This window comes from Schistocerca serialis, chromosome 3 (genome assembly GCF_023864345.2).
Source record: "Schistocerca serialis cubense isolate TAMUIC-IGC-003099 chromosome 3, iqSchSeri2.2, whole genome shotgun sequence".
Classification (NCBI taxonomy): Eukaryota; Metazoa; Arthropoda; class Insecta; order Orthoptera; family Acrididae; genus Schistocerca; species Schistocerca serialis.
Window position 1 is genome coordinate 612,620,614 of NC_064640.1, and position 121,896 is coordinate 612,742,509.

At 42.0% G+C, this 121,896-nt stretch overlaps 1 protein-coding gene and 1 pseudogene across 1 annotated transcript; both read left to right on the top strand.

Annotated features, from left to right (window-relative positions):
* The first annotated feature begins 16,988 nt into the window (after window positions 1-16,988).
* LOC126470496 (inositol-pentakisphosphate 2-kinase-like) lies at window positions 16,989-120,328 on the top strand. The gene is made up of 9 exons (XM_050098368.1): window positions 16,989-17,073; window positions 66,672-66,771; window positions 93,305-93,491; window positions 97,801-98,000; window positions 103,482-103,540; window positions 109,155-109,227; window positions 116,049-116,146; window positions 116,347-116,766; window positions 119,893-120,328. The coding sequence occupies exons 2-9, from the start codon at window positions 66,691-66,693 to the stop codon at window positions 120,050-120,052; spliced, it is 1,278 nt and encodes a 425-aa protein (XP_049954325.1). The 5' UTR covers window positions 16,989-17,073; window positions 66,672-66,690; the 3' UTR covers window positions 120,053-120,328.
* Window positions 91,216-91,333, top strand: LOC126471943 (5S ribosomal RNA; annotated as a pseudogene).
* Window positions 120,329-121,896: the final 1,568 nt, after the last annotated feature.

Genomic DNA, 121,896 nt, shown 5'->3' on the forward strand with positions numbered 1-121,896 from the left:
CAGTTCATCAAGAGTAGTGACTGGCGTATCGTGACGAGCCAGTTGCTCGGCCACCCTTGACCAGACGTTTTCAGTTTTTGAGAGATCTGGAGAATGTGCTGGTCAGGGCAGCAGTCGAATATTTCCTGTATCCAGAAAGGCCCGTACAGGACCTGCAACATGCGGTCGTGCATTATCCTGCTGAAATGTAGGGTTTCGCAGGGATAGAGCCACGGGTCGTAACACAGCTGAAATGTAACGTCCACTGCTCAGAGTGCCGTCAATGCGAACAAGAGGTGACCGAGACGTGTAAACAATGGCACCCCATACCATCACGCCGGGTGATAAGCCAGTATGGCGATGACGAATACACGCTTCCATTGTGCGTTCTCCGTGATGTCGCCAAACACGGATGCGACCATCATGATGCTATAAACATAACCTGGATTCATCCGAAAAATTTACGTTTTCGCCATTCGTGCACCCAGGTTCGTCGTTGAGTACACCATCGCAGGCGCTCCTGCTTGTGATGCAGCGTCAAGGGTAACCGCAGCCATGGTCTTCGAGCTGATAGTCCATGCTGCTGCAAACATCGTCGAAGTGTTCGTGCATATGGTTGTTGTCTTGCAAATCGCTAGGCGCTCCTGTCTGTGTCAAGGGTAACCGCAGCCATGGTCTCCGAGCTGATAGTCCATGCTGCTGCATACGTCGTCGAACTGTTCGTGCAGATGGTTGTTGTCTTGCAAACGTCCCCATCTGTTGACTCAGGCCTCGATACGTGGCTGCACGATCCGTTATAGCCATGCGGATAAGATGCCTGTCATCTCGACTGCTAGTGATACGAGGCCGTTGGGATCCAGCACGGCGTTCCGTATTACCCTCCTGAACCCACCGATTCCATATTCTGCTAACACTCATTGGATCTCGACCAACGCGTGCAGCAATGTTGCGATACGATAAACCGCAATCGCGATAGGCTACAATCCGACCGTTATCAAAGTCGGAAACATGATGGTACGCATTTCTCCTCCTTACACGAGGCATCATAACAACGTTTCACCAGGAAACGCCGATCAACTGCTGTTTGTGTATGAGAAATCGGTTGGGAACTTTCCTCATGTCAACACGTTGTAGGTATCGCCACCGGCGCCAACCTTGTGTGAATGCTCTGAAAAGCTAATCATTTGCAAATCACAGCATCTTCTTCCTGTCGGTTAAATTTCGCGTCTGTGGCACATCATCTTCGTGGTGTAGCAATTTTAACGGCCAGTAGTGTACATCGTGCATGGACAAGTAAATGATCAACATGTCAGGACAATCGCACGAAGTAGGTAGGAATGACACCATCTGCATTCTCGATAAAACGTTTTTTATTGAGAAATCGCGTTTGAATGTTGATTTTATGTGAAATGATTTTGTGGTGTCTTTTATAACAAGGAGAAACATCTAACATAACGTGTCGGATTCAATAGCGGCAGGATTGTTACGTATTGATTCTGTGGTTTATCGTTCGGCGATATTACTGCAGGCGCTGGTCGGGGTCTCACGACTGCCGTGCGATAATCTATGAGATCATAAGTGCCGTACACCGTGCAGGATCTCACTGACCCCATACGATTACTCGCGAGATAACAGACACACACACTGAGGTGACAAAAGTCATGGGCTAGCGATATTCACATGCGCGGCGAGTAAGAGGGTGCGCCGGGGCTCGAGCAGTCCCATGCATAATCTTGTAGGTTCGCCGCACCCACTAAATTTTTAGCTTGATAAAAACAAAATAAAATAAATATTTCTAACCTGCCTTTAGCAAAAAGTAGTGAACTATTAAAACACTGAGTTGGAAGCTACAGTTTCTGACCTTTAAAAAATATCTGTTTGTTTTAGATATCTTTGCTTAAAGGCAACCAAACAACACACTCCCTCATTCCTTGCCTTTCTGTGGCCAAGTCAAAGGCATTCTCCAGAATAACAGTCGCACTATACTATAAATTGAACCCCGTCTTTTCGCCTTGCTTTCCTTTCCTTAGCAGTGACACGCCACAATTGTTTTAAAATATCTGTTAGCCAATATTAAGCAATAATAAAGAAAAATCTGAGGTACAAGGAAGCCGATTGTTATAGACTACCCCTTGTTCGCATGCAGCATCGACACAATTTTTAAGAAGCAATGTCATCGGCTACATCTTTGGCAAAGAAATGGGACGTTTTAACGACTGTTTGTACATCATTGTAGCCAAGTAAAACAGCAAATTTGATGGTTCCCAAAATTTATATATTCTGCTTCTGACCTAGAGATTCACAGTGCAGTACTAATACTTAAAAATGTATATGAGGAGGATTTATCCAGTAAATTCCCACACCAACAAAGCTCTGAAAAAAGAAGTAGCCTCATTATCTCGGTAGTTGGTTAACAAAACTATTAGTAACAGAGAATTCAATTGTAGCTGTAGCGTTCCAGATTAACGCACAAAATGTTACCTGTTTGTAACTGTTCCTGTTCCTGTTTCTTCCACTGAACGCTTGTTTTTCAAGCCCATACATACAAAGAACTATCTATCGAATGCTATGACCATCAAGCATCATTGGAACGAACTATCATTTTGAAACCCTAAAATAAAATCGCTATCATTTCTCCATAGAAAGGTGGCACCTGAACTACAATAAAAACACAGTACATAAAATAACTTACTTTTCAATATGACTTACGGACGTTACTCCATCTACATGTAACTATAATATAATGTCTCATAGTACCATTAGTTTGAGAATGGAACCAACTATCATTTTACGAGAGTCAAAAAAATAGTACGTGACTTACGCTAACAACATACACTGACGGGAAAAAATCGTAAGACCAAGAAGGAGTTGTGCGAAATAAGCAAAAGCTGGTAAGCGTGTTTCTACATCTCTCACATAACGTTTATTGATATTTCACGCCAGTCGCATAAGATTGGCGTCGTTAGCGCCACTATGAGAATGCAAATCAGGTTTGCCTTAAATACGCACTGTATTTAGTTACTTTTGGGGTTGGTTGTGGTGAGTTGATGTTAGCCAACAATGCCTTTAAGGCGACAAAGACGCCGTTATCAACACATCAGTAAGTTCGAACGAGGTCTTGTAATAGGGCTACGAGAAGCTGGATGTTCCTTCTGCGATACTGCACAAAGGGTTGGCAGGAATGTAGCCACTGTACGTGACTGCTGTCAGCGGTGGTCACAAGAATGTACGCTCGCAAGGAGACCGGCCTCTGGACGGCCACGTGGCACAGCCGAGACGGAAGACCACGGTGTTCAGTGATGGCTCTGGCACATCGTACTGCATCTGCAGCAGCAATTTGAGCAGCAGTTGGCACCACAGTAACACAAAGAACTGTTACAAATCGGTAACTTCACAAACAGCTCCGAACCAGACGCCCTGTAGCGTGCATTCCAGTAACTCCAAACCATTGCCGTTTGTAAATTCTGTGGTGTCAGTGAGACCTCATTTTAGGGCAGGTAGGAGGTCTGTTGTGCTTCCTGATGGAAGCTGGTCCTGCCTCGGTGCCAGTGATGGCCGTGTGTTGGTTAGAAGGAGGCCAGTTGAGGGCCTGCAATCAACCTGTCTGCGCCACACTGCACCTACAACTGGAGTTAGGGTCTTGGTGTGAGAATCGTATGACAGCGAGAGCACTCTCGTGGTTATCCCTCGCACCCTGGCTGCAAATTTGTCTCCAGTCTGGTGATTCGACCTGCTGTGCTGCCATTCATAAACAACATTCCAGGGGGTGTTTTCCAACAGGATAACGCTCGCCCACGTACCCCTGTTGGAACCCAACATGTTACCTTGGCCTTCTCGATCACCACATCTGTCTCCAGTCGAGCACATATGGGCATCATCAGACAACAACTCCAGCGTCATTCACAACCGGTATTAACCGTCCCTGTATTGACCGACCAAGTGCAACACGCCTGGAACTCCCCACAAACAGACATCCAGCAGCTGTCCAACACAATGCAGCCACGTTTGCATGCTTGCATGCAACAATCTGACGATTACAGTTGTTATTAATGTACCTGCATTTCATATTTGCAATGGCTTATCGCCAGCTCACATTGCCCTGAGATCTTGCAATGTTAATCACTTACATATGTTACCTAGACAAATGTATTCCAGAAATTTCATTTCTCTACATTAATTATTTTTTAGTGTTGCGACTTTTTCTTCAGTGTAGTACAAAAAAGAACTTATATTCCAAGATGATTTATGGACGTCACTCCATCTAAAAGTAAGTATAATATAAGACAAAATCTCGTAGTATTAAGTAGACGTAGAATAAAATGATATATAAACGTAATGTCAACAGGAAAACTTGATAATGGCACGTATGCCGAAACAAGCTTGTCGTGAACTTCGGTAATCAACGATAAATGAAGAATTTGCAGCTAATTTTGTCGAAAGTATAAAGGAGACGTCATATTATGACCGTTTTCATGCTACGAGCTCAGAAGAGAAGACGTCTTAAAGTTACTGATGTACATTACCTTTCGCGTTCATTAGTGAGGCCTGGATTCAGCCCCAGTGTTTTCCAGCTTTGTGATACGGTAAGTCCATCGTGATGATGTATGCAGGACCGGGACTTGTCTGAAGACATATCTACATATCGAAGAATGTAGGACATTTCATGGTGTTAGTTCGTAGCCGTTGTCACCTAATTATATTGACCATCTGTAGTTTGGGTCTCCTGTGTCTCGATTCTGCACTAAATGTCATCAGTCTCCACTCTAAGTGTCTAACGACCAGAACAGTGAAATCTGTAGGTAGGGCGAATCGTTTGTGACAGACTAAGCTCATACTGACTTCATACACAGCTGCCGTAGAAAACAAAAAAAGGTAATTTCGATGATAAGCCAATTTCTACGAGATGCGACCGGATTCCGGAATCGCTGTGCATACTTTTTTGTGTATTGTTGGGTCAGAAATTTCTCTTAATGTACAAGATGAATAATACACACGATGAATGTGAAGAGAAGGACAAAAAGACAGACGTTAACCATAAACTCAGCATACTGCGTGCTCTAGTCGATTTCCAAATCCCTCCCCAACCAAGGAAATGGAATGACACACACTCAATCGATACAAATTTATCTCAGTCGTACCCAAGAGTTTAGACTAGCAGTCCTGGCACAATGGCTGTATTGTTATGTCACTCTTCTGCTTCCGTGAAATCGCGAAACGAACGTTCTCTGTCGTCGCGTAGTTTGGCGATGTGCGACGCACACAGTCTATACTACTGTATAAAAACAAGACACTGTATAACGTTGTTACCAAAAATCTCGGAAAGCTCTTGACTGCTACTTGATTGAGAAGTAGCGGCTCTGGTCTCGTAAACTGAGATACGGCCGGGAGAGCATATCCGCATCCAGTGATGCCTGTGGTCTGAGGATGACACGGCGGCCTGTCGGACCGTTGGGCCTTCCAAGACTTGTTAGGACGGAGTTTAGTTTTAGTTTCATGATGGTATATAAATATATATACAACATATAGGGGAAACATTTTTAGCAAAAATCTTAAGAAGTCCTTGACTGATTATTTTCAAATTTTTACACGTTGCTACGTTGCTCTAATAAAAGTTCGGACGGACATAGGCTATAAACAGGGATGCATATTTTGCAAAAATTTCGAAAAATCCTTGACCGAATTTTTTGGTGTTCTAATAAACCTTCGGACGGGAGTAAGGTATACATACACACACAAACACACACACACACACACACACACACACACACACACACACACAGATGGTTGTTAGCAAAAATCTCGAAAAGTTCATGACCGATTTACATCAGATTCTTATACGATACTCCTTTGGTGATTTATTCCACCGTGTACTCTAGGGATTAATCGATGAGAGGATACGGAGCAAAAAAGGTCTAATGAACTTATGTCCGCAAATGCATGATTTCCATGCTAGAGACCATTTATTCAATCATACTTTGTTACAGAGATTGTTGTCTAATACGCACTGTACCATGCAGCCTCAGTTACAGTACGCATGGTTCCTCCTAGAGGGTGGTACTGTTCTTCATATGTCATGCCCTAACGCCCCCTCCTGCCATAGTAATTGGTAATGTTGTGTCCGATACTCTTCTCTTGCTGACACACCTTGTAGCGGATGTGATACAGCGTTGTACACAATGGTTTCCTATTCGAATCGAGAGCGTGTCGACTGGTGTTTACTTACGGAAAGGCAAACGGCAACGGACGGCTGACAGCAAAGTTGTATCAGGAGCCTATCCCCGCCGCAAGAACCAGAGCATTCAATGTTTGTAACAGAGTTTCGCCGTTTTTATGAGACAGGGTCGTTTCAGGAAACAGGAAATCATGAAGAACGTCACGCAGTGTTAGGACTCCAGACTTCGGGGAAAATGTGATTAACACTGCGAAGGCGACCGCCGTGTCAGTACCAGGAAGTCGGCCCGCCGGTACAGGGCGTGCCAGACACTGTGTGAACGTTCTCCATGAAAGTTAATATCCTCATCACTTACAGCGTATTCAGGGCTTAATAGCGACAGACTTTCCACATCGGGAGCAGTTTTGTCACTGGTTTCTTCACCAGGCAACCACGATTCCGGGATTTATGTCACCGATCCTACTCACAGATGAGACCACCTCACAGAGGAGGCCACCTTTACGCGGAGTGGTATCTTCAGCTTTCGTAACATTCATCTGTGGAATACTATGCAGAACCCCCATGGTATGGTGACAGCGAATCGTCAGCGTCGGTGCAGCCCGAATATGAGGGCCGCGATAGTTGGCGACCGCATTTTGGGACCAGTCTTCCTTCCACGTCGCCTAACAGCCCGGAACTGGCGGCGTTTATTGCGCGTGACTTTGCCCGCCCCCCTCCCCCTCCCCCCTCCGTTGTAGGAAGTGCCATTGATGATTCGAAGGGTTTTGTGGCTTTTACATGATGGTGCTACACCCCACTTCGCCGTTAACGTCCGGACGTATGTCAGTCGTGTCTTTCCTGGTCGATGGATCGGACTAGGGGGCCCAGTTGTATGGGCTGCTCGTTTACCGGATCTCAATTAGTGTGATTTCTGGTTATGTGGCCATCTCAAAAGTATCGTGCATGCAAAGCCTATTCCGGATGTGGAGACACTGGAGCAGGATATTCATGATGCCTTTGACACTGTTCTGATGCAGCCTGGCCGATGTGAACGTGTGAGACAGAACATGCTACGGCGCGTGCCCACATACGTTGAGGCACATGGAAACCATTTTCTACACATACTGTAGCTTTGGCTGCGTGGTAGAGAGTGTATTAGACTGCAGTCTCCGTTACAATGTATGATTGAATAACTGGTCTCTAGCGTGGAAACCGTGCATTTCCGGACACAAGTTCATTAGACTTTTCTTGTTCCGTATCCTCTCTTCGATCAATCCCTAGAGTTTGTATACGGTGGAAGAAATCACTCTGTATATACATACACCGAAACCCCCAAGAACCTGGTATAAGCATGCATTTTCAAATACAGGGACATGGAAACAGGCAGAATACGGCGCTGCGGTCGACAACGCCTATATAAGACAACAAGTGTCTGGCGCAGTTGTTAGATCGGTTACTGCTGCTACAACGGCATACCATCAAGTTTTGGGTGAGTTTGAACGTGGTGTTATAGTCGGCCCACGAACTATGGGACACAGCATCTCCGAGGTAGCGATGAAGTGGGGACTTTCCAGTACGACCATTTTACGAGTGTACCATAAATATCAGGAATCCGGGAAAACATCAAATCTCCATCTATGCGACCGAAAAAAGATCCTGCACGAAAGGGACCAACGACGACTGAAGAGATTCGTTCAATGTGACAGAAGTGCAACCCTTCTGCAAATTGCTGCAGATTTCAGTGCTGGACCAACAACAAGTGTCAGCGTGCGATCCACTCAACAGAACATCACCGATATGGGCTTTCCGGAGCCGAAGGCCCACTCGTGTACCCTTGATGACTGCATGACACAAAGCTTTACTCTTCGCCTTGGCCCGTCAGCACCAACATTGGACTATTGATGACTGGAAACATGCTGCCTGGTCGGATGAGTCTCGTTTCAAATTGTATCGAGCAGATGGACAACTCATGAATCCATGGATCCTGCATGTCAGCAGGGGACTGTTTAAGCTGGTGGAGGCTCTGTAATGGTGTGGGGCATGTGCAGCTGGAGTGATATGGGACCTCTAGATACGACTCTGACAGGTGACACTCACATAAGCATCATGTCAGATCACCTGCATCCATTCATGTCCATTGTGCTTTCCGATGGACTTGGGCAATTTCAGCAGGATAATGCGACACCCCACACATCCAGAATTGCTACGTAGTGGCTGCAAGAATACACTTCTGATTTTAAACACTTCCCCTGGCCACCAAGCTCTCCAGACATGAACATTATTGAGCATATGTGGGATGCCTTGCAACGTGCTATTTAGAAGAGATCTCCAACCCCTCGCACGCTTACGGATTCATGGACAGCCCTGTAGGATCTATGTTATCAAAAGTATCCGTAACCCCCAAAAACATACTTTTTTCATATTAGGTGCATTGTGCTGTCACCTATTGCCAGGTACTCCATATCAGCGACCTCAGTAGTCATTAGACATCGTGAGAGAGCAGAATGGGACGCTCCGCGGAACTCACGGATGTCGAACGTGCTCAGGTGATTGGATGTCACTTGTGTCATACGTCAATACACGAGATTTCCACACTCCTAAACATCCATAGATCCACTGTTTCCGATGTGATAGCGAAGTGGAAACGTGAAGGGACACGTACAGCACAAAAGCGTACAGGTCGACCCCGTCTGTAGACTGACAGAGACCGCCGACCGCTAAAGAGGGCCGTAATGTGTAATAGGCAGGCATATATCCAGACAATCACACAGGAATTCCAAACTGCATCAGGATCCACGGCAAGTACTATGACAGTTAGGCGGGAGGTGAGAAAACTTCGATTTCATGGTCGAGCGGCTGCTCACAAGCCACACATCACGCCGGTAAGTGCCAAACGACGCCTCGTTTGGTGTAAGAAGCGTAAACATTGGACGATTGAATTGTGGAAAAACGTTGTGTAGAGTGACGAATGACGGTACTCAGTATGGCGATCCGATGGCAGGGTATGGGTAAGGCGAAAGCCCGGTAAACGTCATCTTCCAGCGTGTGTAGTGCCAACAGTAAAATTCGGAGGCAGGGCGATTTGGTGTGGTCGTGTTTTTCATGGAGGGGCCTTCACCCCTTATTGTTTTGCGTGGCACTGTCACAGCACAGACCTACATTGATGTTTTAAGCACCTTCTTGATTCCCACTGTTGAAGAACAATTCGGGAATTGCATCTTTCAACACGATCGAGCACATGTTCATAATGCACGGCCTGTAGCGGAGTAGTTACTCGGCAATAACATCCCTGTAATACACTGGTCTGCACAGAGTCCTGACTTGAATCTTACAGGACACCTTTGGGATGTTTTTGAACGCCGACTTCGTACCAGGCCTCACCGACCGACATCGATACCTCTCCTCAGTGCACCACTCTGTGAAGAATGGGCTACCATTCCGCCAAGAAACCTTCCAGCACCTGACTGAACTCTGCGTGCGAGAGTGAAAGCTGTCATCAAGGCTAAGGGTGGGCCAACACCACAATGAATTCCAGCATTACCGATGGAGGGCGCCCAAACTTGTAAGTCATTTTCAACCAGGTGGCCGGATGATTTTGATCACCAAATTTTTTGAAACTATAATGAACAGGTTTTCTGCTAAAATGGACTGCTAGAAAGAAAATGCTGTGCTATACTCTGTTGTGGAAATATGTAGCTTAGTTTTCCATCTCGCGTTCAGTTTTAATTACGATAGCAGGGCATTTAACCCATCATACAAATTTTTTCTACCGTATACATTATTTTTCCTTATATACAATTTTAAACAAAAATTGTATACACACCTAAAATTGTATACACAACTATATGCTGTTTTGAATTTTCCTGCCGTGCGAGATAAGCCTAGCGATCTAAGGCGCTTCAGTCATGGACTGTGCGGCTGGTCCCGGCGGAGGTTCGAGTCCTCCCTTGGGCATTGGTGTGTGTGTTTGTCCTTGGGATAATTTAGGTTAAGTAGTGTGTCAGCTTAGGGACTGATGACCTTTGCAGTTAAGTCCCATAAGATTTCACACACATTTTTTTAAAATTTTTCCTGTCAGTGGTTTTGACAGAAAAGAGGGAAGTTATGGACATGGCTTATCGGTTTATGGTTCTGATAATACTACGGAATCACAGTCTGAATATTCCGTGGCCCACCGTTCTTTCTGACAGTAGTAGAGCACTCTCTAGTGCAGTTCCAGGCTGGCGTGGATGCAGATGGTCGACGCACTGAGCAACGTTTGTAATCTGGAACGTAAACATGGTACGCAATTCAAATGGTTCAAATGGCTCTAAGCTCTATGGGACTTAACATCTGAGGTCATCAGTCCCCTAGACTTAGAACTACTTAAACCTAACTAACCTAAGGACGTCACACGCATCCATGGCCGAGGCAGGATTCGAATCTGTGACCGTAGCAGCAGCGCTGTTCCGGACTGAAGCGCCTAGAACCGCTCGGTCACAGCAGCCGGCTGGTATGCAATTAACATATGTTACATGCGCATGTGGAAAGTAAAATTTGTTTCTCTCAATTGTTTATTAGTTATTTCTCTTCCTGATGTCCTTTCAATTACTATCACAAAGTTTCATGATCCTACGATCACTCGTTTCTCATGGGAGCCCTCTCAAGTAGCCGAAGTTTAGTAATAATCATCCACTAAATAAACGGGAAATGTTGTTAGCAAAAATCTCGAAAAGTTCTTCACCGATGTACTGGAAATTTTTACACGATATTCTAATAAACATCAGGACACAAGTTTCTAATTTTTTAAATACACGCACATAAAAAAAAGTTCGCATCACCTTGGCTCCGAGAATTCCGGAACCTGTACAGAAAATTGGAATAGAGATCAACATGAACATCATTTCGGCCCTTTTTATTACTCATGAAAACCACACATTGCATGTTGTACCATCATACAGCGAGCCCTTCAGAGCTGGTGGTCCAGATTGCTGTACACACCGGTACCTTTCATACCCAGTAGCACGTCCTCTTACATTGATGCATGCATATATTCGTCGTGGCATGCTATCCACAAGTTCATCAAGGCACTGTTGGTCCAGATTGTCCCACACCTCAACGGTGATTCGGTGTAGATCCCTCAGAGTGGTTGGTGGGCCACGTCGTCCATAAACAGCCCTTTGCAATCTATCCCAGGCATGTTCGATAGGATTCATGTCTGGAGAACATGCTGGCCACTCTAGTCGAGCGATGTCGTTGTCCTGAAGAAAGTTATTCACAAGATGTGCACGATAGGGACGCGAATTGTCGTCCATGAAGACGAATGCCTCGTCAGGATGCTGCCGATATAGTTGAACTATCGGTCGGAGGATGGCATTCACGTATCGTACAGCCGTTACGGTGTCTTCCATGACCACCAGCGGCGTACGTCGGCCCCACACAATTCCACCCCAAAACAGCAGGGAACCTCCACCTTGCTGCACTCGCTGGATAGTGTGTCTAAGGCATGCAACCATGACCGGGTTGCCTCCAAACACGTCTCCGACGATTGTCTTGTTGAAAGCAAATGGGACACTCATCGGTAAAGAGAACGTGATGCCAATCCTGAGCGGTCCATTCGGCATGTTGTTGGGCCCATCTGTATCGCGCTGCATGGTGTGGTGGTGGCAAAATGGACCACGCTATGGACGTCGGGAGTGAAGTCGCGCATCATGCAGCCTCTGCGCACAGTTTGAGCCGTAACACGACGTCCTGTGGCTGCACGAAAAGCATTATTCAACATGGTGGCGTTGCTGTCAGGGTTCCTCCGAACCATAATCCGTAGGTAGCGGTCATCCGCTGCAGTAGTAGCCCTTGGCCGGCCTGAGCGAGGCATATCATCCACAATTCCTGTCTCTCTGTATCTCCCCAATGTCCGAACAACATCGCTTTGGTTCACTCCGAGATGTCTGGACACTTCCCTTGTTGAGAGCCCATCTTTGCACAAAGTAACAATGCGGATGCGATCGAACCGCGGTACTGACCGTCTAGGAATGGTTGAAGTACAGACAACACGAACCGTGTACCTCTTACCTGGTGGAATGACTGGAACTGATCGGCTGTCGGACCACCTCCGTCTCAGAGGCATGGGTCGTGCATGGTTGTTTACATCTTTGGGCGGGTTTAGTGATATCTCTGAACAGTCAAAGGGACTGTGTCTGTGATACAACAACCACAGTCAACGTCTGTCTTCAGGAGTTCTGGTAACCGGGGTGATGGAAAACTTTTCTTGATATACGAGTATGTAATATACATTTGTGTGTTTACTATATAATAGGGAAATTGTTAGCAAAAATCACGAAAAGTTCTTCACCAATTTACATCAATTTTTTACAAGATTCTGTAATAAACATACAGATGAACGTAGTCTATGTAGGAGAGGGTGCTGAAAATTAATGCCCCCCAATTTTTTGTGTGAAAAGTCTTGAGTAAAACGAACGTTATCAACATTCTACATCTTTATTCTTCACACTTACATACTTGAAGGCCTCTGCCTCTACAGGCATCAGAATTGTAGCGTGTAACATGGTGGTGTGTAACTACGTCAGTGCTTGAGAAACGAAGTGCTGTAATCGAGTTTCGAATTCGAAGAGTACGTCCACATATCGAGCACCCTTACCTTCAGCATGACAATGCCAGATCACTCACGTTGGTGCGGCAGCTGCAACAAACCGACGCCTTGGGTTCACTGTCATCAGTCATCCTCCATACTCTCCCAACTTGGCTCCCATCCGATTTTCATCTGTTTCCAAAACTTAAAGACCACATCTGAGGACTTCACTTTGATAGTGAAGAAGAGGTGTAAACAGAGGTTTTGCGGCTCTGTCAAGAAACCTAAAAATTGTACAGTGACGGTATCAACTAATTGGTCTCTTTCTGGGAGGAATGTGCTCGTCGCCAGGGTGACTTCGTTTCGAAATAAATATAACAATGGAGAATCCAGATGGAATAATGACAATTTTATGAAAAGGATAGATTGCTACTCACCATGTAGTAGAGATGTTGTATCGCAGACAGGCACAACAAAAAGACTGCTAAAAAAGTAAGATTTCAGCCAAAATGGCGTTTTCTGAATTAGACAACATATACACACTCACATTCACGCGAACAGAATTCAAACATAAGTTTCCTTTAATTTACGTCTATGGTCACAAACTTTTTGTTAACAAAAAGACGTAAATTAAAGGAAACTTATTACATATACGAGTCATTGTTTTTTCGCGACGATGTCGCAGCTTGTGAAGGAACTCAGACACACGTGACAACTGTCTCTGGCTGCCGGGACCAGACCTCGGCAGCGTGCACTGGACTGTTCGCTGGGTGCTCAAACGGTTCGGTGACGTGACTGAACTGAACGTCGTACTCACGAGGTACTGCTACGGACAGCAACGAATAAAATAGCACCTGCACGGAATTACGGTCACATCCCAGTCTGGTGGACAGCATTTATCGACGTCTACGGTTGTTCACAGCAAGGCGTGCAGGGAAGACAATGGTTAGTAGAGGGGGATGCACTGAACAGTTCAAAACTGGGCCGCCCTCCGACATGACGCGCTCTGTAGTGCTTCATCTCTGAAAGACCCAAAAGCCCGTTTTACAGTAGCATCTACTCGTGGTGGGAGCGCGTCACGTGCCCATGTGTAAATCACCACCTCACGAGTGGGTCATTGACGCCAGTGACCAATTGACAGTGCTGAGAGTAGCGATCTAAAATCCTGAGTATGTTAACTGGACACACGAAGAAACGGGGGACGGCTGAGTCAGTTTACCAGCTCTCGCCGCTTCCACTCGTGTTATAGTAATAGATTATCTGTCTTCTTAATAAGTGTTTTACAGTTTACTTTGTTTTCGTGACCCATTGGGAAGGCTGATTGAGGATCTGACACTTGCTCTCTGTAATGTCTCTCGCCAGACAGGTCAAATACCTGAACACAAATAAATAATTAAATTAGGGGCCGGCCTCGGTGGTCTAGCGGTTCTAGGCGCTCAGTCCGGAGCCGCGCGACTGCTACGGTCGCAGGTTCGAATCCTGCCTCGGGCATGGATGTGTGTGATGTCCTTAGGTTAGTTAGGTTTAAGTAGTTCTAAGTTCTACTGGACTGATGACCATTGATGTTAAGTCCCATAGTGCTCAGAGCCATTTGAACCATTAAATTAGGTTTTACAACTCTGGCGCAAAGAAAAGTCATACGCTGTGCACAGATGAGAACGTAAACAGATATAAGTCTAACGAAAATAGTTTCTACAGGTAAAGTTCATCTCTATTGATGGAAGAAAATTGTTTAAGATGGTATTTGGTGCTTAGAAAGAAACAAGACACTAGAGGTAGAATAAATATTGTTTCATGTTTTTATATGTATTTATCTTCTCGAGCAAATTGATGAGGTGATTTTGTAATGTTTGACCTACACTTTTCCTACTCTTTCAGTTTCTAGAAGAGAGGAGGATTTACCGTGCACCTTCGTCAGCAGCATTCACATTCACATTCTTGGCTTTGACTATTAGTAACCTCGGCTATCATTGATAATTCTTTACTCCAACTTCTGTAAGGCTGTTGGTACCTTATAGCGTCACTTTTACAGCAGATAGCACTCAGAATATCCACAATTTTAGTCCTGGCATATAAACAAAAACGACCACTTGTGAGAAGGGAATGCCACGTGCAGCCGAGTGAGACAAGGAAGTTGCTCGTATAGAAGAGGTTTAAAGTAGACAAGACGTTTGATCTTAACATTCCTTTCTTAAAAAATCATCCTCTTCTGTTGCTAACAGCCATATATCCAAACTCCCTACCTCTCTCAATTTTTGCATTATCGTGATTGTGAGAGGCGGCCGTCTTCTTTCATGTTTTTCGCAGCCTAAAACCCCAGACTAGCACTCGATGCTCTATGGATCCTTTCATCACGTCAATGTGGATTCCTTCTCCATTCTTTTCCACCTCAGCTGATGTTCTGTCCCTAACCGACTATGTCGACTTTACATCAAATTATATCCTTCCTTCCACTTCTTACGGTATTTCGTCTGGTACCGACTTGCAGTAATCGTTTAGATTTGCTTACTGTCCGATTGTGCAAACTACGGCCATCCGGAATGGTCAACGTTGCAACCACCAAATAGGACAGAATGATCCAAAATTTTGGGTGTGCACTTTTATGAAAACTTGAACTGGAAGAAGTATATTACTGAGATTCTTAAACAATTAAGCTCAGCTACTCTTGCGCTTTGTAGAATTGCTAGTCTTGGAAACAAACGAATCAACCTCCTGACATAATTTGCATATTTACACTCAATAATGCCTTGTCGAATAATTTTCTGGAGTAAGTCACCAGTTAGAAAGACAGTACTGATTGCAGAAAAACGAGCAGTAAGTATAATATATGGTGTTCACTCGTAGTCGTCATGCAGGTACGTCTTCAAGGAGTTTGGCATTTTAAGCACACCGTCAGAATACATATTTTCAGTTATGAAGTTCATGCTAAATAATCCATCACAATATGAGAAGAGGTGTGATGTCCATACCTACAACACTACAGGAAAGAATGACGTTCATTAACCGTTATTAAAGCTGTCAGTAGTGCAGAAAGGGGACCAATATGCAGCAACAAAAATTTTGACCCATTTGCCCAATAACATAAAATCGCTAACAGGTAGCAAAGGAAGTTTTACATCTAACTTAAAATCATTTCTCCTGCACAATTCCTATTATTCCACGGACGAACTCCTGTTTCAAAACTGGTAGCGCGGAAAAAACCTTGCTTTTAAGTGCATTTGCACGAGTATGTCTAAAAAATAATGTGTTCATTAATGATAAGAGGAACCATGTATACATATTCTGTACTCAGAATCGTTCAAATGATCTACGATACATGCAACCAATTAACCAACTAACTATTGATCAGAAATGTTCGCTCTGTAACAATGGCGATCATTTGAAGATACGTCAGGTGATTATGTGGATATGCAGACGATTTAACCCCAGGAGGGACTCCCTGCTCACACCGAGACTCTTCCTCATCCCTCGTCGCACACAAGTAGACCTAATCCGTTGCGAGGCCCACGAGAAAGACAGGCCGAGGCGCGTACGTCACGAAGGTAGTCCTGAACTCGCTCGCTCGCTCAGCTCAGCAGACAAAATGCGTTTCTAAAACTGTTAACTCGGAGCTGGGCGTTTAAGTACTAACGAGAAATGCATCTTCCACTGGAACCTGCTATTATGAAGTCTTACTGATTAACAGTACTACAGCAAAATTTAATTTAAGATCAGAACTCGATATAAATGGTATAACGGCTTGTTTATAGCATTTAGTCTCTTCTGCTTAACAGTACTCATTACATGCTGGAAGTGGTGCCTTATGCAACTGATAATCATTTTACCATGATTTTATTTTATTGTACGCCAGTACAGCCGTGACAAATTATAATTAGGCCCACGGACTTCCCACCATTGTAGGACTAATAACAGTAACATTCCATAATAGCGAATTTTTTTCGTTTGTACGGACACGCTTAGTTGCTAGTTGAAAGTGTAGAAACGTAGTTTGTCTGCTGATTTGAGCGAGTGAGCGAGCGCAGGACTACCTTCGTGACGTACGCGCCGCGGCCTGTCTTTCTCGTATGCCTCGAATCCGTTGCTCGTGACGTCACGGTGGGCAGCAGTAGCGCGCCAGTGAGACGAGACGGGGAAAGGTAGCTGTGTAGTGACGTAAATCCGGCAGCAGCAGTGGCTGCGCGAGATCGCGAGGCAGACGGACTTCACGGAAGGAGGCACCCCTCCAACCCCTCCCCCACCCCCTCCCTCTCCCTCTGCCCCACCACAGATCTTTCCGGCGGCACCGGCGCCGGCTGAGGCGTGTTTGGCGTTCAGTCGTGAGCCGCCAGCCACGAGCAAACCAGCTGATTGCCTGCCGCCTGCACAACCACAACAGGTACTTTGCTCTGGCTTCGCCTCTTCCTTATCATACTCTACGCCACTAAATTCATTCTCTCCCTCTCTCTCTCTCTCTCTCTCTCTCTCTCTCTCTCTCTGTGTGTGTGTGTGTGTGTGTCCACCACGTTCGTTACTACTGAGTTATATGACTGCTAGTAATCTGTAACTGGTACGTCTTACATCGATACGTATGTCTAGTTAAATGAAAAATGACGTCTATTGTCCTACAATAGGCGCATAGCCACTGTACATGTTGGGGTACAGCTTTAACTTTAGTGCTTCAGCTGACTGTTGGGACGTCTTTACTGCCAAATCAACGATGTAGAATTCATTCACAGATACAAGTATACTTCTCATTCACATCACAATGAAGGTACTCCCACAGTCAGCTGAAGATAGTGAACTTCCATTTCACTAATTTACCGTACGGCGTCTAAGTACATTTCAGTGTTGAATTACATTACAATATTTTTAAGCACTGAATACTCATTCATAAACAAAAATCTAGGCCTTGTATACTCTTATATTTGATGGACTTTGTGGTCGTAATCAGGAATTCCTGATATCCCCCTCTCTATGCTCTAGTGCTGCCTTCTTCTCTGATGTGTTGGATTTGTCAGTTAACTATGAGTTCATTTCGTTATCGACATTTATCAAAATTGGCCTCTGTAGCTACCATAAAATCAGACTCATCTAAAGCTTATTCAGTTTCTTTTTACAGTATGCTTAACGAGAATAGTTGCCGTCTCTGGGGAGTTCTCTTATTTCACGGAAGTTAACTGGTGCAGTATGTAATAACTGACTGAAAAGTGCTACTGCTTAATTTATAGTAGTATAATGATAAATCTTACTTTTTATACAAATACTATGTGGCAGTTTCTTTCAGAATAATGTATAATACTACTAGAAGACTTACATATTTGCGCCCTATTAAATATGTTGCAAACGGCAATGCGGGAATGTCACCACAGGGGTAAATAAAATAAATTGTGAGGCCGTCTTGACCGGGAAACATAAAAATTCATACAAATGTAAGTCTAGATCGGCCACAAATTTTTGTCTTTGCTCTGTTGTTTGAAAATGTTCATTCGGAGGGCAATAATACAAGAAACGTTTTTTGTCACCTCTTTATGTTGTCGATAGCGAGGGTTCGTGCGTTCGTTTCCTTACATCACACCAGCAGCCGATATTATGGTGGTCAGGACTACATATGGCATACAAAGGGCCTGCAAACAACACAGTACATCATATAGAAGCAGGACTTAGATATCAAAACCCACTCCCATTGTCCACAATTCGAATTAATCCATGAACTTTCGTATACCAGACGCCAGAGTTGTGCGAATATGCCTAATGGATCCAGTTATATCTTTAATATTAAGTGGATTAATTTTTTCGTACGTTTGGTAACATAATTCACAAGAAATCGCAGCGTCTTACATGTCCATCACCTCACAGTAACAAGCTCTTATGCGATACGTACAAACAGAGAGTTGTCTTCATTAGGTATACTTGTCTGAGAGATTTGTTGATTGTGTCGCATCCAAGCTGAAGATATTTATTACAAACGAATATACCACACCGTTTGGTTTTTACAGTTGTATGTCAAGAATATGAGTGCTACAACAGCGTCACGGGAAGAAGCATTCCCTAAGCAGCAACGACCCCCTCGACTGGCTGTAATGAACAATACACCAGTCACCTCTTTCGGGTGCCAGTAATAATGTGATAACAATGAACTCATTGTAATCGGTGTGAATTAGTACAGCAAAGCGTCACAAGTATCGACTGATGTCGAGTGGTCAGAAAATCGATCTCACGTGCAGTGGCACGCGACACGGGCAGGCTGCTCAGCTCTGCGAGGTCTGCTGTAATTGCCGAGAAACTAAGTTCGGCTGAGCGATTTACTTCCTCCAGTACATTGCATCACGTCATTCCTGTATTACAATCATTTGGATTTGAGAATTATGAAGGAAAGATATCCCTAATGTTATTGTTTACTGAGATGAGGAATAAACTGAGATGAATGATGAGGAAAACAAGGTAAATTTAGTTATATTTTAGTGTCAGAACCGGCCAAACATCTTGTCTCTATGCTTTGTTTCTTTTTCAGGTTACACTTGATAAGTTTTAGGATAACAATTAGACAGAAGTAAACAGAAATTACGTCATTTTAAACCACCAAACAGAAAATGCACAATATACGCTTACTGTTGAGTGCAACATAAAAATGTAAAGGCTGAATATGCGTGTCAGTAGTTCGTGATCTTGTGGTTAGCCTTACGAACTGTCGATCACAGGGTCCTGGGTCCGATTCGCTGAAGGGTCGGGGTGTGTATGTTGTCCTCATCTAATTTCATCGTCATCGACGCGCAAGTCGCCGAATTATCGTCTCATAAAAAGAATTAGACCAGGCGGCCGAAATTTCCCAGAAGGGGACTCCCGACCGAAAATGCCGTATCCACATTTCGTTTGTGTACGTGTGGCATTCCACTGTAAGTGTGGCTGGCTTGAGACTGATGAACTTACTTTTTCCTCCGGATGAGGTACTCCGTCTTCTCCACAACTTAATCGGTAGAAATTACTTGACGCAACCCCTTGTAAGAGAGAAGTAAAAAAAGACAGGACATTTAACCCTTTCGTGGTTATGGGGTACATATGTCCCACTAAAGAAGTACGCAGGTCTGAGCGTCCGTATCTCATAGCTGTCTAGTGCTAGTATGTAGCGAGATGCTTTCGGAACTCGGGAAAAAATCCTACGGACCATGGGGAAGATGTATAGAAGGCTGTTAGCGATCAAATGGGACGTCGTGTGTTTATAGTGTGCCTGTCTCACGAAAATCAGATCAAATCACCATCTTCTCCATTCCAAGAATACTGAAGTAATTAATTGTAGTTTCTTATATATCATAGACATCGTTTTGAAAAGTTACTACGCACCTCAGCAATTCTACTGATTTGTACATAATTTGTGTGTAGAGAGACGTATATGTTCCAGAAAACTTTATAGAAAACATTGGTGTGTGGCACGGCCAAGCCATATTCAAATGCTGTGTTGAAAATTTGTCGAGGAGGTCGTTGCTGTTTAGGGAATGCTTCTGCATGTTTTTCATTTTCTGGAGAATAATTGTGTTTTGTTACTGTTCTTTATACGTTTTTCCAAACTGCCATCCTGATAAAATCGTTCTAACATTAAAAATTTAACTCTGAAAATCCTAGGTTCACATGTAAACGAGGATCTAGTTAGGTTTGCGGGAGACATGTTTCCCGCTTATCGATTATCAAAATCGGGCAACTTAAAAAAAATTTTTTTGGTTGTCAAAGAGTATTATTTATCAACAAGGAAGACAGTTTTTGACCTTGTATATGTCATACAAATGTAAAATAAAATTTAACGGTGAAAGGATTAAATACATACAACAGTGTGTACGCCTCCAGATCGTTGTTCACACTATACATCAAACCTCAGGATCACATACGATGTACAGTAGATGCTGATATGCGTTGGTCTATGTTTGGCGAGACTGTGTAGAGGAGAGTTCCCTAAACTGTGTTCCGCAGGAAACAATTAAGAATTCCTCGAAAACTTATTAATAACTTGGCCTTTTTCCCTTCTTTTGACGATACTTTTTTTCATTTTATTGTGGTTTCTGTGTTATTAGTTATGATTTAAAATTTAAGTAATCACTGAATAAAACAAGTTTTTCTCATTGTTAAAAATTTTACTAACCTTCATAATAAATAAGGTGTTTCATCGAACTACCAGGATTTTCAAAGTGTTCCGTCTGAGGAAAAGTTTGGGAACCCCTGGTAGAGTGACACCGTGCCAGATGCCTAGCAAACAAGTCACGAGTGTGGAAGCTGTGAAAGAATGTGGAAGACGCCAGTGCTAATTTGAAACTGACACAGTTTTGTAAGCTTGAAACTACTGGGAAAGTAAAGGCGAATGCCCTCTGGCTGGCCAAAATAACTGAAAATGGGCGCAGTGAAATGGTGCAGCAGTGCCTTAAAACGACGAACCAACATCCCACATCTTATGACTTGGACAGTAGGAAAGACAACAACGAAGGTAATACTATTATACAAGACGTTTTTAATGAGCTGGAATATTAGTAATACTAAGCATTTACATAAGCGCAGCAGAATTAGAGTGACAGAATGAAACTTTTTTATAGTATTACTTCTGATTTTTAAAAAATAGTGGAGGACTGGAACCTCGATATAGATCATCGCTTGTTTGGGAAACGCTCTGTCACCCAAGCTTTTTTATTTTAATTTGGGCCTCCGACATCACCTTCGAGTTCGCCTAGGTAACCGTGCAGCCAGCGCGGCGGATTGCTAAACGAAGGGGCCCGGTTTCGATTCCCGGCAGCGTCGAGATTTTCTCCGCTCGGGAGCTGGGTGTTGTGGTGTCCTTACTTTCGTACCGTCATAATTGACAGCTGAATAAGCACAGCCGAAAAGCCAATAAATTTTAAAAAAATTCCGTCTGAACCACCTTACTCTTGCCGAAATCGCGTTCCACGACGATAGCACTTTACTGAAGTAATTAGCTTTTCAAAGCGATCTACTAAAATATTTTTACTTCTTGGTTGTTTCGAAGGCGAGTTAAGAAACTCTGGCTGATACTTTGTCTATGCCGATGAATAGCCAATCTTCTGAATGTGAAACCTGATAAAGAGTGACTTACTGCCAGGAATACAAAAATAAAATAAAGCATTGTACACAATGAATTATGTAAATTACTAAAACAATAAAAAGTAGACAAAATGAAAAGTAAGAAGAAGAAACAATAAGATTCCTAACGATCTAAAATCTAGAGAGATCTGGCAACAGATCTTCATGTATATATATCATTTATCGTATTGGTCTAGTCATTATGCGAACTTTTTCTCCATCTAATTCCAGATCTTGTATTGCTCGATAAAGGTAAAATGGTAGGTGCAGGATGCCACCGCATGATATGCCTCACAATATGGGGGTGTCGCTAAGCAAGGTCCAAAATGTTTATTCCTAGTAGGAACTTTATCTGTCACCATTCACACCATCTGGAGAAGACTGTTACAGGCACGAATTTTATTGGGGATGCAGGAGAACAGCGTAGGTTATCTTCAATCGGAAAGATTCCCAACAATTAGTAATAAAATGATATTTATTAAAATTGGAGAAATACTCAACTAAAATGATGCTTCTTCTTGTGAAATGTCCATTACAATTAGATGTTTGAAATTATTACAAGTCCTCTAAAACATCCTGCCACTGCGGCTCTGAGTGACGCCTTCGTAGAGTCCACAGCTGGCCTTCGATGCCGACGGAACCAAAGTCTCGCACACGACGGAGCAACACTGCAGCTTGTAGACTGGGCGGTAATTGGACGCTGCACGCGACTCGGCGCACTGAACAGAACTGTCCGCCGTGGCTCAATGCTCCGGTATTTAACGAGGCATCGACCAATCGCTATCCACACATGTAATGCCCCTGGCGGACCTCGATATAGTTCGTACTGCCGACCCATACAGCTGCTGCGCTACGAGTGGAGCCGCTAAGCTAAGCGCGGCTTATCGACTGTGGTGCGGCACTGTCTGGAGTCGTGAGTACCGTCTCCACAGATTTGTTACCCACAGATGCTCAGATGTAGAGGCAACACTGTGTGGTCTGTACAAAGAACACTATATTTTAGTGGGAAATATGGCAGTAAAGATTTTTCTTTTTTTTATGCGAGCGCTATAAAATATTTAATGTAACTCATCGTTTTCAACACTTCAAATAAATGAACGAAGCAGTACAAACTAATATTAAAAATAGTGATACAGGAAACACGCATAATAGAGCCTATCGGAAAAGCCAGCACTATGTGGAAAAGAGATTGTTTGGTTCTGTAGTTTAGAGTAATTCTTGCCAGATTCTATGTTTTTTAGTGTATAATCATCGTAGCACTTTTTGTCATAAAGTGTTACATGCAGCTGTAAAACATTGTATTTTTTCATTTGACGTGCTTTATTATTTTCTTCATACAAGGAATTCATGTAATACCCTGCCTAAAACGTATGAAACGTTCATGATGGTCATATATAAGTAGAAAAGTATTTGAAGTCTGAGATAATATGACAAATATTCCCTAACTGAGGTTTTCTAAAAATAGTTTTCTCTCTTGTAAGAACGTAATTTTCTAAGATTATGTCGTAAGAGGTGCAGTAACGACTGAGGAATGCTGTAAGTTTTTATTCTGTTTATTATTTGGATGCCCTCAGGCTTGGAGGGAAAAAGATGGTCTGCTAATACATTCTGGCACTTCCAACCTTCGAGCCAGTGTATACGAGACAACACCCTACCCACACATGCCGCAAACCACCATACAATAATCTCAAGAGCTATTTTAGGAATTTTGATGCGGTTTTCAATAACAGATAGACATTTATGAGAAAGAATTCTGTATATAATGTATTACAGCCACGCCACACAAGTGGTCCGCCGTAGATACTTAGTGCCGCCCGTGCGAAGCCGGGGAGGATTGCTGTTGTTAATCTAAGCTCCGTCTTCTGGCCCTGTTGGATGATTCAGCCGGCCGCTGTGACCGAGCAGTTCTAGGCGCTTCAGTCCGGAACCGCGCTGCTGCTACGGTCGCAGGTTCGAATCCTGCCTCGGGCATGGATGTGTGTGATGTCCTTACGTTAGTTAGGTTTAAGTAGTTCTAAGTCTAGGGGACTGATGACTTCAGATGTTAAGTCCCATAGTGCTTAGAGCCATTTGAACCATTTTAGAGTGAAGTGGGAGGTTGACCTTGAGCTTGGGACTGATCGGGCAACGATGCAGCCTGGGACGGTGATCAGCTCACTATTGCAGTATATATTCTATTCAGCATTTAATATTCCACTGCTCATTCAGCATTTAATATTTCATTGTTATTTATTTCCGAATTTTGCCACATTTGTTTCGTTTATTATCTGTGTTGTTATTGTTAAAGATTGAAAATAATTGCGGGATATCATCCCTAACACTTCTGTAGTTAAACAATTGTATGTTTGTAATATCTTTAACCTATCTTAAATTCTGTGTATTCCCCTCCAAAACAACTACAGATGACTCAGTTCTCGTTCAATGATGATCGACATGTAACTGTTTATATGGTGAACAGAAGGGTACTCCAAACTGAACAAGCTCTCTGGCAGAAGAGGATTATACTACACCATCCAAACGACTTCACCCGTAGTGTTGTGCACACTTTTCCTATTAAGAGGGCGCCCATAGCCTTCCACCGGATAACGTATCTCAAGAAATGTGCACCCGAGATCGTTACAGAATCAACAGAACTTCTGGTTTAAGCCTTCCTTGAAATCAGAGCACCACAGACCGTCCTGGGGACGATGCTACAAATCGCGATTTGTGTTTTCGCGTGTTAACGACGTTAGCTGCCTTCGACACTTCACAACTTCAGAAAACTACTGAGACGAAACGAAAACGGCTATTGGAGCCAGACAACGGGTGCCATCATGACCCACGACTTGTAGTCGGCCATAGCCAGTGGATTCAATAGATGCGCCGGCCGGTGTGGCCGTGCGGTTCTAGGCGCTTCAGTCTGGAACCGCGTGACCGCTACGGTCGCAGGTTCGAATCCTGCCTCGGGCATGGATGTGTCTAATGTCCTTACGTTAGTTAGGTCTAAGTAGTTCTAAGTTCTAGGGCACTGATGACCACAGATGTTAAGTCCCATAGTGCTCAGAGCCATTTGAACCATCAATAGTTGCCGGCAGAGCCTCCTCCAAATCTCCGACGAAACGGAAACCGTGTACCGTTCCTTTCCTTAACCTATTAATTCTTGACATCTTGGGTTATTGGGTGTTCTGCCGGATATCAGCGTCGTACTTGTACGATATTTCGGTCACGTAGCTCGTAACCTTCATCAGGTGCGACCTGAGACTGCTCCTCGAGTGGACCTGGTCCAGTATTTATGCCTATGGCCTTCCCCCTCCACCAACGGCTGTAGGCGCTTCCTCTGTGGTCCGCGCCCATTCCCTGCGACCTGCTGGAGCGTTGCTGCTCTGTTTTCCGTCCGCTGCGGTTCTAGGTGTTCCCTCTGCGGTCCGCGCCCACCAAACCCGCTCCTGGGGGTTTCATCTACGGTCTGGGGTACCAAGCGTTCCCCCTGCGGTCCGCGCCCGCTCACCACGACCTGTTGGAGCGTTGCCACTCCGTTTTTCGTCCGATGCGGCTCTGGATGTTCCCTCTGCGGTCCACGCCCACCAGTCCCACTTCTGGGTGTTCCATCTTCGCTCTGGTGCGCCTGGCAGTCCGTCAGGGGCTCGTTTTCCATCTCCATGTCTCTGGTTCTTCTGTCTGTGTAGTGTTCCAGCTGGCCCCGTTGCTCCTTTAACAATTCCAGAGCCGGATCCCAGGCTCTGCTTAGCTGGTACCCTATGTCACGGTTCATAAGATCGTCAGCCATTTTAATTTCTATCGATTCTCTTATAACACTGTCCCAAAATCTGGGTGTTTGTGCTAGAATCTTGGTATTATCATACTTCGTGGCATGATCTAGTTCTAGACAGTGTTTGGCAATGGCTGACTTAGTCACCTGTCTTAATCTAGTGTGCCTCTGATGTTCTTTTGCACCTGATCTCCACAGTTCTTGTCGTCTGGCCAATGTAGGACATGCCACATTGACAAGGTGTGTATCCTGTCACGGAGCTGGCCATGTAGCCAAGCCCTGCCAGTTCTTCTTTGAGGTGCGAGGGCTCCATTTTTAGCGGGAGGCGGCGGAAAACCACCTTCAGCTGCTTCACGGGCTCCGCATTATGTGTAAAGCAGTGTAACTTGTCGGTCTCAATGATCTTCATGGCTGCTCGGTAGTCATCCATGGTGGCGGTTGAAACCCGGTATAGGTCTCGCCCGACACATTTGACCTTGGCAGCAGACGCAACTGTCTCAAGTTTATCAAGGAAGGATTTGTAACTGTCCGTCCATGAGGCAGTTATCGGTGGTGGGGCGGGTGCCCACCTCTTGGGTGGCTCAGTGGCCTCTATGGCCCCTGGCTCATCGACGTCGATGAATGAGTTCGTCGTCGGGAGCGGCTGCACTGTTTGGAGCCGTTTGGCCCGAGCAGTGTGCCGCCGCTTCGGGACAGTGAACCCGTCGTCTGGTGTCTGGTCTGCCTCAGTGGGGGCAGGGTCGTCTGCTTCTGGCTCCTCCTGCAAACAGACTGAGAGAATGTGGAGGAGTTGTCCTCCTCTATTGTTGCCGGCCTCTTCCTGGAGGGCTGCGGTGTTGCCATGGCTTCCGCCTCGAGCAGGTCGCCAAGGTTGGCCTCCATGATTGTGTCGTCACATGGCAGGACGGTGACGTCTTCTCTCGTCACGCCTGGCGGTAGAGTTTCCGGTATATCTGTGGCCTCTTCACTGGAAGAGACCGGAGAGGCAGCCAGCAGTGCACCAGTTTCTTCTGGAACTGGGACTGGTGGCGCAACACTCATCAGGGCCGCCACTGACAGAACAGTGTCGTCTGTATTCAACACGCCTGTCAGGGCTCCCGACGGTACTCGTTCCTCTTCATTGAGCACGCAACCGAGTGACTTGAGGTACTGGTGGAACAAGTGGAGAGCTCGTTCGTCGGCTGCTCGTTCCCGGTAATCAGTATCCCGTGACATTCGGTGCAGGATGACGTACAATTGCGCCGCTGTAAGCGGGCCTGTTTCCCTAGAATATGCCGTCTCGTGGTCCATTGTCGTTTGCTGCGTCGTCGTACGTGGGGGGCCGGATGGGGCCGCAGACGGGGCGGACTCGGTCGCCCAAGCCCGTCCCGCCTGGCGGCGATCCGCCACACCCTTCGCTTGAGTAGCATGGTCCTGCTTGCACTGCATCGCTCACTCGAGTGAAAACGGAGCGGCAACGCTCCAACAGGTCGTGGTGAGCGGGCGCGGACCGCAGGGGGAACGCTTGGTACCCCAGACCGTAGATGAAACCCCCAGGAGCGGGTTTGGTGGCCTCTCCTACCGACCTATCTCACTACTGGACGTTATAGGAAAAACTTATGAACGTATACTGACCGACAGACTGCGAAAATATGTGGACAACAAACAACTACTCCCCCTACTCCAAGCCGGCTTCCGCCCCAACCACTCCACCACAGATCCACTTCTGAAATTGACATACCACATCACCCAGGTCTTCAACAGATCGCACTGTACGCTAGCCATATTCCTCGACATCGAGCGCGCCTTCGACCGTCTATGGCACAATGGGCTCCTGTTCAAACTGCTCAAACTCGGCATCCCACCGAAATTCGTACGCCTAATAAAAACTCAAATCACCGGACGACACAGCAGAGTACATGTGCAAGACGCCACCTCTGAACCATTCACCCCAGAGGCAGGAGTCCCGCAAGGTGCAATATCATCCCCACTACTGTACGCGCTATACACACACGACGTACCGACCCCAACAGACCAACACGAAAAAATCGCCCTATATGCAGATGACACTGCATATTGGTGCACAGGACTCAGAACAGACGTAATACAAAGAAAAGCAGCAAAATACCTGACCAAACTAGAGACATGGATGACTAAATGGAGAATCCGACCCAACCCGACTAAAACACAACTAGTCCTATTCCAACACCGAAACCTGACAAAAAAAACGACAGTAAAAACAAGAAGACATAACACTCCGACTATGGAACGAACCCCTACAACTGACTGACAAGGCGAGATACCTCGGTGTCTACCTAGACAAACACCTCAACTACCAAGCCCACCGGCAATACCTGCTCAACAAAACGAGGAAACGACAACAGTTAATCCGACAAGTACAAGGACGACTGTATGGCTGCTCCACCAGGACAGCCATACACACATACAAGACATACATACGACCAATATATGAATACGCCGCTGCACCACTAGGCGGAATACCAAAGACAGTAGCAAACAGACTGTACTCGACAGAACGCCGACTACTACGCAGCATAGCAAAACTACCATGCCGCACCCCTAGCGACGAAGTATACGAGGCGACAGAAATAACCCCTCTGCAAACAAGACTGACAAAACTCAGAGCAAGGTACGGCTCACACATCCTACACAAACGACCCGACATGGAAGAAATTCTGACGACCAAGCCACGCACAGCAAGACGCCCAAAAAAGAAATACATTTACCCGGCGCGTACAGTAGCACAAAATACAACAACTGAGTTCCCCGACTTAGCACCCACAATGACACAACTGACAGAAGGCGAAACCACCCCACACCACCTAGACAAAAGGCAATAGCACAACAACAAATGACCTAGTGCACCACGACAGCCCCTCACACTCAACACACAACACACCCCATAGAATAAAACACAATAACATTAAGGAAATCATATACAAAATAAGAACTATTGTTAACAAAAAAAAAAAAACCAGCTCCAAGTACCACCAAAGGGAAAGGAGAATATGTAAAACTAGATTAAGGCCAAAAACATTGTAGCAACCAGCTCCAAGTACTACAAAACAGGAAAGGAGAACCTGTAAACATTAGTATTAAGAATAGTCTAAGCTAGAATATATCATCCAAAACAACATACTCCATCACAAAGAAGTATTACAGAGGGAAAAATAAGTGTAAGCGCTGTTAAAAACAAATCTCCCACTAGAATAATGTGTCACTTCCAGTTATAAACTAAATTCAATTAAGTAAACAACTAGTTTTATTAAGTTAGTTATATTGTTAAACATGTTCAGTTAATACATAACAAAATCAATCAATATTCTCTCAAATTATATACACCAAAAAATAACGTAAAATTAAGGATACCCAATTAGGATAATAGCATGTAATCAGATATATAAGAAAAATGGAAATAAATAAAATAAAAATGTACCCTATGGCTGATATAGGGCAAACAGACAAGCCCTAAAACAGCCCGCCTTCTCCCCTTAGGAGAAGAAATGAAAAGTGCTAAAAAAAAAAAAAAAAACACTCGAGGAGCAGTCTCAGGTCGCACCTGATGAAGGTCACGAGCTACGTGACCGAAATATCGTGCAAGTACGACGCTGATATCCGGCAGAACACCCGACAACCCAAGATGTCATTAGATCGCTGGGAAAGCCTGAAGAGTTACTATTAATTCTTTGTCATAAATTTAATAATAATTTAATATTCTAACTTGAAGATAACGGTGACACGCCGGCATTTACCGGTGAAATATATAAGGGATCTCCCCAGGCGTAGGAAACATTCCTTAATAAAAAAAAATTGAAAAAATCAGTAAAATGCTTTGTGAAATGATTTGTCTAACATTAAGAAATTAAATAGATTAGAGAATCGTTTGATTCGTCTCATTTATTGTAATAATATCGAGCATCACTCAAAGGCGTGTCAAATGTTTCTCTAATTTATTTTGTTTCTTGCTTTTGGACAAAAAAATGGTTCAAATGGCTCTGAGCACTATGGGACTTAACATCTATGGTCATCAGTCCCCTATAACTTAGAACTACTTAAACCTAACTAACCTAAGGACAGCACACAACACCCTGTCATCACGAGGCAGAGAAAATCCCTGACCCCGCCGGGAATCGAACCCGGGAACCCGGGCGCGGGAAGCGAGAACGCTACCTCACGACCAGGAGCTGCGGAGACTTTTGGACAAATCATTTCACAAAACGTATGTCCGATTTCTTCTCTTGCTTTTCTTTTCAAGTTCTGTTCTGAAAGCATGGTCTTATTAACATTCATTTGCTTTCCTAGCGTCTTCTGTATCAGCAATGTACTGAATTTAGTACTTGAGTTGAAGGAGACCGTTTTGTTAGTTGACTATCACATCAATTTAACTTTTTACGCGCAAGGTAGCTAGGTCTTGAAAAGATAAAACTTTTTGACACATCATTTTGGCTTCCTAGTGAATGCTGTTTTCGAAATGTGCTAAATTTAGTACGTGATTCGAAGGAAGCTATTTTAAAACAAAGATATCACACCACTGCAGCTTTTTTACGCAAAATTCGTGCACTTTGAAGAGATGAACTTTTTCACACCTCATGTACATAACTAGCAGTAGCTTATCGTAAAATATTCCATTTTGCCGTCAAATCGCTAAGGTTTCCTTAATTACCGTGATACTTTAAAACAATTTTTTTGCGCAAAACTAGACATCACGTTGGTCAATGTGATACACATTTGTCCATTGACCATTCTTCGTCACATAAAAACCTATTGTTATAGGGGACCTTGTTTCCGCTCCACTCAAACATCTGACCAAAAACACACCAAAAAATAAATAAATAAATGGTGCTAGACTGGGAGTCAAGGAAACCAACGACGTATATGAAAATTTGGTGTTATTTATAAGTTAGAAACTATTGGACATAAGTTTCACAAATCCGTCGAAGCAAAAAGGAAGTTGTGCAATATTCGTTAATTACTAGTTTCTTTGCTCGATGATGCATTTAACCTAGTTGCACTTCAAATTCACAGTGCATGTGCTTACCTCGTTTCAGGGGCATACGTACTATTTAAATCAGACCGTGACGCTAAGCTGGCTGGTATGTAACATCATGGCCCGATTCCAAAATACACAAGGAGGGCCAAAAGTGTTCTCTTAGCGCCGTATCTTGCGCAACAAAGACCTGTTATTCACAAGCGATGGTCTTTTAAAGTCACGTAGCGCGTTCTCGCATCCGTTCAATAACGCCCACCAGCCCCTTTGTGATAAAAAAATTCTGGTGTGTGGAGCACTTCTTAATCCGAAAGAGTCAGGTGACTGTTTCTTGTAAACGAGAAGCTGTAGTGTTCTAAACGAATCGGGGGCAATGAAACACTGAAAAACAAATTGGCAAGGTGGGCGACTTTAGAGGAATGTGGCATGGCGTTACCTTATTCTAAGGTAGGAAACGAATGACTTCATGTAGAACAACATCGACACACCGGATGACTGGACGTCCTTCCAGAGAATCGTGACTGGAATCTACACATAGCAGCTAACTTCAGATTACTTTTGTGATTTATTATGGCAGTTTATTAGCAAAATAATATTTTTGTTTCAATGGTCATGACTCTAGATACAAAGAGCATTAAGAGTGTAGAAGTACAGGACAAATCACCAACACAAACATTAAATTATCACCAGTACACAGATACTGAAATCGTAAGGATAAACAACAAAAAATATCTTCTCACCTTACCACATTCACAAAGTCATAACAGAAAAGAAACAACTCATAAATAATGAGATCCCTGGCAACCCACAAACTCTTTAAATTAATAGACCACAGTCCAGTTAGTCATTATTAAATACATACGTCTATGACAATATCTCTACATATGCCACACACTCATTGACAAACTAAAAAAAAATTCGAAGCACTGCTCTCACGTCCCCTTCCACTCACATCGCCGCTGAGCATCTAACGCATCTTCACCATTTTACACTCATTGACACACACACACATACACACACGCGCTCTTACAGACATAAACACTCGCTTTTCACCCTGTTCTCTCTCTCTCTCTCTCTCTCTCTCTCTCTCTTTCACTCTCACTCACTCTCTCTCTCTCACACACACACACACACACACACACACACACACACACACACACACACACACATGTTGACAACCCTCACAACATACATACAAAACGAACACTGTGCTGAATGCTTGATACTGCAGTAATTTTTTGCTTGTGATGTTTTTACTAAAGTGAGAAGAAGTGGAAAAAACAATGGAGTGTAGGAAAAAGCGGTTTCCAGAAAGACGAAAAAATGGCGACAGAAAGGGCACCTGGCAACCCTCTGCGACTAACACTGTCAAATCCAATAATTAAAGATACGGCGCAATGGCCTGGACGCTGACTGCGAGGGCATCAGACAAGAATTTCAAAGATTTTAGTTCTCGGTTGGTCCTATAAATTTGTTCTGTTATTTAATTCCCCATTCGTCCCTCACAATGCCTAGTGTTTCTAATAATATAAAGCTTCAGTATGGTCTGATATCACGTTAAATAGTATAGCCCGTTATGACTGCCTAGATGACTCAGTTTTTAGAACGGAGGAAGACCAATGCACACCACCTTCAGTAGGAAGAGGTAAGGCAAACAACAGTGTTGTTAAAACCATCTCTGGAGCTGTTGAGCGGTTAATTTGTAACATCAGTTTAGGGACGCGTTGACGAGGAATAAACACCCGTAAAGTTTAGTTCGGAAAAAACTATAGAAATACCGTGACGATGATAGCTGATTGAAAAACAGAGCAATTACAGTTACTCAGTTTTCTCACCACAGTCACAGAATATATGTAAAAATTTCGTAGGCTGAGTCCGCTGTTCTCTCTATATTCGTTTCGTATAACACGATCTAAAGGCGGAAAGCAATGGCATTGCTGTAACGCCTGCGCCGAGGTTCAAATGGTTGAAATGGCTCTGAGCACTATGGGACTTAACATCTTAGGTCATCAGTTCCCTAGAACTTAGAACTACTTAAACCTAACTAACCTAAGGACATCACACACATCCATGCCCGAGGCAGGATTCGAACCTGCGACCGTAGTAGTCCCGCGGTTCCGGACTGCAGCGCCTAGAACCGCACGGCCACCGAGGCCGGCTGCGCCGAGGTATGCCAAAGATTAAACATTAAGGCGTCTAAAAGAATCACTGCCGAGGACCGGCCACATTGATTCGTTATATCATGGAGTAACTATGGAAGCTACCCGCCTCAGCAGCCGAAGCCGCTAAGGCACGCATGTTTATTGACGTTCTACTCGAAGGTAGCCAGTTAGAATTTTCGTTGACAGCATTTGGACAGCCGTGAAATTTTTTACTTTCCGCCTACGTCCAGGACCAAATTCTAAGCCTCTCCGCAGCGTCTCATTGAGTGAGCGAACATGACACAGTTGCTGGTGATCCGTCCGTCGGATGGAAACGTTAAGCTTGGCGGTCACCATTTGCTGTTCGACAGGAGCAGGGTGAGTCGGCATCAGGTTTCACATTCTTCATTACTTCTCTCGTTCGCAGCTACAACGCAAATAAAAAAACTTAATATGTCCTGAACAATCACTTACACTCTATTGATCCACTTAAGACACAACTCTCACGCTTTACGGATACAAGGAGCCATTGTGCGCAATAGCAGAAAGTCTTTTCAGTTAGGTGGGTGAGGAAACGAAATGAAACTTTACGGGTTTAGAGGGTATATCATGTTATTTCAGTGACAACAATATCAAGTCCAATTTAGAAAAATGGCTCTGAGCACTATGGGACTTAACATCTGAGGTCATCAGTCCCCTAGAACTTAGAACTACTTAAACCTAACTAACCTAAGGACATCACACACATCCATGCCCGAGGCAGGATTCGAACCTGCGATCGTAGCGGTCGCGCGGTTCCAGACTGAAGCGCCTAGAGCCGCTCGGCCACTCAAATTTAGAAAAGAACTTGGCAGTATGAGCCGGGTTATCAGTACGAAGTTGCACTCATTCTGGCCTGGACGCATGCAGTGATCCGATTGGGAGAGGTGTCATATAGCCGCTGTATCTTCTCCTAAAGTATGCTGGTCCACAACTGTTGCAACTAGTCCTTGATTTCATGGATAGTGCTACTAGAACAGAGTTGGCTTCCAAGCGGATACCACGCATGTTCTATGAGGAACGGATCTAAAGCCACGGGATTTTCCCAACATCACACAGACAGTTCGTAAAGACACGTTCCAGGTGTGGGCGGGAATTATATGTTAACAAATGACACAATAATGGCCGACCGGAGTGGCCGAGCGGTTCTAGGCGCTACAGTCTGGAACCGCGCGACTGCTACGGTCGCAGGTTCGAATCCTGCCTCGGGCATGGATGTGTGTGATGTCCTTAGGTTAGTTAGGTTTAAGTAGTTCTAAGTTCTAGGGGACTGATGGCCACAGCAGTTAAGTCCCATAGTGCTCAGAGCCATTTGAACCATTTGACACAATAATGATGCGGCGTGAGACGTAACACATGAGGTCGCAGTATGTCCATGGCGTTCCGTGGTGCCGCCAGAGTCCTCTCAGTCACTACCAGCCGTGACCTACGTCATATCTCAGGGCTCCTCACACCATGGAACCAGAAGTAACACCGCTGCGCCTCTCCATAAACACTGGAAGAATGGGACCTCTCAGCAGGTCAACACCATACTTGCCGACGATGGGATAGTACCAGAACTGCTGTTCATCTCTGAACATAGTGCTACAGCTGGATGCCCACTTACACAAATTCAACACGGATTTAGAAAACATCATTCTTGTGAAACACAACTAGCTCTTTACTCGCACGATGTGTTGAGTGCTATTGACAAGGGATTTCAAATGGATTCCGTATTTCTGGATTTCCGGAAGGCCTTTGACACTGTACCGCAGAAGCGGTTTGTAGTGAAATTGTGTGCTTTTGGAATATCGTCTCAGTTATGTGACTGGATTCGAGATTTCCTGGCAGAGAGGCCACAGTTCGCAGTAATTGACGGAAAGTCATCGGGTAAAACAGAAGTGACTTCTGGCATGTTCCAAGGTAGTGTTAAAGGCCCCTTGCTGTTCCTTTTCCATATAAACGATTTTGGAGACAATATGAGCAACCTTCTTAGGTTGTTTGCAGATGATGCTGTGGTTTATCGACTAGTAAAATCATCAGAAGACCAATAGAAATTGCAAAACGATTAAGAAAATATATCTGTATTGCGCGAAAATTGGCAATTTACCCCAAATAAGGAAAAATGTGAAGTCATCCACATGAGCGCTAAAAGGAATCCGTTAAACTTCGGTTACACGATAAATCAGTCAAATATAAAGGCCGTAAGTTCAACTAAATACCTAGGAATTACAATTATGAACAACTTAAATTGTAAGGAACACACAGAAAATGTTGTGGGGAGGGCCAACCAAAGTCTGCGTTTTATTGGCAAGGCACTCGGAAAATATAACAGATCTACTAAGGAGACTGCCTACACTACGCTTGTCCGTCCTCTTTTAGAATACTGCTGCACGGTGTGAAATCCTTACCGGATTGGACTGACAGAGTACATCGAAAAAGTTCAAAGAAGGACAGCACGTTTTGTATTATCACGAAATAGGGGAGATAGTGTCACTGAAATGATACAGGGTTTGGGATGGACATCATTAAAACAAAGGCGTTTTTCGTTGCGAAGAAATCGTCTCACGAAATTCCAATCACTAACTTTCTCCTCAGAATGCGAAAATATTTTTTTGACGCCGACCTACACAGGAAGAAACGATCACCATGATAAAATAAGGGAAATCAGAGCCCGCACGGAAAGAATTAAATGTTCGTTCTTTCCGCTCACTATACGAGATTGGAATAATAGAGAATTGTGGAGGTTGTTCGACGAACCCTCTGCCAGGCATTTAAATGTGATTTGCAGAGTATCCATGTAGATGTAGATTCGCTCCTTAACCGATCCTGACACGTACAAAGGATGATGCGGAATGACTTCACAACCCAACGCCTGTATAGCGGTTTTGTCAGCGTAGCAGAATGCGGGCGGGAGTTATCTTGGAGTAGTATCACTTCACGCAGTCTTCCTGGTCGTTGTTCTCTGGTTGGTTTGCAAGACGTCTCTGTTGTTAACAATAAATGTCACCAGTCACGTTTACACTTCGGGGCAGCTATCCGTGGTGCTTCACACCGCCGCTGATCCACCAGATGGATAACATTATCTTTTGTGAATGCGCGAACTTCTTTATTTAGGAAGTTGCTGCTTTGCTTGGGCTCAATCGTTCATTTCCCCACCTTATGTTAGCATAAAGACACCATTTCTCATCACCAGTAACGATACAGGATAGGGGTAGTCGGTGTTGTTCACGGCCACCTGCTGATTTTGACTTAGAGCAAGCGATACCCATACATTCGATTTTTGAACCTTCCCCACTGCATGCATATGTCGCACGATGGTGACATTTTGCATCATTTGCCGCGTACACTGATGTGGGTCATTGTGGTTTAATGTGGTTAACCGATCTTCATTAAACCCCGAAGGTCTTCCTGAACGTAGAGGATCACTAATGTCAAAACGATCCCGTCCAGTGGCGTTATCGTCATACACGGTGCAAATGTGTCTGTCTGTCTCGGTTTCTGTTACCCATCTACTGAAAACTAACAGAACAATATGTCGGAAACGTTCCGATTTCTCCACTTGGCACTCGATTTTCTAACGTCCACAGCTCCAATCACTATCTCCAAACGTTAAAATAGCAACATGTAAACTCAAATAAAGTGATGGGGAAAAAATTGCAACACCAAAAAATAATTAACGTATAGTAATAAAAATCGAGAATACATTTGTCTAGGTAAAGTGATCAACATTGCACGATCACAGGTTAGTGTAAGCGCAAGATAAACCATTGCAAATGTGAAATGCTGGTACATTAACAACCGGTGTACCCATCAGAATGTTGAATGCAAGCATGCAAACGTGCACGGATTGTCTTGTACATGTGACCGATGTCACTTTGTGGGATGGAGTTCCATGCTTGTAGTACTTGATCGGTAAATACACGGTAATAGTTGGCACCGAGACAGGATCACTTTTCATCATAAAACACAACAGACCTCCACCCTGCCCTCTAATGAGCTCTCGCCTGACACCACTGAAGTCGGAAATGGTGGTAGTATGGGGTCACTGGAATGCATGTTACAGGGCGTCTGGATAGGAGCTATCCTTGAAGTAACAGATTTGTAACACTTCGTTGTATCACTGTGGTGCCAACTGTTTTTGAAATTGCTGCTGAAGGTGCAGTATATTGCATCAGGGCTATACACGGAACACAATGGTCTTCCCTCTCGGTAATGCCACGTGGCCGTCCGGAGCCCGGTCTTCTTTCGACCGTACATTCTCCTGACCACCGCTGCTAGCTATCATGCACAGTGGCTACATTGCTGCCACTTCCTTCTGCAGTATCGCAGAAGGAATATACAGCTTTCGTAGCCCTATTACGCGACCTCGTTCGAGTTCAGTGAGATGTTAGCAATGGCGTCTTTGTTACCTTAAAGGCATTTTTGACTAACATTAACTCACCGCGTCCAATCTCAGAGGTAACTAACGCTCACGACCGCTACAGCGTGTATTTAAAGCAAACCTGATTTGCATCCTCGTAGTTGGGCTACCAACGCCTCTCTTATGCGACTGGAACGAAACTGAATTGTGAAAGAGTTCGTGCCGGGAAGGGGGTATATTATTGTTACATCCCACTTCTGACACGAAATGTAAAAGATTACGTAGTTTGGGGATGGGGAGAGAAACTTCTGACTCCAATGTTAACGTATAAAATAGCAGGGGAGGGGGAAGAAGGTTGTTAAATATGCCACGTGGTGGCAGTGTGCAGGTGGTCGAGCGGTCAGGATTTGATGGTGGGCATCCAGGGCTGCCGTTAAATGAAAAAAAAAAAAAAACAGGGAATTAAGTACAATAAAGATGATGTATTTCGATATACGGAGTACAAAAGGCGAGCCTAGGGTCGGAAGTTAGCAGGTCTAGGCCAGTCTAGGAGGTCGAGCAATTAATTGAAATGGATAACGGAAGGGGAAGCGGTTCATGTTAACTTACGTTGGTGGCAGAGGTCTCAGGGCGTCTCCTGTCAGCAGATTTAACTGGACAGAACTGCCTCAGTTTTGAAAGGCAAGCGACTTCTGACACGTAGACACGGCATGAGTTACTCTGGGAGAAAACTTGTAAAGATTCCACTGGGCCTTTGATATAATTTTTTTAAACTAATTCCCTAAAATATTCCTTGACTGACTGCCATCCTGTACAGAATGGACATAATCTTTCAGAGGTAGAAACACGCCTACCAATTTTCGCTTTTGTCGCACAGTTCCTTCTTGGTGTTGCGATTGTTTCCTGTCAGTGTAGCAACAGTGAACCACAAATAAAAAGTGACAGTTGATAAATAAACCCATAGCAGCCGGAATACCAACATGCAAAACAAAAACGCTACGGAGTTATGCATCAACCTAATATATCAAGGATCGTATGAACCTTAAGCGAATGGTAATTTCTTGTATTTTGCCAATGGATCTGGAAGCAAGGTTTACAGTTGCAGAAGCACGTTTTGGATTTCGTTGGAACTGCCAAAGTTAGTTCCATAAAAAATACTATCCATAAAAAAATACTATCGATAATTTACTTTGTTTTACAGTTGTCCTGAGTGAATAAAAATTCAGCTTTTTTATTTATATGTTTAAATAAAGTTACATCCGGATGGCAGAATGATGAATCAAACCTTGTAGCTACCGAATAGGAGTGCAGTGCATTAACCACAGCTCGACTTTGCTCACTCCAGTGTATAAGTTATTCATTCTTTAAATACTTTCCAAGTTCTCCTGGCGCGCTGCAGAAAAAAAAAGAGACATAACAAATTCTCCACTCAAGAGTATAGTCCAGTCAACAAAGGAAAATTAGGTGCAAAAATTCGTGTGGTCGCGAATTAGTACAGTGCTAGCAGGGAGTACCATGAACTACATACTAAAACTTCTGACCAGTGTTGTATGAGAGCGGAAGTCGCGGTCGTTGAAAGGTCACTTTTTTATATTTTTCTTGAACAACTCGAAAACTACGCCTTCTAGCGAAAATGTTTCCCGGTACAAAATTAAACCACGCTACATTTCCTACAAAAAAGGAGGTCCGCGTCTTTTTTCTCTAGGGCTAATAATTTCCGCACTGCAGCGGATCGAAAAATTGGAGTTATTAAAAACAGAGTTTTAATGGTGTATAATTAATGTTTATTGTCAACTGTAGTGGTTTAAGAACAAATATAAAATATATGTGCCACATTTAAGTGCAGTAAGACCGTGTTAAGGGATAAACTGTATTGTGGGGGTGTAACGGGGTGGAGGGGGAGGGAGTGGAGGATAGAAGCGTGAAGGAAGGGAGGTCATCGGATAATGTCATAGCTATCACTGGCGACGTAGTGTGCAGTCATGCTCTGAGAGTTTATTCTCCAGAAATTGTTTTAACATGGTACGCACAGGAAATGCTGGGCAGATACGGTCTGTCTGTGAACTGTAAAGCGAGCAGCGCTAGTTGTGGGGGAAGTCGCCTTTCCCGGAAGAACGCTGCAACTGCCGTACACGATGACTACGAACCAATTGCCCCTTTAACAGCGTAGAACAGTGTGCAGAGACTTACGTAGAATCAGTCCATATGCGTTTCTTGTGTTAGGAATTCGTTGAAAGTAAACGGTTCTGGGTATGTTTGCGCACTGCGTCTCCAGTGAGTCATTCGGCGCGTTCCGGCGACCTGCATTCCTTCACGCTTCGTCTCCACCCCTCCCCCGACCTCTGTCTTTCACTCCCACATAACATTCATCTCTTAATGTGACTCTCCCCCCCGCAAGTGTGATGCACACTTTTAATATTTGTTCGTAAACTACTACATTTAAAACAAACATAATTTCATACCATTAAAACACTATTTTCAATATTCTGCGGTTTTTCCATCACCGGTAACTCGGAAACTATTCGTCCAACAGAAAAAAAAGAATAGGACCTTTTTTGTAAGAAAGGTAACGTAGCTTAATTTTGTACTGCGAATCATTTTCGGTAGTAGCTGCTGATTTCGAATTATTCAAGAAAGACATAAAAAAGTGACCTCTAAACGCCCGCCCACCCTCACGCTCACAGCCCATCGGTCAGGATTTTTAGCATGTTTTTCATGGCACCCCGCCTACTGTTGTACAAAAGTTTGCACGTTCACGAATATTTTCCCTTATTCGACCCTCTTTTCGTCTTCGTTGATTGGGCTTGTAGAAACATGCCATCTTAATAGAATATTCAGTCATAAAGTCTTGAAAGGAAGAAGATAAAATTTCCTCAGGAAAATTTTATGACTTTCCTGAAACACTGACACTGGCAGCAAAATATATCTCGTTTTCTGTGGATACAACATACAACAAACACTGAAGATCACACTGCACCATGCGTAACAACAAGATCACGTCTACTGCTGGAATATCAGCATCTTGAAAGCTCCTAGATTCGCAATAGGCTTAGAACACGAGTGTGAAATTACACGCAGATCGGAAGGGACCCTCAATTGAGCGGCATAAAAGCCACATAGGATATTTAATCGTAGTGTAGCTATGCCAACGGCATTAGGAAATAAAATTTTGAAGCCTTGTACGTTATTTCCGTACCTGCAGTTTTTAAAGCTATGTTTCCCAAATCTTTTATTCAAATTCGGGGCGGAGCACTACTCCACTTTAACAAGCGTAGAGAAATAAGGTGTTCACTGAAACACACATCCCAGCATTCGCGCAGAATAGTTCACCAATGTCACGAGATATTTAAATTGGGATGGCCTGGTTTGAATCTCAACCCAGGTTCTTCCTATAACAAGCCCAACGTTTTTTCTCCAGTTTCGCTTCCAGATCTCCGTTCTAGAGAAAAAGTGGCTTTATATTCGCGGGTTTCGTTCGCACTGAACAATGTACAATTAAAAAGCGAAAGGTGACTGCTCAAAAGCATTTCGTTTCATTTAGAGGCAGCAGTTAGAATTATTTTGTGATAAGTAGATCCCAAATGTCCATGCAAATGCGTGTTGCATGCGAGTTTGCATGTTTTGACCACTTGGTGAGTAAATGTATGCTTTCAAGACTTCATCGATATAACTGCATGAACTTAGACATTTATGACACAGATTATATCATTTTGCTAGCCCCGGTGCATATATTGCAATAACTCGCATGATAGCGCCCATTACTGATTTTTCCATATGAATTAAGCCATAAGTGCAGAACATGAGAAATTTCTCGAATTTGTCACAATTTTTAAACTTCTTAGTGAGCTCAAACGCCGTAGTTCGGTTCCGTAGATGTCAATGGAAGTCAATATACTTCCTGCCAATAAATTTAAATAAAAAAGGATGCTATTGTTGTTCCTATGCTGAAGGTGGAGAGAGCAGTTAAAACATTTTGTCCTAACCTAAACCACGTCAAATGTTTAGCTCATGCGCTACATCGCGTAGCTGAAACAGTATGTCTAAAATATGACAATGTGATTATGCTGTTATCCTCCACAAACGAAGTAAATAGACGTACAAAATGCAAGGGCTCAATAATTCTGACAACATTAATTAAGTCGCATGCTGACTTTTTTCCTGATGTAGGTATTTATGATAGCATCTGTCCGTGTCGTCGCAGTTAGAGATACACTGCCAGTTTTAGCTTTGCCACCACAACCTGTTGTAACTAGGTGGCGTACCTGGATAAATGCTACCACCTTCTACTGTGATTATTTTATTGCTGTTAAGTCGATAAGAGGCGTGAATTACGCAGTTTATTGAAGTTACCATCCGTTTGCCTCATTGTAAAGAAAAATTCTAAGTTATTGCCCCTTATCTTTTTTTTCGTTTTTAGGTCGTACACACTTTCAGAGCCACTAATATAGCTTGCATTAAAGATTCTAAAGCGGCATTCAAGAAAACGGATTTGAAGCAAGATCTAATTGACAACAAATCAAAGTTTGTACAATTACCTGAAGCAATAACGAAGCTGGAAGCCACAGATAACACAGATAATCTGACAATTATTAAAGAGGTTGAAAAATGACAATTATTAAAGAGGTTGAAAAATGACAATTATTAAAGACGTTGAAAAATGACCATTATTAAAGAGGTTGAAAAATGGAGAAGTGGGTCTTGCAGAAAAAGTTAATGTGAATAAACTTATCGGATCAAATCCTGGTTTTGAGTTTATGAAGTTGGTAAAAAAATATTTTGTGGCGCAAATGTAAAAGGCTTTCAACTTGACCCGACTTTGTTCGAAATTTCTTCACTGAAGTATGAACCTGTTACTTCTTGTGACGAAGAAAGGTCATTGTCTACGTTCAAAAATGATGTGTCTAAATAAACCTACGATTGTAGGTTTGAGGAATTGGCTGTTGTGGATTGTTGTATAACGGACGATCAAAAACTTTCCGTTGGAAGGCCATGTTATCACCTACAAGTCGGTCGGTGCTTATATACCTGTATCGAAGTCGGGCTGGGTTGCATATACGTTGCAGTGGCATATTTTTGTTCTTTTGTCACATCATTGCGCGTCTTCTGATATGATACTGCACGAATGTATGCACATTTTGCGGTCTGATAAACTACTCAGGACCTAGGATTTCATGTGGTAATTTACTGCTTTTGTTGTTTCGCTGTAATCATTGATCCATTGTGGTGAGGGGTCTTACAGTCGATTTTTACAAATCTGTCGTATAGACATCAGCTAATATGGCCGGTAATTCACGTTTGCAAATCTTGGACATGCAATCAAGGTCATAGCAGGCTGCAACGTTCCTCATCTCGCGCAATGCAGTGTTTTTTTTCTAAAAATAATCTCGCTGTCCACATAGAAGAAAAACGACGACTTGCGGTGTTTATGACGAGAGGCTGCTGGAATCAGCGCGCTCTTTGCAAGACGTAGTTGTCCAGGAAGCGGTGGAGAAACGACCGGAAATATCCACCCACTTCCGACCTTCGCCCCGCTGAGCTTCCTCAACGATAGGTCACGTAGTGCAGAACAGATATCTCACACTTTCGGAACTGCGTAGTAGCTGTTCATCGTCACATTGTTACGTGAGTCAGCGGCGACAGTTTTCCCCGTTGGGTGACAGTAAGCTTTCATGATTCATACGGGAAAGGCTTATACCGACAACGAAGAAATCTGGTTAACTGCTGGGACGAAGATGGAAACATACAACCAACAGCTGCGTTCTGTTACTAAAAGATCATCCCGACAATACAGTTCACTAAGTTACAGGGATGAGCGTGCTCACGTATCAACTATTTGTAACTAATTTATTTTAGTAAACAGTAATTTCTGACGGATCAGATAGTATCTGTTCTTACCTATTGTGACAATAGAATCTATGGAAATCTCATATCCCCTGTAACGACATATGATAATTCGAACTGCTGAATTCGTTTACGTCAGGCGATCTCCTGAACCCGGACCGATTCATGGAGCTCTTTTACAATCGAGTGATCCACGAAAGCAAAACACAAGCAGGCTGGACAGTGCCACTTAGGCTGGCTAGCACGAACACAGCATGTGTCTCTGATTGGCTGTCCCAGTGTGTGTGATAGTGTTTCAGATTACATGATATTTTATTTGTAGGTGGAAATTCAGTGAAACTTGTCAGTTCGCTTAGAGGTATGAGCATGCTGTAGATCGGGTGTGCGCTCACAAATTTCGAATTAGATTTGCAGAACAGTATATGTGGATTAAATTTTAAATGAAGCTGATTTACGGAATTTATCTATTATAGTTAACACAATCTTGAAACACAATCAAGAGAAATGCTATTTTTTTAACAAAAACTAAAAATTGCTAGTATTACTAGGAAATGAAGAAAGATATAAACCTGGACAGTAACATTTATCTGAGAATCGAAGACGCACGTTTCAAAGAATCCATAAATAATTTGTTTCGGTATGAAGTAAATATTTTCTTCTGTGGTATGACATATTGCAATATTTAAAGTGTAACTTTTCATAGTATCTATTGACGCTCAAGGACCTGAATGTGTTGTAGTGGATGATTTGTAGGTTGCTAACACAACAGTAACAAAATGCCTTACTTTTCGAGCCAAACAATCGTCAATATGTACTCTAGTTTATTGCCATACAGGTCCTTTTAACATTACTAAGTTCTTATATGTGGACGATTTGTTAACTTTGTGACAGTAAAATGACCTTGCTATGATTTTTCACCATTACAATACATCTAAATAACGTAGAAATACATATAAAATTTACATAGCTTACTGTAGATCGGAAATGATGCTTACTACACATTCACACACACACACACACACACACACACAGATTGTGCCACTGCACGTTTCGAAAAAGATGATCGTGTGAAACCCAGTTCGCGCTATTCGACCACGAGACTCAGACGGCCATAGACTCGGGTTCCCAGATAGATGCCGTGTTTCTTGACTTCCGCAAGCCGTTTGATACAGTTATCCACAGTCGTTTAATGAACAAAGTAAGAGCATATGGACTGTAAGACCAATTGCGTGATTGGATTGATGAATTCCTAGATAACAGAACGCAGCATGTCATTCTCAATGGAGAGAAGTCTTCCGAAGTAAGAGTGATTTCAGGTGTGCCGCAGGGGAGTGTAGTAGGACCGTTACTATTCACAATATACAAAATGACCTTGTGGATAACATCGGAAGTTCACTGAGGCTTTTTGCAGATGATGCTGTAGTATATCGAGAGGTTGCAACAATGGAAAATTGTACAGAAATGCAGGAGGATCTGCAACGAATTGACGCATGCTGCAGGCAATTGAATCTCAATGAAGACAAGTGTAAAGTTCTGTGAATACATAGAAAGAAAGATCCTTTATCATTTATCTACAATATAGCAGGTCAGCAACTGGAAGCAGTTAATTCCGTAAATTATCTGGGAACAGGCATTAGCAGTGATTTAAAATGGTACAAAAATGGTTCAAATGGCTCTGAGCACTATGGGACTTAACTTCTGAGGTCATCAGTCCCCTATAACTTAGAACTACTTAAACCTAACTAACCTAAGGACATCACACACATCCATGCCCGAGGCAGGACTCGAACCTGCGACCGTAGGGGTCGCGCGGTTCCAGATCATAGCGCCTAGAACCGCTCGGCCACCTTGGCCGGCATTTAAAATGGAATGACCATATAAAATTAATCGTCGGTAAAGCAGATGCCAGACTGAGATTCATTGGAAGAATCCTAAGGAAATGCAGTCCGAAAACGAAAACAAAGGAAGTAAGTTACAGTACACTTGTTCGCATACTGCTTGAATACTGCTCACGGGTGTGGGATCCGTACCAGATATAGTTGATAGAAGAGATAGAGAAGATCCAACGGAGAGCAGCGCGCTTCGTTACAGGATCATTTAGTAATCGCAAAAGCGTTACGGAGATGATAGATAAACTCCAGTAGAAGACTCTGCAAGAGAGACGCTCAGTAGCTCGGTACGGGCTTTTGTTGAAGTTTCGAGAACATACCTTCACCGAGGAGTCAAGCAGTGTATTGATCCCTCCTACGTATATCTCGCGAAAAGACCATGAGGATAAAATCAGAGAGATTAGAGCCCACACAGAGGCATAGCGACAATCTTTCTTTCCACGAACAATACGAGACTGGAATAGAAGGGAGGTACTCAAGGTACCGTCCGCCACATACCGTCAGGTGGCTTGCGGAGTATGGGTGTATATGTAGACAGACAGAGAGAGAGAGAGAGACAGACAGAGGGCGGGGGGCTTCATGGTAACTTTTATTGCATGCTATTAGCATTCTCGTGTCAACAAACAGTTATTGGAAAATGAAGACCGAGGAACATCTTCATGTCCTCATATTTGTTTCTCAACATGGTCACCCTGGTGACAAACACATTTATCCCAACGAGAGAACAGTTTGTTAATACTGTCGCTGTAGATTTCAATGGGAGCTCCCGTTTTTTATTGCAGATGACGATTCTACGGCAAAATCTATATACTTGTTGTCTGTAGCATTTTCTTCGTTTCGCCACAGATGACGCTGTAATCGGAAGAATAGAAATGATCACACAATCGTAATTTACGACATGCTATTCAGAGGCCCTTGAATATCCAGTGGCATGTGGGACCCCACCTCCATACTGCGAGGGTAGGACAGGCCAGTATTTCATAACTTCTAATTGGAAACCCCATGCATAACGTTGTATCCATCCGACATGTCGAACATGGGACTACTCGACGCGCCACCGTAGTCGTGTAGCGAACTATAACATATCATAACAGGCAGTACACTGCGGCCAGAGCTCACCAGACAGCAGCCCTAAACATTGCAACACTTGCTCAGTGTTTATGCCTCACACCCTACCTATCATTTGGAGAACAGACGTCCAAGTGGACCATCAATATTGCAACCGAAGAGGAAAAAAATGAAATGATCCTGATTTACGGAAAATGTAGAAGAAATGTTGAGGCTCCTGTAGACTTGTATGTCGAGCGTTTTCTAGAGAAAGCTAACTCTCTCTCGTTATTTTACAAGTTTGTGAACGCCTTTATGTCTGATGTCAGCGAACAGACCGGCAAAAGGAAGCAAAGCAAACATAGTACAGAAGAAGCTAATGAAATAGCTGTGTTAGCGGCATTGCACCACAGCCCACGGATAAGCGCCCGGCAATTATATCGCGATTCCGGTGTGTCCATAGGTAGTATTGTCACAATCCTGCATTGTCATAAGTATCATACATACCACGTGTCACTGCATGAAGAATGTCATGGCGCCGATTTCCATAACCGCGTAGTGTTTTGTGAATGGGCACATCAACAAGTGCAAACGACCCCCGCGTTCTTTGCCGAGGTACTATTTTCCGAAGAGTCTACATTCACAAGCCATGGTAGCGTTAACCTGCATATGGTTCAAGTGGCTCTAACCACTATGGGACTTAACATCTGAGGTCATCAGTCCCCTAGACTTAGAACTACTTAAACCTAACTAACCTAAGGACATCACATACATCCATGCCCGAGGCAGGATTCAAACCTGCAACCGTAACAGCAGCGCGGTTCCGGACTGAAGCGCCTAGAACCGCTCGGTCACAGCGGCCGGCTAACCGGCATAACATGCATTACTGGAGTGTAGACAATCCCCGTTGCTTACGTTAATTTGACCGTCTACGTCCTTGGCCAGTTAACTTATGGTGTGATATCATGGGGAGCAAATTCATTGGTCCGTATGTTATCGACGGCACGTTGAATGGACGCAAATATCGAACGTTCGTAAAATAGGAACTACCGGTACTACTGCAGTACGTTGCCTTGGACATTCGACAACGTATGAGGTTTCAACATGACGATTGCCCAGTGCATTACGCAATTGAAGCACGGGAGGTATTAGACAGTGTTTACACTGGTCGGTGGACTGGCAGAGGTAGCCCTATTGATTGCCCCGCTAGGTTGCCGGATTTCTTTCTGTGGGGATATTTAAAAGATAAGCTGTAACAGCAAATGCCAAGAGGCCGTGAAGACATCATCGACCGCATCAAAAGCGCCTGTGCTGACATTCCTGCAGATATGCTTCTGTCCTGTGTTCGGTCATTTGAAAAGCGGATCACGAAGTGTATTGAATTTGGCGGTACTATGTTTGAACACTTACTCTGATTGGAAAAGTAGAGTAGCATCTGCCTCGAGCCACGGCCGCAGTGGCGCGTCCAAGTCCCTTGTTCGATATGTTGGAGGAATACAACGTTACGAATAGGATTTCCAATGAGAAGGTATGACACACTGGCCTGTCCTAAGATCGCAGCATGGTGGTGGATATTCAAGGGCCATTGAGTAGCATGGCGTAAATGACGAATGTGTGCCCATTTCTATTAAGCGCCATTTGTGGCGAAACGAAGAAAATGCTTCAGACAGCAAGTATATAGATTTTGCCGAAGAATCGTAATCTGCAATAAAAACCGGGAGTTCCCATTGAAGATTTCAAAGTTCCCCCGCCAATCACGCACGGGGTGGGGTGGCGCGCCATCGCTGGATGTTCCCGTCCGAGACAGACAAGTTGGAATTGTAACTTTTTTTGATCCGATGTGCAGTTTTCGAGATATTTCGAGGTCTGAACAGCCCGTATATGCTCAAAGTATGCACTCCGTCTTCAGGCCATGAGAGGCCTACCGGGACCAACCAACCGCCGTGTCATCCTCAGCTGAGGATGCGGATAGGAGGGGCGTGGGGTCAGCACACCGCTCTCCCGGTCGTTATGATGGTATTCTTGACAGAAGCCGCTACTATTCGGTCGATTAGCTCCAATTGGCATCACGAGGCTGAGTGCACCCCGAAAAATGGCAACAGCGCATGGCGGCCTGGATGGTCACCCATCCAAGTGCCGACCACTCCCGACAGCGCTTAACTCCGGTGATCTCACGGGAACCGGTGTATCCACTGCGGCAAGGCCGTTGCCCATATGCCCAATGTATGAGATGAAGAAATAAGGTTTTGTCGACTACGCGCTGGAAATCTAATGGATCATCATATTATATTCGTAATACTTCACTACTGTTACCATTTATCCACGGCAGACTGTTTCGTTTACTCCCAGCTTTAATACGTAGTCGTGTATTAACGATATTTGCTTTAACCTGCTGAGAAGTTATATACTAAGATGTTGTTTTTATATCAAATACGTGCTTAAATGTAGAAGGTGGGTTACTGCATATCTCGTTCCAAAACTACCTAATTCCTTATCGCGCACGCAGTCTGGTAAAAATACGGGTGCTGCCAGAGCATAAGCCGCTGTTTCTTCATCTACGATCCTTACTTAGCACAATAGGCATAGAATCTGATCGTACTGCTAAGCTCGATTAAGGGGATGTATCTTAATAAATAGTGAAACAATTATCAGAGCGCTTATCAGTAGTAAGGGCCGGCGCTCACAAGCAATGGAATGTAGAAGTTCACTATCGACTCAACACGCGACTCTATAGTTTGCAACAAACTGATGCAGTGGAAGCAAAGCACACGCATCAAATAATTAATAGCGTTAGTACAGTGGCAAACAGTGCATAGAAAAATAGTTTAATTGTTTAGAGTCAGTAAACAGGCACTGCTTTTAACCTCACGCAAAGTTACCCACGACTTTAAGGCACAAATCTGGCTGAAGGCAAGTATTTATCCTTCGGAAAAGAATTAAGGAATGAGGTTATGAACTGACCGAGAGAGTATTTGAGTGAGAAGTAGTGGCAGTGAAACAACTGGCAGATTGCCTGACCTGCAGGCCTTCGTTTAACTGGCCCACACGAGCGGATTTTAGCTACGAGCCACGGACATTTCCGGCGGATTCTTGAAAACCTGCAGTCCCTGCCTGTGCGTTAGCGGAGGCAAAACTTTGAAGCCGTTACACGTAGTTCTGTGAACTGCCGATCCGGCCTTTCAGAAGATATACACACGGGCGGATTTCTGCCACTGTCCTCGTTCAGCAAAGTCTGTGAGTTTTCAGCGAGTCGGGGCTGACGTGATACTCCGGCAGAACGGCGAGCTCACGTCGCCTACCCTGCAGTCTTTCTCACACAGTTTTATAGAAACTATTCTGTTAAAAAAACTGGTTTCGCCTCAGTTATAGCTTTATACAGCGATGAGCCTAAACATTATGATCACCTGTTCAATAGTGTGTCGGTCCACTTTTCAAACACAGTACAGCAGTGCCTCTGGCACGGATTCTACAAGTTCTTGAAAGGTTTCCAGAAGTATGTGGCACCAGATGTCGTCTCACAGGTCACTAAATTCCTCCAGACTATGGGACGGTGGTTTATGGTCACGCAGCTGGCGCCCAATATGTATTCCAGTGTGCACAGATTAGGGGCATTTGCTGGCCAAGACATCAGTGTGAGTTAACTATAATACCCCTCAAACCACTGCAGCACGATTCTGGCCTCGTGTCGCGGAGAGTTGTCCTGCTGGAAGATGTCATCACCGTCAGAGAAGATTTCAATCACAAAGGGTTGCAGGTGGCCCGCAATAATGTTCATGTAGTTCTTTGCTGCCACGGTGTCTTTGAGTACTATCACAGGTCCCATAGAAGCTCAACTCAATGTACCCATAGCATTATTACGCTCTCTCCGGTCTGCATCTGTGGCGCGGTGCACGCTTTAAGTAGTCATTCGCCTGGATGACGGCGTGTAAGGACCCAAGCACCGACCTGGTGTAACAAGAAATGCGATTCATTCGACAGGCGACACGTTTTTATTGATCCACGGTGAAGACACAGTGACGCTGCGCCCATTGCAACCGTAACTGACGATGTCGCTGGGTCAAAGCAGGAATACGTAGGGCCCGTGTGATGTGGAGCTCCATGTTCAACAACGAGCTTTGAACGGTGTCTTCCGAAACACGTGTGCCTGCACCGACATTGTACTCTGTCGTCATATCTGCCACAGATCGCTGTCTATCCTGGATTACACAGTGGGGAATCCTCCGACCTCTACATCTTGTGATGATACGTGGTCGTCCAGTACCATACGGCCTACTCGCTATTTCACCATTCTTCAACCACTTTCCATACGTGCTCATGACATTAGACAACAGGCGATCAGCTTCGCCTTTTCAGAGATTCTCATTTCCAGCCACAGCGCCATAACAATGTGCCATTTGTCAAATCCGCTTATATCAGTGGATCTCCGAATTTGCGGCCCGTATCTTAGCCATAATGACTGCCCATTCGTCTCTCTTCCTCTTACATTCTTTCCTTACTGCGTAACATGTCCGAAACACCACCAGAAGGCATCAAACCTCGCGGTGTGCAGTGGTCATAATGTTTTGGCTCATGAGTGTACGTTAGCTACATGATGCGGTGCCAATCATGACGCTAATTGTCATAGTTATTGTGATATTTCGCATTTAAGTAACACACTGCCTTAACTTCGAAAAGTTTGCCCAGCGAGGAGGCGCAGTGGTTATCACACTAGACTCGCATTTGGGAGGACGACGGTTCAAATCCGCGTGCGGCCATTCTCATTCAGGTTTTCCGCGATTTCCCTCAATCACTTCAGGCATATGCCGGGATGATTCCTTTGAAAGGGCAAGGCCGACTTCCTTCCCAATTCTTCCTTAATCCCATGGAACTGATGACCTCCCTGGTTGGTCCCCTCCCCACAAATCAACTAACTAACTAATGATCAAAAAGTTTGCAGTGAATAATTTGGGTCGCTACGAATTTGTGTTTGGCGCACATTGGAACATATATTGCTGAGTATGAAATTTCGGTAACATACTGAAAGTTTCTTTTGACTTAGCAGTTGCTCGCTATTTATCACCAGTCTCGAGAAAATTAATGTTACAAGTACACTGATTCGCCATCCCGCGCTCCAGCGATAAAGCTAAAATGAAATATCCCTAGCACCCCACATATCTCACAAATGGTTTGAGATATCGAAACGAGTTTTTGACAAATAATAGCGCGCAAAGATGAGAGAATTTTGCGATGAGGGTAAGAAGCAGAACCTTCTTTTCTACGACGATGTAAGAGTAACTGCACACTTTTGCAATGGAATTACATAATTTTTTAAGAATCATCGATAGCTGGGGAAAAGTGAATTGATGTGACTTTGCAACAAGATAAGTGAAGAAATTACAAATTTATATTTATACCGACAATGTGCTTTTTCATAAGCTTTTGATATGATTTGTCCATAGGTTCTCGTTTAAAAAATCACTGTTTCAGTATTCTATCGCAATTGCTACCGTATTAGGATGTTAGCGGTGTGACATAATGTAAACCCCACTTTGTTTCGTCAAAAGAAAAAAATTTTAACATAGTAACCAGAGACATGTACTAGGTGATATTCGAAATACCCCGCTGATGAATGAGTGGTTTTCCCTTCACAACGAGTTTCCGTTGTTACAAGTATAGTAGAGGGGGTGGACCGGTGACCACATCGAAAAACTTATATAAGTACAGCGTGAAATACGTTAGTTGTGAAAATTGACTCATGAACATTACACAAACAAGAATTTTCAAAACATTGGGCGTACAATGAGATGGTCGAAACATTTCTAGACAGTATACCAACTGTGGACCAAATCGTTATAAAAACTAGCAACAGTGCCAAACGAAACAATTTCTCAAAACATTGTAGCAGACAGCGTTTCCTGATGTGAGCGAAAACTGGACAAAACATATCGTAATTAATATGAACATCTTATGTTAAGAACTGTTTTCAGATATGGAAAGCAAGCCACAGCGTAAATGTGTTTCATTATAGACCTCTGATGATGCATTGTTTTAATAAAATGAAACGTATTTGGTGACAAAAGTACGCATTTTCTTGCAGATGCGAAGACGGATTTAAAATACCTTCAATAATTTCAGAAATAATCTCAGAAAGGTGTAGGTCTCTTGGCTGAATCGTAAAGAAGGAAATGTAAGGGATGAATTGTATAAACCAAACATAGTGATTGCCAATAAAATGTTGCTTGTACTAAGTCCATTATTGTAGACTATTACCCGTAACTGTGTTATGTCCATTATTTTACAGGTACCACAAATACTGCACTTTGCAAAGGCCTAAACAGCCTGTGACTGCCACAATTTCCTTCCTAGCATCGTCCATACTTTCTCTCGAGCATATAAAGTACTTCAAAGTGCAAAACGTACTAAAATGCCTTTAAAACGCCGCACTGTACAACGTACGTGCGGCGAGAGACAGTATCAACCCCTGAAATAGGTCGCCTGTGGCCTCTGGCCTGTCGAGCATGCACAGCAGTCCTGAGTCCAAGGATAAATCACGAAGACCCGCCGATTTTCCTCCGCACACGAACGAACCCGCCCTGCAGGCAGATCGGGGAGCTAGATCCGACGGGCAGGGACTGCTCTTTAGTGGGAAACGATGGGCCTCATATCAGCGGGTCAGATCCGTTAGAGATATCCGCGAAACTGGCCCCCAGTTCTGGCTCGACGTGGAAATCCACTATTCACAATCTGTTTTCCGGCGGTGGATCTTCCCGTACACATAAATAACAAAAAATCTAAATGCGACTCGAAAACTGATTCCCATTGAGGTGAGCTCTCAGAACATAACCCTAGCCATGGCGACGTCTACCTGAACGTCCTTTGTGAAGGTCTCTGACTGGAATAGACGCGAACTGTTGTTCATAGCATTCAAGTGAAATGACACGAGTGAGAATGCGTGCTGTTGCTGCTTTCTTTAAATAACCTCAGGTCCAACACGAAAACAAGAAATAAAAGAAATTGGTCCTATTTTAAGTAGCCAACTGAAAAAAACATTACTTAAAAAAACTGAGTTCCATCCAACACGGGTTCAGAGGAAGTAACATTAGGTCGTCAAGTTGTCATCAGCTGCTGCGCTCAATTGCAAAACATTTCCCTTCTGAAGTATTCACATGGACAAGGGAGACCATCTCACAAAGCCGTGTCTTTGTTAGGCCCCTAATCAGACAAAATTAACATCGAAGACGTTTTCATCTGACATCTGGTTGGTCGAATGCAGACTCACTTCTATGTAAAGTCGCCGTTGAAGGAAGTATAAACTTCATCCAGGTATCACTCTCGAAGACTTTAAAGAAATAATACTAGCGCCACCAAACAGTAAGTCGATTGAACTGGACGGACTTACTGTCGAATTTTGTCAGTTAGTTATCAATCACGCACTATTGTGCTTACCCCGAAATAGAAAAAAATCAAGTCTACACGAGATGTGAAACCGATAATTTTATTAACGTCAAACTTTAAGGTCCTACAGTAATAATTAAATATTGGCTAAGACTCAATTTATCCCAAATTTTGGTATCCTATGAAGCCAGCGCCATTGTCGGTCGCTTGTTGAAAAATTTCTTCACTTAATATAAAGATGTAGTATACCTAATTTCAATGTATAACATTAAAAAGCAATGTCATTTCTTCATTTTGATAACGCCTATGGCAATACTGATCACCAATTCTTGTTAGAGGTAATGAGCCAAATGGGTTTCTGTCTGCCATTCCTACATGCGATAAGAAATTACATTACGGGAATACTGAGTTAAGTACAGCTAACAGTACCACTCCCCATTAAGTGATCCATAAGCCAGTGTTGCCCGCTTTCCAGAAACCTGTATGCTGTGGCTACAGAGTCACTATTTAGAAAGCTTCAAGTAAAATTAACAGTCGTTCGGTATTTAATCCTAAGACTATGTGCCAATGTTATACTAATGTCAACTTGATCATAAACGACAATGAAGAGATTGAAGTCACGAGGCACTGTAGTTCAACATAGTTTTCCCAAATCAGCAATCCTTCCTTTACATCCAGATACTCAATTATAAACTGTTCTTGTATTCCTGAGGTATAAATTAGATAACAACTAGACTCATAAATGAGATTACTATGTTTACAGGATCACATAAGCTATCTTAGCAACGGGAATTTAGTTTTGGAGGCACAGCTTATTCAAAGAATCCTTTACAAATAGTGCCATTGCATACTGTGTTGTCGGCCGAGCTGTGCATGCAAAAAGCAAACGTAAAATCATTGCCGGTAACTAAGGCTCCCTCTTTAAAAGTTTGTATTAAACACTCAAGCCCCAGTGTAATAACCCATCACTCACTATTGCATGACTCAACCAGAACCTTGAACGAATCAGAGTTTATTCTTTCAGAAATCAGTTATATAAAAGATGCAGGCTTGAATTGCCAAACAGTGTGTATTTACCGAGCTCTCACAAGGAATTCAGTTCCAAACCAGATGGAATTAACCTACGCGAACAAGTATTCGGTCAACCATGTGAAGCACCATACATAACGCAGTATTTTTAACGTGTAAGAGTTCAGTTTGGTAATAGGTTGCTATGCGAACGATCCCCGCGATTGTATACAATAAAACTATGGCCTAAACCCCTATTGCGACGTGTGCAACAATCGATTCTCTAGGTAGTATATTTGTTTGCAAAGATGAGGCTGAATTTCGGAACTGAACTCGCAAGAAACTGGTAATAATGAATGAAACTCAAGTGCGAACTGTAGCTATTCGGCGGGGCCTCTCTCGCAACGCAACTAGGCGGATGCGTCTTGTTCAATTGCTCCCGGATGTTAATATTGAAGTACAGTAGTGCACCTTCGAGTTGAAATTACACACCGGCGGACAACAAGAAATACGACCTCGAACAACAGTCACAGCACATTTCGAATTAATATCATGTAATGTGTTCCATTCAAACAGTGGTAACAGACAAGTTCGTATCAGGCCATAAGTTAACAGAGAATCGTTGCTGTTAATGTGAGTCGAGTGCGGCGTCCGGATTTTCACTACTTCTGATTTCGCTTTTGTAACTGCTGAAAAACCCATCAGCATCGAAAGAGACCTTATCCGTGGAGAATAAGAGGTGCAGAAATTTCGGTGCTGCAATACGGCACTGGACAAACCATTGACAGAACTGGATTCTGTTCAAACTATTTCACCACATTGTTTGTGTGGTGTCACCGCCAGACACCACACTTGCTAGGTGGTAGCTTAAATCGGCCGCGGTCCATTTAGTACATGTCGGACCCGCGTGTCGCCACTGTGATCGCAGACCTAGCGCCACCACAAGGTAGGTCTCGAGATACGATAGAGCACTCGCCCCAGTTGTACGGACGACATTGCTAGCGGACAAAGCCTTCCTCTCATTGGCCGAGAGACAGTTAGAATAGCCTTCTGCTAAGTCCATGGCTACGACCTAGCAAGGCGCCAATTGTAACAGTGCATGTATCTTACGAGTCGCATTTGTATAGTCAAGAGAGATGTATCACAAGGAGTCATTAAAGTTAAGTATAAAGCAGCTACGTACTTTTCTTGCTACCATTCAATAGTTATCCTGTTCCAGAATTCACGCCCGTCTGCGTTAGATAGCGTGCCTATCGGCCCTCTCAAAATAACACTGTGTCGGCACTTCTGTCGACACATCAGTTTGTGCACGTTATTTACGATAGGGTTGTAATCAGCGCCGCTCCAGTCCTCTCCACAATGCAGTCTCCGAAGTGACAAAGTAGAAGAATGCTTGCTGAAGAGTCTTCTCTCACACGACTAAACACCATCTCTGAGAGTAAGGCTGTAATAATAAGCCTCAGGCCGCGGTGATATGAAGCGATTCACAGTCGCGTGTCCTCTGACACAGACACTAACGCAATATAAATGCCTTTATCTCATGTGCAGGTAATAGGGTAAAAGATGGAGGTGTCATTTGTGCTAGGTGACTGTGAAAGATGCGCTGTACAGCCTCAACCGTTGAAAATTACGAGAAGCGTTCACCTCTTTTGTAGAATGGAGAAGTCATTGTGTTTTCCATATTATAGATCAGTCACACTTAGTTATTTCGTTCTCTATAATGTGTGTTGCACGTTCGTCTGGCTCATCAGCCAGCTTGGATGATACTGTTAGGTGATCACCCCACATATATTCATACAAACGCTAGACTGATACTCCTTCCATGTTTCAGAGACACACATATCTTTTTCAGACAACAAAGAGGAAAAAAGAGTTTATACTGTTAGCAGACAGATGACTATCAAGACACTGGATGACGTGACTCCCTTCATGTGATGACCCTACGTTGTGGTCTAAAACCGGAAAGAAGAAATGTTTATTCACTCATACCTCCACATTTCTCTTTGGGTTCTATGTGACTTTATCAGAACTGTTAGTTTCTATTGGAAGTTGGGTGTGAAATCTATGCTCTCTTTTATCTCCTTAAACACATATGCAAAGGCACTAATTATTTGGCCATTGAGTAGCACAATTACAGATACAGTCAGCCCAACCATCCATAGTCCCTTAAGATTATCATATATGATGCGATAGACATCTCAAATATGACTGTCAAATAGCACAGTTTTTCACTAAACCTTTCTCGTAGAGAAAAACCTTCTGTGCCCCAACAGCACACTTTTTTTTATACTCGTTCTTGTTTTTCACGTAATTCATGAGTTTCTTCTACCTTTCCCAGTGTACTCTGTTGGACGTGCTGCAACCCCTCAAGATCTAGTCCCATTTCCTCTCCATATTCTTTATACCCCTCAATACAAACTTGATTCTGCAGTAAAGTACTGGCGTTCCTTCCTTTTCCCCCATAGTCAATTCTTTTCTTCCTAAAAATGGGACTACCGTTTTCTTTCCAACTACATTTAATGTTACTGAGTCTATATCAAAAATTTTCTCTTTTCGTTTATTGTAAAAGTCCACTCCCATCAACATGTCCACATTCAGACGTTGTATAACCAGGAAATTGTGATACAGCTGTACTCCTAGTTTTATAACTGTTTTCACTTTTTGTGTTTCCATTACTTATACGAGGTGCATTCAAGTTCTAAGGCCTCCGATTTTTTTTCTAATTAACTACTCACCCGAAATCGATGAAACTGGCGTTACTTCTCGACGTAATCGCCCTGAAGACGTACACATATTTCACAACGCTGACGCCATGATTTCATGGCAGCGCCGAAGGCTTCTTTAGGAGTCTGTTTTGACTACTGGAAAATCGCTGAGGCAAAGTTGTTATCACGGAGAAACTGTTGCGTAACCTTAGCTCGATGTGCGGGTGCGTTGTCTTGGTGAAACAGCACACGCGCAGCCCTTCCCGGACGTTTTTGTTGCAGTGCAGGAAGGAATTTGTTCTTCAAAACATTTTCGTAGCATGCACCTGTTACCGTAGTGCCCTTTGGAACGCAATGGGTAAGGATTACGCCCTCGCTGTCCCAGAACATGGGCACCATCATTTTTTCAGCACTGGCGGTTACCCGAAATTTTTTTGTTGGCGGTGAATCTGTGTGCTTCCATTGAGCTGACTGGCGCTTTGTTTCTGGATTGAAAAATGGCATCCACGTCTCATCTATTGTCACAACCAACGAAAAGAAAGTCCCATTCATGCTGTCGTTGCGCGTCAACATTGCTTGGCAACATGCCACACGGGCAGTCATGTGGTCGTCCGTCAGCATTCGTGGCACCCACCTGGATGACACTTTTCGCATTTTTAGGTCGTCATGCGGGATTGTGTGCACAGAACCCACAAAAATGCCAACTCTGGAGGCAATCTGTTCAACAGTCATTCAGCGATCCCCCAAAACAATTCTCTCCACTTTCTCGATCATGTCGTCAGACCGGCTTGTGCGAGCCTGAGGTTGTTTCGGTTTGTTGTCACACGATGTTCTGCCTTCATTAAACTGTCGCACCCACGAACACACTTTCGACACATCCATAACTCCATCACCACATGTCTCCTTCAACTGTTGATGAATTTCAATTGGTTTCACACCACGCAAATTCAGAAAACGAATGATTGCACACTGTTCAAGTAAGGAAAACGTCGCCATTTTAAGTATTTAAAACAGTTCTCATTCTCGCTGCTGGCGGTAAAATTCCATCTGCTGTACAGTGCTGCCATCTCTGGGACGTATTGACAATGAACGCGACCTCATTTTAAAACAATGCGCATGTTTCTATCTCTTTCCAGTCCGGAGAAAAAAAATCGGAGGCCTTAGAACTTGAATGCACCTCGTAGATCCCAGAATTCGGCATGGTGACCATAGATTCCTTTTCAGGGAGAATATTTACTCGTTTTTGTGACACCGCACTCAATAGCCCCCACGTCCTATAAATACTTCATTTACTCCGTTTGCACTAACATACTTGTTGCTGGTTGTCTTCCTTTTTCACTTTTAGATTTAAATTCAACTTCTTCTAATAAGTCATTCACAGATTCATGTCATTCAAAACTCTCTCCATCACTGGAGAGTGCACGAACATTAGAGGGATTGCTTCCACTTTTTTAAGTCCCAAAATGAGTTAATCTGTCTACTTAGGACGACTCAAGACTTTTCACTAAATTCCACTTCTCCATTCCCATTTCAACAGCTCCATTATCTTCCTCTACATTGACTCCTAAGTCACCATTTATCTGGATAATGGACACTTAATAAGTGCCCCAGCTTCTTCTTTTACTAATTCTTTTTCATAACAAATAAACTATCTCCAACCTGTTTGGAAAATTCTTCTGGGCTTCCTTCCTCCAATTGCTGCAAATCATTATTACTCTTTCTTTCTACATCTAGTATGCAAGCCACTGTGAAGAGCAGGGCAGAGAGTAATTCCCACTGAACCCGGTATTAGGGCTTCTTCCCATTCCATTCGTGTATGGAGAGCGGCAAGAATGATTATTTAAACTCCTTTCTGCACGGTGCAGTTGGTTTAATCTTTGCCTCGCGATCCCTACGGAAGAGATACGCAGAGGGCTACTTTGTAAGTAGGGTTTCATGGGATAGTTTTTGCGTCTGTCTCCAAGTGTCTGCCAGTTCACCATCTCTTTGACACTCTCCCATGGGTCTAACAAACCTGTGGCCATTCTTGCTGCTCATCTTCATATACGTTCAACACCCCATGTTAGCGCTGCTTGATACGGGTCCCACACACACATATGCGATATTCTAGGAATTGTAACACTAGTATTTTATAAGATGTCTCCTTCGTAGACTGATTTAATTTCCCTGGTATGCTACCTATGAACCGAAGTTTGCCGCTTGCCTTGACTACGACTGAGTCTATGTGATCATTCCATTCCATATCCATACAAACTGTTCCCCAGGAATGTGTATGAATTCACCAATTACAATTGTGATACTACGTTTCTTCGTTGTGTGAAGGGCAGAATTTTGCATTTCTGAACATTTAAAGCAACATGCCAATCGTTGCACGACTTTGAAATCTTATCAAGGTCTGCAGCTTTATTTTTTTTTTAACTAGTACTTTGTTATCATCTGCGAAATGTATGAGTTTACTATTAACATTGTCTCCAGGCTATTAATATACAACAGGAACAACAAAGGCCCCAACACATATCCATGCGGCCTACCAAAAGTTACTTCGATATCTGTTAATGACTTTCCATCCAAGACAATACACTGCGTCCTCTCTACCAAGAAATCCTCAGTCCTGTCACAAATATTGCTTTATACTCCATACGATCGTACTTTAGATAATACGCTTATATGAGGTACTGAGTCAAATCCTTTCCGGAAGTGAAGAAATACTGCATCTACCGAACTGCCTTGATCCACGACTTTCAGGGTGCATGTGAGAAACGTGCAAGTGAGTTTCACACGATTGATGTTGGATTCCATGTTGGTCGGCGAGGAGGAAGTGATTCTATTCGAGATACATCATCACGTTTGCGCTCAGAATGTGTTCTAAGATGCTACAATAAATGGATGTGAAAGATATTGGACAGTAGTTTTGTAGACCACTTCTGCTGCCCTTCTTGTAGACGGGTGTTACTCCAGATTCTTGACAAAATTCCTTTTTAATTTTATTGTGCACTGTGTTTTGCTCGTTTAGCAAATCATCTTACCCGCTTTTCCTCCGCGTTCACGTTGTTTTTGTTTTTTCAAATCCTGTTTGTCACAAAACTTTGACACCACAAACAGATAAATTCGAATTCCAAGAACTTCTTCCTCGTCAACCGTATCACCCTTTTTCAATTCATGAATTATATAGCCACTTTATTTTTCTCACAAATGGTTTGACTAACGGATTTAAACTTTGGCTATCCGCTCGGAATACGATATCATGTTCGAAGAAACCGGCACTGCGGTGACTACAGCCATTATAAAATACATGAAAGGTGCGCGCAGCTGCGAATATGGACAACCATCAGCTGTGCACTGAGGTGACAAAAGTCATGGGATTCCTCCTAATATCGTGTCGGACCTCCTTTGCCCGACGTAGTGCAGCAACTCGACTTGGCACGGATTCAACAGGTCGTAGAAAGTACCCTGCAGAAATATTGAGACATTCTGCTTCTATAGCCGTCCATAGTTGCGAAAGAGCTACCGGTGCAGGATTTTGAGCACGAAATGGCCTCTCGATTAAGTGCCATAAATTTTCGACGGGATTTATGTCGGGCGATCTGTGTGGACAAATCATTTGCTCGAATTTTCCAGAGTGTTCTTCAAACCAATCGTGAACAATTTTGGCCTGGTGACATGGCACATTGTCACCCATAAAAATTCCATTGTTGTTTGGGAACATGAAAGCCATGTATTGTTGCAGATGGTCTCGTAAGTAGCCAACCATTATCATTTCCAGTCAATGATCGGTTAGGTTGGACCATGTAAATACAGCCCACGCCATTATAGAGCCACTACCAACTTGTACAGTGCCTTGTTGACGACTTGGGTCCATGGCTTTGGGGGTCTGCGCCACACTCCAACCCCACCATCAGATCTTACCAACTGAGATCGGGACTCGTCTGACCAGGCCACGGTCTTCCTGTCGTTTAGGGTCCAACCGATATGGTCACGAGCCCAGGAGAGGCGCTGTAGGCGATGTCATGCTGTTAGCAAAGGCACTCGCATCCGAGGTTCACGAGAAAGACAAGCTGTGGCCCGTACGTGACAGAACGTGACTCGGCAGATCTACGAATTTCAAACGAGTAAAATAACTCTTGCCTGCGCGTTTAAGTGCATATAAGCTCTCGACAGCACAAGACGAAGTTGAGACCTTGTATTGTCTTGTATTGTATGAAACTGGAGACCTAGATACGACGGAGAGGCTTCGTCCCCGCCATAGCCTGCAGTGGGACACAACCCCACAACAGGCTACAGCAGTCCATTCATCCCACTGCCACCCCACACCGAACCCAGGGCTATTGTGCGGTTCGGCCCCCAGTGGACCCCTCCGGGTACGTCTCACACCAGACGAGAGTAACTCCAATGTTTGCGTTGTAATTATGTCGTACGCGTACGTGGACAAAGTGTTTGCGCAGCAATCGCCGATATAGTGTAATTGAGGCGAATGGAAAACCGCCTTAAAAAACCATCCACAGACTGGCCGGCACACCGGACCTCGACACTAATCTGCCGGGAGAATTCGTGCCGGGGACTGGCACGCCTTCCCGCTCGGAAAGCAGTGCGTTAGACCGCGCGGCTAACCTAAGTTAAGACCGTTAGTGGGTTCCTTTTCAATTATATATTGATTTCCCGAGAGCCCTGCAAGGAGCCGAGCGTTCGCGAAGATTGGCGGACAAGCTGACTGGTGTGACGTCACAAGTTCGTTGCACGGCCCGTATTTCTCTTGGGGCCCCCCCTCGTGTCGGTCACCTGCTGCCATAGCCCATTAACGGCAAATTACGACCCACTGCTCTAACGGATACGTTCGTCGTACGTCCTACACTGTATTGTGCGATTATTTCACGCAGTGTTGCTTGGCTGCTAGCACTGACAACTCTGCACAAACGCAGCTGCTCTCAGTCGTTAAGTGAGGGCTGTCTGCCACTGCGTTGTCCGTGGTGAGAGGTAATGCCTAAAACTTGGTATTCTCGACACACCCTTGACACTGTGGATCACGGATATCGAATTCTCTAGCAATTTCCGAAATGGAATTTCCCATGTGTCTAGCTCCAAATACCATTCCGCCGTGCGCTCATCATCAAGTTGGAACCTTTTTCACATGAATCACCTGAGCACTGCCCTTTTATACCTTGTGTACGCGACACTACCACCATCTGTATATGTGCATATCGTTATGCCATGACTTTCGTCACCTCTCCGTGTAATAGAATGACGACAATAAAACTTGGTGCCGAACCAGGAGTTCTCGTTTATCCCAAGTGCGGTCGCCTTACCATTAGGCTATCCGAACACGTCTGTCGGCCACGCCCAAACTTCAAACCATGTGGTTGACTGACAACATGTTATATTCTTCCTTACCATGAAAAGTTTGTTCTTGAATATAATTACTAAATTGATGCAAATATTGTTTCTATGGTTGCTTTAAATCAGAAGCCTGGAATTCAATTATTTCCTTAATTTCAGATCTGAAATTATTTAATTCATTAGCTAATTTACCAAAGAGTTGATAAATTACATTATTACGTTCACAAGAAACATCCTTAATCTCATGGTTAAGTTTTTGTTTAATGTGGATTCGCGTCATCAACATTTCTGTTCACTTCATCCAAAATTTTGTTCATCAGTAACACTAATGTTGCAAACGTTTCCTGAATACTTTCCTGTTTACTCTCCTCATATACCTCTTCCAGTTTTACTTGCTTTAAAGGAAACGCTGCAAATTTAATACTCTCCTCATATACCTCTTCCAATTTTACTTGCTTTAAAGGAAACGCTGCAAATTTAATATAATCTTTCCTGGTTTCCTTTTCATTTATTGACAGTTTGCAGTGGACACTAAATACAAATTACTAAAACCGTTCGATTCACTCACATTATCATATAAACTGCCACCTATGTTTTCATTTACAGACAGAATTTATCCTACTCCTACTCTGAAAATTACTTTTCGTCGTTTGCTATGCGGGTACAAAATTGCTTCCTCATTCCCTAGTGTCAGCCAATCTCCCCCCCCACACACACACACACCGCCAATTCTCAATTCTCGCACCCCACAGACACATTAAAACTTACCGAACCACTTCTTTCACTACTGACGAATTATTATTCCCTTCCTTGCTGACAGTTCTTCTTATTCCAGCAAGCCCAAGACAAAATAATATACACTTATCTCCCGTTATCTGCCTCTGGCGCGACCCGATGGCTCAGCGGAACCATACGGCGTGCTCAGCAACTCAAAATACGGTCCCTGCTCACACAAAAAGGCCCCCTGCAAACTAGGAACGCACCAGTCATCTCCCGCTGTGCAGTCTCTTAGTGAATAAGTATTTCCTTACAGCTGTCTTCTCTTGCCTTTCTTGATGAATCATTTTCATATGTTATCCTGAACGTCTTCTCTATGTTTTCAGTCTTTCTTACTACGATTATTCTGTCCCAAGCAGTTTCTGTGTTCATTTCCGGGTTCAGAATATGTAGTTTTCCGCCAATCTACTATGTGTGGCGGCAGGGATTGTTGTTGCTTTCGTAAAATGTTCCCGCAAGATTCACTTACTGCAGTAAGCTCCGCACATTCCGCTGCCCGATGTAGGGCGACACACGAAGTAACTCAGCCAAGAAAAGCTACGAAAAAATGACGGCACTACATGTGTCCCTAGGTTGCATCATGTTTACTATTAATTTGCTCAAAGTTCATTCTACTATACCTCGGGATTAGGATCTCTAATAATTTATAATTTATGTAAGAACATGTTTGAACGAAACTGATTTACATTTTCAAATAATAATGTCACAAAAACTTCTACCAAGTCGGTATTATAACTGCAGCTACAAGTTTCTGACGCACTGCTCATGGAATACAATTTAAAATTCATCTGTTGCTGCACTCTTCAAATCATTCATACGATACTTATTCCAACAGCCACTACCTACAGGATGGTTAGAAACAGTCTGAAAAGCTTGTAATGGCGTTGCAGGGTGATTGTAATGAGAAATTGTTACGAAAATGTTAAGAATTTTCTGAGATAATTAGCCAATCAGGCCGCTGCGCGCACAAATTTAAGAGGCCCGGCTGATACAATTAGTGTCAGTTCTTCTCACAGCGTAGATAACAGCGCACAACATTGCTCAGCCTTTCACTCGGTTTCGATCTTGCTATCGTCCCATGTCCAATTTTTGTCTCGCTCTCTTGTTCGGTTATAGGAAACCAAACGAAGTACGCGTTTGGCGCCACTGTCTCTGGTGGGCCGCTTGATTTTCGCCCGCAACAGCCTGATTGCGTAACTTCCATGCTAATTAAGTAGGAAACGGCGCAACGTATCGATTTCTTTTCTTTACCTGTATTTCTTAACATAACCTACCCTGCAACACCCTTATAAGCTTTTCAGACTGTTTCTGAACACCCTGTGTATAGGACCCGTGATCATTTGACAAGGAATCACGACAGAGTCCGTTTAGTAACAATTTATATTGCACACGGTATTCAGTAGTTTGTTATGCTCGCAAAAATACAATACAGTTCATTATTTGATCATTATATGATGTATATGAGTGAAGTCTACGGAATGTGTCACGTTTAGTTACGGCGTGTAGTAAGAATGGCATGTCAAATTTCGAATCACCAAAATAAGTTCTCAGAAATGTCATCAGAATCGTATATCGTTGCACATCTCTACTTTATACACTCTGAGAAAACGTTGTTTTTCACCAAAAAGCGTTTTTCACAATATATTACAATAACTGTCAGGACCACTGCAGAGACATTCTTGCTCTCTGGCGAATAGCTATTCCCGAAACTTTAGTCTGTGCAGAAGTCGAGAGTGCTCTATCTAGAGGATTGTGTACTCATAAACTCATGATGCTTCCTGGTCGGTGTCTTTTTGTAAACGATTTTAGAATCACATAATGTACTGCACACTAGAGACCACTAAAAGCAGTTTCTGGCATTTTCTATTGTTTTTTGTTTTAACTGTGAGACATGAGATCGTGTTTTGTGGAGCGTTTTTACATATTGAGAGCTCTACATGTTTAAGCGCTGTATAATACGAGGGTTGTCCAGAATGTAAGTTCCGATCGGACGCGGAATGGAAACCACTGGGAAAATCCGGTAAAGCTTTGCACAGATGTTTTGGACAGTGTCTCTAGTGAATGAACAGTGAGCACGTAAAAATGCGTAGGGAATAGCGTCTCCCGCTAAGTATGAGGGCCTGGTTAGAGATTTCGCCTGTGTCATGCAGCCCACATAACACAACCTTCGAGCTGTTCCTTCTTTATGCCAATTCTCGGCCGCACACTGCAGGGGCAATGAAGATGCTCCTGCAGCGTTTCCGATGAGAAGTGTTTGATCACCCACAATACAGTCCGTAATTGTCTCCCCCTGAGTCTCATCTCTGCTCACAAGATCCACTGGATATGAAGACAAAATTTTTCCACAGACAACGAGCTGCAGACCAGTGCAGATAACTGGCCGAAAGCACAGACGGCTGCTTTCTATGACGAGGATATTGGAAAGTTGATACAACACTACGACAACACTCGAAGTTGGAGCGGCGACTATGTAGAGAAGTAGGTGGAAGGTGTACCTAACTGTTGCAAAAAAAAGTTTCTGGGTTTCACTGAGATTTTCATTTCGCGACCGATCGGAACTTACTTTCTGGACAACCCTCGTATATTAAAGTTATTTGGAGGATATTGTTAATTCTTCACTTACAGCCTGTTATCATGAGTAAAATTCCGTACGTGTTTAAAACTCTTGCATAACGTGTGGGGTTTAGGCCATACTTCGTCAGTCCATTTTGTACCTTGAAATTTAATGTCTTGTTATCAAAGATCCCTTGATACTTGCAAATGAATTGAGTTTCTTTAATGTTCCAAAAATTTTACAAGGCAGATGACCACGTGCCTTGGAACAGTTTCTCACATTTGGAAAAATTAACTTTCCGGGAGTAAATTTCATAATTAAAAAAAAAAGACTGCAACACACTTAAAGTGAATGCAATCATTTCCAAATGGAATAATTAAACTTTAATTGGAGGGATACGATGCCAGCAGTAGCCAATGAAAGCTCTGTTTGTTCTCTTATAACCAGGTAAAAACCCTTCTAGCCAACCACAAGCCTTAAATAAAATTTACGCCCATTTCTCATATATTTTCTCAAAAACGCCAAGTTCACATTAATTAACCATATCGTTACGTGTCTTAAGCTTGGGCGTAGGGATATTTATTACTTTTCCAACAAAAGTACCGGCCGCTTGTACGCTACGTTCAACTCATTATGTGTGACCTACTCTTTTATCGCACAACATTCTGCATACGCTCAGACAGCCTTAATCACTCAAAAATTCAAGATTCGTTCCTCATGTACATTTCTCATTTCCCAATTCACTTTCTGACAACATGTAAACAGTATGTTGTTATTTTCTACAGAAAATTTTGAGTTTCAACTCAAAATTTTCTGCGTCTCAGAAATTGAATATTGATTTGAAAGTAAAATGGTAAACTAGAACACGGTTGTGTAAAGTTTTGTTAAATCGCGATTAAGTAGGCCTATAAGAAAAATCACAGATTATTGACTGATTTAGAGTCTGGATACACGCATTACACCAGCTGATGCGTGCATAGCGTGGGAACAGGGCACATAGGTGCTCTCCACACAGTGTCTGCACAGACACTCAATGCTGCCTCTAAAGAAAGAATACATATTGATACGCCCAGGTAGTTAGTTTATCCATTCGCTTGAAGCAGAATTAAAATTTTGTTTTCGGTCTTAATTTACAGATACCGTCCACCTGCCGTTATGGAAATGGAGGACTTGGAAAAAAAGAGTTGGCATTACCTGGGGGAAGGCAACGCCAACATTGTTATCGCCATTCCTGAGGTAAGATAATGGATTCAGTTCGCTAATCTGTTTGTAACATATCATTTCCTGGCCGTGACTGTGTGTCTGTCCTTTGGTTATTGAGTATGCCACGGCCTATTTTAGGGATCCGGAGGAAGGACAATGAGTCCCACCTGGAAGAAGGTGTCGTGGGTTGCCCGACAGTGAGCTTTGGGACCCATCACGTCAGCGTTATGTTTTCGACAAATATTTTAGTCGTGAGGTTTCCGACCGTTGAAGAAAGCCGCAACAGTGCGGGAGGATCTGCCGACCGCTTTTTAATACGAACGTCTCTTCACATTTTATCCAGTTTTAAGGCTGGCTATGAACACAATAGAATTATAACCGTGTTGAAGTGCTTTTTTTATTTTGTCCTTTAAATTTTTTTGCTTTTATTTTTACCTTTTTTTCCTATACAATATTGCCGCAACAAATGATTAAACGTCTTGTCTTATTTTATGATTTTAATTTCTCACTCAGTTTTTTATAATAAAGCCAGAGATTTTAGCCATCTTCTTCAATCTCCCAAGCCGTTACATATTCCTATAACGTCTTTTAATCTTTTGTCAAGAATAGATGCATACCTGTGTTGATCCATTGTGCTTTCCAGAATGACGAGATCACCCAGGGAACGTCACGAAAGAATTCTCCAAATGCTGTGTGAAACTCATCCTGGTGCAACATTCCCCACACCATAAAGCTCCCTCCTTATTCCCTTTGAGATGTTTCTCGCAGTACCCACCAATAACCATCTGTACGATGGAGCATAAAACGTGATTGATCTCGAACATCATCTGTCTCCACTCAATAGACATCCTGTCGCAGAACTATCGTGGAGATTCCAGCATTCGTCCAAAGCTATCAGCATGGCTGCATTAACCAGGGGCCTGTTGCGGAGGCCCATCCGCAGCAACGTTCTCTGAATGGTTGTTGAGGAAACACTTTCGGTGACCTCGGTAGCCCGTTTGTTCATGAGGGCAGTCAGTTGCTCAGCAGTTGTACGTCTGTTCATCTGCACAAACCTCCGCAGCCGGCGTTTGCAGCCGGCCGGGGTGGCCGAGCGGTTTTAGGCGCTACAGTCTGGATCCGCGCGACCGCTACGGTCGCAGGTTCGAATCCTGCCTCAGGCATGGATGTGTGTGATGTCCTTAGGTTAGTTAGGTTTAAGTAGTTCTAAGTTCTAGGGGACTGATGATCACAGCAGTTAAGTCCCATAGTGCTCTGAGCCTTTTGAACCATTTTGCACCGGCGTTTGCCCTTGCCATTTGTGACCCGTTGTGAACCTCAGTTGCCTCGGCGACAACCACGACAGCACGCGATCAATTTGCAAATTTAGCCGTTTCGGAAATGCTTCCACCCTTGGTCCGAAAGTCAATGATCATGCCCTTTTGGACGTCAAATAAATCGCTCCGTTTCCGCAATACGACGACAGCACAGTTTTACCCCCCTCCAGACACATATTATATATCCTCCACTGCTAGTGCTACCACCTACCGTCTGTAAGTGGTTGTTGGACGTTGACGTCGAACACAGGTGCTGCCATCGACGTCGACCATGACTGGAAGCTCGGAAGACGGATTCTACCTTCAACTGCACGCAGCGAGGCCTTGCAGTGAGAATATTTATCACTTTGAAAATTCACGTCCAGAACTATACCGCTTCTGTGCTTTACGAACGAACGTGTAAAACAAATTATTCCACTCTTCCGTGTCTTCCGGCTATAAAGTGACAGTAATCAGATATGAGTCCGATAGTTAGTTAATTTTAAGCATCTCACTAATGCAGTAACAATGTCCAATGCTAACGCAATGTATTAATAGAACAAGATATGAGCCATCAGTGGAGGAAAACAGGGTGCACAATATGACAAGTGACTATACTAACTTTCGTTTGTACTTCAGCAATGGTTATTGTTCCCGTGATAGACATTTCAGCAGGATAATGCACGACCGCATCTTGCAGGTGCTGTACGGGTCTTTCTGGATACAGAAAATGTTCGACTGCTGCCCTGGGCAGCACATTCTCCAGATCTCTCACCAACTGAAAACGTCTGGTCAATGGTGGCCGGGCAACTGGCTCGTCACAATACGCCAGTCACTACTCTTGATGTACTGTTGTATCGTGTTGAAGCAGCGTGGCCAGCTGTACCTGTACACGCCATCCGAGCTCTGTTTGACTCAATGCCCAGGCGTATCGAGGCCGTTATTACAGCCAGATGTGGTTGTTCTTGGGTACTGATTTCTCAGGATGTATGCACCCAAATAGCGGGAAAATGTAATCACATGTCAGTTGTAGTATAACATATTTGTCCAAAGAATACCCGTTATCATCTGCATTTCTTCTTGGTGTAGCAATTTTAATGATCCAGGAGTGTAGTTCCGCCAAGCTGGAACGTTTGACAATCTTTGGGGCCTTCATGGTTCGCGGGGTTTAATCAGCTAAAGCTACGCAAATGTTTGCACATCTCCTTCAGAAATTATTGTCGCGATAGTGTATTGCGACGATACGCAACAATCAAATGAGAGATAACAAGAGGAGGCCTCATTGGTCCAATAGGATATGGGGGGGTGGAGCGACTATTAAAAATGATAGGGGAGAGTGAAATTGCTTCTGGCGCCGTTGAATCCGAGGGAGATATCATCTTAATAGGTAATGGAAACCAGAGATTTTCTTCGTTTGTTACAAATAAAAGACTGGACTCGACCCCTGTAAGCAGATATCTTCTTATGCAAAGGAACTTCGCAAATGGTTAAAACGGTACAGAAAACTGTCCACGGATTACCTTACTGGCGTACCTGTTGTAAACACATAACTATTGCACAAAAAACAAACAAGAACTCAAAATTAGAACTTTCAGAGAGAAAACTGCTAAATCGTTGCTTTGCATTCCTTCCGATTGAGTGAAAAACGTGTCAACACACGTGGTGTTTCCACAAAGAGAATCGGAAATGAGAAAATTCAAAGTACGAGGGCGTGCTGAAAAGTAAGCCCCCGAATTTTTAATGTGAAAACTCTTAAAGCTTTCCGAGTAAAACAAACGTTACTAATATTCTACATTTTTATTCTACATGTCTACATACAGGGTGTTACAAAAAGGTACGGCCAAACTTTCAGGAAACATTCCTCACACACAAATAAAGAAAAGATGTTATGTGGACATGTGTCCGGAAACGTTTAATTTCCATGTTAGAGCTCATTTTAGTTTCGTCAGTATGTACTGTACTTCCTCGATTCACCGCCAGTTGGCCCAATTGAAGGAAGGTAATGTTGACTTCGGTGCTTGTGTTGACATGCGACTCATTGCTCTACAGTATTAGCATCAAGCACATCAGTACGTAACATCAACAGGTTAGTGTTCATCATGAACGTGGTTTTGCAGTCAGTGCAATGTTTACAAATGCGGAGTTGGCAGATGCCCATTTGATGTATGGATTAGCACGGGGCAATAGCCGTGGCGGGTACGTTTGTATCGAGTCAGATTTCCAGAACGAAGGAGCTCCGACAGGAAGATGTTCGAAGAAATTGATCGGCGTCTTAGGGAGCACGGAACATTCCAGCCTATGACTCGTGACTGGGGAAGACCTAGAACGACGAGGACACCTGCAATGGACGAGGCAATTCTTCGTGCAGTTGACGATAACCCTAATGTCAGCGTCAGAGAAGTTGTTGCTGTACAAGGTAACGTTGACCACGTCACTGTATGGAGAGTGCTACGGGAGAACCAGTTGTTTCCGTACCATGTACAGCGTGTGCAGGCACTGTCAGCAGCTGATTGGCCTCCACGGGTACACTTCTGCGAATGGTTCATCCAACAATGTGTCAATCCTCATTTCAGTGCAAATGTTCTCTTTACGGATGAGGCTTCATTCCAACGTGATCAAATTGTAAATTTTCACAATCAACATGTGTGGGCTGACGAGAATCCCCACGTAATTGTGCAATCACGTCATCAACACAGATTTTCGGTGAGCGTTTGGGCAGGCATTGTTGGTGATGTCTTGATTGGGCCCCATGTTCTTCCACCTACGCTCAATGGAGCACGTTATCATGATTTCATACGGGATACTCTACCTGTGCTGCTAGAACACGTGCCTTTACAAGTACGACACAACATGTGGTTCATGCACGATGGAGCTCCTGCACATTTCAGTCGAAGTGTTCGTACGCTTCTCAACAACAGATTCGGTGACCGATGGATTGGTAGAGGCGGACCAATTCCATGGCCTCCACGCTCTCCTGACCTCAACCTTCTTGACTTTCATTTATGGGGGCGTTTGAAAGCTCTTGTCTACGCAACCCCGGTACCAAATGTAGAGACTCTTCGTGCTCGTATTGTGGACGGCTGTGATACAATACGCCATTCTCCAGGGCTGCATCAGCGCATCAGGGATTCCTTGCGACGGAGGGTGGATGCATGTATCCTCGCTAACGGAGGACATTTTGAACATTTCCCGTAACAAAGTGTTTGAAGTCACGCTGGTACGTTCTGTTACTGTGTGTTTCCATTCCATGATTAATGTGATTTGAAGAGAAGTAGTAAAATGAGCTCTAACATGGAAAGTAAGCGTTTCCGGACACATGTCCATGTAACATATTTTCTTTCTTTGTGTGTGAGGAATGTTTCCTGAAAGTTTGGCCGTACCTTTTTGTAACACCCTGTATATGCAGAACTCTGCCGCTAGAGGAGTCCGAACTGGAGGGCTTCACATGACCATGTGTAAGACAACTATGCCGGTACGTGAGAAACCGCTTGCTGTAATCGAGTTTAGAATTCGAAGAGATCGTCCGTCCGTGGAGCACTCTCTCCTTCAGCACGACAATGCCAGACCACACACGAGCACTGCGTCATCTGCAACAATCCGATACCTTGTGTTCCCAACTTGGCCATATCCGATTGTCATATGTTTCCAAACTCAAAGAGCATCTTCAAGGACTACACTTTGACAGTGATGAAGCTGTGTAAGCAGAGGTGAGGTTCTGGCTCCGTCAGCAAAGTAAAACATTCTACAGTGACGGTATCAGCAAACTAGTCTCTCGTTGGGAGAAATATGTTCGTCACCAAGGTGACTATATTGATAAATAATTATGTAGACATGAATAATAAAAATGTGACTGTAAACGTTTGTTTTTAAAAAGAAAGATTTAAGAGATTTTACGTAAACATTCGGAGGCATTACTTTTCAGCACGCCCTCGAATGTGCACTGCCTGCTATGCGTCAATAAAACAGAGGCAAGAGGTGTCGCCTGGAAGATAACAAGAAGAGTGTACACATGTGGCCCAGATTGTCCTCTCCAGTGTTTTGAGAAATGTCATAGAAAGTGAATTTTGCGAAATGTCATAAAAGGTACACTTTTTTCGATCAAAAAATAAATTTTGTTAGTGTTTTCAGATGATTATTACTTTCATCAACCATTTACTAGAAAAAATTGGAATATTTTGCAGCTTGCAAAATCTGCCGTGTCAGACTCGCCTGTATGTGTCTGATACAGTAGAAGCCGGCGTCAGCTATATATGGCAATCCAGTAAGCAGCGTTGCTGGGTCCGGTGTGTGACCTCGTCGACTACGAAGGCTGAGGAGGCCGTACAGTACTGTTCCTGCAATTAAGGAATCGACCATGGCCTTCATTAAGCGGTCACTTAACGGAGATGGCAGACGGAAGGACAGATATTAGAGCATGCAGTGACTGGTTCATCCTGCAAAGCGCAAGTCGCCTTTCTAGCAGTCACTGGAAAAGAAACTTCTTCACTGTCACTGCCCCAGATCGTCACAAGAAACGTAGATGATAATATTCGTATATTATTTCGTTCCATCAATAATATATCAAAATAAGAGCCTGTCACGCAGTCGGAATGGCTAAACTACAAAAAAGTTAAATGCACCATTTAAAAATTCGTGCTATCACCCTGTGGTTGAATACTACTCAACAAATGCGTAGAATGTCCAAGAAAAGACAACTGGAAACAACTCTCAGATATCTACACTACTTGATGCTTTTAGTAAACAATGCATCAGCGTGACTGTCATCTGTTACAGTACTCTTTCTTTGAATGCAGATGGAACATCATTGACTGTTCTAGTTCAGTTGTGACTGGCATGCCCTTATGCCCCTCCAACACTTCAAGGGCCTACAATTGCGTGAAATATATCCGCACTTGCGAATATGAACAACCATCAGCTGTATGAGGGAATGACGACAATGAAAATATGTGCCGCACCAGGACTCGAACCTGGATTTCCCGCTTTACGCAAGCGATCGCCTTAGCCGCTTTGGCAAACCGTGCACAAATCACGGCCCCACACAAACTTCCATACGTCAACGATCCTGCGTCACAACTGTACTCGTACACACATTATGTAATTCTCGTACAGGGGAGGACGTTTTAATTGAAAGTCGCTACCTGGTATTGGCGGATGGATACAACATTGCAGCGCCTGTGTTGTTAAGAAAACGATACGATGTTCCTTCGGACATGCGTGAATGAACTGAACCTATAATTTATCGTGGACTTGGAACCACAATCCAACTTGAAGTCGGTCACGGTCATAGAGACACATAATTTAAGGACAGAAAACAAATACTAGGAGAACACCAGACATCAGTGGGATTGAAATGCCTATCTGACCATCCAGATATACGTTTCGCGTGATTTTCCTAGTTCGATTAAAGCGAAGTTCGGGATAGTTCCATTGAAAAGGAAAAGATAGGTCCATTCATATGGCCGTCATACCGACCTAGTGCTCCGTCTCTAATAAACTTTATCACTGACGGACAAATATCGAGATTTTTCCATCAACAACGCCATGGGTGATTTCCCCATCTGTTGTCCCGCTGTGCTGAGGCTCACGAGAAAGACAGGCCGTGGCGCGTATGCGACAGCACGTGACACTGCAGCCGTCTCCAGCGGGGAGAGAGGAACTATTTCAGACGAGTTTAATAATTCTTGAATGCTCATTTAAGTGCATGCTAGCTTTGGGTAGCACACAGCAAAGTTAAGACCTTCAGGGTGTACCTTTTCAATTGCATATTGATTTCTAGTGGGCCCCGCACCGAGCCGAAAATTCAAGAAGTGTGGAGGACAAGTGTGACTTCACAATTTCGTTGCAGGGCCCGTGTTTCTCGTGGGTGCCGCCATGTACTTGTGATCCGTCTAAATTACCCTCGATGTGATGACGCATTGCCACCCTAACTTTACTTCCTGCCTTCCTTCTTGCTCGTGACATTGTAGGTACGGTGGAAGGGGCAGAGGAGGAGCGGAGGGGAATTAAGGAAAACCAAAATCTGTCTCTCATTTGCACTTGAAACTAAATTATTGTGCTAAGACTTTCGCTGCACTACATTATTTTCCACGCAATCTTTCCACAGAATACCACTAACATGTTTGAGAAAGTATAAGTAGTAAAGTAAAGCTGTCAATAACCCGAAGGTTGGTTTGAACACCATCCTGCTTTTACTAGGCGTGGTCGTGTTGGAAGTGATCTACCGTTGTCTTCCTCTCATCTTTGAACTGACTTCCCCAGCCAGTTATTGACGGAGCTACAGTTTAAGCGGACTCCAAACCATGGTGTCACTTGAAAACAGATTAAAATCCACGGAGCGAACGGGAATCGCAACCATGAACTTTGGACTTGTGGTCCGCCATTTAACCACTTTTTATTTTCTTCATCGTCTTTTCTTCCGCGGGGAGACTGTTTCTGTGCGGACGTCGCATGACGTTTCTCAATGTCTCCCAATGAATAATTTAACTAGTTGACCGAAAGCACTAGTTTCTTCTACATTTACACCATAAGCCGCAAACCACCTAACGGCAAGAGGGTACTTCTGGTGCCACTAACTGATTCCCCCCATCCCTGCTCGACTAGCAAATGGCGCATGGGAAGTATGGTTGTCGATAAGCCTCTGTATTACCTTTAATTTCTCGACGTGATCATTTTGTGAGATGTATGTGGGAGGAAATAATATGTTGTCCGACTCTTCCCGAAAGTGCTCTCCCGAAATTTTAGTAGTAAACCTCTATGTGATGCACAACACCTCTCTTGTTGCGTCTTCCCCTGGAATTGGTTGAGCACGTCTGTAGTGCTCTCGTGTGCTAAACGATCTTATGATGACACGCGCCGTTCTTCTTTGGATATCCTCTATCTCTTCTATCAGTTCTATCAGGTAGAGACCCCAGATTGATGAACAATACTCACGAACTGGTATAACAAGCGTCTTGTAAGCCAATTCTTTCGCGGATGAATTACATTTCCTTAAGATTCTTTCTGTAACTCTCAATATGGTATCTGCTTTTCCTACTATTTATTTTATGTGGTCATTCCATTTATCGTCTCCCTGGGTAGTCACTCCTAGATATTTTACGGTAGATATTATTTCCAGCAATTTGCATCAATAATGTAGTTATACAGTAGTGAATTTCTTTTCCTGTGTATGTGCAATATGTTGCATCTTTTTACATTCAGGTACTACCAGAGCCTGCACCGTTCATCAATCCTCTACAGGTCATTCTGCAAATCGATACTGTCTTCTGACGTTGATTCTTCTTTATACACAACCACACAGTCTGCCAACAGTCTTAAAGAGCTTCCGACGCCTTCTACTTGATCATTTATACTCATTGTAAACAGTAACTTCCTTGGAGTACTCAGGAAATCAGATTTACGTCTGTCGATTTTGTTCCGTTAAGAGCGATGTGCCGAGTTCTGTCTGCAAGGAAGACTTTCTTCCAGTCGCAGATCTGGTGCGACACTGTGAAAGCTCCTATTTTTCACTATATGGCAGTGTGGGACGGTGTCAAATGTCTTAGTCAAGGAACACGGCACCAACCCGAGCTCCGCTGTCTACACCGTTGCGTATGTCATGGAGGATCAGAACGACCCGAGTTTCTCAAGATCCCTGTTTGCGGAATACATGTTGATTTTTATAGAGGAGATTTTTGTTCTTCAAAAATGTCATAATATGCGAACACAAAACATGTTACATAATTTTACAACAGATACGAAAATGTACATCTGTCCTACGTCCCTTCTTGAAAACTGGAATGACCTGCGCTTCTTTCTAGTCGCTAGGTACCCTTCGTTGCTCCAGGGATCTACAACAAACTGCCGTTAGAAGGGAAGAGTGTTCTTTCGCATAATCTTTGCAGAGCCTTGATAGGTATCTCATCTGGTTCTGATGCCTTTCCACTACTGAGCGAGCGTAGTTGCTTTTTGATTCCTCGACCGGTTATCTCAATACCTGCTTTTTCCTTCTATCTGTTTCTTCGACGTCTTTCTTCCCTGTTGATTTTTATTCTGAGCGGACGTCGCATGACGTCTCTCAGAGTTTATTGATGAATAATCTACTCAGTTCTTTTTTATTTTTTCTTGTTTTGCAAAGGGTGGTCAGCCCCTTGACCGGAGGCGATGAGCTAACGCGCCAGCATCACTGGCCAATGCGATGTTGAATGTTGAAATACGTCTGAAATCTCTGGGTGAAAATAGAGTAACTGTGCACTAGTAGTCGTCGAAACTGCGTTTTCATTTTCTGAACGAACGAACTTCAACCAAAATCACTTGAGCTGAGTGCCAGCAATGATACCACAGTCCCTTCTCTCTTGAGATCTCCTCCAAGTGAGCAATAGCTCCTTCTCTGAGAACATCAGCTTAAAGACATTTTACACCCTAACCTCACTGCCTGTGAATTTTTGGTTCATTCTATATTGTGTACGAAGCGTAGAATTCTGCGCCCTCGCACCTACTGTTTACTCGGTGTCACTGGGGCGGCGACGTATTTCCAACGACTGGAAAGTTTTCACTCCTGTGTTCACAAAGATTATAAGAATGGCTCAACTACAAAACTATAGTTTCCAAATAGATTTGCTACAGAATTACGGAATAAATTTGTGAGCAAATATGGTGACTCTCCTGCAGGCTAAGTGCCCTCCCCCCGACATGGTGTTTACCTTATTCCCGAAATCCAGAGACCTATACGTAAGTCTGCCGTTTTCTTTATTCGTAGTAGGCTTTTGTTACATTTCGGTTCTATTCCTCAAATCTACGGTTCGTGTACATCAAATATCTGACCTGAAAAGCGACTGTACTGTGAATTTCTTATCGGCTAGCACCAAGTACGTCGCTGTAGACGGAACATCGGGAACAAACAGTTAATTTGAATTGCTGCAGAGAATGAAATTGCTACTGAAATTTTACACTGATTTCCACTGACAGGGTGTTTGGAAAGATGCTGTGTAGCAATAACGTGTGATGGAAATGACGCTCAAGGGTTGTTATGCAAGTCTGAACCCGCTTAATTTGACTGGAAAACACTTTAGATCAGATTATGATATGCTCTTTTAAGGCACAGTGCGTGTGTTGGCCACTGCAATACGCTACAGCTTTTGCAGCTCCCCAAAGAAAACTGTCTGGTGGAGTATGATCTGGCGAGCGATGGCGCCATATGTTTTTCGAGATGATACGTTCCCCAAAAATCTCTTCCAGAAAACGCATAGTGGCAGCTGTGTGCGCAGTAGCGCAATCTTGTAGAAATCATGAGTAACTGATTTCATCTTCCCTTAGCTGGCCAGTTAAAACGTGCGTCATTAAAAAATAAAGTTCACTGTTCACGGTTTGGCTCTGAGCACTATGGGACTTAACATCTGAGGTCATTAATCGATAGAACTTAGAACTACTTAAACCTAACTAACCTAAGGGCATCATACACATCCATGCCCGAGGCAGGATTCCAGAGTGAAGCGCTTAGAACCGCGCTGCCACAGCGGCCGGCGTTCACGGTTTCTTAAAAAAAATATAGTTCCGATAATGCCCAGTCTGGAAATTGTTACTCACACTCCAATATTAATGGCGTTTCAAGCACAGCACGAGGATTCTCCGTTGACGATCTCGTGTTGTGTTAATATGACTAGAGAGGTGGAACAGGCCTTGCGTATATAGAAGGTGACATCAAGAATATCAGTGGTATACCTCTCAATAAGGATGTAGAGGCCTATCTCACTAGGGGTAAGATAGATACCGCCTACAGGAAAATTAAAGAGACCTTTGGAGATAAGAGAACGACTTGTATGAATATCAAGAGCTCAGATGGAAACCCAGCTCTAAGCAAAGAAGGGAAAGCAGAAAGGTGGAAGGAGTATATAGAGGGTCTATACAAGGGCGATGTACTTGAGGACAATATTATGGAAATGGAAGAGGATGTAGATGAAGATGAAATGGGAGATATGATACTGCGTGAAGAGTTTGACAGAGCACTGAAAGACCTGAGTCGAAACAAGGCCCCCGGAGTAGACAATATTCCATTGGAACTACTGACGGCCGTGGGAGAGCCAGTCCTCACAAAACTCTACCATCTGGTGAGCAAGATGTATGAAACAGGCGAAATACCCTCAGACTTCAAGAAGAATATAATAATTCCAATCCCAAAGAAAGCAGGTGTTGACAGATGTGAAAATTACCGAACTATCAGCTTAATAAGTCACAGCTGCAAAATACTAACACGAATTCTTTACAGACGAATGGAAAAACTAGTAGAAGCCAACCTCGGGGAAGATCAGTTTGGATTCCGTAGAAACACTGGAACACGTGAGGCAATACTGACCTTACGACTTATCTTAGAAGAAAGATTAAGGAAAGGCAAACCTACATTTCTAGCATTTGTAGACTTAGAGAAAGCTTTTGACAATGTTGACTGGAATACTCTCTTTCAAATTCTAAAGGTGGCAGGGGTAAAATACAGGGAGCGAAAGGCTATTTACAATTTGTACAGAAACCAGAAGGCAGTTATAAGAGTCGAGGGACATGAAAGGGAAGCAGTGGTTGGGAAGGGAGTAAGACAGGGTTGTAGCCTCTCCCCGATGTTGTTCAATCTGTATATTGAGCAAGCAGTGAAGGAAACAAAAGAAAAAATCGGAGTAGGTATTAAAATTCATGGAGAAGAAATAAAAACTTTGAGGTTCGCCGATGACATTGTAATTCTGTCAGAGACAGCAAAGGACTTGGAAGAGCAGTTGAATGGAATGGACAGTGTCTTGAAAGGAGGATATAAAATGAACATCAACAAAAGCAAAACAAGGATAATGGAATGTAGTCTAATTAAGTCGGGTGATGCTGAGGGAATTAGATTAGGAAATGAGGCACTTAAAGTAGTAAAGGAGTTTTGCTATTTGGGGAGCATAATAACTGATGATGGTCGAAGTAGAGAGGATATAAAATGTAGGCTGGCAATGGCAAGGAAAGCGTTTCTGAAGAAGAGGAATTTGTTAACATCCAGTATTGATTTAAGTGTCAGGAAGTCATTTCTGAAAGTATTTGTATGGAGTGTAGCCATGTATGGAAGTGAAACATGGACGATAAATAGTTTGGACAAGAAGAGAATAGAAGCTTTCGAAATGTGGTGCTACAGAAGAATGCTGAAGATTAGATGGGTAGATCACATAACTAATGAGGAAGTATTGAATAGGATTGGGGAGAAGAGAAGTTTGTGGCACAACTTGACCAGAAGAAGGGATCGGTTGGTAGGACATGTTCTGAGGCATCAAGGGATCACCAATTTAGTATTGGAGGGCAGCGTGGAGGGTAAAAATCGTAGAGGGAGACCAAGAGATGAATACACTAAGCAGATTCAGAAGGATGTAGGTTGCAGTAGGTACTGGGAGATGAAAAAGCTTGCACAGGATAGAGTAGCATGGAGAGCTGCATCAAACCAGTCTCAGGACTGAAGACCACAACAACAACAACAACAACCTCTCAATAAAAGATCAAAACAATTTGCAGTAACGGATTCGCTTTTCATGATACGCATCTTACAATTCTCGAGTTGCTGTCACTTTATATGGGAACAGTTTCAGTGTTTGCCTAACCGCTTTATGCGCGGTTGAAACCGCAAAATCTTTCCTCCGTGTCATCTTGCCCAGTGATTTTATTGGGCTCTGCTGCATAGGATCAAATGGTTCAAATGGCTCTGAGCACTATGGGACTTAACTGCTGAGGTCATCAGTCCCCTAGAACTTAGAACTACGTAAACCTAACTAACCTAAGGACATCACACACATCCCTGCCCGAGGCAGGATTCGAACCTGCGACCGCAGCGGTCGCGTGGTTCCAGACTGTAGCGCCTAGAACCGCTCGGCCACCCCGGCCGGCTGCATAGGATCAGAAATAAATAACAACTTCTCATGGTCTTACCAGTTCATTCGGCATATAACACTGACCCTGTCTCTGGAAATTACTCGGTAAGTCGACACACCGCATTGCTCTCAGGCACAGCTGTTCCTGAGAATTTTTCAGCAAATGCCACCTGCACTAAATCTGTGTAACCTATTTATCGCCTTGTGGAAACACATTTTAACAAGAAAAATAGAGTCCTCAATTGAAATCACCGTGATTCTAAAACAGGTTTAACATATAAACACCACACATCGCATTCTATAGCTTTCATCAACTAAACCAAACTGTTACAGAAAGAATTAAAAAAGCGATCGTTTATGTATGAAAAACAGTTCTGCCAACTTGTGTCCTGCCAACTTTGTTTCGAACTTATAACGTGATCTACATCCATAGTCCGTGCTCCAGTGCACAGCGACTTTCCGAAGGCATTGTATAAGGGGAAAAATATAAAACTTAATGATGCCTCAGAAATTTGTACAATGAAATTAGCAAAAGTACGCGACACAGCATAAATAAAACTTGAAAATTCCGTTACAGGCGAGAATGTATGGTCGAATTGAGCACATGTTTGAAATTTACGGAAGTGATATATCAGACCGAAGTAACATAAGCACCAGCCCAAAATATGACTATACGAACAACAGTAGACATACAGTAATGTTGTTTTAGTATCTAAAAGCTCTATAGGATACCAATTAGTACTAAGCTGCTCGAAGCGCAGCGACCTTCTGTGGCTGATCCAAAATACGATCCATAGGATTTCGATCAGGAGACTGACATTGCTACACCATGGGCAGAACCTTTTAGTGTTGAAAACATGCGTCCACGAAATGAGCTCTGTGTGGTCGAGCCTTTTAGGGTAAAATCGTCATCTGTTGTACCAGTATAACGAAGAACGGTTTGCACAGGGAGAGGAAGAAGCAACCTGCGCCCAGTGCTTGGACTCCGCACGGACGGGAGCAGCGGGGCCGGCCGCGGTGGTCTCGCGGTTCTAGGCGCTCAGTCCGGAGCCGCGCAACTGCTACGGTCGCAGGTTCGAATTCTGCCTTGGGCATGGATGTGTGTGATGTCCTTAGGTTAGTTAGGTTTAAGTAGTTCTAAGTTCTAGGGGACTGATGACCTCAGATGTTAAGTCCCATAGTGCTCAGAGCCATTTGAACCATTTTTGGAGCAGCGGGGAGGCAATGATTTGTGCCTCGAACCCAGCGTCTAGCGTCATTGTGGTTTATGAGCTTTCTTTTCTGGGAAGTTGTGCGTCGAGCCCGCGATGGACAAATATTGGTTCATCACTGTATGCTAGGGCGCACACAGCCCAACATACCACAGTGCAACAAACCACAGAATCCAACAATTACTTCCGCATTACTGTTCTAATAAACAGAGTAGTGATTGGTAGTGATTGATCTCTATGATTGTCAGTAGATAGAGACACAACATTAGCAGTCTGAAGACTTCAGACAGGAATGGAGGTCTGCTTATCAAGCTACAGACTCATCACTTCACATACTGCCAAGTCCACGGACATTCTTACAAGTCCCGGCTTCTAGCAAGGTCAAAACACTGCTGCTGCTATTGTGTAACACTGAGACGCAGCTATCAAGATAAAGGTCTTCCGGTATATTGGTGGATGTGTCCACTGCAAACGTTTCCTCCTGTGACAAGAGATGAGTACCCGTATACATTTAGAACCCTCATACATACTGCGTTCAGAAATTCTTCTGAGTACATCACCCTACTCGATGCTTCTATCCCTGCAGTACCTGCAGCAAAGACAGACCTTCATGGGATGGAGTCGTGGGTCGTATTTAGTAGCTGCCAAACCAATAAATGTTCTTGGCGAGTGCATATCTTGGCCAAGCCTTCTAGATGCCGAACCTATGGTTTGATATCACCCGATAGTCTATAAGGTCTTACAACAGTCGCCTCCGTAGTGAAGATCGCTAACGCTCGCTAGTGTAGTGACGCTCTTCTTTGAGATAGCCACTTCGATCCCTGATGATGAACGAAATTTTGAGCAGCACCATACGGCCTGCACTGGAAAGAGGGGTGTTGATATGATTCTCTTGATTACGTAACTTTGCGCCAATGTCGTTAGTTGTTTTCCATACGTCTCGGCAATATCTCATGGTGTGAGAGGATGTGACACTGTTAATATTGGTCTGTGAAATGAAAACATTAAGCCCAACTATCCGTGAGCAGTAGGTTATGTACGGGCGAAAGGTTTCATCCACTCCCATCTCTCTTTCACCATCATCAACAACACAGACACGACCTTCCCTGCGCACAGTCATTTTTCGCCTGCAATGAGCATACTTAAGTCACAATATTTAACATTTCACGAAAGATATATTCTCAAGTGCACGAAGAAAAAAAGTTTCTAATTAGGCAGCTGAATCCTCGCTTGTAATGTACTAGCCAATAATTGGAGACAAATTTACTTTAGGTTGCACGTTTAACCATCTAGCCACCTCTGTGTTCTCCGATCAACTTCTAGTGCGCCAAATGCCCTCTCCATATGTCTCAATACCATTCGAACAAGTCTGCTGTGCCAGCTCTGGTCATGCTATCAAATATGCAGAGGTCTGTTTTGGGCAGATGATGCAAGTTGCTCACGGCAATACTTGGTTCCACGCTGTACGTTGACACTGCAGTAGAGTGGTAAAACCATTCTCAGTTTTGGTGACTTGTTGGTTATTTTCCATACAATTTCTATGTTTCTGATATTTCCTTCATGTAGGAAATCAATGTGTGGAAACGACTCAGTACATAATTGCAGCAAGTCTCTAAAACTGTTCATGAACTGCAAGCTGGTTAAAATTAAACTTAGGGCTGTGTAGACGAAAAACTACTTACAGTGTGGGTAGCCAGCTTTGTAGAACCTATGTTTAGACTGTGCGCTGCAGGATTTGCGTTGTTAGTAGTGTTCGTGTGATGTGTTGCTGTTTCGCGTCGGTACTGTTAGACGACGTGTGCTTAAAACACAAGCATCAGTGTGCATTACAGTTGCAAGGTGAGCAGGCCTGTGCTCATAAAACTATTTTATCAAACCAATACGGTGCTGCTCTTCGCTAATATCGACTCGTTAAGGTAATATGTAAAGGTCCTCTTTCCGCACCGGAGTCGAAGAATACGACTTGGAAGTTCGAATTAACCGGCAATTTGGGAATTGCTCCTGGGAGAGGCCGACGGCTAATTGTGCCACAAATTGTTGAAGAAGATACTGCTGCCACGATTGAGAATGCTGGACGCAATGTGCGATCTTCAAGCAGTGCACGAGCTGTGTCACTACAGCTGAACTGTCATGGTTTACCGTTCGAAAAATGCTGCGAACAATTGTGAAATGATATCTCACGTGCGGTTCCAGGCTAGCGTGAATGTGATCGTCACATCGAGCAACGTTTGTAACCTGGAAACATGGTACGAATAAACAAATGTTACCCTCTCATGTGGAAATTAAAATGTGTTTATTTCAATGGCTTATTCGTTATTTCTCTTCCGCATGTCCTTACAAAGGTTTCCCCAAAGTTTAATTGCCCCTACGATGACTCGTTTTTCATGGTGGCTCTCTCAAGTAGCGAAAGTTGAACTGTAGCCTCCTTGTATGTCATATAGGCGGTATTCAAATCAACGGCTGTGAAACTCTGGGATGTTTGTAGGAAAATCATATTTAGTATAACTGAAGTAAGTATAAGATATGCAACGCAACACTAGTACGTATACGGAAATGCATTTTATGTTTCGAGAATGAAATCGGCGCGAGTCCACAAATATCGGCGCGAATACGATCGACTGTCCGCGTGAATTGTATCTCTCACAATGCCTCTCCGATTGTCGCTCAAATGTTTGGTATCGTTATCAAGTTGCAATTAATGGAAAAGTTCAGGAGAAAATTTGACTATTTGTAACAAGTTCGTATGGTTGGTCTGATTCTGCTACAGAAATACTCACGTAACTGCAGTTAGAGACTTTCTAAGAAAATCCCTGTACATCACGACGCTAATTGCTTTTAAATTTGTGATAACAATATTCACAGAGAGCCCAAGAACATACTTCACCCTCTTCAACTCTCTAAGTACACGTAACTCAAAGTGCAAAATGATGAAATATGAGAAAATTAGGTACTTACGGTAATGTTTAGACAGTCGATATTCCCACTCAGCATCCGCGAACGGAGTAGATCACATCCACGTGAGCGTATTTTCGTTTCAGGTTTCCGAGTGATAATTACACGATCTGTATCCAGACTGTATCCAATTCTTGAGCAAATTCTAAGTTCGAATATAATGTATTTCCTTGTGACAGAAAAGCTTCTTGTTGCAAATCAGCATGGATTTAGAAAGGGTCGCTCACGCAAAACTTAGCTTGCCATTTCCTCATGTGATATCCTGAGGTCCATGAAGGAAGGGAACAGGTAGATTCCACATTCTTAGATTTCCGAAAAGTTATTGTCAAGCTGTCCCACAACAGACCAACGAAAGTCCGAGTATACAGAATACGTTTCCAGAGTTGTTGGAAGACTTTTTAAGTAATAGAAGCCAGTACGTTGTCCTCGAAGGTGAGTGTTCATCGTCAGAGGCCAGGGAAGTCTGATAGGAGCGCTCCTGTTCTCGGTATACATCAATGTACTAATGGACTGAGTGAGTAGGAATCTGCGACTGTTGGTTGATGACGCTGTAGTACATGGGAAAGTATCGTCGTTGAGTGACTGTAGGAGGATACAGGATGAATTAGGCAGAGTGTGATAAATGACAGCTTGCTGTACATGTAGAAAAATGTAAGTTAACCCTTTGAGTACCAGTGATTTCTGCCTGAAACCACCACTTCATTAACTTTTTCTAAGTCGCTGTGCGTTTCGCCTGAAACCGCGGATGCTATTGCAAGGCAGAGACAGCTATTGGTACACTGATGTACCTCTACGAATGTAGTGCATTGTAGCAGTCACTTACAGCGTTCGAATCAACAGTTCGCGCAGAGATTGTGCTACGTAGTTGTAGGAGATTGCCACATGTGGTTCTTTTTATAGTGATTGATCATATTGAGAAGATCATTGACAGTGAACGTAAGGAAATCTTAAGTTATTGTAACCTAAATTTGAGTTTATACTTTTATGACTTGTTTCAAAATGAAACCACTTGAGCAATATGTACTTTTGATATAAAATTTAAGGCCTGTTTTTGCGTGTTTTAGACACTATGATTTCATGGAAGTTTCGAGATGTGGGATTGTGTCTAGCAAAAGAGCGTAACCTTTCAAATATATCTCACGAAATTATGGGTGGTTAGAAATTTTGGTTTAAAAGTGAAACAATCTCGTTAAAAGAATCTGATTGTTTATTTTTTTGCCAGTTTCTTCTTGTATTCGTTACTTACTACGATAACAAAGGTTAATTTTTGAAAAATTTTAAAATTAAATTTTTTATATATTATTGGGAGCCAAAGGGTTAATGCTGATGAGTAGAACAAACACTCCTGTAATGTTCGAATACAGTATTAGTGGTGCACTGCATGGCAGAGTCAAGTTGATTAAATATATAGGCGTAACGTTGCAAAGCAGTATGATAGGGAACGAGCACGTTAGGACGGTAGTGGGGAAGGAGAATTGTCGACTTGGTTGGGAGAGTTTTAGGTAAATGGGAGCTCATCTATAAAGGAGATCGCCCACAGAGCGCTAGTGCGACCCCTTCTGATTTCGTATCACCACCAGCTCGGATTAAAGGAAAACATCGAATCAATTCGGAGACGACCTGCTAGATTTGTTACAGGGAGGGGCGATCACTACGTGAGTCTTACGGAGATGCTTTTTTGAACTCAAATGGGAATCTCTGGAACGAAGACGACGTTTTTTCGCGAAATAGATTGAGCAAATTTAGAGAACCGGCATTTGGAGCTGACCGCAGAACTCTTCTACAGGGTGTTTCAAAAATGACCGGTATATTTGAAACGGCAATAAAAACTAAACGAGCAGCGATAGAAATACACCGTTTGTTGCAATATGCTTGGGACAACAGTACATTTTCAGGCGGACAAACTTTCGAAATTACAGTAGTTACAATTTTCAACAACAGATGGCGCTGCGGTCTGGGAAACTCTATAGTACGATATTTTCCACATATCCACCATGCGTAGCAATAATATGGCGTAGTCTCTGAATGAAATTACCCGAAACCTTTGACAACGTGTCTGGCGGAATGGCTTCACATGCAGATGAGATGTACTGCTTCGGCTGTTCAATTGTTTCTGGATTCTGGCGGTACACCTGGTCTTTCAAGTGTCCCTACAGAAAGAAGTCACAGGGGTTCATGTCTGGCGAATAGGGAGGCCAATCCACGCCGCTTCCTGTATGTTTCGGATAGCCCAAAGCAATCACACGATCATCGAAATATTCATTCAGGAAATTAAAGACGTCGGCCGTGCGATGTGGCCGGGCACCATCTTGCATAAACCACGAGGTGTTCGCAGTGTCGTCTAAGGCACCGCCACAAATTCACGAAGAATGTCCAGATAGCGTGATGCAGTAATCGTTTCGGATCTGCAAAATGGGCCAATGATTCCTTTGGAAGAAATGGCGGCCCAGACCAGTACTTTTTGAGGATGCAGGGACGATGGGACTGCAACATGGGGCTTTTCGGTTTCCCATATGCGCCAGTTCTGTTTATTGACGAAGCCGTCCAGGTAAAAATAAGCTTCGTCAGTAAACCAAATGCTGCCCACATGCATATCGCCGTCATCAATCCTGTGCGCTATATCGTTAGCGAATGTCTCTCGTGCAGCAATGGTAGCGGCGCTGAGGGGTTGCCGCGTTTGAATTTTGTATGGACAGAGGTGTAAACTCTGGCGCATGAGACGATACGTGGACGTTGGCGTCATTTGGACCGCAGCTGCAACACGGCGAACGGAAACCCGAGGCCGCTGTTGGATCACCTGCTGCACTAGCTGCGCGTTGCCCTCTGTGGTTGCCGTACGCGGTTGCCCTACCTTTCCAGCATGTTCATCCGTCACGTTCCCAGTCCGTTGAAATTTTTCAAACAGATCCTTTATTGTATCGCCTTTCGGTCCTTTGGTTACATTAAACCTCCGTTGAAAACTTCGTCTTGTTGCAACAACACTGTGTTCTAGGCGGTGGAATTCCAACACCAGAAAAATCCTCTGTTCTAAGGAATAAACCATGTTGTCTACAGCACACTTGCACGTTGTGAACAGCACACGCTTACAGCAGAAAGACGACGTACAGAATGGCGCACCCACAGACTGCGTTGTTTTCTATATCTTTCACATCACTTGCAGCGCCATCTGTTGTTGAAAATTGTAACTACTGTAATTTCGAAAGTTTGTCCGCCTGAAAATGTACTGTTGTCCCAAGCATATTGCAACAAACGGTGTATTTCTATCGCTGCTCGTTTAGTTTTTATTGCCGTTTCAAATATACCGGTCATTTTTGAAACACCCTGTACTACCGCTAACGTGCATTTCGCGCAAGAGGCGCGAGAACAGGATAATTAGGGTTCGTACGGTGGCATATATACAGTCGTTTTCCCTCGTTGCATTTGCTAGTGGAACAGGAAAGGTAATGACTAGAAGTGGTACTAGGTTTTCTCCACCACGCATACCGTGGCTTGCGGAGGGTGCATGTAGATGTAGATGAGTCTGGTCACAAACAGCGTTTCTTCATGCTGCAGAGCCCGCAAAGTGGCACGTTTCCAAGGTTATCCCACAATTACGCAACAAGTGCATTCTTCATTGGATTTTCACTCTGTATTTTGCCACACGTGCAGCAAAAGACATCGAATTCGGCGCCGAGACACGATTCATTCACACATCGTACTCCATAAATCTCATCATACGGTAATCTCCCGGGACTTGATACATTAATAGGCAGTTGTATGTACATTAGCTGGCTGGTTATGTAAAGTATAATAACACTCACTTACGACGAGTGCTAATGAAGTTGCATTGATAATTATGGGAATTACTTCGACATTACTTTAGATACGTAGAGGAACTCGGCGAACAGGCTCAGAGGACTCCGCGATTCCGACAGGCAGCCGTGTCATCCTGTGTCATATGGCGTGACTAGGATGTGGTATGGAGGGACATGTGGTCAGCACGCCGCTTTCCAGACCTTGCAGCCGCTGCTTCTCATTCAGGTTGCTCCTCGTATGGCCTCACGAGGCTGAGGGCACCCAGTCCAGTCGTCCCACCAAGGAAAAGTCCCTGACAATACCAGGAGTGCAATCCGGAAATCCATGTGGCAGTCACACGCTGACCTCTCGGCTACAGAGGCAGGCGTTACATTACGTGTTAACAGAAATTCAGATACAAGGAAAATTGCGATTCCTCTTCCTCTTACACAACTGAGTTGCTGTTTTAATCTATTACTTGATAATAAGCACTGACGTAACTTCACTGATTTCACAGAACACTGCCAGCTGTTTGTCGTAAAAGAGAAAAATTTGTATAATATCAGTTTCAGTGCCAAACGAAATTTACATTCCCAAGGCCAAAACAATGCTAATATTATAAATTCGGAAGTAATTCTATCTGCTACGTTTTCACGACGAAACAGTAGAACCGATTTTGATGGAGTTTAGTACGGAGATAGCTTGAACCCTGTGGAGGAACATGGGCTACCTTAGAAAGTAAAAATAGTATTATTAATATTTTTAAATATGATATACGCGAAAGGGATGTGGACGACGCATTTTGACTATCAAATTTATTTAATATGTTACTGCACAGTTCTGTAAGAATAAATCTATTTTTGACCTATTATTTAACAATAATAATAGAAAGTACACTATTCACCATTATAACTGCAACGCCAGGAAGGATAGCAAATGGCAGAGTTATACTTCTTGTGTGACTACGCTACGGTACAGCAGGAAGAATATGTTTTTAAATTTGTAGGTGATGTGGGAGTGTATGGGATGCGAAATTTACAGTAAATCTAGCTGGGCATTCAGTCAAAATGATCTCGGATGGCAGATACATGTACATCATTTTATATTGCTTCAGCTCTGTGCTTCTGTTCTTCAGTCATAGAGGAGAGCGCGTGATGGTCTTCTAGTCTCACGGTAACCCGCAACCAAATGTTTTCAGTGGGTTAGAAATCTGGAGAATGTGCTGGTCAGGCCAACAGTCAAATATCGAAGTAGGTTAAGAGGGCATGGGCACCATAACTCTCGCGTTTTATTTATTTATTTATTTATTTATTTTAACATGTCATGGAGAACTCGCAGATGGGACACGGCCACTGGCCTTAACACACACAGATACACTGTCCAGTCACATTACAGGGAGGCGACAAAAATCATGGGATAGCGATATGATCTTATACAGATGGCGGTAGTATCGTGTACACAAAGTATAAAAGGGCAGTGCATTGCCGGAGGTGTCATTTGTACTCAGGTGATTCGTGCGTAAAGGTTTCCGACGTGATTCCATTCCGGAAATCGTTAGAGAAGTCAATATTCCGAGATCCACAGTGACAAGAGTGTGCCGAGAATACCAAATTTCAGGCAGTACCTCTCACCACGGGCAACGTAGTGGCCGATGGCCTTCAAATGGTTCAAATGGCTCTGAGCACTATGGGACTCAACTGCTGAGGTCATTAGTCCCCTAGAACGTAGAACTAGTTAAACCTAACTAACCTAAGGACATCACAAACATCCATGCCCGAGGCAGGATTCGAACCTGCGACCGTAGCGGTCTTGCGGTTCCAGACTGCAGCGCCTTTAACCGCACGGCCACTTCGGCCGGCTCGATGGCCTTCACTTGACTACCGAGAGGAGCGGCGTTTGTGTAGAGTTGTCAGTGCTAACAGACAAGCAACACTGCAGAAATCAATGTAGGATGTATGACGAAGGTCCCGTTAGGTCAGTGCGGTGAAATCTGACGTTAATGGACTGTGGCAGCACACGACCGACGCAAGTGCCTTTGCTAACAGCACGACATGGCTTGCGGTGCCTCTTCTGGACTCGTAACCATATCGGTTGCACCCTAGACGACAGGAAAACCGTGGCCTGGTCAGATGAGTCCCGATTTCAGTTGGTAAGAGCTGGTGGTGGGGTTAGAGTGTGGTGCAGACCCCACGAAACCACGGACCCAGGTTGTCGACAAGGCACTGTGCAAGCTGGTAGTGGCTCTATAATGGTGTGGGCTGTGTTTATATGGAATGAACTGGGTCCTCTGGTCCAACTGAACCGATCATTCACTTTAAATGGGTATGTGCGGCTACTTGGAGGCCATTTCCAGCCATTCATGGACTTCATGTTCCCGCACAACGATGAAGATTTTATTGATGACAGTTTGGCATGTCACTGGACCACAACTGTTCACGACTGGTTTGAAGAATATTCTGCACTTCCCACGACGTGTTGAGTCCATGCCACTTCGAGTTACTGCACTAAGCCGGACAAAAGGAGGTCAGACGCGATATTAGGAGACATCCCATGACTTTTGTCATCTCATTGTAATGTGACCGCCTGTCAAAAGCCCTAATAACCATCTTTTGTAACGCGGACCGCCGAGAGACTTGCAGGAAGAGAGATAGTGAAGTTGTAGAAGGTACCGACAGGGATGTGGAACCATGCTGACTGCATTGCCGTGACCAGCTGTTCTAGGTTTCTCGGTTGAGAATCCATGGCGGGAGTAGCCCGATTGAGGTGGACCCAAAGATTCTTTACTGGGTTTTAATCCTGGGACTCTGGTGGCCAAGGGAGCACGGAAAACACATCCTAGTGGCCTTCGAAATATGCACCTACACTGCGAGCTGTATGACACGTTGCATTGTCATACCGGTAGATGCCACCGTGCCAAGATTGGACATGGTCCCCGAGGATAGATGCATACTTGTGCTGGTCCAGTCTGCGTTGCAGAATTACGAGATCACTCAGGGAATGCCACGAAAACATTCTCGAAACTATAACGCACCCTCCTCCAGCCTGGACCCCTCTGACGATCTGCATTCAGACATTTCGCGCCGTACACACATAAAACGTGCTTCACCTGAATAGGCCACATGTCACCACAGCTGGAGTGATGATTAACGCTTTTTAACGGGAATGCTTTAGAATTAGTATGTGTAGGGATAATCTTGTCACGCTGTTGTCAGTTTCTGCTCTTATTGTCAGAATTGGAGGCTTAAGATTTAAAGAATTATTGATTTTAATTGTCAATGAAAAACGCTCTAATATATTATAAACGGAAAAAATTACTTTACACAGCTTTATTGAGTAACCTTCTTGGACAACAATGCAGGAAAAAATAATATTACCGTAAATTTCACTAATGGCAACGGCCTTGCCGCAGTGGATACACCGGTTCCCGTGAGATCACCGAAGTTAAGCGCTGTCGGGCGTGGCCGGCACTTGGATGGGTGCCCATCCGGGTCGCCATGCGCTGTTGCCGTTTTTCGGGGTTCACTCAGCCTCGTACTAATTGAGGAGCTACTCGACTGAATAGTAGCGGCTCCGGTCACAGTAAACCATCATTACGACCGGGAGAACGGTGTGCTGACCACACGCCCCATCTAACAGCATCCTCAGCTGAGGATGACAAGGCGGTCGGATGGTCCCGATGGGCCACTTGTGGCCTGAAGACGGAGTGCTTTTACATTTCACTAATAAAGGGTGACAATAAAGTACGTTAACATTTGAAAAAGCATTAATTCACGAAATAATGTACGTAGAGAGGTAAAAAGTGACATACACGCCTGAAACGACGTAGGGTTTTGTTGAAGCCAAAAAAGAGTGCAAAAACTGGCCAACAGATGGTGGTGGACAGCAACACGTCAGTGATGCCGCATGAGAATCGCCTGTAAAATGAACTGTAGTGAGAAAGAGAGTCACATGCCCCGACAACTGCGGACTATTGACTTTACCGGAAGAGACGCTGATAGTGAAGCTTTACTATCAGAATGGAGAATCCGCTATTGCAGCTTTACGACGCTATCGTTATAAGAAGGGTATTCGCGGGTAAACATTTTATGACAAGTATCACTGTGGAGAAAATGATCACGAAGTTCGAATCCACGGGTTGTTTAGATGATCGGCCCCATACTGGGCGACCAGACACATGTTCTACTGCTGCTATGACCGTTCAGGAGGAAACTAAAAGTTTAGCGGGTTCATCTCCGCATGGTGAAATCAGCGCTCGTGAAGTCGCATTCTGCTCACTACTGTTTGGAGAGCTTTAAGGCGTACCCTCCAGTGCTATCCGTACAAAAATCTAGCGTCATCATGAACTGTTTAGCCACCGATTATGTGACGCGGAGAGCATTTGCGTTGTCGACGCTTCAAAAAATGGAGGAACATGACGATTGGTTGTCTAACATGTTGTGGACCAACAGAACACATTTCATACTCCGCGGGTCTGTCAACACCCCCATTTTGGGAATCTGGGCTACCAAAAATCCCAGAACTCTCATGGAAACTCCATTTACCTCATCATTCGTGATCGGATACTTTTTCTGCTGGATGCTGGTTTTCAAACTGTTCAGTGTGACAGGGTGCGAGGTACGCCGACATGTTACAGAATCGCATCATCCCTAGCTTGGCTGATAACACCTGCTGGAGGGTACGACATTTATGCAGGATGGCGCTCCGCCCCATATTGCTACACGCCAGGAAGATCTCTGCACACATCGTTTGGTGTGATCATGTGCTGAGCAGCCCCTTCCGTCATGCCTGGACTCCCAGGTCCCCAGACCTCAATCTGTGTTGTTATTGTTTGTGGTATTGCCTGAAGTCGCGAGTCTACTGCAGTCGTCCGGCTTCATTAGGGATGCTAAAAGACAACATATGACTTCAGTTTCTCACTATACCTACAGATGCGCTGTACAGTGCTGTACACAAATTGTTCTTCGACTGTTGATATTGTTGATTAATGGCGGCCGATATGTTGACCGTTTGTTATAAAGAACATCGCCTTTGCTAAAAACCAATTGTTATGCTAATCATTGCTTTTCTATAATATGAAGAACCATCTGTTGTGCACTTTTTTGGTTTCAATAAAACCCCATGTCATTTCGAGCATGTAGGCTATGTCAGTTTTTACTTCTCTACCTACAGTTTTCCGTGAAGCTTTGAATTTTCAAATGTTAATAGACTTTTGGGTTACCCTGTACTTTCTCATCATCATATTTATGTTGAACTGTTCAACTTAAACTAGTTAGTTTATTTGTTAATTTCATGTTTCACGGATCAATTTGCAAGATAAATCGAAATGATGTGGAACGAGCCATTTTACATTTACATCGCAAATTAATTTGTAATGTGGCTACATGCTGACATTTTTAAGGAGAATGTAAAAATACTACATATAATCAATAACTGCACTTTCAAAAGAGATAACGTTGTTTGATGCACATTTTCGTTTCAGGATTTTAAAGTTCTTCGTTTTCGTAAGAGCAGCAATTTGACGGACCAGCACCTGCTGCTAGAATATTTGTACACCAAGCACATTATAGAACCTATGCTTCGTGGCTTTGTCCAGGTTCCTGTTGTTATCTACATGAAGGGTGAACATATTATCAAGTTACAGGAGGCCATGAAAAAGTGTAGACCAGGTCTGTAACTAAACATAATTCCTTGTTATAAAATTTCTTTTCTTCCCATTGTGCATGACATATGGGTGCAGATGATATTCTTGTTCTGATAACAGCTGGTCATCACCTCATCCTTGTTTGATTAACGGAGTTAGCTCTACAATATAAAGTACATTAACATAGCTTTAAAATCATGACGATGACAATGTTTGTGGATTTAAAGGGACTGAATGTCTAGATTCTTTGTCCCAAAACCTATTTACGAATCAGCAGTACTGGGTGTGACACTTTCTTTACCTTCCAGTTTTTTGAACAGTTGAGTTCTTGCACATTAAGACTTTTGAAATTGTGTTTATGGGAGCAGGTTCTGATGCCATTTACTAATGTTCACTCTAAGTTCACGAATCTATATCTACATGCACATCACTACTCTGCAATTCACACTTAATGCACTTAATGCCTGGCAGAGGATGCGTCGAACGGGAATGACTTTCGGACTATTTCTCTAACATTCCACTCTTGAACAGCGCGTGGGAAAAACGGAGACTTAAATCTTTGCGTGTGAGCTCTGATTCCTCTCATTTATTACAATGAACATTTCTCCCTTTATAAATGGGCTTGAACAAAATATTTACTGTTTCATGACAGTACAAAATAAGCTACCGTTCTGTGAACTTCTTCGATATCCTCCATGAGTCCTATCTGGCAAATCTCATATGGCACAGCAGTACTCTAGCAGAGGACGGGCAAGCATAGTGTAGTAGCAACTTTAGTGAGTTTGTTGCATCTTCTAAGTGTTCTGCCAATAAAACGCAGTCTTCGGTTTGCCTTACCACAGTATTGTCCATGGGATGGTTCCACTTTAAGATGTTCGTAACTGTAATCGCTAGGTATTTGTTTGAACTGACAGCCTTTAGATTTTTGCGTTTTATCATGTAACTCTAACAGATTCCTTTTAGTACTCATGTGAATAGCCTACACTTTTAATTATTTAGTGTCAGTTGTCACTTTTCACACCATATACATATCTTGTCTAAGTGATTCCCTATCTCTTAGGCAATGCTAGGCTTACTTAAAATTACTATAAGACTGCCACAAATTCCTGCTGAGTATGAGTTTTTGTCCAACAATAACATTGTGAATGTCTGCAATACATACTCTAAGGGGGGGGGGGGGGGACTGTGCTCCACAAAGGAATTATCCAAGTGGGATGCAAATCAGTAGATTCAATGTACATGTACAGACAAACAAGTACTAACAATTTCAGAAAAATTGGTTGATTTATTCCAGAGAAAGGGCTTCACAAACTGAGCAAGTCGATAACATGTTGGACCACCTCTGGCCCTTATGCAAGTAGTTAGAATATCGTTGACGTAGCACAGTGCTTCAAGAGTGCTACGAATGACAATCGAAGGGGAGTTGCACCCCAGAAGACCATCACTCCTGGTTGTTGGGCTGTATTGCAGGATACAGTCAGTTGGGTATCCCACCACTGTCTGGAGCATCTCCAGACATGTCTTCGGTCTGGAATCTCATTGGCTAGAGTAGAATTGTCTTCAGCAATGAGTCCCACTGTGAACTGACCTTCGATGACCAACAAAGATGTGTCTGGAGACTCTCGGACAACGGTGGGTGCCGACCGGACTGTCGCCTGCCATATGGCTCAACAACCAGGAGTGATAGTCTGTGGTGCCATTTCTTTTCATAGCAGGACCCCTTTGGCAGTCATTCACAGTGTCCTTACAGCACAGCATTACGTCACCGATATTCTATGCCCCATTTTGTTGCCCTTAATGCAAGCCAACCTGAGCCTACGTTTCAGCAAGATAACGCCCACCAGCACATTGCGAGTTTCTACTGCTTGTCTTCATGCTTTCCAAACCCTGTCTTGGCCAGAAAGCTCGCCAGATCTCTCACCTATTGAGAATATTTGGGGGGTTATGGGCAAGACCCTCCAAACAGCTAGGGATTTTAGTGATTTAATGCGCCAATTGGACAGAAATTTGGCATGATTTCCCTCAGGAGACAGCCAACAACTCTTTCAATCAATGGCAAATGAATAATTGCTTGCATAAGGTCCAAGGTGAACTAAAGCGCTATTGACTTGCTGAATTTATAGAGCTCTTTCTCTGGAATAAATCATCCAGTTACTCTGAAATTGTAAGCACTTCTTTGTCTGTATATGTACATCACATCTATCATTTTCCGTACCATTCAGATAATTTTTTCATGGTGTTTCTTCTTTTTTTTCATTACTGAATATTGAAGCTGTTCAATTAAAATCAATCATGTTTCATAACTATGGGTAGCTTCCCCACACCCCACTCTGAGATTCCTTTCATGTCTTCCATTCATTAGATCACTGGTATTCTCAGTAAAATTAACAGTGTAATGTGTATGTCAAGTTATTATGCTGGTTTCGAGGTTCAGTTCATCCTGAAATATACCATGTAATGTGCTTGTGCAGTAGCATCTAAATCACAAGATTTCTTCAGTCATTTATGAGGGGATCTTGTTGTCCTTTGTCTATTAATGAGAAAGGAAACCAAAAGAATTCGTAAATAATCACTCAATATGTTTCACATTTTAGTGTGAAAAATGTGGCTGCTCAAGTGCAGATTAAAAGCTGTTTAGCAACATGTGCATGGCATGAGCAATAATATTAAAATGGAATCTAGTATGTGTATCTACAAGAAAGTATTTTCTTTTGTCATAAACAGTGTAATGAGTAAAAGTAACCACTCATTGTATAGTTTTGCAATTAATAGGCACATTAACAAGACTGAAGATATTCCTGAGCTTTCAGACAATGCCCTTCTTCAGAAATGTCCAAGACAAAACACATATACAAATACATGATACATGGTCATGACCTTCTACATTGTTCAGACATCATAACCCAATGTGCCCCTAATCCATCAACTACTACTTCCATGAATTTGTTACAAAGCAGCAGCATCCGCATCTCCCAGTGCCACCCACCTGCATCAACTGAATCAAGGCCTTCACCAGGGCTTGTACTGCTTATCATCATCACACCTGGAAAAAAGAAAAATCCTTCACATATTCCTTTTCTCTTTGCCTAAAATATTCTGTCACCAACCCAATCTGAGAAATTTCCTTGTCCATTATTATGCTACACCTACACCAAACCTCTTGTACATGAATCATGTCATTGTGAGAGGCCAAGATACAAGATCTATTATACACCCATCCAAAACATTCTATTTCTGTCCTATTCACAGGGATATTGTACTTTATCAGAGGCAATGCCACCCGTGAAAGCAGTCATGTGGTAACTCTGCTACAACTTGTTCACAGCCTTTTGTGTAGCAATGAGTGCCAACCAGCTTTCTTTCCATATGAATAGCCACTGCCAAACTATGTCCAAAAGCAAAGTTAGCCATCCAGTTGCTCCTGAGCACAACATTCACAACTTCAGTGGTTGATTCATTGTCTTTGCCCTTTGATTAGATCATTTGCATCCCTTCACCCTCTTAACAGCATCTCTGAATTACAAAAATTGGAGCTGTCCCTGCAATGAATCCTTCAATACTGCAGTCCTACTGGCCTCAGTCTCTACTAGCTCCAATTAAATATTCACCTCCACCATTGTCCATTCCTTGCACTTCATCCCATTAATCTACATGATTACATAAACTATCACATGTCTATATACCATTAACCTGCACTCAAAGTTTACTCTCTGAAATATCCTCTGTGCTATTCCTCTCCCCACCCCCCCTCTCCCCTCCAAATATACTCCTCTGCTTCATCATGTGTTATAGGCAACATCCTCTGTCTGCCCCAGGGTGATCTCACTGGGGCCATTTTCATGCCCTGTTCCCTTTCTGCCTCTGTATCCCATCTGTCAGCCACACATCCCTACAACTCCCTCCTCCCCTCCTTACCTACCAGTTTCTTTTATCCACAACACTCAACATTAATCTAGATTCACACTTTACTGTCTGCAGTCTTCCTTTTCTACTATTCAAGCAACTGAATTATGTTTTGTCCTTTATAAATCATAGTATCACTATAATGAAATAAACAAAACAGGAAAGTCTATAAAACTATTTCAGGGAAACATTAGTGTAGAGTAATAATAGAGTTGTTACGTTTTACTGTCCATTAACTAGAGTTAAACAAGGCCATGATGTATAGGGCAGAGTGGAAAGACACTGTTAAAAACTGAAAGTCTGATGTAGACCCATTGAACCATCTGCATATTGTCTTATTTGATAGCTAAGTTAAGATATATTAGAACCTAAGTGATAATGTTTGACAGCGAAGAATAGCAATTTTGTGAATGTAGATTTTCTTGTTCCAGTGCATCGTCAAAACAAAAGTATTAGTTCCAATTTTGTAATGATGTTTAATGACTACACAAAACTACCACCTGAAATTGTTTACAAGAAACAGAATCCACTGCCAGTCTTCTGTGTTGAGCTGAAACCAAAACAGGGTTGGCTGCACCCAGATGACAGATACTTGCCTAAGTGTAAATACTGTGCCAATCAGTATCTCAAGGTATGTTACTTTATAGTTACTGTATTTCATCTTATATTATAATGATATATTGCACAAAACACTTTGTCTTATAGTATTATTAACAAAAATAGTCGATCCATCATAAATTAAGAAAGAAATGGACATCACATAATACAATAAAACCAGAACTTAACAGCAAATGGTTCACATATAATTGAATGAACACAAAAATTCACAATAAATACATCAAAAGGAATAAGTTAAATCAAATACTCCAGACAAAATTATTTTTACAAACCTAACCTTTGAAGAAGTTAGTACAAAAATAGAACAAACATTATCAAATCAAAACATTTTATTTGTCTGAAGACAACATTGCCACTACATGATACATTGTCTGGTAGAGGTTATTTCTTTACAGAATATAATTTTAAAACATAATATAGAATTTTACATATTAAATTTATGTAAACATAAATTTACACTTTTATATTACACAGATTATAATGTACAACAATTAGTTCATATTCTAATTAAATTATTAAATCATTTATACTGTTATCTATAAATTCCTCACCATTATAGAAAGTCTTTCTTTTTAGCCATGATTTGATAACCATTTTAAAATTATTGTGCAGCAGTTCCTTTACACTTCAGAAACAGCATACCAATGTGTGCAAAATTATTTTATTACTATTAGTCTTGGATAGCCTATTTCAGAGGACATTTATTAGGTTTCTGTCCATGGTTCTGTAAGTAAGGCCTAGTTCTATATACACTCTCATGCAAAAAAATTATGCATGACAAAAGAATTATCCAAATAGGATGGAAATTGGTAGATGTAATGCATATGTACAAACAAACAAGTGATCAATGTTAGACAAACAAGTCACAAAATTACAGAAAAATTGGATGGTATATTCAAGAGAAAGAACTTCACAAACCAAGCAAATCAATAATGCATTGGTCCATCTCTGGCTCATATGCAAGCAGTTATTCAGCTTGGCATTCAAAGAGCTGTTGGATGTCTGCCTGAGGCGTACTGTACGAAATTCTCCAACTGGTGCAGTAGATTGTCAAAATTCTGAGCTGGTTGGAGGGCCCTGCCCATAATGTTCTGAAAACAAGAAGAAACTCATGCCATGTGTGGACAGGCACTATTTTGATGAAATGTAAGCCCATTAAGGGTAACAAAAAGGGGCATAGAATATTGTCATTGTACTGCTGTACTATAAAGGTATCATGGATGACAACAAAAGGGGTCCTGCTATGAGATGAAATGACACCCCATACCATCACTATTGGTTGTCAGGCCATATGGTGGGCAACTATCAGATTGGTTTCCCACCACCATCCAGGATGTCTCCAGACACGTCTTTGCTGGTCACTGGGTCTAAGTTCAATGTGAGGCTCATCACTGAAGACAATTCTACTCCAACCAATGAGATTCCAGGTCAAAGACTTGTCTGGACCAAAGTGGACAGCAGTAGAATACCAACCCGACTGTCACCTACAAAATGGCCCAACAACCAGGAGAAATAGCCCGCAGTGTTATTTCTTTTCATAGCAGGATCTCTATGTTGTTATCTTACAGCACAGCGGTATGTCTACAATATTCAATGCCCCATTTTGTTGCCCTTCATGGCAAGCCAATCTGGGCATACATTTTAGCAAGATAATGCCCACACCCACATGGCAAGAGTTTCTACTGTTTATCTTCGTGCTTTCCAAATCCTACCCTAGCCAACAAGATCGCCAACCGAGCGAGGTGGCGCAGTGGTTAGCACACTGGACTCGCATTCGGGAGGACGATGGTTCAATCCCGTCTCCAGCCATCCTGATTTAGGTTTTCCGTGATTTCCCTAAATCGTTTCAGGCAAATGCCGGGATGGTTCCTTTGAAAGGGCACGGCCGATTTCCTTCCCAATTCTTCCCTAACCCGAGCTTGCGCTCCGTCTCTAATGACCTCGTTGTCGACGGGACGTTAAACACTAACCACCACCGCCAAGATCGCCAGATCTCTTCCAAATTCAGAACATTTGAAGCATTATGGGCAGAGTCTCCAACCAGCTTGGGATTTTGATCATGTAATGCAACAACTGGACAGAATTTGGCACACTATCTCTCACAAGGACAGCCAACAACTGTGTCAATTAGTACCAAAGCAAATAACTGCATGCATAAGGGCCAGAGGCGGGCCAACGCATTATTGACTTGCTCAGTTTGTGAAGCTCTTTCTCTTGAATAAACCATCCTACTTTTTCTGAAATTGTAATCATTTGTTTGTCAGTATATATACTTCACATCTACTGATTTTCATCCCATTCAGAAAACACATTTGTGATGCACCTTTTTTTGTGTTGTAGTGTGTATGTGCATTCTCTTTGGCATAAACAAGTATGTACAAACTGGGAACAATAAGCATTTTGTAACTGGTGAATTATTTTTTTACAAGAAGTTTTCTTTGTTAGCCCAAGCTCAAGTGTGTATGGAAAAATGAATAATAGGCCATCAGAAGGTGATTTTGATTGACACAGCTTTTTAATTTTCTTATCAGATACACTACACCAGATAACTTATTGCAAACTTTTTCCATCTGGATATTCCAGTTTAACTTACTGTCAAGATGGATGCCACTTTAAGTGTCTTTTCCTTGAGATTGTGCAGGTCAGTATCAGGAGTCCTGAGGGAGAAAAGTATGTGTTCTGTTTTATTCTCATTTAGCTTAAATCTTACGTGAACTATTGAGTTGGCTCTTTCATCAAGAACACATGCATCTGTATCATGGTCTTTTCTTCTGTAGGAGATGTGATGAAAGTGGTGTCATCTGCATACATTACTGCTTTACATGGTAGAAGATTTGCCAAGTCATTTAACATATAACAAACGGAAAAGGTCCCAGCACAGAAACTTGTGTAACTTCATAACTTACATTCAGAAATTGAGGTGTTTTGCTTGGATTTATAATCACCAATTGTTTTCTGTTAGCTAAATATAATCTCAAAAGTGCTAACTCATTTCATTTTATTACACAATATGCTATTTTGCTGATTAAGAAACATTTAATGAAAAAATGTCATTTACAGTGATTGTTTATCTGTTCTCTTTTTAACTTTCCTCTTTACCAGTTGCACTAAACAGTTAACATGGGTGATATGCTGCAGTGTAATCCCCACAAAATATCTACATCACCTACACACAGTTTTTCCAGTGTTTTGCTTCCACTTCTTTGTGAACTCAATACATTAGTGTTGTTGTTAATTGTTATTTGTCTTTTGTTTAAGTCAGAAGGAGATTTCTGACATCTTGGACTTCAACTGCAGCCAAGGCACCATGTTTTCAGTCTTATAATTTAAAGTCACCACAGACTGTTGAAGTGATTTTTAAACACAACTGTATTACACAGACTCTTGTTACAACTGTTAACAATAGCTTCATGTAGGTTCCACAATTTTACCTTTCCAGTAGGCATTTTATACTCCAGTAAATCTTTATATGTAATATTTGTGTTAATTGTAATAACAGGGCTGATTGCTGAGCATGAAATTAGTTGACTTTATATTTCACTCATTTTGTCATATTTCTAACAACATACATTGGTGTGGCAAAAGGCATGGGATACTTCCTACTATCATGTTGGACCTCCTTTCACCTGGCATAGTGCAGCAACTTAATGTGACCTTGACTTAAAAAGTTGTTGGAAGTTTCCTGCAGGAATGCTGAGCCATGCTGCCTCTACAGATCTCTATAATTGCAAAATTGTTGCCAGTGCAGGATTTTGTGCATAAATTGATGTCTCAATTATGTCACATAAATGTTCAATGGGAATCATGTCGGGCAGTCTGGATGATCACAACATTTGCTCAAATTCCAGAATGTTCGTTAAACCAATTGTAAAAGATTGTGATCTGGTGACATGGGGCATTGTCAACCATAAAAAATTCTGTCCTTGTTTGGGAATTTGAATTTCATGAATGCGTGCAAATGGTTTCTAGGTAGCCAAACATTTCCAGTCAATGAGCAGTTCATTTGGATCATAGGACCCAGTCCATTCCATGTAAATACAGCCCACAACATTATGGAGCCACCACTAGTTCACACAATGCTTTGTTGACAACTTGGGTCCATGGTTTTGTGGGGCCTGCACCACACTTGATCCCAACCATGAGCTCTTACCAACTGAAATTGTGACTCCTCTGACCAGACCATGGTTTTCCAGTCATCTCAGGTCCAAACAGTGTAGTCACGAGCCCGAGAGAGATGCTTCAGGTGATGTCAAGTTGGTAGCAGAAAAACCCATGTTGATTGTCTGCTGCCATAGCCCATTAATGCCAGATTTCACCATTCTGTCCTAACGGATACGTTCATCATACACCCCACATTGATTTCTGTGGTTATTTCATGCAGTATTGCATGTATGTTAACACAGACAACACTGCACAAATGTCGGTTTTCGCTGCCATTAAGTAAAGGCTTTTAATTACTGCATTATTCATGGTGAGAGGTAATGCCTGAAATTTGATATCCTTGCATACACTTGACTCTGTGGATCTTGGAATATTGAATTTCCTAAAGATTTCTAAAATGGAATGCCCTGTGTTTCTGGCTCCAACCTATGTGTGCATATCAATATCCTATGACTTTTGTTACTTCAGTGTAAATAGTAATGATGTTTGAACTGTCAACAGATTGCTCTAAAATTTATGTACTCATTAAATATGCTCATTTATTAGCTGTCATGTGCAATGTAGGAGCCACTTATCCACATACATCTCTATTCATTTCTTGTGCTACTCAAAATAATCGAGTACATCATTTCTGTGAGGTTTTACAGAAACTCAGCGATTTCATATTTGGTTGAGCACAAGAAAAAACCTATAGCAAGCTGCTCTTTCATTATCAGTCAGTTGATCAAGCAAATTCAAACTTTTTCTTGGTGTAAAGACAATGTTTCAGATCATAAAACTATCACGTTATGACAAATAGTTCTTTATTAATATAAAGAATCTTGCTGCTTTGCCTTTAGGCTTCAGATAATTAATTTATGAAAAGATTTGGAAAACCCATTGCTCTTACGACAGTCATAAATGCTTTGATTTTTTTGTATGATTACTCATAGATTGCTTGTTCCTAACCTAATGATGAGTTTTGTGTGTAAACTATATACAATTCTAACCCTACTGAAACATTTCAGTACATAAGAATTAACTTTTTCTATTTATTGTCAGCTTATAATGAAAACCTCATATCTCAGAAAAGTTATGTATTGTTTTTCTCATTTAACATGGTTGCCTAGCAATATACTTGTTTTCTTTTTTTTCTTACTATAATGCAGCATACCTGTCGTTGGATTACTAATAGCTGACATACAAGGCTTTGTACCTAATAACGCAATAAAAATCATTGTGGATTTTTTTTGTTTTTTTGGGTATGATTTTTTAATTCTAAGCTTATGTGCTGTTGGTGATCGGTTTATTTGTTCAATTGATTTACATATAACATTTTTCTTTGTAATTCCAGGTAATGGAAAACAGTGTCAGATGTCAAAGCAGATACTGCCCTTATGATCTGTTCTCAGGGTAAGTGGTTTTCTTAAAAGAGCAATTTATTATGTTATTACTTTGTAGAGTTCTATACTTTCATCCTTGTCTTCTTAAGAATGAAAAATACAGTTTTTTTTCTTCATTACTCAAAGAAGTAAAATTATCTGAGGCGTACATTTTCTACAGGGAATTATAAAACATTAACAGAAATTATGGTTTTTCTCTTGGCTATTATCCATAATTTATAATGATAATGTGTACTTGATTGTGGGAACTATGGACACATATTTTTGATGAAATCTTCAGTTGTGCATAAGTGATAATGATGATAACAATATTTTATTTTGACATATTTATGCAATGTCACTTACTTATTTTGTTACGAATTCAAAATTGAGGGCAGCAAAGCAAAACAGAGATGCTTAACTTTATATTTGAACATTCCTTTACAAAGGAAAAATTGAGAAATATTGCCTTACGTAATTCTTGCACCACTGCAAATATGAATGAAATAGATATTAGTGTCAGTGGCACTGAGAAACGGCTTACATTGTTCAAATTAAACCAGCTCCAGGGTCCAATGGAATATCTGTCAGATTCCATAGAAGATTTATCACAGAGTTAGCCCTCATTTTATCCAGAAGATACTATAGATCCCCTGCTCAAAACCCTGTGCTCAGTAGTTGGAAGAAACCACAAGTCATACCCAGCTACAAGAAAGGGGGAGGGGGGGGGGAGGGGGGGAATACAGCCTCAATTAATGACAAAATCTCATTAGGAAACAGGATACATTTTCCACATGTATTGGATTCCAGTCAATCTTTTGTAAGTGAAGTGAGAGCAGTCAGTTTGATTTAAACAGAACAATACCAAACATATATCAGTACCTGCCATATGACTCTAGTTACATACTTCAGCAGAGGAATGTCTACTACAAGCAAACAAATGAAGACTATTCTATTGATATTATTTCTTCCACTTCATGTGGAGTTCCATAATGGTAAAAGAGGTAGTACATTTATCCTAAAAGAAACGCATTCAAACCCACTGTGGGTGAGTTCATATGGCCTTCTTACACTATAAAAACACAGCTGTCATACACTGTTTGAAGATGATAAGTGTTATCCACCAGTATACTGCAGCATAACCTAACAGAAAGCAAACTATTATGGCATGTGTTGCATTAAGCTAAATAACTCGGAGTAATTACTTCTGCCAGATCCTCATCTCCTAACTTCCAAACTTCACAGAAGTTCTCCCATGAAACTTATGGGACTAGAACTTCTGTAAGAAAGGAGATGAAGAACTAGTGGTGGTGAAGCTGTGAGAGCAGGTCGTGAGTCATGCTTGGGTAGCTCAGTTGGTCGAGCACTTGCCTATGAAAAGCAAAGGTCCCAAGATTGAGTCTTGGCTCAGCACACAGTTTTAATCTGCATGGAAGTTTCATATCAGCACACACTCCACTGCAGAACAAAATTTCATTCTGAAAACTGTCCTCAGGCTGTGTCTAAGCCATGTCTCCACATTATCCTTTATTCCAAAAGTGTTAGTCCTGTAAGTTTCACAGGAAAACCTCTGTGAAGTTTGGAAGGTAGGAGATTTGGAACTAGTGGAAGCAAAGCTGTGAGGGAGGGCCCTGAGTTGTGCTTTGGAAGCTCAGTTGGTTGAACACTTGCTCACAAAAGGCAAAGGTCCTGAATTCAAATCTCAGTCTGACACACAGTTGTGATCTGCTAGACAGTTTCATATAGTGAGCACTCCACCACAGAGTGAAAATCATTGTGATCGCATAAGGTAGTTGGAGATCAATATATAATGTTGGTGTAGGCAGACACTGAAGTAGTGTAAAGTAGACTGTAGCTAATCTTTTACTGACCCAGGTGGCCTGCTCATACATCATAGTGCCATGGACCCACCAGATGTCATAGCAGTTACACAGATTGATTATGTATTTTCCATATCAGTGGCTGTTGAAATAACTATTGTCAATCACATAACCTGTTAGTGTAACACAGTACCTTTTCTGTTCAAACATATGGCTTTCACTGAAAGTACTGTAAACTTGTTTGTCTGACTTAGGATAAGACTTAGGATAAGACATGTTGGTGCTCCACACAGACATAGCATTCCACATGGATTATTTATTATCAGTCCCAGTCATAAATTCCATGCATCTGTAACACCAGGTCTCTTGATGGACACTACTTATTCTTAATTTTGTGTATTGTGTGAAATATAATTATTTATGTGTTATTTCTCCAACATCATGACACTCTTGGCAATGCATACCATACATATAATAGAAAGTTCAGATATCTGATGTCTTCTTCCACCAGTTTCTTCTTCTATCTGTTCATCTGAAGAATAAATTGTACAAGCATATTGGAACAGCTGTTCCTGTACATTCCCTGTGAGTGCTGTAGCTCTTACATGTGGCTTGGACTCTATGTCCTAAGGTGATGAGTACATCAATGTATGCACTGTATGGAGGCTACTACTAGCAAGAGATACAGATCAGGTGTGTTTTCTTTTAGTATATGGAATCTCGAGGGTAGTATCTGAATTCATCTTCATAAGAATGTCTGGGAATGGTAGTTCAACTGTTTTTCATCCACATGCTAAATATGATGTTCATATGTTAGCAGCCGAGATGTACAACAATTGCATCTGGCATTTTTCACCATATGGCTTAACAGCAAAAGTATCATCCACATACTCATAGGCATATAGTTTCCAGAGCTATTTTTTCAGAGTGGTCCATATGTAAATTTGTAGCTTCTGGAGCTGGAGGAGATGCCATACTCACTCCATCAATTTATTCAATGAACTTAGCATCAAAATGGAAGTAAACGACAGGGATAGAGTGTCAGTACCGTTTAACTGTGTGCTTGCTGCAGTGACACTGAAGCAGATTGAGGAGTATTCTAATAGAATCTGCATGATTAAAGCTGTGACATCAAAGCTGACCAGAAGCTGCATCATTCACTGTCTATTAGAGATTACTTCCTACAGGAACATGTCATTTCACCAGATGATGACAAGTAAGGAAGCTGTCAAAATGTTTCTTCTAGAAAATTGTTACGTGGCTGACTGCTGTGGATTTCCTCAGTGACATTCTTCTAGAGAGCATGCATCTTTATTTAGTGCATCTCTCCTGTTGACAAAATAATGACAAAACATATTCTTTAGTACTCCAGTTGTTTGACCTTTGTGAAGAAACACATCCTTTTCCCAAGACAGATATTGAGAATAATGCACAAACTCTTTTCACCTTCTCCCTCTCATGGACCTTCCCATGGGAGGGGATGGATGGAAACACCTTTGCACAAGAAAACTGTGCTAGTAGAAAGCTACTGCATAGCAGTCCAACAAGTTCATTTGACTAAAAGAGACTTGCTTCTAGAATGTCAATATTCACAACATGTAGACCATCATCAACTTAATGGAGATGGAGATGAATGCAGTGATAACATTTGCATATTCCAAAGATTAAAAATTTGTCCCAATTCCAAGAACACTGCCAAAATGGAAATCATCAGCTGTTGGAAGCAAGTCTCAGTAGGTCCCCTCAAAAGCTGTCAAACAGGTAATAATGAAGATCTGCAGAGTCATCAAAAAAGCCAAAATGTTGGAGACTAAAACTTCCACACAGAACAGTCCTACACATAGCTGTCACAGCTCCAGGAAAGGCAGTGCAGTTGTATTGACAGTCAGATGACAACTGGTAGAAAATTGTTACAACAGTTACCAGAAAAATGTATAAATCTTGACCTTCTCAAACTGGACAACAGTTTCGAAATAAGTTTAGCATGGGATCCTGCAGTACTAAAAATTCATCTAGACTGTTATTGACTGAGTGTGATGCAGCATCAGGTTGAATGGACATATAACATCATGCCTCAATACCTATATCCACCACCATCAGTCTTCACCACTAACTGGACACTCTTCTGAATGTATAGCTAACCTTGTCAGAGATGAAGGGAGTGGTCCATAATCCAAAGAAGATCACATGTTACAGAAATAGAGTGCCTCACCTGAAGATGATGGCTTGAAAACTTATTAGAAGGTTGCTTCAAGGCCACACTATTATTTAGCTGATAGTTCAAGAAGATTTTAAAAGTGAAATTTGTCAAAAAGTTTCTATTCTGATGTAACACACAATCTTTTAAAGAAACATGATTTAGTCAATTTTGTCATATTAAATTGCAGAAGAGTTTGTCTGCTGCTATGGCATGCTTCATATTCCAGTCCTTTGCCATTTTAGTGGAGTACTTTCCTTTTGTTGAAGGAAATATTAATTAGCATTTTGGCCTCTCAAATGAATTTACTGCATTCCAATTAAACATCTATGTGATTCTCAAGGCAAATAAAGAGGTGAGGTTTCTGTTTTTTCTAAATTTTATGCAGATTATTAACAAACTAACCCTGAATAAATGGGACATCTTTTCTTTTCCCAAAACTGTAGAGTAAACAGGACTTCATCAAAGTAAACAGACATTGAAACTAATCAAGTTTTTAGGAGAATAATTACTATTCATTGTACATGCATCTTTTTGACATGACTAGTCATGCCCTGATTTAAGGAAGAGTGCTTGGGAGGAAGGGATATTAACTTTAGTTGAATGCTATCAATATCCTCTCTTGGTAATTTAGTCAGAGTGCAACACTTCTTACCAATTAATATTGAAAGTTCTCCCCACTGACACATTCTGCTATAATGTAGTGTTAATCTTGTATGTTTTATTAACAAATAAAAATATGAGCTACAAAATATTTGATGACCTACCCTCCACGACATGATGACAATTGCATGTTGAACGTCTCTAAAATATTTCAGTGTCTGAGTTGCTTATAGGACCATAGTGAAATGTGATTTTCTGTGACACAATGACAACATCACAGGGACTGCACTCAGATTCTTATTCAACTGCCCATTCTTTTCTTTGAATTCTCTCAATTACTCTGACAAGTGGTGGGGTGGTGCCTTTGATAAAATTGTCACTGGTTCTCTACCCCACTCTTACTTGCTGAGCTGGTGCATCAGCATAAATTACCCAGTTGTTTGTAAACAATCAGCAGGAAACATTCACATGTTCTTTCAATCTTAAAATTGTAATAAAGCTGTTATTTACAGACAAAAAGTGAATAGAAATGAAGCCAATATTCGAAGATAAATGAATGCTGAATAATCATTCAAATCCACAAAAACATTTAGCTGTTACAATAAAGCAGTGTAAAATTAATTTCTTTCATCCTTCCAGTCAGACCACCATCATTCAGCCATGGATGAATTTAAAATACTTAAGATCATGTGCTCCCCTTCCAAAAGAATGTAATAAATGACTTTAGTACAATCCATTTGCAAGGGTTTCACATATGTTCTATGTTATCTTGTAAACACCTTATTGTTTTATGATGAAAAGTTATCATACAGAAATTCTACTTGTATAATGTTAAGTGAATTTTCAATAACTATGGCCAATACAAAATTCTTATTTGTCGATAATCTCATTGTTTCTTACTTTCTTCTGAAATTAATTCAGCTGATAAGTAACGCATCAGAAGCTCAATTTATGTGCAGCATGTAATACAAATTTCCTTAGAATTAAGAAAAGTTACTTAACACTGTTGCTTTTTCCCCCCTCAGGAATTACACACGAATGAAGAAAGCAATTCACAATTTACTGTCAACTCCTCAAAACAATTTAAGGATATTTAAGGTAATAATTAGATGTTAACCATAGTTGAATTCTTAAAAATAATACACTGAAAACAGAAAATTGAAGTAGGTGGAGAGGAAATTATGAGCTAACTAATACAATAGTGATAGATAAAATAAGTGTAAAACAAAAGATAAAAATCCTTCAAAGCATGGGTATAATAATGTAAGGAAATAATAGCTTAAAAAATTTCTGATAAAAGAATGTGCTGTTTAGGTTACTTTTTCCTCTAAAGCTACTGACAGATACCACAGTGGCCATGAAGAGCACTGGATATACATATCAAAATACTGTGTATAATGATTAATACAAGTCTGCAGGCCTGTTCACTTAATTGCTCAATTGGATATATAATATTTAGTGTATTGATGTTCATACACAAATATTTTTAGTTCACTGATGAAAATCTCCAGTCTGTTGTAGTATCTCCAGCAGAACTTCTTCTGCTCATTCAGCACTTAACATTCAAATTAGCTTGTGATTTTGAACAATGGAGCATACATTTTAAAATTTACTGACAGAATATGGTCATTACCTCACTTCAAACCACCAACTATATCACTAAACTGATTAGTCCCATATCATATGTAAACATCATTAAGTGGAGCAAGAAAATAGCACTGTACTGTACATGAATACCTGTGCATAACACTGACTAGTGAGATGCTGAAGAGCAGTGTTGAGTATCTAAGCAGTCTGGACTTTGGGATGTGCATATCAGTAGGTTATGTCTTTGTTTTGGTGAACTGCACATCCTTCTATTAATATATTGAATTTACTGATCACTCCACTTCTCTGTGGATGATTTAACAGTATGCAGCAAATATGGGCTTCTTCAGTCATTTAGGCACAGATTATCTAAATGTTTCAGTATTACATTATTGATGTGATAGAAGATGGAACTGATTGATCTCTATGGTAGAAGATGAAACTGATAGCTGTGTACTATGTGCTGTTGCATATCTTATTACATAATCTAACTTCAGTATGGTGTATTATTTTGTATAGGGATGACTGAGAACCTGTGTTTATTTCATCACTTTGCTCCAACAGATTGAGGTTGTTGGTGTATTTTGTACATTTCCCCTCAATTTCACAATGGATCAGATATCACAAAACTGATTGACTGTTCATCATCATGGCACTATGCTGATTGTGTCCCTGTCTTTGCATTTAAAGTGTGTTCTCTTTGAATTTTTTATATGTTGCATACATTTGGATCATCAACCCCTTCCTCATTAAATAGTCATTCAACATGGAGCATACATGTGTTGCATTAGAACATCTGATTATTTTAAAATGATTGCTATCTTGTTTATAGGCCTGTGAATGACTCAATGTCTCCACTGTTTGATGAGTTGTTACATTAACTTCTAAATTATTTACGTGACCATTATCCTTCATTTATGTTTTCTACACCAGCCAAGCTAAAAACGCAACTGACTGTAATTATTTCTCACCTGTCAGCATACTAAGTGATATTTCTTCGGTACTATTCAAGAAGAATATCTTAGGGATTGAATGAAAGAAGAGGGACTGTACAACAAGTAGACTATTAGTATTTAAAGAAAGTTTATTTAGAAAATAAGTCTTTCAAAATCTTACATGGTTTCTCTTTGTCATCTAAATATTTCATACTTAATTGTAAAATTGTATCACCAAACCCTGAGTTATAGTATGGTCAAATGTTGGCATAAATTGTCCAGACCAGTGAGTCACAAACTTATTTGGTTCATGACACCCAAAATATACAATTCATTGCATTCAGCAGGGCAATTCCTTGATAATTCAAACAACAAGTATTGCCTCCTTTCTTATGTATTGGTTGGGTTACACCTTGTGGAATTCTTTTATGATTCTATATCCATTTGATAAGTTTATGGAATCGCTTATGGAAACCAAATCCTCCATTTTTCAACAGTTCTGCAGTTATTCTACCAGTTACTGGTGCCTGATAGTTTCAGACAGTGCTTCCTCTAATGTGGGTTCTTCTATCTCTGTAATAGAGTGGCTGCTCACACATGGTAGTATTGGATACAGAATTCAATTGAAGTATTCTCTCTATCCAGAACATCTTGTTTATCTGTCAGCACATTTCCCTCCTTGTCTTTATATGCTGTTATTATCTGTCTACATTTTTGAATACCTTCTTAAATTTTTCTTATAAAATTTTCCATTCCCATTCCATTGGTTGTGTTCTTCCATCTCCTCTTACTCCTCCTTATGGCTTCCCTTTTTTTCCTTTTACGTAACCTTGCTGCCTCTGTACTCTTTTTGTTATATGAGGGGCATTTAATGAGTAATGCAACACTTTTTTTTTCTTAGTTGAAAAAAGTGGAATTTGTTGTGGGGCATCATGGAATATTCCTGCTTCAGCCCCAATTTAATGAAGTTTTGATAGGTGGCGACACTATACATAGCTTTCAAAATGGTGTCTGTAATGGAGGTGCATTCCAAGCAAAGAGATGTCATGGAGTTTCTTTTTTTTGGAAAATCAGAGCATCACAGAGATTCATAGATGCTTGCAGAATGTCTACAGAGACCTGGCAGTGAACAAAAGTATGATGATGAGTTGTCGGGCAAGGTGTCTCTTATCTTTGCAACAAGGTCGTGCAACCTGTGTACCAGCTGGCCAGACACAGCTGTAACACATGCAAAGCTGGAAAATGCAGATACTCTCATTCTAGGTGACTAATCGATCACAATCAAACACCTCACTGCTCAATGGGACATCTCTGCTGGTAGTGCTGGCACACTCATCCACCATTTGAGGTACTGAGACCAGTGTGCCCACTGGGATCCTCACTGCCTGAGCAACAAAGGACCATGTCTGTGGAATTGCTTGCATCTTATAATGCTGATCATGCCAAATTTTTGTTGAACATTGTCCGAAGTGATAAAATATGGATTTGTCACTTCAAACTGAAAACAAAATGGCAATCCATGGAGTGGCACCACACAACCTCTCCTCCAAAAAAGAAGTTCAAAGCCACATCCTCAGCCAGTAAAGCCATGGTGACAGTCTTCTGGGACTCTGAAGCAGTTATTTGGTTTGATGTCCTCTCTTAAGGTGCAACAATCAACTCTGAAGTGTACTGAGCTACCCTCAAGAAACTGAAGAATTGACTACAGTGTGTTTCTTACCACAAAAATGCAAATGAACTTCTGCTTCTCCATGACAATGCAAGGGCTCAAATCAGGTCTGCTCACCCAAGAGGAGCTCACAAAACTTTAGACTCTTCTTCCTCATCCACCCTCCAGTCCAGATCTTGCACCTTCTGATTTCTCTCTGTTTGGCTGAGTGAAGGATACATTCCATGGGAAGCAGTACATGGATCATGGAGAGGTTATTGATGCAGCAAGATGTTGGCTTTGACATCAACCAGTAGAGTGATAACATGCAGGCATACAGGGCCTCTCAGTAAGGTGGTGTAAGGCCATCAGATTGAATGGAGATTATTTTGAAACGTAGAATTTTGTAACAAAAAGAGTTGGGAACAATATAGTTTATTTGGATCCTGAATAAAACCAACCTGCTTTCATAAAAAAATGTGTTGCATTACTTATTGAATGTCCCTCATGTAACGGTTGATTTGATCTTGTATTTCATTGTAATCACTTATGTTCTGCTTTCTTTTCCCGCTCCACTGCCTCTCTACATTCTCCATCATATCAGTCTTTATTTCTGAGTCTTCTTCTTCCTCCCAGTTCTTCATATGCTTTTGTGTAAATTGCATTTTTAACAGAGTTCCAAACTTTTTCTGTGTGGTCTCCACTACGTTTGTAACTTCTATCTCAATCTCTCCTGATACTCTCGAGAAGTAGACCTATCTTTCAGTTGTTCTATATTCCATTTCTTTACTCTGGTACTATTTCATTTGGTGGCCATAGCAAGTTTCTACCTCATTTTGGCTTCTACTAGGTAATGGTCAGAATCAGTATTAGCTCCTTCAAAAGTGCGTCCGTGTTTCATATCAGATACCCATGTATTTGATACCAATATATGGTCTATTTGATTTTCTTTGTTTCTTCCTGGTATTTTTCAGGTCCCTTCGTAGGTATTTTTCCTTGGGAAATAGTACCTTACTGCCTTCAACTCGTCTGCAGAAATGAGTTAGGGAACCCTCCTGCCACTATTACTAGCTTCATCGTGCAGACTTTCCTTACCAAACACACTTCTGGAAGCCTCTTCCTTGACCAGTTTTGCGTAATAGTTACCAAGGACTATTTTGGAGTCATATTTAAGTAAGCTATCACAAAACCTCCTCTAGCTGATCATAGAAACAATCCACCCTTTTCTCATCTGATTCCTATGTTGGAGCATATACATTCATGAAGGTCACACTGTGACATTTGCCTTTGATATGTAAGGTACATATTATTTCATTATGTGCAGTGAAAGCAATAACAGATCTATGCTTATCCTTTGAACTATAAATCCAACTCCATGCTCCCCTGGTATCTTTTTCCTGAATAATATAGGGAGAATTTATGCTTATGAATCTCGCCCCTTCCCTTCAACCTGATTTCCTGAAGTGCAACAACACCTGTTGCATAACTTAGCATCTCTTCCACAGTAAGATTCATATCTCCTACCTGCAGCAGTGTATGCACATCCCATGTTCCAAATTAAGCACCAGTATATCCATATTCCTGTTTCTTGGTGCAGTTTGTCTACATAAGGCCAATCCAGCATTTCTTGCTAAGTTTTTCATGATGACAGGCTTTTACAAGGCTGGGTAATCAACTCTGCACTCATCCCCCAACCCAGAGGACCAGGCTTTCATTTTGAGGTTAGCTCCCCTAGAGGGGTTGATCATTTAGCAGTCTATAGAGAACCCTTACCCTATGGTATAGGGCATGCTCCATGGCTCCTTTGCTGGGGCCAATCTGGCTTGGGTGACCCTGCCAGTAGCTATGCTATACCCAGCACAGATCCCAGCTTTTTCAGAGCTCACAAGCCTCTCCACTTTGCACATAACATGCCTTCAACAAGGTAGTGTCTGCTAGGGGGGCCTAATGCTGTTCATGATCCTTGTGTGCTCTACCAAGCCTGGTAACAGGACTAAACATGAACAACACTAATGGTGGCTGTTCTGCCTGTTACAGATAATTTCAGCTCTAACCATTTATGTGCCTGCCTACAAAGTTACATTGACATCTGACCATGTCTTCTGGGTACTTCACTTCTTTTGACAGACTATACATTATGACAAGAGAGCTGTTAGTGGTAATAAAAAAAAGCATATATTTGTGTCACTTAATCTCACTGAATTCAAGAAAAAACTGTGTTAACTGGCTAAGTAATTATATTGTTACTATATTCACCATTGAGATCTGCATGTGTTTATTAGAACTCCAAATCCACAGTCCTCCCCCCCCCCCCCCCCCCCAAGCTCCTAGGGAAAGGAAAAAAATTGGCATAGTCAGGTGCTCTTCTTTCAAGAAAATAATTTACAAGTCGGCATTATGTATTTTTTTAACATGGTCAGAGCTGGAATTTTCAAATGGATACTTACAAGCCACCATTCGTCTTCCAAAGTATTGAAAATGCTCCATACCTCGAGGTCTAGGGCCTACCCTACAAACTATCATGTGGATGCCTTTGGTTTGATGTAATAAACAAAAACCTTGTAGAATGTTTATTTATCTTCCAGGCATAAACAGTGAGACAAGTACAGTGCACTGATATATCCTACTGCATTAGTGATACAACCTTCATACTAGACAAAGGCAATACAGCACCATACTGAAAACTTTTACATCTGTAGTTGTCAAAGTGTCTGCTTGCTACACTAATCAGTATTGTGTCATGACCCTAAGCAACACCCCACTTTCAGCTAAGGCTGGTTCTTGTAGTCTGGTGGCTTGTGACACTGTTCCCATGACTTCAGACTGACTCTACATCAGAATTATGATGAGTCTAATTGATCAAAGTAAGTTTCATATCATTTTAAGTTATGCTGATGGCCAATTACATGGATAATTCAGTGCATCTAGATGGCATTTGGAATTCCTCACAAATTTGTGGTTCTGTTCACACGCAAATAATGTTTACAGTATATTGGTTGAACTGGGTTGAATGGGGGCTGGAAGGGCTAAAAACATACAAAAATGAAATGTTACTGTGCATAGGCTATATCAAACAACTCTGTTTGATCATAGTGATATGAAACTGTATATGGATTTTGTCTAGGCAAAGTATTATGGGAGTTATCAGTATATCTTCATCCAAGTTTCAATTAATTAATAGTAATTACAACATCAACTGTTAAGTAAAACTAGTTATCAAAATCAAGACTTTTGACCTCATGCTTTGATTGAAATACCACATTTGCTTGAAAAGGCTTTTCTACAATGTGTCAAAATCAAGATGAGCAGTGCTCTTATATCAGGATCTGCAAGATTAGATCACAGGAGCTATCTTGCAGATGTCACTGAGAGTAAACGGTGGTTTTGGCTGTGAATGAATGCCGGTAAAGCTGGGGAAAATTCTAAAAAATAAACCAAATGTGAAAATTTAAACCACATGAAGGAAGCAAATAAAATACATACAAATAAAAAGACTGGTATGGAAAGGGATGGATAATTTAAAGCAATTTTATGTACTAAAATATATCGATACGAGTGCTTCTCAGTAAATGATGCAGTGGGTTCATTACTGTCATAGAAGGCATCTAATGCCAAAAAATTGTTGCTATGCCCCTGTAGCACAGTTAGGAAACACTGGCCTGGACTCTAAAATATGGACTGTTTTAATTTAATGAGACAAATACACAAGTGACTTATGTGTTATTAAATCATTTCCTTTCTTGCCACAGAATGGAGTAATTGTATATGGTGATGGAAGAAGCTCAAATGATTTGTCTTCTGTACTTCTTCAGTGGTTCTCTGCCTCATTGGACAAGAGCACTAACAGGTAAAGCCCTCTTATATTATTTTATTAACTGATCCATTTCTACCAATGCTATAAAACTACTACTATTGTAGTTAAGATTGCAATATGGCCTTTATTTGTGTTGTAGTAAACTTCACACTTCAAACTTAAGGAAAAACAAATCAGAATATAACATGTTTTCAATTATATGACTATTATAGTGATGCAATGCTTTGTTGCAGGCTTGTCCATAAATTCTGTGATATCATAATCAGAGCACTCACTCATGTAAAAAAGAATTCTGCACCTGAAATCAAAGATGCAACTATACTTCTGGACAGTCAGTATCCATTACATCTGCCAAAAAGTCTTGTTGAGACAGCTACCAAAAATTTCAGTGAAAATAAATGTACATTCGCTGAAGGACAGCTACCAAAACATTGTGTACTTGATCTTATTATTCGAGGGCAGCAACAACAGACACGTGGGGCCAGCTGGATCTATCATACCTACAAGAAATATGAAAGTTTTAAGGATTATGAGTACATTCCAATGGTGTTAAAAAAATCTGTGAATTCAGATTTATTGGAAATTCATCGTTATTTACTAGCAGCAACATTCAAAGACTGCTCTGTAATGCTTACTTTTCAGCAAGCAACTGAGTAAGTATGCTTATAACAACACAATAATTTTCAATTTTAGGTCTTATATGAACTGTTAAAAGAAATGTGCACCACCTCCATGACTTGCATAGTTTGCATTTTTTAATAGGTAACTTCTTTTTTGATGCTCTTCTGGCCACAGGAAATATTATGTATTGCCACCTGTGTAATCTAGGTAAAAATAAACTAGCATTTAAAGTGCAGTTCAGCAGAATGTTATGCATCTCCAATCTGGAATGGGACAAAGCAGCTTGTGTATACTGTTCTACTTGTCGTCATGTCTCAAAGGGTCATTTGAAGCCTGAACCATGTACACCATCTTACTTAATGCCAAGAAAAGTTGTCAGCGTGGGATGCTGCCTACTACATTAGAGTACACTATAGCATCTTCATTCAAATTACAAAATCCTTGACCCATGGTGCATGAAGAAAATGGGTAAGGAAACACATGGAATGTAGTCCAGATCAATGATATTGGGTTCTCTCCATTGACAGATGTAGAGTTTCTCTGATGTCTGATGACTGTTTTAGAAGACTGTGGAGATGGCCAGCTACCAAAACACATCTCAGACATGTAGCACCATGCATTCAGCAAGGAGGGAGTCAAATTTTGGGCTGATATGATGTTGATCTCCATGCTTCTCATAATAATAAAGGGTAATATGAGGGCTGTATAGCATTCAACCTATTGTACAATCCAAAAGTCAACATTTTGTTGACAGATTCATCTTTTGAGATGATAATGTGCAAAAACACCACACTTACCTTGTGAAAACCAGCAGGATCCAGCCAAATGTAAAGGCTTGCAGTATCTGCTGACTTGAACCCAATGGATAATGTTTTGGGCCAGGCGAAACTTGTTCTGTGTCACTGCAGGAATCTTCCTCATACACAGGATCATCTTAGGAGTGCCACCGCTGAAGAGTGGGATGGATTCAAGCAGCAAAGTCCCGATCACCTTGCAGGTAGTATGCCGAAGGAGACCAGAGCATGTTACAATGCACAGGATGGAGCACCACACTTTCGGAAGTTATGTAACATGTTTTGAATCCATAGAAAAACTTTTCAACAACCTGCCTTTGTTTTGTTAATTTCTTCACTTTTATTTCACAGCAAAGCTATGTTTTTAGTTTCATAAAACTTATTCCTTCAGTCCTTGTTCCACTTGAATCCCAGTTCATGCACATTAGCAGATATGCAGGTGGTGCAGCACTATTTTAAGGAGTTTTTATTGTGTATTTTAAGTTTTTTATATCTGTGTGTGTGTTCTTGTGTGTGTGTGTGTGTGTGTGTGTGTGTGTGTGTGTATTTTCAGTAATTTCCTTTATCATTACCAATACTTCTCTTTTCTAGCACCCAGACCATAAACAACCTCTACAAAGACTTTAAGGAGTTAACATTAGTATAGCCTGTGAGTGCACATTAAATGTCATGTTGACAAAGAGTCAAATTTAAGACAGTTGAAGAATATGCTATAATGACAATGCCTTCAGCTGTATGTATTAATTTTTATTTATTTATGACAATTTTTGGTGGTACAGTTCACAGTCTTCAGGTCCCTAGATACAGCAAACATATAATTCATTTATGTAGTATGATGAATTCATTTTTATACTGTTAAGAAGGATATATTTGCTGTATCTAGGGATATAAAGATGGTGAATTGTACCTACAAAACCAGGTGCAAATAAATCAAAACTGGTACACACAGCTGAAGGTATTATCATTATTGCATATAAACATAGCAGCTGCTGTCATTATACTTGTTGGAAGGTGGATGCACATAAATTAAAGAATGCTGCGTTGGGCAACTCCTTCTTCTCCACTGAAGAGTATCTTCACACAAGCTTTTAAACAGATGTTGCAAATTATTTTATAATTATCATAAAGCACCATAATATAACAGTCCTTCTTAATGTTAAGTCATTTTATTAAAGACAGATACATTAAAGTAAATGTACATCTTTGATTTCTTTCCACATTTCAGAGACCACTCTCTATGTAATGTAATGTAATGTAAAAGATTTTCAAAGCATCAGATCTGTGTCTTGGTATAAGAGGAGCTAAGAAATCAAGGCATTTTTTAACATGTGGGAAATTTGGTTTTGAGTCTATACAAGTATTCTGGTGAGAAATAAATATCTGAAGTAATTTTACTATTATTAAGAACACAGTAAAACAATAAAACTGTCTGTACAAAAGACAAGAAAGTAACATTAGAGTACATTTACACAAGTCATATTTTGTTGATCTCACAGAGGACGCTCTCTGGGATATGAAAAGAATTCAAACCTGGACATTTGATTTGAGTATAATACAAGGAAATGACTTAACTATACAATTGATAATAGTTTTGCAGTGCTAGATTAATCATAATGTAATCCAGCATATTAGTTTTAAGAGTTCCTGTGAAGATATTCGTAAATAGAGTAAGAGTTGCCCAACAGAAAATTCTTTAATTTAGTCTGATGTTCTACTATATTATCAACAAAACATTTAAGATAATCTGCTTAATACATATGTACACACATTTATGTCTTCTTTCTGTGCATGCTTTAAACCCATGTTGTCTTTATAGAGTTTGTATTTGGTCCTAGCTTTATATTCACGCTTTGCACTATGTTTGGGAAAAGAGATATATCGGTAATAAGCAAAATATATTTTGTAAAAATACTAATTTATCTTCACTGCAGCAGATGAAGCGATAGCAGACAATTGCCAGAACGATGTATCACAATTTTATTTCATTATGAAACTGAGAATAATGAATAAAAGTTAAAAAGTTTTGCATTTGTGCTAAACAGCTCCAATCAACATGTTGGCAGTGCCGTAGGACAGAAATCAAAATTTTCTGTCATTTTCATTTCTTCTTCTTAGCAAAATAATATTTTAAATTTATTGTTTTATTGACACTGATATCATGAGAAATTAGTCATTATTTTAAAGGATAAGTGTTAACAAAGGATTCATCCACAGTACTGATGTTTCTGGAATTCACCAAGTGTCTGTTACAGATGTCCCCAAATACCCTTAAAGAGAAATTTCTAGACAGGGATTTGAACATATGAGTCTCCTAAATATCTTAGTATATCAATCAGGCAAATACAATAACTTTCCTGTTCACAGGTCACCATGCGGCATGCACCTGGAGCAAATTGTAACTGATGATGAAGGTATGCTATATGCCTTTGATGTCCATGTTACTGATCTTGATCCAAAACCTTGGTCATGTATTGAGAAACATCGGAAGAGAGATCTCAGGATATTACAAGCTTGTAAAACTTAAATAATTATGTACTTATGTTTGTACCTGACTAAAAGTGTATTTACCAAAGATAATTATTGGAAAGGACATCCACCCTTCACAAACAAGACTGAGTTTATAAAGGAATCTCGTTACCTTATTGTTACTGTTTACAAAAACAGCAACATGTATTATTTTATGGTACAAGACTTGAAAATTTTTTTATATATTACTCTCACAAAATATTTATTGTGAGATGTTATAATTTATTTTTAAATAATTTTGTGTTAGAAATAGCTCTCCTGAGACTAGATGTTCACAAAAGTATTTATTTATTGCTATTTATAAATGTACACAGCTGAAAATGTTTTATATAAAATTGACATTCCTTTAAACTAAAATTGTTTATTATTTACATCATCCCATGCATCCTGTATTTTTCCTGTAATTTTTTTGCTAGTTTTCATGTGAACACTGAAAATCAGTGATTAGTTTCACCTTCATTAGTTGTTAACTCTTTATAAGCCACAATTCCTAGGGATCATGTTTGTGTTGCATAGTTTCCAGTTAATGCAAGTTTTCTTGGACTGCAGTTAAGACAAGTCAAGAACTCAGGTAATCCATAGAATGAAATTCAGTTATTCCTTGACTGCATGTATCAGTGTAGTTTTTTGATGCAGATGTCGTAAAAGTGGTACAAAAGATAAATGATGAGCCATATGCAGGATGAGCAATTTTTGTTTTAGTTAGTTGGTTATTCATTCAAAGATCACTTAACAATGATATTCAACATATCTGTTTCATAAAGTAATAAAACTATGCTAAAAGATAATAAACATGCACGAATACAATTACTTTGAAATTCAGCTAATTCCCAAACTAATATTACACCATTTCTTCACATCTCATCATAAGTAACTGCACACATTGTATCCAGGGCACTCAGTGACCAAATGCCTCTTTGCCTGACATTAGGATCATTTTTTCACTTATATTCATTGTCAACAAGAACCATAAAATTCACAAAATAAACAGTGCATATCATGATCATGATGCAAGAAGTAAACATAATCTCCACAAAGACATAAAAAATCTCAGTATGGTATGGAAGGGAGCATATTATTAAAGCACAAAGATATACAATAAATTTCAAGTCCATATGCAGTCAGTCACTAGGAATCTGAATGTATCTTTTGGATCCCTCTTTCTATTCTTTAGAGAAATTTTTGACAATGTGTAATACTTTGTGAAATGAGTTTACTTTTACATATTACTATATGAACTTACAATGTTGCACTGGTACCTCACTTCTTAACAAAAAAATGTTCAAACATGTGTGAATTCCTAAGGCACCAAACTGCTGAGGTCATCGGTCCCTAGACTTACACACTACTTAAACTAACTTAACACTAAGGACAACACTCACATCCATGCCCGAGGGAGGACTCGAACCTCCGGTGGGAGAGTCCGCATGATTAGTGACATGGCGCTTCTAACTGCGCGGCCACTCCACGCGGCTCACTTCTTAACAAAATGGTTTATCTATGAAGTAGTGTGTAAGCCTTATAACTTTTGTGACTAATATGACTACAATGATCTGAGTGCTTGTACCTCACTTTTCATCTATCTGTTTACATATTATTTAGATTGTAGCCTTATGATCATTTACATATAGTTATTGCTGCAATAATCTGATAAATTCTCCATTCCAGTGATAGACTTGCGTCAAGGATCCATAGAAGTCAAAATAAATTAAATAACAAAAGAAATATGTATAGCTTATTATGATATGACTTCACATTCTAAAGTAAGACAAATTTTGCAAAAGAATCATTTAAATGTGTGTTACCTTAAATCACATAGCGAGTTTTCAGCATCAAACAGCC

What these genes read in the sequence shown, in the direction of transcription:
- LOC126470496 (XM_050098368.1), top strand. Translation starts at nt 66,691, where the DNA reads ATGGAAATGGAGGACTTGGAAAAAAAGAGTTGGCATTACCTGGGGGAA. An exon ending in GTGCCAATCAGTATCTCAAG is followed by an intron (nt 98,001 to 103,481) that starts GTATGTTACTTT and finishes TTGTAATTCCAG; the next exon opens with GTAATGGAAAACAGTGTCAG. An exon ending in ACTTTTCAGCAAGCAACTGA is followed by an intron (nt 116,767 to 119,892) that starts GTAAGTATGCTT and finishes TCCTGTTCACAG; the next exon opens with GTCACCATGCGGCATGCACC.